This window comes from Taudactylus pleione, unplaced genomic scaffold (assembly GCF_031769625.1).
Source record: "Taudactylus pleione unplaced genomic scaffold, aTauple2 ptg000309l, whole genome shotgun sequence".
Taxonomy (NCBI): Eukaryota; Metazoa; Chordata; class Amphibia; order Anura; family Myobatrachidae; genus Taudactylus; species Taudactylus pleione.
The window spans coordinates 9,130,268-9,274,446 of NW_028284710.1; the positions used below are offsets into that span (position 1 = coordinate 9,130,268).

The 144,179-nt window shown below is 45.1% G+C and overlaps 1 protein-coding gene across 1 annotated transcript; it reads left to right on the plus strand.

Annotated features, from left to right (window-relative positions):
- The first annotated feature begins 35,695 nt into the window (after positions 1–35,695).
- On the plus strand, positions 35,696–78,335 carry LOC148511405 (C-C chemokine receptor type 4-like). Its single transcript, XM_088442282.1, has 2 exons — positions 35,696–35,767; positions 76,873–78,335. Exon 2 carries the CDS (start codon positions 76,878–76,880, stop codon positions 77,913–77,915), a length of 1,038 nt encoding a protein of 345 aa, XP_088298408.1. The 5' UTR covers positions 35,696–35,767; positions 76,873–76,877; the 3' UTR covers positions 77,916–78,335.
- The last annotated feature ends 65,844 nt before the right edge of the window (positions 78,336–144,179 follow it).

A 144,179-nucleotide genomic window follows, 5' to 3' on the forward strand; every position in this document is an offset into this window, starting at 1 on the left:
GAGTCGCCTGAATGGTGTGACTCAGTCTAACATCACTGCCGCTCAATTTCTCTCCTGTGAGCCTCTGTGGGGTAAGGAGTTGTAGTCACTGGACTTTACACATTGGGATGTGAGCGATCTGTGACATTGATTAGCTTGAGAACTTTATTCCCTATATTGGGCCCTTTTTTATATCGACATTATTGTCATTTGCTTGATTTTGTTTACTGGCTATCATATTAGCCGTTGGGAACAATTGGATACCATCCTTTTGTAACAACTACCCCATTCATTTGGTTGTTTGCATTATTCATGGCAATAATTCTTATTAATTATTTGTTATATGTGTGTATGTTGTATTGAACTGCAGTTTACTATCGAATAAATTATATATTTGTTTTACTATAAAGGTGTCATATATTTATATATAATTACCAGCGCAGATACCTCAACTCTCTGTTTTCTACATTATTTTGAGGGTTAATGCAGAAGCCCCTCTGGTGTCAGCTGCAGGTTTTTATATTAAGACAGCAACTGAACAGATAGCGCACCTATTTGTTTTTCCTTTTTGTCATTAGACCTACGCCTGGAGGCCGATGCTCGGCATACCGAACGAAGGAGGGTTAGGTTTAAGTTAGGGGAAGGGGGGTTAGTGTTAGGCACACCCGGGGGGAGGTTAGGGTTTGGCACCACCCTGGGAGACTTAGGTTTAGGCTGTGGGGAAGGGTGGGTTAGGTTTAGGCACTTAGGGGGGTTAGGCACTAGGGGGGAGGTTATAGTTAGGCACTCCTAAGGGAGGGTTAGGGTTAGGGGAGGAGGGGAGGGTTAGGGGTACTTACCAAAATCAGCTGTCGGGATCTTCACCCCTGCCGGGCTTCCACTGTCGGAACTGAAGGTAAACCGGGGCACCCTTAGTGTTAGCCGCTGGGGAAAGGGGGAGGTTTAGATAAATTTGCGGGGTTAGCATTAGGGTGTGGGGGAGAGGTTAGGGTTAGGCACCCCTAGGAGGAAGGGTTAGGGTCTGGCACCACTGGGGGCGGGGGGGGGGTGTTAGGGTTAGGCACTAATGGGGGAGGGTTAGGTTTAGGCATGAAGGAGGGAACTTAGGTTTAGGCACTAACAGGGAGGGTTAGGGATGCCGCTGTCAGTATTGTGACACACTATATAGCTGGTGAGTTAACCTTGTTTCTACACTGAAAGTAATGATTATGTCTGTATACCACATTATATATAGATAACTTGTACAAGCCTGCAAGGTTTCCTTTTCTACATGTACAATGTGCATGTGCCTACAGGTTCCTAATCGTAATGGATATTTATTTTCCAATAATTACACTGTGGAATGCACATTACATTGAGATAATAAAATGACCCTTCACCATTTAGTGCAGGGATGGGGAACCTCAGGCCCGGGGGCCGTATAAGGCCCCCGGAATCATTTGGTCTGGCCCTAAAAGCTTTTTCCTGCTAGCCTCATCTGGATAGCAGGGTGCCTGTAATGGCACCCTGCAACCAGAATCTATACAGCAGTGCCGCCTGGAGCATCCTTAGGACACTTCAGACGATCACACTGCTGCCCTTACAGCTTTCCGGAGCATCCTCAGGATGCTCAAGGCATCGCTGTAATCACTGGCAATTGTGGCCCCGTCCCTGTGTGACATCACACAGAGAGGGTGTGGCCTGCACCAGGCCAGCGAATAATGTTATATATATCAAAATGGCCCTCAGCAGAAAAAAGGTTCCTCACCACTGGTTTAGTGGCTTACAGTGTAACAAATATAACCAATAATGTAGATCCGTTCATTTGCTTTACAACACTTGAGGCTAAATTGACATAAGGTAGGTTGTGTGTCTATTTCAAAACTGATGATTAGCGACGGGAATCTACCCAACACTTAACTCTCTTAACACTGGGCACAATTGTCACACGGTATCCACGTTACGGTAAGTCATGTTAAACAAACTTTTTACTGTGACTCATTTAATTTGATCCCTTGAAAGTTTAAAAGAATTACACTGATCAGGCCGTAGGGGGGATATCTGATTCATGGGCATTGATGCCTTTAACAACATCAGGTGATATTGTCCCCCATACAGGCACTTCATAATCCAAATAATCCATCATGAGGGGGTAACCACCACCTGTCCTGAGTGCCACCTTCCTTCTCCTTGGCCATCTTGTCCTTCACTTTGCTCTTGATGTCCGATAAGTGCTTACGCATGGATCAATATGCCTCTTTACATGCCCTACAGCATTCACAGCAAAAACCACAGACTGCCAGATCTGCTTCTTCCTCCTGGATGATGTTTCTGCTGCCAGTCTGCCCAACTGTATGTCATAATTTGGCACACCAGCATTCACCAGTGCCACACTCTCATCATAACTGAATCAAACGTTTCTGTCTTTATTTGTTTTGGTGGACAGACTCTCCAACCTCAGACTCCCTCTCTTCCTCCCTACCTCTTCTCCCATTCATACTGACAGAACATACAATGGACTAAAGAGACAAACAATTAAAAAAAAAACCTACACAAACATTACACTCAACATAAGCACACCACAGGCTCACACAAATAAACACTGGAAATCAGACAGCAGACAAAAAATATGACATACTATTAAATGACATAAGACTACAGGAATAAAAAGACAAGACAACTTACAACAATTGATCAGAATTCACCAGCAATTCCTCCAAACACCAGCTCTCTCTCTCTCGGATTTCATCGAAATTACAGTTCCATTTAATGGCGGGTTCCATCAGAAATGCCTAATCCAATGGTTTAGATAGAGATGTTGTGTTTCAATTCACTCAGAAAACAATGCTTAGTAAATATTATTTTTTTAGACTGAAATCCGCCAGTGAAGCCCAGCAAGTTGCATTTAACTGCAAACCACCTGCATAGTAAATATACCACAGCATCTACAGTACATAGTAAATCATCAGTTTTCATTAGAAAGGAACCTAGGGCCTGATTCAGAGCCGGACGCTCTGACCAGAGCACTCATCTGAATCAGGACCGGCCTACCTAAAATTGGAGCGGCCTCCTGGCCGCTCGCATAACTGTGGGTGACCACCCACAGCTTATGCGAGCGGCCAAAAAGATGGTCGCGATGGTCAAGACCATCACGACCATCGGGCTTGTGACGAGACCCTTGTGGTAGGGTCTCGTCTGCCGCAAGCCCGGAGTGCTTTTGACTCTATCGGCCGCAGCCATCCCGCACCCCCCGTTGGCGGCCACATAGTATGCAGCCCGGGGGATCAGATGACGCGATTCGCGTTAAAACGCGTCATCGAAGCCCCGCCCCCCGCAGTACAGTGTCTGTATTACGGGCTCTGCACAGCGGGGGGCGGGGCCACGATGACATTTTGAGCCGCCACGCCCCCCACTCCGCCCACCTGATGTGTAAAGAGCGTGGTCCAGGCTGTCCCCTCCCGGAAGGGACAGCCTAAAGGTAGGCAAGTCTGACTATATGTCTCCCTTACCGTAAGGGTGGTTGTCAGCAGCGGCGACTCCTACCCTCACATGGCTTCTCAAGTTCTTCTGGCCGGGTCCCGGCACCTGCGCAATTTATCTGACAGGTGCCGGGACCAGCGCATGTGCACTAGTGCCTGGGATTGGCACATGTGCATATCACCGGCTTCCGAAGGGCTGCATCACATGCAGTCCCAAGGAACCAGGTAGAGCTGGTGGAAAGGCAGAGAAGTGGCTTCCTACTGAAAGCCGCTCTCTGCTAATAGCAGCCTGGACTGGCAGTCCCAGGGGGAGAAGACACCTCCCTCTGAGACTGCCTGTTGTTTATGTAACTTGCAGGTAGCGCTTCCAAAGGTTTCCAATGGCTGTTGCCTGTTGCCTTATTTATAAGGGTTGTGAGTTGCACAGCACATACATCACAATTTAGTCTGTACAGAGTCACAGAACAAATTTAGTTGCAGAAATATAAGGGAAGTTCCTGGATGCTGCCTGGGAGTTAACAGGGGGTGGCTGGAATTATGTATGAAGATGTTGTGTCTGATGGGAGTGTCACATGCGTGTCAAAGATGTGTCACTTACAGTAGTTACATACAATGGTGTCACAAGGGTGGTGCAGGGGGGCGCAGGCCACACCCGGGTGTCACCCATCACAGCACCCATCACCCAGCACAACATCCCTCACAGCAGATTACAATACAGCACTCATCACCCCTCTCCCAGCACAGCACCCATCACTCCTCACCCAGAACAGCACCCCTCGCCCAGCACAGAAAAGATTACAACACCCCTCCCTCAACACCCCTCTTTCAGCTCTGCAACCCTCTCCCAGTACTGCACCCCTCACTCAGCACAGCACATCATCCATCACCCCTCACCTAACACCCCTCTCCCCAGGGGCAGAACTATGGGAGACAATGGAGGCGCCTGCCGCCGGGCACCAGCTCTGAAGGGGCACCTCCTCCATTGTCCTCAACAAAATTCACCCCACTTAGGGCTGTAACTATATACCCGGAGTGTACTGTCACGGCCGCCCAATACATGGCACCCCTTCCCGGCACCTGAGAAGCCACCATACACTAGTGGAGAGCTCCATGTCAGTCCATCAGCTGCTGCCTTCGTCTATCTATAGCCTGTCTGCATGCGAATTGCTACATTACAGTGTCAGCGGCTGTGACGAGGGGGGGCACCAATTATAACTTGCCTCCGGGCATCTGGGATGAACTTACTCCACTGCCTCTCCCAGCACAGTATCCTTCACTCAGCACCCCTCACAGCACACATCACCTCTTACCCAGCACAGCACCTCTCACCAGCACCCCTCTCCCAGTACAGCACAGATCACAGTACAGCACCCATCTACCCTCACCCAACACAGCTCCCCTGACAGCACCCATCATCCCTCACCCAACACAGCACCCCTCACAACACAGATTAGTGCACAGCACCCATTTCCCCTCACCCAAAATAGCACTCCTCACAGCACAGATTAGAGCATAGCACCCATCACCCTTTACCCAGCACCACAACCCTCACAGCACAGATTACAGCACCCATCACCCCTGAGCCAGCACAGCACAGATTACAGCACAGCACCCATCATCCCACAGCCAACACAGCACCCCTCACAGTACAGAGTAGAGCAAAGCAGACATCACCCCTCACCCAACACAGCACCCCTGACAGCATAGATTACTTCACAGCACACATCATCCCTCAGCCAGAACAGCACAGATCACACCACAGTCAGCACCCATCATTCACAGGCTGACCACCACACCCCACCCGCTGCATATAAGTTTTCAGGGCACCCATGTAGGCTGGAGTAGCATATTTCAACGAGGCTTCTTATTCGGCCAGCTTTTTATTCATTTTTTATTCACTTCTTATTCAAGCTCTAGCTTCTTATTCACTTATTCATTTTCCAACTTCTTATTCAGAAAATGTTATATTAAAAAAATGTGATAAAGTTAGATCACTAAACTAACACTATGTAAACAAAGAATTGTGTCCCTTACACAGTTTACAATTGTTATTTTCCTGGCACAATAAGGATTTGGGCAAGAAAAGGGCAGTAAAGCTGGCACAGGCACCACATTTAGCATTTTTAATAAGAAGCTGTAGTTGTGCAGGGGTTAACTAGCGGCAGTCATCAAATGTTAAAGTTGAAACCCACAGAGGGTGGTCAGGTACATATGCCCCACTTGTCAGTTGGCTTGACCAACAAGGATTTTGGCATGAATAGGGCAGTAAAGCGGGCACAGGCACCAGTTTATCTCATTTTGAAAAAGAAGCTATAGTTGTGCAGAGGTTAACTAGCTTCGGTCATCAAATGTTATACTTGAAACCCACAGAGGGTTGTCGGGTACATATGACCCACTTGTCATTTGCCTTTACCAACAAGAATTTTGGCATGAATAGGGCAGTAAAGCAGGTACAGGCACCAGATTATCTCATTTTGAATAAGAAGCTGTAGTTGTGCAGGGGTTAACTAGCTTCAGTCATCAAATTTTACACTTGAAACCCACAGAGGGTGGTCTTGTACATATGACGCACTTTCCATTTCCCTTGACAAACAAGGATTTTGGAATGAATGGGGCAGTAAAGTGGGCACAGGCACCACATTTTGTCATTTTGAATAAGAAGCTGTAGTTGTGCAGAGGTTAACTAGCTTCAGTCAACAAATTTTACACTTGAAACTCACAGAAGGTGGTCTGGTACATATGACACACTTGCCATTTCCCTTGACCAACAAGGATTTTGGTATGAATAGGGCAGTAAAGCGGGTAGAGGCACCACATTTTGTCATTTTGAATAAGAAGCTGTAGTTGTGCAGGGGATAACTAGCTTCAGTCATCAAATGTTACACTTGAAACCCACAGAGGGTGGTCCGGTACATATGACCCACTTGCCATTTCCCTTTACCAAGAGGATTTTGGCATGAATAGGGCAGTAAAGCGGGCACGGGCACCACATTTTGTCATTTTGAAAAGAAGCTGTAGTTGTGCAGGGGTTAACTAACTCTGGTCATCAAATTTTACACTTGAAACCCACAGAGGGTGGTCTGGTACATATAACCCACTTGCCATTTCCCTTGACCAACAAGGACTTTGGCATGAATAGGGCAGTAAAGCGGCACAGGCACCACATTTTGTCATTTTGAATAAGAAGCTGTAATTGTGCAGGGGTTAACTAGCTTTGGTCATCAAATGTTACACTTAGTGCAGTAATGTGGGCATAGGCACCAGATTTCTTCATTTTGAATAAGTACCTGTAGTTTTACAAGGGTTAAATAGCCTTGGTCAACAAATTTGACAATTGGGGTCTTTCCCTAAATTAGTAAAAGCCCCATGCTTCTGAGCATGGTCTGGTATTGGAATACAGGAAATAAAATCACCTATTATTTTGATAACCAGCTCTAGGCTGGTTATAGGGAGGAAGGGGGTGACACTATAGCAGGGAGACACACTTAGCGTGGTGTCCTCTTGCCATCACATTAACCAGCCGTAAACTATTCAGCACATTTCTGGAATCTCTCGGAAAGCTGGTACACCAGCAGTGGCGTAATAAGGGGGTGCGTGTGGGGCATCTTGCCCAGGGCACCATCTGACAGGCCTGGGAGAGTGAGGGAGCTGATGGTCAGGGCAATGTCCAGTGCTCAGTGTCGTAACTAGGGCAGGTCCGCCGCGGCCGTTGATGCCCCCCGCACCGCCTGCCATGGTATTGGCCCGTCCTAGTTAGCCAGTGTAGAGCCGACCGCAGTGAGTGCGGTCAGCACTACACATTTACTCAGTCATAACGTCTCTCCCATAATGCAGAGTGCGCCAGCCCAGGAGGACTGCGGTGGTGCACACAGCGGCGAGAGCAGGAGCTGGAGCAGGGATTCAGGTAAGTGGTATTTTTTTTTTACTCGTGTGTTTGTCTAATGAGGTCACTGCATCGGGGGAGGGGGGAGGTGACCTTTACTAGGAACTACTACTAACAGGGGGAGGTAATAACTATTGGGGGAACTGCATCGGGGGGGCTCTACTGGGGACTACCAGTGGGGGGGACTACTACTGGGGGCACTGCAGCGGGGAGGGACCACTACTGGGGGCACTATTGGGGAGGGGACTACTACTGGGGCACTGCATCGGGGGACCACTACTTGAGGGCACTGCATGGGGGACTACTAATGGAGGGGACCACTACTGTGGGTACTGAATAGGGAGGACCACTAAAGAGGGCACTGTATAAGGGGCACTGGATAGGGGAATCACTACTGGGGGCCTGCATAAGTGGGACCACTACTGCAATCTGCATAAGGGGGGGCCACTACTGGGGCACTGTATAAGGGGAACTAATGGGGGGCTGCATAAGGGGGACCACTACTAGGGGTACTGTATAAGGGACACTATTGAGGGCCTGCATAAGAGGGATCACTACTGGGGACATTGCATACTGGAGGTACTGTATAAGGGGCACTACTGGGGGCCTCAATAAGGGGGACCACTACTGAGGGCACTGCGTAGGCAGGACTGTATAAGGGGCACTGCATTAAGGTGCATATGGAATGGAAAGGAATGTTCAGAGTGACCAGATAGGGATGTGTTTCATGTTGACACGCCCCATTATAAGTGTCCAAACTAGGGATGTGCAGGCTCGGTTCTACTCGGTTCCGTTCGGTTCTTTTTACCGGATCTTATTGGGTTTCAGCTGTCACGAGTTTTGGATAGCCAATAAGATTCGGTAAATAGAACCGAACGGAACCGAGTAGAACCGAGCCTGCACATCCCTAGTCCAAACCCATTTTTTGGTGCACGCACATGGGGGGGCTCCATTTTTAAATTTGTCCTGGGCTCCATATACCCTAGTTATGCCACTGCCAGTGCTGTGACCAAGTGCTTGATCCCAGCACCTTAGTCCTGCAGTCCGGCGAGATGTATCCCCAGCAGGACACATAGGTGTCTGGTGCTGGGACAGTATGTCTGTTTTCAGTGTCGGTCGAGGACCAGCAGTGGCTTACATGTGGCGCTGGCTGCTAGCTGAGTGCAGCTTATGGACCGCCGGCCATTGAAGAGTGGTGACAATTTGAATTTGGGCCAATCACAGTGGTGACAATTTTGGCAATCTGAGCCAATAATGGTGCGCACCGGCAGCCATTAGAAAGTGTTCACAGTGAGCCAATCGTTGTAAGCCGCGTCATGTCTGGCTACACCCGTGGCATCTAACGTCAGATGTCTCTGGAAGGAATAGTCAATTTGGCAAAAATGGGTGAAGAGATCCAGCGGCAGTGGAAGATTCCAGAAGACACCGGGCTCAAAAGAGAAGAGCTCCAGCGGCTGCAGAAGAAGCCAAGCTCAATAGAGAAGAGCTCCGGTGGTGCCACTACTGGCCAGAATGGGCCAGCAACATAAGAATGCGACTGAGAACCGGAGAGTACTGCAGTGGTTGGGAAGTAAAACAGTGAATGAAGCTCCTCACTGCAGCCTCTCCCACCGGACAGGTAGACCCTCTTTGAGGCCTTAAGCTTGCCACACACTAGACCAACTTTCATCCAACCAGCCAACTAGTTGATTGGTTGGAATGAAAATCTGGTAATGTATGGGAGTAAATGATGATCAGCAATTTGCTCCTAAATGCCAGAAAACATGAAAATGATCGTCAGACAAGTTTGTTAAATGTTTGATAAAAACAATTTGTTCAAACAACAGTTTTTAGTCCATTTTCCGGCTTTGGGAGCAAATTGCTGATTGTCATTTGCATTCATACCTTACCAGATTTTCATTCCAACCAATCAACTAGTTGGCTGGTTGGACAGATAATCTTTAGATGTGTGGCCATCTTTACAATCATTAACCCCTCCCTAGACCACCAGGTTGTCAGGCAGTAGGCACGTAGGGGTGATCAGGCTTTAAGCCTGTGGCACAAATAGGCGGGCATTAAGCCCGTGCTCCTAAGGCTATAATTGACCCTGGGCAATAGGCCCAGATCACATAAATAAGCTAGGTGCCAACTTCTCATCTTGCCCTTGGCGCCAAACACCATAGTTATGCCCCTCGACCTTGGTCACTGCTACCTGGGTAAAGACTGCTGTGGCAGTGGGAGTTTGCCAGCTCAAGGTGAAAACTTCAGGAAGCACTGAGATCGTGGGAGTCGGCCCACCTCGGGTGAAGAATACATAGTAATTGTTGATGAACTAGGCTTAGTTCAGCCAACGGCTACTGGACTGGTAAGTCTAATTGCATTGTATTTCATTCAATTGCATGCTATTTTAATTATCAGGCATTAGGCCCGTGGCCACTGTGGGCGTTAAGCTCTAATCACGGACAATAAGCCTGAGCCAGAGAGGGCACTAGTCCCACAAGGTATAAGGGGCATTAGGCCCTATAGGGTTAATTTAGGATTCACATCATTAACCCATTGTTAGGTGGGTAATAGGCCCTAGATAGTGTCATTGATCCCCTAGAAGGCAGGCACTAGGCCTGAGGCAGCAGAAGATCATTAAGCGCTGTAATACTGTTGTTCTGATTTGATAAGAATGTATTGAGGTTTGTAACCTTGTTATCTTGTCATCTCAGCTACTGCAATCAAGCCACCATTAAATAATAGGCTGTAGTAAGGTACCTGTTTGTGATTATTGTAATGCTTTGTAACTGCATTATTCCATTGTCCTTTAACAATCAGGGCTGCCATCAGAAATCGTGGGGCCCGGTACAAATGAAAAAGGCAGGGCCCCCCACCCCCTTTGTTCTTCCCCCCAAAGGTCTGGTGGACGCAAAGGGGTGGGGTTGAGCTCTGGTATCTGGAATATATATATATTTTAAATTTTTTATTTTTTTTCCTTTAAATATTAAAAAAGAATAAACTGATTTTTTGTTTCTTAAATTGAGAAAAGCCTAATGATTTACAACAGAACTGTACTAACCTGCCATCCGGAGGTTCAATTACTGTATGTGGTATGGAACACTGGACCTCATTCACACCCGCTCTCAAGATGCGCTCGCACGCTGCAAAAAAAAAACCGGATATTTAAATTATGTGATCGCACTGCGTCGCGTAAGGACTCCCTCTATGTCTTAGCGAGCTACGGCACTGAGCGCTAGCAAGTGTGTTAAGACGCCTCCTTTCCCCCAGCAACACATGTCATCTCCTGGGATTGTTGGATGAATCAGTAACATCGAGAGGCATCGCTGATCGCAGCCCTTGAGGTAGCCTTACCCCGCCGCAAGCACTTCGATCAGTGCTGGCTGAAATACATGGAGGTGACCTGTACAATGACGCTACTTTGCTAATTATGCACGCCCTCTCCACATCCTGGCGTCACTGTGATACCATCCGACGGGGTGACAGCAAAATAGCAGAGCAGCTCTGCTATTTTGCTGTCACCCCTTTCAGACAGTGTAACCCAGTGCGGCCCGCTCCCCCGCACCCCCCTTGTGATGCCAGTATATGTGGTACACACTAAAGAAAGAAGTCAGTATAGTGAAGCCATGTAGGTGGCTGTTTTCTTGTGTTTACGTGCAGGTACAGAGATCCGGACCATTTGTCCATTGCCCAAATTATTTATGCCAAAATCCTTGTTGATCAAGGCAAATGGCAAGTAGGTTATGTGTACCTGACCACCCTCTGTGGGTTCCAAGTATCAAATTTGTTGACCAAGGATATTTACCACTTGCACAACTACAGCTACTTATTCAAAATGACAAAATCTGGTGCCTATGCCTGATTTACTAACCTATTCATACCCAAAACCCTCTTGGTCAAAGTAAATGGCAAGTGGGTCATATGCATGTAACCACCCTCTGTGGTATCCAAGTGTAACATTTGATGACCGAAGCTAGTTAACCCCTACACAAATACAACCTCTTATTCAAAATGAGGTAATCTGGTGCCTGTGCACGATTTACTGTCCTATTCATGCCAAAATCCTTGTTGGTCAAGGGAAATAGCAAGTGGGTCATATGTACCAGACCACCCTCTGTGTGTTTTAAGTGTAACATTTGATGACTGAAGCTAGTTAACCCCTGCACAACTACAGCTTCTTATTCAAAATGACAAAATGTGGTGCCTATGCCCGCTTTACTGCCCTATTCATGCCAAAATCCTAGTTGGTCAAGGGAAATGGCAAGTGGGTCATATGTATGTGACCACCCTTTGTGGGTTTCAAGTGTAAAATTTGATGACCGAAGCTAGTTAACCCCTGCACAACTACAGCTTCTTATTCAAAAGGACAAAATGTGATGCCTATGCCCTATTCATGCCAAAATCTTTGTTGGTCAAGCCAAATGGCAAGTGGGTCATATGTATGTGACCACCTCATGTGGGTTCCAAGTGTCAAATTTGATGACCGAAGCTAGTTAACCCCTGCACAACTACAGCCTCTTCTTCAAAATGACAAAATGTGGTGCCTATGCCTGCTTTACTGCCCTATTCATGCCAAAATCCTAATTGGTCAAGGGAAATGGCAAGTGGGTCATATTTATCTGACCACCCTCTGTGGGTTTCAAGTGTAAAATTTGATGACCGAAGCTAGTTAACCCCTGCACAACTGCAGCTTCTTATTTAAAATGACAAAATGTGGTGCCTCTGCCCGCTTTACTGTCCTATTCATGCCAAAATCCTTGTTCGTCAAGGGAAATGGCAAGTGTGTCAGATTTAACAGACCACCTTCTGTGGGTTTCAAGTGTAAAATTTGATGACCGAAGCTAGTTAACCCCTGCACAACTACAGCTTCTTATTCAAAATGACAAAATGTGGTGCCTAGGCCCATTTTGCTGCCCTTTTCATGCCAAAATCCTTGTTGGTCAAGGGATATAGCAAGTGGGTCATATGTACTAGATCACCCTCTGTGGGTTTCAAGTGTAAAATTTGATGACCGAAGCTAGTTACCACCTGCACAACTACAGTTTCTTATTCAAAATGACAAAATATGGTACCTATGCCCGCTTTACTGCCCTATTCATGCCCAAATCCTTGTTGATCAAGGCAAATGGCAAGTGGGTCATATGTATGTGACCACCCTCTGTGGGTTTCAAGTGTAAAATTTGATGACTGAAGCTAGTTAACCCTTGCACAACTACAGCTTCTTATTCAAAATGACAAAATGTGGTGCCTATACCCGCTTTACTGCCCTATTCATGCCAAAATCCTTGTTGGTCAAGGGAAATTGCAAGTGGGTCAGATTTACCAGACCACCTTCTGTGGGTTTCAAGTGTATACATTTGTTGACCGAAGCTTGTTAACCCCTGCACAACTACAGCTTCTTATTCAAAATGACAAAATGTGGTACCTGTGCCCACTTTAATGCCCTATTCATGCCAAAATCCTTGTTGGTCAAGGCAAATGACAAGTGAATCATATGCACATGACCACCCTCTGTGGGTTTCAAGTGTAACATTTGATGACCGAAGCTAGATAACCCCTGCACAACTACAGTTTCTTATTCAAAATGAGATAATCTGCTGCCTATACCTGCTTTACTGCCCTATTCATGCCAAAATCCTTGTTGGTCAAGGGAAATAGCAATGGGGTCATATGTACCAGACCACCCTCTGTGGGTTTCAAGTGTAAAATTTGATGACCGAAGCTAGTTAACCCTTGTACAACTACAGCTTCTTATTCAAAATGACAAAATGTGGTGCCTGTGCCTGCTTTACTGCCCTATTCATGCCCAAATCCTTGTTGGTGAAGGGAAATGGCAAGTAGTCATATGTATGTGACCACCCCCTGCAGATTTCAAATGTAAAATTTGATGACCGAAGCTAGTTAACCCCTGCACAACTACAGCTTTTTATTCAAAATGACAAAATGTGGTACCTATGCCCTATTCATGCCAAAATCGTTGGTGGTCAAGCCAAATGGCAAGTGGGTCATAAGTATGTGACTAGCTTCTGTGGGTTCCAAGTGTCACATTTGATGACCGAAGCTAGTTAACCCCTGCATAACTACAGCTTCTTATTCAAAATTACAAAATGTGGTGCCTATGCCCGCTTTACTGACCTATTCATCAAAGAAAGTGTCACATACATCCCATACGGAAAGACCGAATGTATCGAGGGATTTTTTTCAGGCAACAGTTCATCGCCATCCAAATCCGTACGAAATGTTGGCTACCTACACTCCCCAACACATGAAAAGACGCAGAGAAAAAGAGGTAGAAGAGGAAGAGGAAAAAGAAATAAGGAGAATAAGATACAAATAGATGAAAAGGGAATCTTTAACCTCTCTACCCATGATCTTAAGGATAACGAGAAAAGAGTATTACAGAAAGGTTTAAGTTTTGCACCAACCAAAAACCCTAATCTATTTGAATTATTTCTTGAATTGAATAAATTCACTAGAGATCTATGTAGGAAACGATATTTTGCATCTAAAACTCTGGGTGGGATTTCTGAGGATATTTCTCCATTAATTTTGAATGATGAGGATGATGAAGCACTCTCTAACTTAGAACAACTACTAAGTGAGAATTCAACAGAAGTATCATTATTTGATATCAATGTCCATACTAAAAATCTGAATATACCTAAATTTAAACGTAAATCTATTTTCTTTCCATTAGAACAAAAGAGCCCTGCTATGAATATCTTTTACAATAGAACCCTATCGGATTTCAAAAAATTGTGTCATAAAACAAAAACCAATATTAATAATAATAATAAAAAAAAATTTTTCCCCTTGACTATTAGACAGAATCTATCTAAAAGCGAAAGAGCAGCTTTAAAACAACTTACAGAAAATGAATCACTTATCATTAGATCTGCTGACAAGGGAGGGGGGATTGTTATACAAAATAGGGAAGATTATATGGCGGAAGCCATGAGACAGCTACAAGAAAAGAAATATTATACTATTTTATTGAAAGATCCCACTATGGAGTTTAAAAAGAAATATGACAATTTATTGGATGCAGCTTTGGAAGAAAATGCAATATCAGAAGACATTTATAAATTTTTAATTTGTACACACCCTATCACGCCAGTTTTTTACCATTTACCTAAAATTCACAAATCACTCACTTCACCTCCTGGGCGTCCCATTATTTCAGGTATAGGTTCCCTCACTTCTAATTTATCACAATTTGTAGATGCACATCTACAAAGTCACGTCATTAATTTACAGTCATATGTGAAAGATACCAAACATACATTACAAAAAACTGCAGAAATACCTTGGGCGAAGGGGCTGGGATTCCTAACCCTAGATGTCCAAGCATTATATACGAACATCCCTCATTCATTCGGGATTGAAGCAACGAAATATTTTTTGGATATGGATATGAAACTATCTAAAGAACGTCGTGACTTTGTTCTTAATTCGATCTTATTTATTCTCACTCACAACTATTTTTTGTTTGATAGCACTTATTATTTACAGGCACTTGGGACGGCCATGGGGACCAGATTTGCGCCCAGCTTCGCTAATCTCTATATGGGCCGCTTCGAAGAGCAATACATCTGGAGCGGCCCATATAGGGATAATCTGGTCCTCTATGGCCGTTACATTGATGATTTATTTATTATTTGGGATGGGGGTATAGATAAAGCACTGGCATTTGTTAACCACCTTAATACTAACACATTTAACCTTAAATTCATGCACACATTTAGTTATGACACTATTAATTTTCTGGATGTTGCATTTTCATTCAGAGAGAATTATATTGTTCATTCGAACTATGTAAAATCAGTAGGGACTAGCAACTACTTGCATTTTTCCAGTAGCCATTATCAACCATGGGTAAGAAACATCCCCAGAAATCAAGTATTAAGACTCAGACGCAATTGTCAATGCGATGGGGATTTTTTCAACCAAATGGAAGAAATGATCCTCCATTTCAAAAGAAGAGGTTACCCTCAAGATTTGCTTGATGGAACAAGGGAATATGCAAAAACTTTGAATAGATCAGATCTTCTCATGGACAAACCAGAGAGTAGTAGGGGAAAGAAAAAGGGGTTTAAAGAACTTAATGGTTTAGAAGAAGAAAGATTACTTTATATATCAAAATTTAACTGTAAATCAGGAAGTATTAAGAAAATTATTGACAATAATTTTTCTATATTAAATGAGGACTCTGTTTTAAGAACCTGCTTAACTAATAAACCTAGAGTTATCTTTAAAAAGAACTCAAATTTGAAGAACTTATTGGCACCTAGTGAACTTAGGGCCTGATTCAGACCCACTCGCAAGCGGCTGTCCGCTCGCAAGTGGGTCGATGTTATGGACTGAGCATGCGCACGACGGAGGGAGCTCCGTCGTGTGCATGCGCCAGACGCGACGAGCGAAGGAAAGTCCTTCGCTCGTTGAGTCCGATCAAAGGGGGCGTGCTGTCAATGTTGATTGACAGCACACCCCCTTTGGTGGGCGTGCCGGGGGCGTGCCTCCCTGACGGGGGCGTTCCCATGGGAACGCCTCCCATCAGAAGCCGGCCCACTGACATCACTAGTGATGTCAGTGGGAGTGATTTTGGCTCTGATAGAGCCAAAATCACTCCGGAGCTTGCGGTTGAAAACCTCAACCGCAGGCTCCGACTCACAATTTCGATGGTCGCGATGGTCTCGATAATCGCGGCCATCACAATGCACGCTCGTATAGCCTGTGGGTGGTGACCCACAGCTATACGAGCGTCCAGGAGGACGCTCCATGAAAATGGAGCCCGGCCCTCATTCAGAGCGTGCGCTCTGCTCAGAGCGTCCGGCTCTGAATGAGGGCCTTAAACCACTCAAAAGTAATCAGAGGATAAACACATGGCTTGCATCTGGTCTATTGGGAAACTTTAGATGTAACAAAAGAGTGTGTCTTACGTGTAAATATACACTAAACCGTGCGACTAGCATTACATCTAATGTGAATGGAGATATATTGCCGATTAAGCCCCCACTCTCCATGTGCCTCTGCCTCCTGTCCTCTCCCAATAGCAGTGTCATCAGCCCGAAGCTCCCATACACCCTTGTCTCTGCCTCCCCCTCTCCTCCATAAGTGTCATCAGTCCCCTGAGCCCCCACTCCCCATATATATTTGCCCCCCTTCCCCCATAGCAGTATCATTAGCTCCCTGAGCCTCCACTCCCTATATGTATCCAGATCTTACCTTTATTATCCTGTGTGGCTGGGGCACTGGGTATGGTCCTGCAGCTCCGCATGTGTTGCCTAGCTTCCTCTGCAGCTGCTCATCCTCAGGTAGAAAGTGAAAGTAAACACACTTCCTGCCTATCTGAGCACCAGCTCTGTGTCCTGCTGCTGCAGCCTCCTGGCTGGCTCAGATTGCTGAGAAAGCAATCGGCAACGGAGCCAGCTATAGGAAAAAAAAAATCCAACGCTGGCCCTAGGCTTGGGATACCCCTAGGCATTTGCCTATAATGCCTATACCTAGGGCTGGCCCTGGGAGACAGTGTGAGCAGAGCAGGATGAGTCACACTGTTTGCAGCTCATAGGGGGAGATGTAAGAAGATGTATAATTGGGGGTTTCGCGGTAAATGCGCCCCTATCATTATCGGCACTGATATCTACAAGATAGCAGTGCCAATAGCCTGGGCCATGTATTAACTGTCAGATCGCCTGACCATTTGGCCCGCTGTAGCTGTCGCTATCGACAGCTACAGCCTTGTGCTGCCCTATTCCCACAGCAGGGACAGCGCTGTCGCTGCTGTGGCGGCTGCCGGCACAAGGCTGCATGCAGGGGTCTCGCATACTTGCGAGATCCCGCACATGCTCAGTGGAACCGGCCGGGACTGAGACACAGCGCATTAACACTAGGCTGATGCGCTGCGGTAGCCGGTAGAACCGGGGGGCGGAGTTATCGCTGCCCCGCTGCGGCCGATGAGATGTTTATACATCTCATCGGTAGTGCTTCCTGCTTCACCTCGGTAAAGAGGCGAAGCAGGAAGCGATATAGTGGCACGTTAAGTGCCGCTATAATACATCTACCCCATAATTACAAGTCCCAAACTGTGGCTCATATGGCATGCTGGAATTTGTAGTAGCACTACAGGTGACAAGCCACACATTTTGCACAAGCTTTTATAGAGCAGCCAGTAGCAGTTATTTCAAAGCTCAGATTACTTACTGTGTAATAGATGCAAAAAAAAACATTTAATAATTATTAAATTAACTATTAAATAATAATTTATTTTAAAAATGCTGTTATTTTAGTAATTTACTTAATGATTTACCAGAAGTTGCTACTTAATTAGAAATGTCGTTTTCAACAGCTCTAAATATATACAGCAGCACCTTTACTTCTCTGCACTGCTGACAATCATAGGTTACGTCCATTTGTAGATACAATGAATAGTGGCCCTCATTCAGAGCCGCACGCTCTGAATGAGGGCCGCCCTCCATAATTATGGAGCGTCCTCCTGGACGCTCGTATAGCTGTGGGTCACCACCCACAGCCTATACGAGCGTGCAGTTTGATGGCCGCGATGGTCTTGACCATCGCGACCATCGCCACTGCGAGCCGGAGCCTGCGGTTGAGGTTTTCAACCGCAAGGCCCGGAGTGATTTTGGCTCTATCAGAGCCAAAATCACTCCCACTGACATCACTAGTGATGTCAGTGGGCCGGCTTCTGACGGTAGGCGTTCCCTTGGGAACGCCTCCGTCAGGGAGGCACGCCCCCGGCACGCCCGCCAAAGGGGGCGTGCTGTCAATCAACATCGACAGCACGCCCCCTTTGATCAGACACAACGAGCGAAGGAAAGTCCTTCGCTCGTCGCGTCTGGCGCATGCGCACGACGGAGCTCCCGCCGTCGTGCGCATGCGCAGTGCACAACATCGACCCACTTGCGGGCGGACAGCCGCTTGCGAGTGGGTCTGAATCAGGCCCTGTGTCAGCAGTGCTATGAAATGCTGCTGCATACTATACAGGTAAAACTGTGGAAGGTTATTTGGATGAGATTGTCAGATCAGTGCAGTTTTGGAGATTGCAGAAAAGATTCCTGCAACATTGGAGAAATTTCATGTTTTCAAGTTTTGGTGGTAAACTTATTTATTCCTATAGATAGGCACTGGTGCGGTCTTCTGTCCTGTACAAACTACTCCAATAGTAAAACTGAATACATAGTTATCACTATACTATTTGCAGGTCAGTGACATGATGATGTTCTCTCATCTAGGATTTATGAACTATCCTGAAAGTCTAGATCCGCCCCTGCTTTGTAGAGGCATTAACATAAAGTTACAGATGCGACTGCGTCTGACTCAGATTAGGGCCGATACATAATGAGAAATGGCTATAGGTTCCCACTGAATATGTCAAATATAGCTGTTGGCTTTTTTTAAATATTCAAGATGTACAGGATTGGTTTTGTCCTGTATTTAAAATTCTGAGATCGGTAATCCATTATCCACCTTGACAAAAACTATACTAGTCAAAATACATTGGCATCCTTGATTTAATGAGTTGACTTCTTGCTCCTATGGACATTTATCATTGAAAGATCATTGATTATAAAGAGAAACAACTACCACAAAAGGTGCATACACACACAACTATTTTTTGAACGATTATCGTTAAACGATATCGTTTAACGATAATCGTTTGAAAAAATCGTTCTTTTGAGTCAAATGATGAACGATTATCGTTCATGCGCGTTCACGTTTGTAGTTTGTAGTTTGTAGTTCAGTCGTGGTGGGTACACACTACACGATATGCTCCCTGAGCGATATCGTGTAGTGTTGTCCCCGGCAGGCTGTGCTCAATATCGTTCATGACATTGAGCACAGCCGCTGAACGATATCATTAACGATATCGTTCAGCGCCGGGCTCTCTCCCCCATTCCCTGACATGCAGCAACCTGAAGAGGTCGTCAGGTTGGCCTGCATGTCAGCCCGATGAACGATAATGACGAACGACCCGCGGGAACGTGCGTCGTCGTTATCGTTCATCTTTTTGGGGTAAAAAATGGACGATAAAGTGGACAACTGAACGATAACGATATCGTTATCGTTCAGTCGTCCACTTTATCGCCCAGTGTGTACCCACCATGAGACTTGTCAACTGAACGATTTTCATTAAGGGAATATGCAAAAATCGTTTGTAGTTCATAAAAATCATTCATTACACTTTAAAAAATCTGACAGATAATCTGACAGAAAATCGTTCATAAAAATCGTTCCTAAAATCGTTGGTAACAAAACCGATGTGTGTGTATGCAGCTTAACTCTTATGGTGCGTACACACTGGGCGATAAAGTGGACGACTGAACGATAACAATATCGTTATCGTTCAGTCATCCACTTTATCGTCCATTTTTAACCCCAAAAAGATGAACGATGAAGACGACGCGCGTTCCCGCGGGTCGTTCGTCATCATCGTTCATCGGGCTGACATGCAGGCCAACCTGACGATCTCGTCAGGTTGCTGCATGTCAGGGAATGGGGGAGAGAGCCCGGCGCTGAACGATATCGTTAATGATATCGTTCAGCGGCTGTGCTCAATGTCATGAACGACATTGAGCACAGTCTGCCGGGGACAACACTACACGATATCGCTCAGGGAGCAAACTTGGCCCTCCAGATGCTGTGGAACTACACATCCCAGCATGCACTGCACATAGTTTTAGCATGCTGTTATATCAAAAAGGTGGCAGTGCATGCTGGGATGTGTAGTTCCACAGCAGCTGGAGGGCCAAGTTTGAAGACCCCTGGTGTAGTGCGTACCCACCATTAAGGTGCATACACACACAATGATTTTTTGAACGATTATCGTTAATGATATCGTTTAACGATAATCATTTGTAAAAATCGTTAACTTTCTGAGTCAAACGATGAACGATGTTCGTTCATGCGCGTTCATGTTTGTAGTTTGTAGTTTGTAGTTCAGTCAGACTTGTCAACTCAACGATTTTCAGTAAGGGAATATGCAAAAATCGTTTGTAGTTCTAAAAAATCGTTCATTACATTTAAGTGAACATAGTAAATGAACAACTTTAGTAAATGATTTTAGTTCATTTTTTCAAGGGAGAAAATCGTATACTAAAATCGTTCATTAACTAAATCGTTGTGTGTGTATGCAGCTTAATTGTTCAGTAGTAAGTAACTTTTAACTAGGTATGGTATGTTAGGTCGACAGTTCTCATGTCGATATGCAACAGGTTGAAATGTCAACATGCAGCATATATGAGCATGCTTATGTCAGTGACCATGTTGACTGTCACGGATAGGGTTTTTTGTGAATCCGGACTAAGGGCCAGATTCAGAGCCGCTCGTAAGTGGCCGCTCGTTCGCTCCGAGCGATGTTCGCACATCTGCGCATGCGTATGGGTTGTAGTACGCATGCGCGAACCAGTCAGTGCGGTCGAAAATCGTGTGCTCGCAAAAAAGCGAATGCCTGCTAATTTGAGTGACAGGATGAGGCGTTTGTGGGAGGTAACAGGGGAAGGTGCTTGAAAACGGGGAGTGGAGATCCGAACGCAGGCGTGCCAAATGGTCAAAATGGGCGTTTTAAGGGTGTGCATAATTAACAAAGCAGCGTCATTGACCACGTCACTTGGCTGTCTTTTAGCCTGAACTGCTCGCATGATTGCGGTTGGAAAATGCTACCACAAGCACTGCGAGCAGTTCATACGCCTTTCGATGTACTCGATTAATCTAATAAATAGCGGAGATGACGTATGATGCGAGCGGCCAGGGGGGCGTTTTTTTCAAAATAGTGAGCGCATGTTTCGTTTGCTCGTTCAGACATAGAGGCGTCAACAGACCGCAAAGAGCGAGCGCTTAATTTAAATAGCCAGCCCCTTTTTCTGAACGAGCGTCCGCAAATAGCGTCCGGCTCTGAATCAGGCCCTAAGATCTGGATGTAACAGGGACTCTGTGGATTCTGAACACAGAAAAAAAGGGATTTTCCCTCCAGCACACTGCAGCAAAATAAACAAAAAATATTTAGATCTTACATGATAATAGAGATTCAGAGGTATAGTTACATACATTTGCAAATATATGAATAAGCGCCAGGCCATCGTCAAGGCTCCTCTATACTGGCATCTCTAACATTAAGGGGTTCACGTCCGAGAAGCAAGGCACCCCAAAATATTTCAGCCAAGGACCATCCCCAGGGCATCACACGAAAAGGGGAAAAAAGGTGATAGTGAAGTGTAAAGGATAGATTTGTAAAGATAAATCAATAAATGTTAATGAAATGAGAAAAAAATGTAAGTTACATAAATAATAAACAATTAGAAATGTGATAAAATATATCTATGTGAATTAAGTGGTGATGCCCTGAAAAAGGTCCAGCCAGAACAACTCTGGGGGCCCCACTACCAAACGCTCACCCCAAAATAATTATTGCTACATAATAGTAGCGCCCACTCTGGGTCATATAATTACAAATTGGTGTACTGCATAATAACAGCACATGTATAAGCTGAGAGCTGACTCACCTTGGAGGTACCCCAGAAACCTCCACATGGCACTGTAAGGCTCAACACATCCTTCCAATACTGGCTCCCTTCATGCCTCTCAAGACTGCAAACAAAAAGTATGGTGGTCGCTCATATCAGCTTAACGACATAGCACAGGTGCTTGTAAAGGGCGAGGTTTACACTGACCACAGAAAAAAGGGATTTGCCCTCCAGCACACTGCAGCAAAATCAACAAACAAATATATGAATAAGCGCCAGGCCATCGTCAAGGCTCCTCTATACTGATTATATGACCCAGAGTGGGTGCTAATATTATGTAGCAATAATTTATTTTGGGGCGAGCGTTTGGGAGTGGGCCCCCCGGAGTTGTTCTGGCTGGACCTTTTTAAGGGCATCATCACTTAATTCACATACTGTAGATATTTTTTATCATTTTTCTAATTGTTTGTTTATTATTTATGTCATTTTAATTCTTTCTCATTTCATTAACACTTATTGATTTATCTTTACACATCTATCCTTTACACTTCACTATCACCTTTTTTCCCCTTTTCGTGTGATGCCCTGGGGATGGTCCTTGGATGAAATTTTTTGGGGTACCTTGCTTCTCGGACGTGAACCCCTTAATGAAGGAGACACCAGTATAGAGGAGCCTTGACGATGGCCTGGCACTTATTCATATATTTGCAAATGTATGTAACTAATACCTCTGAATCTCTATTATCATGTAGGATTTAAGTATTTTTTGTTGATTTTGCTGCAGTGTGCTGGAGGGCAAATCCCTTTTTTTCTGTGTTCAGTGTAAACCCCGCCCTTTACAAGCACCTGTGCTATGTCATTAAGCTGATGTGAGCGACCACCATACTTTTTGTGTGCACTCTGAGGATTCTGTAGTAAAGGTTGCTGGGCAGATGTGACTCCTGCTAATGTATGGGACTGGGTACTGAACCTAGAATTGGAAGAGACCCAGACCAGAGGCACAGAGTCTAACCTGCCGGCGGTGTTCACCAGGGACCCCCACACAGAGGAGTAGTGTGTAGCCAGGGTGTCCGGAGCATGTGCGTGCTGTGGCGCCCCCCTCCCTCAAGTATTCCAGGGAGGAGGCAGGTCCATATGGGATTAAAGTAAAGAGAAGTAAAAATAAAGATTAGGGGCAGCATCAAAGTGGTACATGGAGGGTTAAATATATTCCTCCTTCTTCCGCCTGTCTCTCCATCCTCCTGCTCTAGTTTTCCAGCCTCCTTCCGTATCACTCCAGTCATCAGCTCCCTGTCACTCCAGCCTACAGCCCTCTGTACGTGTGTGTTTGTATATATACTGTATATGTGTGTGTATGTGTACATATATATATATATATATATATATATATGTGTGTGTGTTTGTGTGAGTTTGTTCACATACATATATATTAATGTCATTAGAATGTAAATTAAATAAACACACTTAACACACACTCGTCTCTTCATTTTGATTCTCTACTCTGGCCACAACAGCAGAGTAGTGGATAAGAAGAGCAGTGGCGTAACTATAAATTTTGCTCCCCCCTACCAAAAAAGTTTCAGGCATTCCCCCCCCTCCTGCCCAAAAACAAACACACCCATAGACGATGTTTAAGGTGTGTGGTTTCAAGATACAGTAATGTCCCTTACACATTATGATACACTAAGTAATGCCCCTTATAACACATTATGCCACACCATAATGCCTTTATAACAAATTATGCCACACCTTAATACCCCTATAACACATTATGACACACTGTAATGCCCCTTACAACACATTATCCAACACAATAATGCCATGTATAACACAATAATGCCCTTAGAACAAATTATGACATGCCGTAATAGCCCTATAACACATTATGACACACCGTAATGCCCCTTACAACACATTATCCAACACAATAATGCCATGTATAACACACAATAATGCCCTTAGAACAAATTATGACATGCCGTAATGCCCCTATAACACATTATGCCACACCATAATGCCCCTTACAACACATTATGCCACACCATAATGCCCCTTACACTTGATGCCCCTTATAACACATAATGCCACACAGTAATGCCCATTATAACACATTATGCCACACTAAGTTATACCCCTAATAGCACATTATGCCACACAATAATGCCCATTACATCCCACCCTGAAAGATCTACTTCACCAACCCTCCATAGCTTGTACAGTTTCTATGTCTGTGTAGAACCAGATTATTGGTAACATAGTTTATAACCTGTAAACTGTGTGTATCAAGTTAGTGCCCCTTTTAGAGTGCCCCCATAGTAGTCCCCCTGTAGTTGTGCCCCTTATACAGTGCCCCTAGTAGTCATGCCCCTCTTTGCAATGCCCCCTATAGTAGTGTCCCTTATGCAGTGCCCCCTGTAGTTGAGCCCATTTGCAGTGCAGACCTCTGATCAGGTCCGGATTATAGGTGGGGCAGATGGGGCAGTTATCCAGGGGCTCCCACACTGCTGCAAACATTGGCTGGAACCTGGCCACTCTGGTCTCTCCCTGGCCTGGCACATTCAATCATTGATTATGGGCCCAACCGTGACTGTCAATGTAAGCCCCACCCCCTCATTGCTGCGATTCACTGGTGTATGGGTAGGAGGCGTGCCCTAATGCTGAGAAGTGCCTGCCCCATCAGGAAAGGGTAGTGTCTAGATTCCATTCACGGAGAGATGCTGCTGCTGCTACAACAGGTGAGTGTGTGCGCACTCTGAATCCCTTCATCTCTCCCTCACTCTCTCTCTTCATCTCACTCTCGGTCTCTCTCCCTCTCTGTTTCACTCCCTCCCCACCTTTCTCTCTCCATTTCTTCCCTCCCTGTACCTTCCTCCCTCCTTCTCTATCCCTCCCTTTCTCTCCCTCTCTCCCCCCTCCCAATCCATCTCTCGACTCTCTCTAACTGTCCCTCCTTCTCACTCCCATCCCATTCTCTATCTCCCTGTCCCTCCCTCCTCTCTCCCTTTCTCTCTCCATTCACTCTCACCCTCTCTCCACAAGTTTGGGCCGTATTCAATTAGGAGCAAAAAGCCATTTTCGACCATTTTTTGGAGATAATTTCTCCTGAAAATGTATCTCCTTATTCAATTCCAGTCCATTTTTACCTAAGCGAAAAGTCAACTTTTTCTCCACAGAAGAGCAGGAGACAAAAAGTGCAAAATCTATAGTTTGGGGTGCAGATGTTGGGAAACCGCCCAGAACCCTTAGTACACTCCCCCAAAGGACAATTCACTCAAAAAAAGACAAAAAGTATCCTGGAACACCCCAAAAAAAGGCCTTAGAAATGTGGGGCTAAAATGAAAAAAGTGGGGGGACAACTTCAAAATCTAGCGAAATAAGATTCTGGGGGTGCACTAAGAAGGGGCAAAGTGTTTTTGGGATTGCAGGTGCTTGTATGATGGAGAAGTTTCACTTTTTCTAAAACTACACTTTATAGACATAAAAATATGCTAGTACTCATTTTCAAGCACCCCAAATTTGATGGGACTACTTATTTTCTCCAAAAAACACTGCTTTATGCCATTCTTCCACACTTTTAGCTAGACAGTAATAGTAAGCAATTACAACCACTTAAGTACCCTAATTAGTCAAATTAGGGCTAGTACTGAACTACCATAATGATTTCCAAAGTCAGACCATCTTTTTCTGGGGTACAGAGTGATTCTCCCAATTCATTCTGCGCTTTTCGCCTGTTTGGTAATTGAATAAGGAGTAAATCAGGATCACGCATGAAAAGATTTTGCCTCCAAAACAGGCAAAGGCGGCGAAAAGTCGGGTAGGCAGAACTTTTTTGCTGAGGTGAAATTCATTAAATACAGCCCTTTGTCTGTTCCCACCACTCAGGTTTCTTTCCAAACAGTAGCGTCTGAATTATTTTATGTTGGGGGGCATAGTGGTCGCTGTGTGAGGTTGTGGCAATGTTATTGATGGGGCCACCACAGTTTAGTTGCCCTGGGGCCCCTACAAACCTTAATCCGGCCCTGCCTCTGACGACCAGCATTTTTAGAATTTTCCCCTAACCTAATCTCTACCCTTGACACCATCCCCTTTCCGACTAACCCTAACATCTATCTCTAACCTCCCCCACAACCTTACCCTAACCCTCCTAGCAGCACCTAAACCTGACCACCAGTATTCTTAGAATTTCAACATTTCAGATGTGAACATTGTGCATGTGTTGACATTCTGGGGATGATTATCAGGTGAACAAGCCCTTGTGGTAAAACACGCATTCTGACCAGCTCCCCGCTGCAGTGGGGAGTCACAATCTGCAGGATCAGCTTGCAGGGATCCATCCTGTGATTACAACACTCAGGTATCTTTATCTCGGCATAAGGGCTTCTCCCCCGGTGGTGCATTCAGCTCCTGCTATGCTCACAGCAAAAGAGACCATCTAACACTGCATACGGGCACTCCCGCACCTTACTTTATATTCCATCGGCACAGTCCCAGTACCTTCTCTCATTTGTGGTCCGCTCCCGGATGACCACAAAAAGCAGAAAGGACCAGGACATTCAGAGCCGTACCTTTATGTCATTTACCTTCAATTTTTACTGCCCGTGTGATCTCACTGCTTATGACAACTAGCGCGCCTATGTTTCAATATGGGCAATTATGTATTTGAACTAGAATTGATTCAGTCAGATATATTTTCTCGGTGTGAGGGCTGCTCCCCCATTGGTGCATTTAGCTCCTACTATGCTTACTGCAACAGGGATCGTCTAACACTGCGTACAGGCATTGCACCTCTGCACCTTACTGTGATTTCTAGATTTCTATTGGCATGTTCCCTGGACCCTCTCCCATTTGTGGTCCGCTCATTGATGCCCACAAACAGCAGAAGGTTTCGGGATGCTCAGAGCCGTACTATTCTGCTATATACCTTCATCTTAACTGCCTGTGTCATTGCACTGTTTATGTTAACCGGCGCGCCCATGTTTACAATACAGGCATGTCTGTATTGGGATAACATTTGATTTAGGATGCATCACTTAAAACTAATTATGTATGTATACTGCCTATGATGATTGCATGTATATTCTATTACCAAACTGCCATTGAGTTATTATATGTGTATGTAAGTGATGATTACTACACTGCCTATGATGATTTAATGTGTATTCTATGCATCGATTACTACACTGCCTATGAGGTATTATATGTGTATGTAAGTGACGATTACTACGCTGCCTATAAGTTATTATATGTGGATGGAGGTGATGGGGCTTCTTCGGTCCCACTGGCATATTTCTATGTATGTTTATAGAAACTGGCACTCATGGAACTCATGCGCTGCTGACGCTTGCAGTCGCACCTACTCTTGATTTCATAGATCTACAGCAGGACCGGCCAATACGTCGATCGTGATCTACCGGTAGCTCGCAGAGCTCCCACTGGTAGATCATGACCAACTTCCTGCAGCAACTGGGGATGCTGGTCTCTGAAGCGATCAGAGACTAAAAAAGCCTCTGATCACTTCAGAGGCCAGCGTTCCCCATGATGCAGTACGTGAGTGATTTCATAATTTTTACCCGCATCTTCCGCGATGAGAAGAGCCTGGGCACCTACTGGATCTAGTTAGATCCTGTCAGCGGCAGGAAGCGTGTACACGGGAGCACTGAGCAGCGTGAAGAGATGTAAGTACTGCACAGGGGAGGGGGCACCAGTACTGGGGCCACTTCTAGGGGCATTACTGGGGGCACTTCATAAAGGGCACAACTGGGGGCATTGCATAAGGGACACTACTGGGGGCACTGTATAAGGGGCACTACTGGTGGTACTGTATAAGGGGCACTGCATAAAGGGCACTACTGGGGGCACTGTATAAGGGGCAGTAGTGGGGCACTGCATAAGGACATTACATAAGGGGCACTACTGTGGGCACTACATAAGGGGCTCTAATACAGGGGGCATTGCATAATGGCACAACTACAGGGGCACTGCATAAGGGGCTCTAATACAGAGGGCATTGCATAATGGTCTCTAAAATGGGGCATTGTATAATGGGAACAGCTACATGGGGAACAGCATAATGGGCACAACTACAGGAGCACTGTATTAGAGGCTCTAATACAAAGAACATTGGCTCTAATACAGTGGAGCATTGCATAATGGGCTCCAATAAAGGGGCATTGCATAATGGGCACAACTACAGGGGGAACTGTATAAATTGCACAGCTACAGAGGACATTGTATAATGGGCACTACTACTGGGGACATTGAATAAGGGACATTACTACTGGGGCATTAAATAAGGGGCACTACTACAGTGGGATTTGAATAAGGGGCACTACTACAGTGGTCTTTGTATAAGGGACACTTCCGTGGGCATTGTGTATAAGGGGCACTACTATGTGGTGTAATGTGAATAACATTGTGCTGCTGTTTGGAGTAATTTGAATTGGGGATACTATGTGTGATTTTGGCAGGACAGACGTCCCTTGCTGTGAGGTCATGCCCCCTTTTTTGCATATAATGCCTCTTTTATTGGGCTTGGTAGATCACAAAAGGTTTTTAGTTTTAAAGTAGATCACCGAGTCCAAAAGTCTGGCCACCCCTGATCTATAGGATCACAGAATTTGATTAATTAAATGGTCAATTATAATTAATTATATGTGGTCAATTATTATTGCTTTCTGGAAGGTAAGATAATAAAACAGGATCTAATCAGTTATGAAGGTAAATTTATGCTAAGTTTGTGACCACATTGTTTATTCACGCTCATCAACCTAGGTTATGATATTGAACCTAACGACTTTCTGCGCAAATAGCAGTACTACCAAAAACCATTTGCATATGTTTATTCGCGTGTTTTCAAGTGATTTAAATCTTATTTTGTACATCCTGTGATTAATGTGGACATCCTGTAAGTGACCCACTATAGCGTTTTTTACGCTTACGTTTAGTGCCTATGATTTTGTTTCTATGACAGTAACCTATTAATACATTGCACATGATATATTTGATTTGTGATCATTTAATTGCTTATGTAAGGTCCTTTAAATGGCACCTTCTTTATACCAACACTTCCATTATTGGCGAATATCATCTGCCAATTTCTAGTAGTGAATTTTACATACTGATCCTGCAACTGGACCTATTAAAAGTTTAATATCTTAAATATATTTTCACCACTGATTACCTATTATTTCAAAGGATTTATATATTTTTCCATTATGGTTTTATGCACAAAAACTTAGTTTTGTTAATAGGGGATGACTCATTCATATTTATCCATTAGAGTCAGACAGACAGGGAGACAGATTAAAAGTTATGTTTTAATAATTCTAAACACAATACATTAAAAGAGTGCCCCACGTAGGAATTTCTTGCTGTTAATTAGCTTGGCTAATTACATATCATTTTTAAGTACTTGATGTTCAATTCCTGGGAGCACCTCCAGCTTTTGTCCTTCAATTGTGGTTAATTCCAACTTTATATATGATTAAATTGCTGGTTACAACTTTGATTAAAATGTAAATCCTGTGCGGGATATAACTCTGAAATTCTGGGGATGTCGACATTGCGCATGACGACATGTTCACCCATGTTGACATTCTAGTATTGACATTTTGAATATTGACATGGTCACTGTTGACCATGTGAATGGATGTCCTAAAACTGTATAAAGCAGCGTTATATCATATGGAACTTCTGTTTGTCTTTTAACAATAGTTTCTGAGTGTTTTGAGGATAATACACAATAGTCCTCTTTTTCTATTGTTCCTCATGAGTCCATTTGGATGACAGAAAAAGATTGGAGGGAAGCAAGGAACTCGAAAGCTTCCTACATTTTCCTTGTGCTGTGGTCTAGTAAACAAATACCCTAAGTGGTTTCTGGTTTTAATATTAGTGACCTGGTAGGGAGAGGACAAAGCTACTCATTTAGTGAGAGGGCTGCTTTACCATGTGTACTGTTATCTATTCACCCCATGGTGGTGGTTATACATTTAAAGCACTCAATTTTTGACATGACCTGTGGTGTGTTTGATACAAAAGTAATGGGTTGTGTATGAAATCCCTTACTGTCGGGATGCCACTGGTCAGAATACAGACAGCGGCATCCCGACAGTAAGAATCCTGACATATATAGGAATGAACGCAAAGTGTTTTCCTAACCCCTAACCTAACCCTCCACCCTCGGTGCCTATCCCTAACCTCCCCCCAATACCTAAGCCTAACCCCCCCCTTCCCGCACCCAAACCTAACACCCCCTCCCCGGTGCCTATACCTAACCTCCCCCTCCTAGCACCATAATCCTACTCCCTCTCCGGTGCCTAACCCTAACCCTCCCCCTAGTGCCTAACCCTAACCTTCTAACACCCCGATACTTACCTTCGGGATTCCGACGGTCGGGATACTGGTGCCGGGGATCCCAAATCTGAGAAGAGTTGCTCTTTGCACTGTATGGTGGTCACTGTGATGCTCTGTGTAGTGTACTGTATGACTGTTACTGTGATGTTTTGTGTAATTATGGTGGTCAGTGGAATGCTCTGTGTACTGTATAGTGGTCACTTGAATGCTCTGCATATTCTATGGTGGTCACTGGGATACTCTGCATATTGTATGGCACCCACTGAGATGCTCTTCACATTGCATGGCAGTCACTGGAAAGCTCTGTGTATTGTATAACAATTGTGATATCCCTGAAGGTGTTGATTGCCTAGCACATACATACATATATATATATATACAGCAGAGGGTCCGGCTCTCCCTTATGGCATCGGGTGCCCGCACAGATTTTTTTGACCTCAAAGAAAGGATGCATCAAGTGCACCTGTACCACTTGCGAATATATGATCTCGGGTGATACTTTTCAACATCCCCATTCAGGACGCACTTTATTTATACGCCAGCGATTGACTTGCTGCTCTAAATTTGTCATCTACCAATTACTTTGTCCCTGTGGGCTGTCATATATTGGGAAAACTGAACGTATGTTTAAAGAACATATGTCAGCCCACAGATCATCCATCAGAGCGGCTCTTCTTAGTGGCAATAGTGACCAGCCTGTTGCGCATCACTTTTGCCAGGCTCATCATCCTCTTACTACTTTGAAGTACAGGATGATTGACCAGGTTCCACTATCTGTCTGTGGTGGTAATAGATCACTTAAGTTGCTTCAATTAGAAACTCGCTGGATCTTCCGCCTGGGTACCTTTGTTCCCAAGGGCCTTAATGAGCAATTAGGACTCAGTAGTTTTCTATAATTCTCTACATGTATTTTTCCGTAAACTATCATTATGATAAATTCAATTGGTCTCTGCATCATAGTCGTTCTCTATATCATTATTTATGCTACAACTGTTGGTTATACACACTATCATATTATAGTTCTGTGTCTCTGACATGATCGTGGATTATGTCCTTATATTTGATTTTTTTATATTTGCCTTGTTCCTTTTTATATCGTTTTCTGGTTTGTGTGTTTATTTTTTTGCAGTGGGTAACTATGGTGATGGTAGCACTCTGATGACACATCTGCTGATGACGTCATCCTCTGTGCGCCGATTGAATGGGCGCGTGGTCCCGCTGCCGGCGTCCACTTCACTGTGGTGTATTTAAGATAAGATGTATGTGTTTGTCTTTAGCCTGACGAAAATGCCACAATAAACGGCATTGAAACGTTGCCTTTCATATATGCTGCCTAAGAGCTTTTCATTGACAAGACGTCTGGAGTGCAGCACCATTCTCTCTACAATATATATATATATATATATATATATATATATATATATATATATATATATATAAACAGTACATTGCTGTTATCCTGAGGACAGGGCTCTGCGCGGTCCAGAAACGTTGATCACTGTGACATTAAACTTTCCTTGAAAAATCCTGGAGTGCCAAGTGGGTTTGTACCTGAGTGTACTACCTGTAGGAACTGTATGTGTGTGTGTATATATATATATATATATATATACAGTTAAAAAATGATAATTAGTATATGTAGAATAATGAGATATGTCTGTATGTTGAGACAATAATTCATATATTTACACTGTATTGAACGAGTTAAAAAATGCTGGTTCATATATGTATTGTATACTCTTTTTGTGGACTAAGAGAGCTGCCCATGTGCTTTATTTATACAGTATGTGCCACCTCTCATGGAGGGAACATGGCGTAGCCTGCCTTCCCTGAACTATGTAGACTGATGTGCACACAGCAGGGACACTGCCGGAGACTGCCGGATCTGTCCACAGGATTGGACAGACCAGCTGGTGGTGGAGGTGGGCAGTGAGTACTCTGATCCACCTCAAACACAAACCCCTGTCAGCTAGATAAAGTACCTCACCTGTCATAGTTAGTGCATCGCAGCTAGGAGAGAAATTGTAGCAGGCACTAAGCACCCGATTCCTTAGTGACTTGAGTATAAATAAATACTGAGTGCAACAAACAGCCGAGTCCCCTACAGACAGGTCTTCATTCTTTAGGGAGAGTACAGTGCATAACCTTGATTAAGCTGCTGACAGCAATAGAAACTGTATATGCAAGTGAACAGCCATACTCTCAGCCAGGACACAGGGAGTTTAGCGAGGATAAATTGCAACTAAATTGCTACAAATCACTTTAATTGAGCTTCAGCAAACACATTACAGCGAATACAGTATAATACAGTTACTATTAAAGAGATATTGTTGCATTCAGCCTTATACTCAGGCAAATTACCCAGTTTATCCAGCAAGAGAAGGCAGAGAGGATTACCTTGTGCAGATTAATACCTGCGACAAGTAACTTTTAACTGTTTAAAAGGTATCAGTGCAGGATTTTGCCTAAAAAGAGAGCATTTCATTTCCTTCTCCAAACATTATCCTCCAAATCGGGCAACGTTTTGCAATTGTTGACTACTAGATACAGTAGATAAACATGTGCATGTCGTGAGAGGACTAGAGAATATTGTATTCTGTTGGTTTGGTGCACCAAATAATCGTGGGTCATAGTTTATCCATTTATGCATTTACACCTGAATGTGAAGTTATATGTATGTTTGCTGTTAACCCATTTGTTTCCACAGTCAGATGGAAAATCCAAAGTTCCGGTTTAATAAATTTCATGGATCCAAGTGTTATTTATTTACTTAAAATGTGTTGAGCCAATTGTATTGTAAACAAATATTGAAATGTTTGTGTGAAAAGTGTTACTTGTTACATGAATACTCCTGAATAAATACTTCTTCAACCGTACACTATTGCCTGTATTTAATCATCACCATCTGGAAGATTCCAGTATTATCCTGGGCTGTGGATTGGTAAGAAACTATTCTGTTACACCACACCTAGGACTGACTTTACCACTGACTTTGAGGTGGGTGTTACACAATCATTAGAATGCTTTGAATAGTGCATAGCTGTCGATACACTGGGATGCCCTTGTACCGCATGGTGGTCACTAGGATGCCCTGTGTACCATATGCCAGTAACTGAGATGCGCTGTGTACTGGCTGGTGGTCACTGGGATTTTCTGTGTACTGTATTCCTAGAACTGCAATCCAGAAATATATTAGTATAAACTTTAATTGGGTATCAATACACTGATATTACTCGTAACTAATTGCCTATTGATTTTTCTAACATGTACCTAGATCAGGGGTTCCCAACCACAGTCCTCAAGGCACATTAACTGTCCAGGTTTTAAGGATAGCCACACGTGAGCATAAGCAACTTAATTAGTACCTCAGTTATTTTGATTAGACCATCTGTGCTTTAGCATGGATATCACCAAAACCAGGACTGTTAGAGGGGTATTCAATATGAAACATAAACTTCGCTGTCGAAGTTTACGTTTCATATCGGAGCTTTTACCTGGGATAAAGTATCGGGCGCACGCCCGCTTATCCCCGTTTTCAATATGAAACTAACGAAAACGGGAGCCTGCGAAGTGGGATTTGCGTAAAGTTACGAAATTTTCCTTAAAAAAATTGTAGGACCCCCCTAAAGTTGTAAAAACATGGGGGATCACTATGGGTACCCCCGATTTAGCCTGTAAATGAAAGTCGGGGATTTAAATAGCGCAGCAGGTGTTTTTTTCCCGACATTGAAGAAGTGTTGCAGAAGAGCACTTAGGTTATTTTTTTTTCATTTTTTTAAGTGGACCCATCAAATTTGGGGTACATGAAAATGGGTACTAGCATATTTTTATGCCCCTAAAGTAAGTTTTTAAAATTCTGCAACTATGCACCTGCCGCTAATAGCCTATTCTAGAATACACCTGCCGCATACTTGCAGAATAGCCCTGAACCTATTTCCCTATTTTTAAACACTTTTTTCCCATTTTTTTTTTCACCCCAATTTTTTAAATCATTTTTTGGGGTGTCCCTATTTTTTTTTTTACACAGTTATTTTTAAAATGTTATTCCCAGGGGTGCAGGCTATATTTTTTAAGCCTGCACCCCTAAACCCCAATTCTGCACTTTTTTTCACCACCTATTCAATAGTGAAAAGTTATCCCCATTTTTTTTCAAAGACTTTTCGAACGTGCGAAAAGTCTTTGAAATTGAATACAGTGTAAAACTAAAACCTGCGATAATGACATCATAGGTGCGATATTAACGCAAAAACAGAGTTTTCGCACCAATATTGAATTCCCCTATAAGTGTGCCTTGAGGACCGAGGTTGGGAATCACTGGCCTACATTGTTCTTCTTCAGCACACATTAAACTGTACGTATGCCTCTAGCACAACATAACAATGACCAACACAAACATACACACACCATAGGTGTAACAATGATAAATACTTTCTTCTAATGCTCTGTGCATTATATTGCAGTCACTAATATGTGTTTTGCATTTATATTGCACTTGAGCATTAAATGGATGTTAAAAATTCTTCATATGATGGAATGCCTCTTTAATATTTGCCATCTGCTTATACAAATATATTGTGCTTGATGACACTATGCTCTTAATTAGCAACCATAGGGGGGGGCTGTCTTAAATGCTACAGGACCACCAATGTCTTAATGAAGCTCTGGCTAAAGATTGTAGCTGATCTTCTGACCTACAATAACTGAAGATACACAGCTCAAAGCTTACCACCACCTGTTGAGAAAATAAGTACAGGTTGAGTCTCCCATATCCAAAATGTTTGGGACCAGGGGTTTTTTGGATAATGGAATATTCCGTATTTTGGAATATTTGCATATCATAATGAAATATCTTGGGAATGGGACCCAATATACACACAGAATGCTTTTATGTCTTATATACACCTTATACACACAGTCTGCAAGTAATTGTATACAATATTTTCAATATTTTTGTGGCTCAAGCAAAGTTTGTGTACATACATGAAATTCATTTATGTTTCATATACACCTTATACACACAGCCTGAAGGTAATTTTACACAATATTTTTAATAATTTGTGCCTTAGACAAAGTTTGTGTACATTGAACCATCAAAATTCAAAGGTTTCATTATCTCAGTCATGCCAAAATGATTCCGTATTTCGGAATATTCCGTATTTCGGAATATTTGGATATGGGAGACTCAACCTGTAGTTTAAAATTGTGTTTTGTTGTGTTTGCTTGCATGAAAGAGAAGCTTCAAAAATGTATATGTTTAGTACATATAATGTTGGACTAACTATATTTTGTACCTCTGAAATACAGGTTAAGTTGGTAGGAATAAATAGACAGACAGACGTCTACAACAATAAGGTGGGTGATGGGTTCAAGATCAAACTTTGCTATGAAGGTAACCAGACTGTACTATATCCTAGGTTTTAGGAAAATCTTTTGCCAATATTTAAAAAAAATGTTTGCAAGTGCAAGAGGAAGTGTAAAAGTAATACAGAAGTAAAAGTATGCACACAGCACATTTTGGCATATAAAAACAAAAACAATACCGTAAATATTTGAATTTCCCTATTCAACAAGAAGAAATGAGATAGTTCTTTGAAAAAAAGAGAGAAGAGGAAGCAACTGGAGTCATATCTCTTTGATAGGTAGGTGACATATTGAGTGCAAGCTGAAACCTATGAAAGCTAAGTATTTGCCCATATTTAAGCTGTTTTAATATTTGATGACAAAGATGGTATTTTGGAGATTTTGGGAAGGGGGAGAAAACTACATGAGGGTACTATAATGTAAAAAGAGAGATCAACCCCTTTCTATAAAGATTTTGTTAATGTGAAATTTTAAGCACGTGATTACTTTGGTAAAATCAGTAATGAATCCATGTATTATATTTTATATAAAGACTCCACAGAAAAGGGCACTTTAATTAGGGTTGCTATGTTTCAAAAATACAAATCTGGGACATATTTGCAGGGATTTCACTGGCGCAGTCAACCTGCACTGCACCCTATTACATAAACCCCATAATATGGGATTTATATTTCTGTGAAAGTAAAATACAGGCTGCACAGTAGATAGAATTTAGTGGTGTTTGGACATTTAAAGCATATTTAAAGTTCACAATTTATCCTGACTATATGCATTTTCATTAAAAAAAGTATATAAAGAAATATTTTTAAAAGCTGACATTATAATGTAGATGATGATGTTCCCTCACTTTCATTTTGGTTTTGAGAGTAGGAGACTCATTCTATGCTTTCAAAGTGTAGAAAATCTGGTCACCTTCTTTGAAGTCAAAGGAGTGAAATTCAAGTTTGTGTTTCTTTGATTTAGTATACAGAAGTCTGTAATGTGGGTGAAAATGTCATAGTTATGCTTTATTATTATTTAGTGCTAATGTATACCATTTATTACCATTTATATCAATACATCTCTTTATATTTTGCTATATGCACCACAGTTGATAACTTTTCATTGCACTTTTGTATTTAGGTTACCCAACAAATTCATCATTATTAGGGAGTTGTTCTTGCCCATTTATTATACAGCAAACTCATGATTTACAGGGTGGCACCTATTGCCCCCTTGGAGAGTGATCTCTGCACAAATAGAACATTTTGGAGAAAATTGCTGCAAAAAAATAACAATATAATAATAACCAATATTCCTGACTCACTTGTCAGCTCAAAATATTCACTTACATACTCCAAACACCCCTACCCCTATATCATATGTCATTTCTGCCTCAAATGTATGAAAAGGGTTAATGGCAGTGTTGTTGCCCTAGGCTGGAGGACTCATGCAGGAGAAGAAAGTTCTAGTTGAGTGGATGAGACTTTGTATCGCAAACAGTGAAGGTTTACAGTATATTCTGCACCCATTCTATCTAATAAGTCCAAGGGCACCAAATTATACAGGTGGCATTTTCACAGGAGAGAATAGCTGGTGGGTAGTGATGAATTTTGCTGGAACAAAATACATCAAAGTTTCCTCTGTAAGCCTCCAATACCATTTTGCGGGACACTCCGGCCTCAGGGGCATGGCCTCTAGCTTGGACAGATTTGGAGGAAAGATGCTCCAGAATGTTGCCCATTCACAGTAGCAGATGTCAGTGGTCATGCTTCAGGCAAGTTGGGTCTTAGTGCTCAGTGGCTGTTTGGCTATGATACAGAGGCAGCACAGAGCATACCTTTTACAGGCTCTAGGAAAGTCCCCAGGAAAGTGGAACATTTGGGTGTCCCTAAAACTATTTTCAGGGTGCTGGGTAAACCCGGGGCGTGTGTCGATGTGAAAGGGTCAACCCAGGTTATGTGCGCCGGGTCCGCAACTGTGGTCATTACCAGGGACATTCCAGGGACCGATCCGGATACTATGCAAGGTAAATGTAGTAACCCAGGTTATTCTACGCGGGTCGTTAACAAGTTGCTCATTAGTGGATCAGATTTGGAAACTGGATGACTGCTTCATATTTACTTGCTCTTGCAAATTATTGTTTCACAGTCAAATGTTTGAAACTAATAGTCTTCTTGGTTCCCTTCTGTGGTAATGATGCACCCCCAGTGCTCCAGAATCACAACTTCATAAAATGTAGAATACAAATTAAATGTGTTTATTGCAGGAAACATTGGAACAGCAAAGGTAAACAAACTTCGGGTGTGGCTGGGTACAGTGGCATCCCTCCCTGCTATTGCACCCAGCGCTGAGAGAAAAGGGTGTGGACTCGTGAAAGGGGCATGGCCTCGCGGCCCGAACCCTGTAACAACTGGGGAGCTCCGGTGGAGGGGGGGTCCCGGAGTTGCGTACTGTACCCCGGGACCACTCTGAGTGGAAAGTGCCAGCTCCCTCACTTTATCAGGAGCCAAGTGCTGCACGAAATGTTACAGTGCAGCACCCAGCTCCTTTCACTGAGGGGGAGTCATCACTTTGGTGTCACCCTTCGGTGGATGAGACCCAGGTGTGGCCCGCACCCCCCTTGTGATGCCACTGGCTGGGTATGCAGTAAACTTGAGATATAATTAAGCAATTGACAAGGCAGATATTCACAGATGTAGATATACTGATTAGCAGACAAAATGAGGCTGGATTGGAGCTTACAAAGATATACCAGAATAAATGCAGGATGGTAAATTGGTGAGCTGCAGAGTTCTCTAAGATTATGCAGACACTGGGGCACACTGGGTCTGATTCAGCAAAGATCACTGATGAGTTTGCATACTCAGCCGGCTGATTGTTGCTGCACACTGCGAATGCGTATGTATCACAGTGCATGACTACCCGACCGTGATTGTCACTGTGATCACAGTGACTATGCAGACCCATCGCAGAGTGATTGACAGGAAGTACCATTTTGGGGTGGTGGCGGGGGGGTGGTCGGTGAAATGCACGCTGTTACATGGGCACACTGAGATGCCATACACAGCCTGAGCTCCCACTGTGTGCGACGAGGTTAGCAATTCCTGAGTAAGGTCAGACCCTGTGCAAGTGTGTGTGATCTGCGATTGTACTCGATGATACCAATGGTTTCGCAGTCGTGCTAAGTATTACAGATGTGTGTAATGTAAGGTGGGTGTGCTTATGTTAGGCTGCATATGGCATTGTGATAGCACACCATCGCAGTGAGACTGCGTGCATAATTGCTATCACAATCGCATTTGCGATCTGTACAGAATCAGGCCGAAGAGCAGGTTCTAGGCACAGTGAATCAGAACCAATTTGAAGCACACTCTCTTGCTGCAGCAGTTACATGACAGGAACCATGACTTAGTAAATCCAGAAAACATGAACAGCAGACAAGACCAGGACCGGCAACCTAATCCCATCAGAGACCAGGAAACATTAGCAGTGGAACAGGTGCAGGTGATTGCAAGGGAAACCAGATTAACCCCTACCTGAGAGGCAAGACTGTCCAATTGTCACAGCAACACCTCTGGAACTCAGAGGTACTATAAGTCCATATGCAGAACAAGGGCAGATTCCTGACATAGCACCCCTTTAAGGAGCAGATACCAGATACTCCACAAGGCATAAGTTCAGGTTATCTTCTTTTTTGTTTCTTTTTCTTTTTAATGTCAGAGGAAGCATTTATATACCCATCTGAATTAAAGGAGTCATCCAGGAGAGCAAGAAAATCAAATGGGGCAAATCTCTTCACAGTTGCCCTGAAGAAAGCAGGCAAATTCTGCAATACTGGATTGTTATTATTTATTAAGGAATGTGCCCACATCAAAGTCTCTCCTCTGAAGCTCATCAACATAAAGGTAATTATATCCTGGTGGGTTGCATCAGTTGATTCCATATGTTGATGTGTCAAAGCTTTAAACTGGGAGATATTCCCATCAAACTAAATGGGGTAACAGTTGAAAGGTGCATTGGCTTGGGCATCAGAGAGCTTAACCACCTCCGTCTGGATGATAGTCATCTCTGGGACAATGGACTGGGCAAACATAGGGAGCACTGGACTGGCAGCAGACTTGGGTAACCTTGGCTGGACTTGGCAGGGAATATCATCAGTAGACAATGGCCCCATAGGAGGATTGGACATGGGCTGCACCTCTGGCAGGGTGGATATCGGCTGCACCTCTGGCAAGGTGGATATCGGCTGCACCTCTGGCAAGGAGGATATTGGCTGCACCTCTGGCAAGGCGGATATTGGCTGCACCTCTGGCAAGGCGGATATTGGCTGCACCTCTGGCAAGGCGGACATCGGCTTCACCTCTGGCAAGGCAGACATCGGCTTCACCTCTGGCAAGGCAAACATTGGCTACACCTGTGGCAAGGCAAACATTGGCTGCACCTCTGGCAAGGTGGACAATGGTGGACCCTCCCGGACCACTGATAAACTTGAAGCCTGGAGTGACTGAGTGACCCTGAAAGAAAAACCAACACTCGAAGAGGTGGCCAACACGGCAGCACTCTTTTCATGTCTAATAGTAAGGGCAATGTGATCCTCAGGCCCAGAGGCCAGGACAATAGGGTCTTAAGGCCTGAAGGGCAGAGCAGTAGGGTCATCAGGCCCGGAGGCCAGGACAGTAGACTTGTCAGGCCTGAAGGACAGGGTAATACTGTGAGATGGCTGGCAGGATACCACATTTACAGGAACTGATAGAAAATCCCCCTCCTGGGGCAGAATACTTGACAAATTACTGAAAACCCCTTCCTGGGGCAGGATACTCAGAGACCCTTCCTAGGGTAGAATGCATGGAGACCCCTCCTGGGGCAGGATGCTCGTAGACCTCTCCTGAGCTGAGGTGGAAGCAACCCCTTCTTGATTTACAGATGTGGAAATACTGATTTGCAGACACTTGGATGATATTCTAAAAGCACCTTCCTGGGGCACTATGCTCAGATACCCCTCCTAGGGTAAGATGCTCAGAAACCCCTCCTGGGGCAGAATGCTCGGAGACCTCTCCAGAGCTGAGGTGGTAGCGACTCCTTCTGGATTCACAGATGTGGAAATACTGATTTGCAGACACTTGGATGATTTTGACACATACTTGACAAGGCAGATATTCACAGATGTGGAAATACTGATTTGCAGGCACTTGGATGATATTGACAAATACTTGACAAAGCAGATATTCATAGATGTGGAAATACTGATTTGCAGACACTGTATAATTAGCAGACAAACTGAAGAAGCTGGAATAGAGCTTACCTAGATGTACCAAAATAAAAGCAGGACAACAGACACTAGATTAAGGCACACTGTGGTTTAGCACAAAGTCCAGAGTAGAGAAACATGCAGAACAGGGATCCAGAAATCAGATAAGTAGTTGCAGATAATGGCAGGTTCTAGGCAAGGTGTCTGATGAGAGTCAGGGTTATGTAGCAGTGTAACAGGTGCAGGTGATTGCAAGGGAAGCCAGATTAACTCCTATGCAAGACTGTCCAATTGTCACAGCAACACTTCTGGAACACAGAGGTAGTGCAGTCCATATGTAGAACAAAGGCAGATTCCTGACACCCAGTAGCAGACCTAGTATCCTGGAAATGGGAGGAGTCAGTTATCCTTTGCAAGTTGGATGCAGGAGGACTACCTCCAATTATCAATGAGGAGATTGACTATGAAAGTGTTGGCGGTGGAGATTACATGTGCTGGGATCTAACCATGCTGCTGCTAGCTGATGCTGGCCTACTGGTTATTATTTTACAGGATTTTTTAGATTTTCCCACATAATTTGCATGAACTTACTGCAAATGATGTAACAGAGAGGAGGATCCTAGATGGTTAACATCCCTACCTCTACTTACTTTGGCCTCACAAATGGTACAGATGGCTTGACAAATGTCAGGATTGGCTAAAATAACTCCACATGAAAGAGGTCGCTTTTTAGTCTTCTGCCCAGGTATGACAATGGTCTACTTCTTATCACTGGCAAGAACTGCTGCCACTGGTGGCTGGCGTACTTTGACACAAACAACATCCGCCTCTTGGATTTAATGTCTTCTTGTCACCATCAACATCCTCATTAGGTCAAATGCACAAATATCCCCCTCTTTCTGTTGCCCTTCTACATTAGCATCCTCAATTTCTATGTCACCATCATTACTTTTACTGCTACTCATCCTCACATTTTGCACAGAGTGCAGAAATGGTGGAAGGAAGCTTCTCAACAATTACAGTAACACTCATGACACTCATGACACCCTTAGACTATCCTCAGGGATCTGTGAAGTTTGTGAGCACACAGGGCCTGTGACCAGAGCGCTCGCTATGAATCAGGGCCCTCCTACCTCTTATTGGAGCGGCCTCCTGGCCGCTCGTATAGCTGTGGGTGACCACCCACAGCTTATGCGAGCGGCCAAAAAGATGGTCGCGATGGTCTTGACCATCGCGACCATCGGGCTTGCGACGAGACCCTGCGGTAGGGTCTCGCTGCCGCAAGCCCAGGAGTGCTTTTGGCTCTATCAGAGCCAAAAGCACTCCCACTGATATCACTAGTGATGTGAGTGGGGCCGGCCCCAGACGGTAGGCATTCCCATGGGAACGCCTCCATCTGGGCAGCAACGCCCCCGGCACGCCCACCAAAGGGGGCGTGCTGTTAACATCGACAGCATGCCCCCTTTGGTGCGAAACCCATAACGACGGCTTGGCCGTCGCTATTCGGGTCTCGCACATGCGCACGACGGAGCTCCCTCCGTCGTGTGCATGTGCACTAGGGCACCATTGACCCGCTTGCGAGCGAGTCAGAATCAGGCCCACAGTTTGTTCTTCAGCCTTAGTGTTCTTTTTGTGCCCTGATTTGCCTGTAGACTCAGGTAGAGCGGGAAGGTGGTGCATGTAAGGTTACAGAAGTTGCCTGACTGTGGGCCTGATTCAGCAAGGAACGCAAGGATGCAGATGCATGCACCCATCCTCTGCGAGAATATGCAAATCAATGCATACGCATGGGGACCACAGGACAAGATGCAGTTGCCCAGCACCATACTATACCGCCCATCTGTGTGTGGTGGTGTATGGTGTGATGGGGGAATACCACTGTACACAGAAAAGTAATATACGCTGTGTCACTCATCTGGCAAGTATTATTAACTAAAAACTGGAGTACAGCATTTAACTGTCTCCACTGCAGTACTCCTCTGGTGCCCAGTTGTTCCCTTACTGTTTACCTTAAAGCTTCAGTACAGTCACAGTTCTGTGAGATTATGATGTCACACTGTGACTAGTCAGACCAGAGCGACAGGCTGCCAGCAGTGCGTGTGAGGCAGACCAGAGCTGAGTATCTTTACTCATCCTCAGTGTTTCCCCGGGCCATGGCGGTGTGGTAACGCACCCACCAGGTATTACGAGCAGTAAGCCTGAGAGGTGACAGGCAAATAGTGCGATGTCTGTGTCTTGTATATAAAATTCATTGGTCTGTTTGTTTGTCCGGTTGTGTATTCGGACACCCCTGCATCGATTGGGATGAAACCAACTGAGGCGGTCCAGTTGGATCTAGCTGGTCAGGTTTTAAGGGGGTTAGGGTCAGAGTCAGATCTCCTGTTGGTGTACACTGGGCAGACCTTTGACCCGGGGAGCCTATTGTGAGACTTGCATTGGATGGATTTGGACAAAAACCTTCATAGAGGGGTGGCAAATGGTCTGGGATGCCTAACTTAATAACTTGAAGATTATGTCGGGGAGCCTGTTCTTTTTTGTCCTTCCATTGGATGGATTTGGATGAAAATGCCACAGAGGGGTGGCAATTGGTCTGGGATGCCTAACTTAATAACTTGAACAGTTAAACCCAAGCAAAGCTGGATACTTCAGATAGTTTGTATATATATATATATATATATATATATATATATATATATATATATTAGAGATGAGCGGGTTCGGATCTCAGAGATCCGAACCCACCCGAATTTTGAGATCCGGAGCGAGATCAAAATGTGCGTTCAGTTCCTCCGCCGGCCCCGGATCTCAAGCCGAGGCAAAACCATAGAGTCGAAAATCTCACAGCTCGTGAGCTTTCGTCTGTATGATCTATGTTGTGTATAAGGGAACACGCGGCGTATGCCATTTCACTCCGACTGTGGAGACTGAACAGGAAGGGTGGGTAGTGTAGGGCTGGGAGAGGTGCTGGTGCTGTGCTGTCTGCTGTGTCCTGGGCTGGTGCACTGCTGATCCATATGGTGCTGTCACTGCTGTTGCTGATCCATCTGGGCTGGTGCTGTGCTGTCTGCTGCATCCATCTGGGCTGGTGCTGATCCATCTAGGCTGGTGCTGTGCTGTCTTCTGCGTCCATCTGGGCCCAAGTTGTGGACCCCAAAAAAATATATATATTGTCTTTTTATTTTTTTTCTGTGTGGGTGTGTTAGGCTTAGCCGCAAGATACAGCCAGCAATGCAAGTTGCAACCTAGTGCTGCCTGACTCCAGTCGTCATCAATCGGTGCTCTGGGCCCAAGTTGTGAAACCAAAAACAAAATAAAAAAATACACTTTAGATACACAAATAGAACAAATTTAGAGCAAAAAAAAAAATACACTATTTGTTTTCTTTTTTTTTCGGGTCCACAACTTAGGCCAGAGCACCGATTGATGACAACTGGAGTCGGGCAGCACTAGGTTGCAACTTTTGTTGCTGGCTGTATCTTGTTCGGCTAAGCCTAACACGCACACACACATAGAACAAATTTACAGAAAAAAAAAAAAACACTATGTGTGTGTGCATGTTAAGCTTAGCCGCACAAGATACAGCAGCAACGTAGTGCTGCCTGGCTCCAGTCATCATCAATCGGGGCTCTGGGCCCAACCACCTCCTTGTTATGTCACTTGGAGTGCATTCATCAAATATCAAAATGTATGCCGCCAAGTTCCAAAACTCGAAACGTAACAAGTCCAGTGTCACCTACCTGCTCCTCCCTGTGGGATCCAAGCGCCTTCAATCTCCAACACCAACACCTGCATCATCAACAGCCTCATTCATCATCGGGAGTAGTTCTGCTGCATCCAATGTTGTTATTCAAAGCATGATTGACTCCTCTCCTATCCGTGATTCCTCACAAGGATCCTTGATGACTATGCCTGTTGCTGCTGCTGTTGCTGTGAGTGGATCATCATCCCAGAAGGGGACCAGGAGGAAGACTACTTGTAGTGTATCCTCCACAATACAATTAACTGTCAAATAATCATTTGCAAGGGCAAACAAGTATAACACCCAGTTGCACAGCGGATTACTGATGTCATTACAGCTGTGCTTGTATTAGATGTGCGTCCAGTATCCCCCATTACTGCAGTGGGTTTTCAACAGTTAATTGAGGTCCTGTGTCCTTGCTTCCAGATCTCTTCTAGATTCCACTTTGCTAGAACAGCAATTCCAAGTCTCCTCAGGATTTGTGATTTCAGACAATGCCACCAATATTGTGAGAGCATTACATGTGGGCGAATTCCAACACGTCCCATGTTTTGCTCACACAATTAATTTGGTGGTGCAACATTTTAAAAAAAATTACAGGGGCGTGCAGGAGATGCTCTCAGTGGCCCGCAAAATATCCGGACATTTTAGACATTCAGCAATTGCTTGTCGAAGATTGCATGACCAGCAGGTACTGTTAAATTTGCCCTGCCATCAGCTAATGCAAGAGGTAGTAACTCGGTGGAATTCTACCCACTATTTGCTTAAGCAGATGGAGGAACAGCAAAAGGCCATCCAGGGCTATACAATGGCCTATGACATAGGCCGTTGAGGGAGAATGCACATACTGAAGCACAGTGGAGAATAATTTCCGTGTTGTGCAAGGTTCTCAAACCCTTTGAACTTGCCACATGTGAAGTTAGTTCAGACACTGCCAGCTTGAGTCAGGTCATTCCCCTCATCAGACTTTTGCAAAAACAGCTGGAGAAACTGAAGGAGGCACTGAAATGGAGCGATTGCGCAAAGTATGTCGGACTGGTGGATCAAGCCCTTGATTCACTTCACCAGTATCCAAGAATCGTTAATTTATTGAAATCTGAAAAATATGTTTTGATGACCATTCTGAATCCTAGGTTTAAGTCCTACCCTGTGAGGTTTTTTACAAATAGACCGAAATCTAAAACTATGCAAAGAGCTGTTGGTAAAAAAATTGTCAGCTGCAGCTGCACGTGAAATGCCATAATCTCCTCCTTCAATTTCTGCAGCTGCCAGGAAAAAAAATAATTTTCCTTACAGAATGCCTGCTGGTCATGCAGATTGTTCACCAAAAAATGACATCTGGTCAGGCCTAAGAGAACTGCCTACTAGTGACATGTCTTCTATGATGACTATGTGTGATACGGTCTTCATTCACAGAATGGTGGAGGACTATTTCAGAGATAACATCCTAATAGGCATGTCAGATAGTCCCTTTCAGTACTGGCAGGAAAAAGAGGCAATTTGGAGTCCCATACACAAACTGGCTTTGCATTACTTAAGTTGCCCACCCTCCAGTGTGTACTCCGAAAGAGTTTTCAGTGCAGCTGGCAACCTTGTCAGTCATCGACGTAGGAGGTTACTTCCTCAAAATGTGGAAAAGATGATGTTCATTAAAATTAATTACAAATTCCATGAGGAAGCCCTCTACCTACAATTATATAAAAAAATTACAGAGGTGCCTATGGTGGATTCTAGCGGGGACAAATTAATATTGTGTGAAGAAGAGTATGTAAACACTGATGGGGATGACGAGGAAGACAACAACTTGTAATGTAAAGCCAGTTTGTGTATGGGATCATTTTCATTTCCATGTCCAATGCACATTGGCAGCTTGTTTTATGGGGGTCCAAACAAACCAATTATTTCAGCCACAATTGGCAGTCATTGTCGCTGAAATGATTGGTTTGTTAAACTGTGAATGTCCAGTTTTGTATACAACATAAAGGTGGGTGGGAGGGCCCAGGGACTATTCCATCTTGCACCTTTTTCCATTCCATTATGTGCTGGTTGGGGCATTGCTGCCTGACATTTTAATTTAATGTTATGGTTGGTTTAGGAATCAATTATTTGTTTTTAAATTAATTTATTATCAATTTTACAGCCAGGGGCTGCACCAATTAATTTTTTTGTATTAATTATTCAGCCAGGGGCTGCACCCAATGAATTGTTTTTTACATTAAATTATTATGAATTATTCAGCGCGGAGCTGCACCAATTAATTGTTTTTTAAATCATTTATTATCATTTTTACAGCCAGGGGCAGCACCAATTAATTTATTTTTATTATTAATTATTCAGCCCGGGACTGTACCAATGAATTGTTGTTTAATTAATTTATTATCAATTTTACAGCCAGGGGCTGCACCAACTATCAACTATCAATTCTTCAATCCTCAAGGGTATCCCAACCATCATCTTTGCACAGTCCTCATCTCTATTAATAATTATATCAATCAGTTTTGAGCCAGCAAGCTGGATGCAACCTTTTGGCCCTTTAACTAGATGAAAAAAATAAATATTGTGAGTTGTGAGGTGGCCAAAATTGACTGGAAACGAGCGGAAATAGATGTTATTGAGGTTATTAATACTGTAGGAACAAAAAAAGGCCCATTTAATGTGATTTCAGCTGTTTTTTTATTTTTTAAAGAAAAAATCCAGATCCAAAACCGAAACCAAAACACGAAAACAAAACACGGAGGTGAGGTTTTGGCAAAACCAATCCAGATCCAAAACCAAGGGGAGATCCAGATCCAAAACCAAAACACGGGGGTCGGCGCATATCTCTAATATATATATATTATATATATATATATATATATATATATATATATTAGAGATGAGCAGGTTCGGATTACAGAGATCTGAACCCACCCGAATTTAGCAGATCCGAGTTGGGTCCAAGCAGGTTCGGGGTTTGCTGCCTGACTGGGATCTCAAAAGCGAGCAACACCATAGAGTTGGAAATCTCGCGGTTCACGAGCTTACATCTCTATGATCAATGTAGTATATAGGGACCACGAGGCGGGTGCCATTTCACTCTGGCAGTGGAGACTGAACAGGGAGGGTGGGTAGTGTAGAGCTGGGAGAGTTGCTGGTGTTGTGCTGTCTGCTGTGTCCTGGGCTGTTGCACTGATGATCCATTCTGGGCTGGTGCTGTCTGCTGTGTCCTGGGCTAGTGGTGCTGTGCTGTCTGCTGTGTCCTGGGCTGGTGCTGCTGATCCATTTTGGACTGGTGCTGTCTGCTGTGTCCTGGGCTGGTGGTGCTGTGCTGTCTGCTGTGTCCTGGGCTGGTGCTGCTGATCCATTCTGTGCTGTGCTGTCTGCTGTGTCCATCTGGGCTGGTGCAGAATACATCTGGGTTCTGCTGTGTCCATCTGGGCCCAAGTCCTGGACTCAAAAAATCAGAGTCGGATCCAAGCAGGCTCGGGGTTTGCTGCCTGACTCGGGTCTCAAAACTGAGGCAAAACCATGGAGTCGGAAATCTCGCGGTTCACGGGCTTACGTGTTCATGATCAATGTAGTATATAGGGACCATGCGGCGGATGCCATTTCACCCCGGCTGTGGAGACTGAACAGGGAGGGTGGGTAGTGTAGGGCTGGGAGAGTTGCTGGTGTTGTGCTGTCTGCTGTGTCCTGGGCTGTTGCACTGATGATCCATTCTGGGCTGGTGCTGTCTGCTGTGTCCTGGGCTAGTGGTGCTGTGCTGTCTGCTGTGTCCTGGGCTGGTGCTGCTGATCCATTTTGGACTGGTGCTGTCTGCTGTGTCCTGGGCTGGTGGTGCTGTGCTGTCTGCTGTGTCCTGGGCTGGTGCTGCTGATCCATTCTGTGCTGTGCTGTCTGCTGTGTCCATCTGGGCTGGTGCAGAATACATCTGGGTTCTGCTGTGTCCATCTGGGCCCAAGTCCTGGACTCAAAAAATCAGAGTCGGATCCAAGCAGGCTCGGGGTTTGCTGCCTGACTCGGGTCTCAAAACTGAGGCAAAACCATGGAGTCGTAAATCTCGCGGTTCACGGGCTTACGTGTTCATGATCAATGTAGTATATAGGGACCATGCGGCGGATGCCATTTCACCCCGGCTGTGGAGACTGAACAGGGAGGGTGGGTAGTGTAGGGCTGGGAGAGTTGCTGGTGTTGTGCTGTCTGCTGTGTCCTGGGCTGTTGCACTGATGATCCATTCTGGGCTGGTGCTGTCTGCTGTGTCCTGGGCTGTTGCTGCTGATCCAATCTGGACTGGTGCTGTCTGCTGTTTCCTGGGCTGGTGGTGCTGATCCATTCTGGGATGTGCTGTCTGCTGTGTCCATCTGGGCTGGTGCAGAATACATCTGGGCTCTGCTGCGTCCATCTGGGACCAAGTCCTGGACTAAAAAAAAAAAAGTAAAAAAAAAACAATAAAAGTGGCTTTTTGTGTAATATTCTCTGTGTGCGTGCGTGTTAGGCTTAACCACACAAGATCCAGCCAGCAACGCAAGTTGCAACCTAGTATTGCCCAACTCCAGTCGTGATCAATCAGTGCTCTGGGCTCAAATTCTGGAGCTGAAAAAAAATAAAAATCAATTGTCTTTTTTTGTCTAATATTTTTGTATGTGTGTACGACTGCACATGTGTGAATTTTGTAACTGCACCTTGGCTACACTATTGGTGCTTGTGACACTGCTTCAAGACTGCAGAAAATATGGAGGGCTGTCACATGACAGGAGAGCAAGGCCAAGAACCACACGTTGTAGCTGCTTCCAGCAGTGTAAGGTCGTCAACTTCCTCGTCCTCTATAAAGGCCCATGTGCCAGGGCTTAAGTCATGCCTTCGATATGGTAAAGCTACTTGTACTGAAGTAAAAAAATTTTTTTAAAGGATATTTGCCTTTAGATAAACAAAAAATTGGCAATATGCCCTTCACTACATGAAGTGGCAAGGAAAGGGTAAGGCCTTGGCCTTTCTTTAGGAAGACTGCTGAGTCTGATAGCCCTTCGGAAAAAACAATTGTGTGCCCTGAGAAATCAAAATCACAAATCCCCGAGGAGAGTGCAAATGTGTCCGTGGTTGCCATGTGTGAGCCAGACCTAAATACTAGTGTACTGGAGGATCCTCCAAGTTCCAACATTTGTGTGCCCTCTGTAAATGTGGGGAAGGGCAGTCAACATCTTGCAGACGTAGTCAGAGAGGATGCTTCTGTGGAATTGCACATGGAGGAGGAGGATATTTTGGTAGTTGAAGGTGCTAAGGATGATGAGGATGTTGATGATGAAGATGTTGGTGATGAGGTCCTTTGTGTAAGTAAGGAAACAACTGTTGCCCATGGATTGAAAAAGCCAATTGTTGCCATGCCGGGGTAAAAGACAAAAAAATCCACTTCTCACGTGTGGAATTATTTCTACCCCAATCAAGACAAACAATTGTCAAGCCATATTTAACCATTGCCTAGCAAGAGTGAGTAGAGGGAGGGACTGAAACCACCTAGGAACCTCCTCATTGTTATGTCACTTGGAGCACATTCATCAAATATCAAAGTGTACGTCACCAAGTTCCAAAACACAAGTCCAGTGTCACCTACCTGCTCCCTCTCTGTGAAATCCAAGCACCTTCGATCTCCAACACCAACACCTAAAACATCAATATCCTCATTCGTCATTGGGAGTAGTCCTGCTGCATCCAATGTTTGATTTCGAAGCATGATTGACTCCTCTCCTATCCGTGATTCCTTAGAAGGATCTTTGATTCTGCCTGTTGTTGCTGCTGTTGCTGTGAGTGGATCTTCATCCAAGAAGGGGACCAGGAGGAAGACTACGACTACTTGTAGCATATCCTCCAAAAATAATTAACTATTAAACAATCATTTGCAAGGGCAAACAAGTATGACAGCAATCACCCATTTGCACAGCAGACTATTGATGCCATAACAGCTACCGCATGCTGGTATTAGATGTGCGTCCAGTATCCGCCATTACTGCAGTGAGTTTTCAACAGTTAATTAAGGTCCTGTGTCCTCGCTACCAGATCCCTTCTAGATTCCACTTCGCTAGAACAGCAATTCCAAGTCTGTACAAGGACATTAAAAAAAACCTTATTAATGTCCTCAGAAATGCCATTGTACCCACTTTCCACTTGATAACTGATATGTGGACAAGTGGGGCAGGGCAAACTAAGGATTACATGACTGTGACAGCCCACTGGGTAGGTGTATTGCCTACAACAGCAACAGCAGCAGCAACATCTCCCAAAAGACAGCTGATAAAGAGGCAGGCTACTCTTTGTATAACTGGTTTCACTAAGAGGCATACTGCTGAGAACCTTTTAGAAAAACTCAGGGAAATCATTGCTAAATGGCTTACCCCACTTGGACTCTCCTCAGGATTTATGATTTCGGACAATGCCACTAATATTGTGAGACCACTCTGTTTCCTTCTGCACCACTGCCTTCCCCTAAGCCACGCTGCTGTCTTCCTTTCCTTTGTGGCACTCTTTCTTCCTCCATCTGCACCACTCTGCCCCCCCAACTGTGCAACTCTTCTTTTCCCCCCATTCACACTACTCTGTCTTCCTACCCATCCACACTAATCTGTCTTCCCCAATACCTACTGTTGTGTGTTCTAATATTTGTGCTAGTCTGTATTCCCTTATCCGCACCAATCTGTCTTTACCCATCTACACTGCTCTGTCTTCCCATGTCCATGCCACTCTCTTCCCCCATCCACGTCGATGTACCCGCAAACCGCGACACTCTATTTCCCACCATCCACACCACTGTTTTCCACCCATCTGCATTACTTTGGATACCCCCCCTCTGTAATGCTTAACCTTCCCTCCTCTGCACGCCTTTGTGTCTCACCTATACACGCTGCTGTGTCTCCTCCCCCATCCACACCACTTTTATCACATCTGCACAGCTATATTTTCTGCTTAGACCTCAGTTGCATAGTCTGCATGTGTGTATTCCAATGAGCACACAATTCTGTGAATTAGCAGCTCCACCATTTTGTGAGTGACAGCAATCTCATTCTGTGAGAGTGCCGAATCTGCAGTTAACCACAGGGTGTGATGGCATACCATATCTGTATCGCGCAAGGAACACGTCCATTAAGGCGTCAGCCTTAATTATTGTAATTTCATTGCTTTTTGGCGTTTGAGTGGTAGAAAATTAATAGGTTTTGTGAATTTTCAGATCACGTCTAAGCAGCCTTAATGGGACATGTGAAACCGTAAGGTTTTTTGTCTATGGAATTTCATAGCTATTTAAAAAATGTATTAACTATCATGGTTTGGATGAGCAAACCTGGCCACCTGCAGGGGAGAAGGGCAACAAAATGGTACACTAACACAGGAAGAGGGGACAGCACACAGGAGGTGGTTTGGGAGGGGCAGAGTGCGAGATGGCTGTAGGCGTGTGGTGTAGTGGCAGCAGCGGAGGTGCAGAGCAGTTGCAGTGGTGCAGTGCAAAGGGGGCATCAGTGGGAGACAGAGGGCTCACTGGTAGTGCGTATGCACCTGAGAAAATCAAATCTATAAGTCACAGATGGACGAATGCAGCAGTGATATCCATCTACGCATCTATGTTAAAAATTGAATGTGTAAAAAAAGAAAAACAGCCCCGTCCCCACAGAAAACAAGCAGCTCCGGGCTTTGGAGTCCCAGTATTGGTTGTGCTAAATACAGGGGACAAACGATTTAGGGGTCCCCCATATTAAGCACAACCAGCACCAGGCTTTTCAGAACCAGTCCTGGTTGCCACCACCCAGGTGAAGGTCCCGCTAAATAAAATATTTAAAAAAACGGTGTCTGTCTGTTTTATTTTAATATTTCTTTTGCAGGGGTACTATAGGTACCAGCAGGCCCTTAGTGCCCCACCTGCTGGTACTTGTGGTTCTCCAAGTGCCAGTATGTGGGGGATACTACTGCAAAAGACAATATTTATATATTCATATGCACCACACAACATAAATCAACCCAGCACCCACTGCCCAGGGGTGCTGGGGATAGCCCCAGGCTATCAGCCTGGGCCTGGGGTGCCCTGAAGAGGGGGACCCCTTTAATGGGGGGGGCCCCCAACTCCCCAGGGATCCTCGGCCTGGGCTGACTAGCGATCAGGGGTGATGCTGCTGCTGGGGGGCCTGGTGAAAGGGCTGCCCTGGCTGTAGCATCACTCCCTCCACTAGAAAGGGTTCAATGCTGGTTCTGGGAAATACAGGGGGGCCCTATGCATTTTCCTCCCTGTATTTCCAGAACCAAGACCAGCTTAGAGCCCAGTGCTGGTTGCGCTGAATACTTCATTTGTCCCCCATATTTTGACAACTAGGACTGGTTCTGAAAAGCCTGGTGCTGGTTGTGCTTCATACAGGGGACCCCTACATCATTTATCCCCTGTATTTAGCACAACCAGTCCTGGGGCTCCATAAGGCCACGCCATTTTTTTACAGGTTTTTTTTTTTTTTAAGACAGGCAGCCAGTGCTGGTTGTGCTTAAATGCAGGGGACAAATTACATAGGGGTGCCCTGTATTTAAGAACAACCAGCAATGGGCTAGTCAGAACCAGTTGTGGTTGCCAAAATACGGTGGACAAATGACGTAGGGGTCCCCCATAAGTTGCGCAACCAGCACTGGGCTCTGATCCAGTCCTGGTTCTGGAAATACAGGGGAAAAAATGAGTAGGGTCACCCTGTATTTTCCAGAACCAGCACCGGACTATTTCTAATGGGGGGCTGATGCCACAGCCAGGGGAGCCCTTTCACCGGGCCCCCCAGCCACAGCATCAACCCTGACTGCTAGTTAGTCCAGGCCAGGGATCCCTGAGAAGCTGGGGACCCCTCAATAAAGTCCCCCTCCTCAGGGTACCCCAGGCCTAGGCTGATAGCCCAGGGCTATCCCTAGCACCCCTGGGCAGTGGGTACCAGGTTGATTGTGTGATGTGGTACATTTTAAAGAATATTTTCTTTTGCAGGTGAACTATAGGTCCCAGCACACCTCCCTGCATGCTGGTACTTGGAAAACCACAAGTACCAGCATGTTGGGCATTAGGACCCACTGCCACCTGTAAAAAAATATTAAAATAACACAACAAACTTTAATATTGCAATATTTTATTTTACAGGTCTTCACACGGGGATGGAGGCCTTTAAGCTCTTTTACGTGGCCGCAACCACCCCAGGGCTTCGGCATCTTCGCCTGGTGATAGCCAACCCACCAGGGCTTCGGTGACTTCATCTGGTGGATGCTAACCCACCAGGGCTTCGGTGTATTTGCCTAGTGGGTTCCAACCCACCAGGGCTTTGGCATCTTCATCTAATGGGCAGCAGCCGGTGTCAGCTCTTTTACTTGGCCACCGCCCACTAGGACTTCTGGTGTCTGCGCCTTGTGGGCGCCAACCCACCAGGGCTTCAGCGTCATCGCTTGGTGGGCACCAACCCGCTAGGGCTTTGGCATCTTCGCCTGGTGGGCACCAACCCGCCAGGGCTTCAGCGTCTTCACCTAGTGGGTAGCACCCTGTGTTAGCTCTTTTACATGGCTGCCGCCCACTAGGGCTTCTGGTGTCTTCGCCTGGTGGGCGCCCACCCGCCAGGGCTTCAGCATCTTCACCTAGTGGGCGACAGCTTGTGTCAGCCCTTTTTCATGGCTGCCGCACATTAGGACTTATGACGTCTTTGCCTGGTGGGCACCAAACCGCCAGGACTTCGGCGTCTTCACCTAGTGGGCGGCAGCCTGTGTCAGCTCTTTTTCGTGGCTATAAATAGAAATATACAAAATTATCCAATGCGCTGTTATTTAAAGCAGCCAGTAGGGGTTGTCAGCCCCAACAAAATATAGAATATGTAATAGGTGTATACTGGCGCTAAATTAAGTTGTTGTATATAATTAAAACATGGATAAGTGTGCACTTTAAATCACATTTATTTCATCCCAATACTATTAAACATTAAACATACTAATACATGAAGCATAAAATGTTCCTATATCTTAGGAGCATAAAATCCAATGTCCAATAAGATTGCTATTAGGGGACTGTTTGGTCCAATTAATAATATACTGGTGATAGGACTATTGATAATCCATATACAGGGTCCAGCGAATATTTACCAAGTGGATTGTCCTGATTTCTCAATCCAGATGGTGTATCCTGTGTCCAAATCCTGTTGGTAAAAGCACAGAGTGTAGACTGGATAGGACCCGCTTCTCTTAGGTAATAGTAGCCGATGTCCCAGTAACCGTGTGTCAGAATGTCCAAAGTGAATGAATGGTGTTGTTCCCAAAATAATAAGCGATGGAGGTAAAGCTTAACGCGTTTTGCTGGCAAATGTATATCCAGCTTCTTCAGAAGTGCTTTTACCAACAGGATTTGGACACAGGATACACCATCTGGACTGAGAAATCAGGACAATCCCCTTGGTAAATACTCGCTGGACCCTGTATATGTATTATCAATAGTCCTATCACCAGTGTCTTATTAATTGGACCAAAAAGTCCCCTAATAGCAATCTCATTGGACATTGGATTTTATGCTCCTAAGATATAGGGACATTTTATGCTTCATGTATTAGTATGTTTAATGTTTAATAGTATTGGGATAAAATAAATGTGATTTAAATTGCACACTTATCCGTGTTTTAATTATATACAACAACTTAATTTAGCGCCGGTATACACCTATTACATATTCTTTTTCGTGGCTGCCTCCCACTAGGACTTCCGGCATTTTTGCCTGGTGGGCGCCAATCCACCAGGGCTTCGGTGTTTTCGCCTAGTGGGCAGCAGCCTGTGTTAGCTCTTTTTTGTGGCTGCCTCCCACTAGGACTTCGGCGTCTTCGCTTGTTGGGCGCCAACCCGCCAGGGCTTCGGCATCTTCACCTTATGGGCACCAACCTGCCAGTGCTTCGACGTCTTCACCTAGTGGGTGGCAGCCTGTGTCAGCTCTTTTTCACGGCTGCCTCCCACTAGGACTTCTGGCATCTTCACCAGGCAAGCGCCAACCCGCCAGGGCTTTGGCATCTTCGCCTAGTAGGCGGCAGCCTGTGTCAGCTCTTTTTCACGGCTGCCTCCCACTAGGACTTCTGGCATCTTCACCAGGCAGGCGCCCACCCACCAGGGCTTCTGGCGTCTTCACCTGGAGACGCCAGAAGCCCTGGTGGTGGCCAAAGATTGCCACCATGAGCCAATCACGACTGGCGACGTCATCGTCAGCAGCACCCGGCAGCTGCAGGACCGGTGCCTGTTCAGGCATTGGCAGCGGGCCTGGATACGAGAGGAGAATGGCTGGCTGGGACTGGATCCTCTCGGATCCAGGCCTGCCGCCAATGCCCGCACAACTGCCGGACCCTCTGCCACTGACGGGTCCCACCGACACCCACGTCGCTGACACCTGTGCCCCGCTGCCAACACCGCTGACACCCATGCCACCGCCGCTGTTGTCCCCACTGCTGCCTCCGTGTCCTTGCCACTGCTACCATTGGTGTTTTCCAGCGTCGCTATCGCCCGCAACCGACGCCATCTTTGTGTACCCAAGTGAAGCCACAGTGAGAACACCTGCTGGAGGCTCCTTCTGAGGCTGCGCAAAAAGTTGAAAAGTCCTATCTTTATAATGGCGCATTCTAGAGGTAATAGTTTAAAAACTGTAACTTTATAATTTACCTGAACCCCAAAAGCACGTACCCTGCCACAATAGCTACCTAATAAAACAATCCCCAAGTCTAAATTCACCAACTACCCTGAGTTTTGCCTTCCCAAAAAACCCCCATAGGCTACAGCAGAAAAGTGTTCCTAATTGAGAATGTCAGAAAAATTTGACAGTTGGAGCTTTAAATTACTTCAGTATTGTCACCAATATATATATATATATATATATATATATATATATATAGCTAGATATGACGGGGTGTATATATTACCAGCTCCTCGAACCTCCGGGAACTCTGGATCTCCCCTTTATAGCCGAGGTGGCGCATAGCTGTTATAGATAACAGGTAGCTTGTGTGATATATTACCAGCTCCACAAACCTCCGGGAACTCCGGATCTCCCCTATATAGCCGAGGTGGTGTATAGCTGTTATGGATGACAGGAGGTTTGTGTGTTATAATCCCAGTGACTGTCCGTTTGCGCATAAGCATGACAACGGTAGATAATATTGATTCATTCTTACATCTACCTGGATTATATCTTGAAAATACAAGACTTATTTATTTCAAAATTGGCACTACAAATAAGTACTTATGTGGTGCAACAGCTCATCCAAAGTCTCTCTTTTTTTCTTCTGACCATTGCCTATTGATAGGGTCGGAAAATATACAATACTATTTATGTAAATTATCCATGTTTTAAATTCCACAGGTTTTATTTTATCCTTGTTTGTGGACTCCTACTGCAGAGGAAATAAGTCCCAAATGAACGAGAGGATATAAATCTATATGTGGATACTAACCTATCCTTGGATATATATGTAATTTTGTTAGCCTGTCCTGATCAATTACAATTTGTCAGCCTCTGTTGAGAGCCAGATCATGTGAGTCTAAGACAACATAGACCTATGGATTAAATCAATAATTTTTGTTGTGTTGTCTGTTGCTTCCCATCCTGGTTCAAATCTCAGCTGGTCACCATGAATCAGAATGATCAGCCAGGCTTTGAGATGGTTTTCCAACATTTTAGCATATAATTTGAGATCTACATTGAGCAAAGATATAGGCCGGTAGCTTGAACACAAGATCGGATCTTTGACCTCTTTAGGAAGCACTGTCACATGGGCTCCAAACATTTGGGTAAAAAAAATTCTTCAGATCATCAACTGCATTAAAAGCCTGAAGTAAAAGAGGTAACGAGGTGGCTTGGAACAATTTATAGTAAGAGATGGTGAACCCATCAGGACCCAGGCTCTTCCCTGCAGGGGTGGATTTAATCGCAGCTTCTAATTCCAAAAAATGGGCTGCTCTAGGTGGTATTGGGCCTTAACTGGAATGTAGGGATAATTAGGAACAAATAGTCCTCTATCTCTTTGAGAAGTGAGACAAGATGCTATGATGACATGGGTGAATAAAGGGCATAAAGGAAAGAATAACATTCCTGAAATGAATCTGCAATGCATTTGGTAAAAAAGCTCATAACACCCTGGGAGTTCTTTTAGGCACAGCACAGTACAGTACATGTACAACAGTAAATGTTAAGGCTCTTTGTTCTCTCAAAGCACGAGCAAGAAGCCTAACATTACCCATTGAAAGAATTATTACTTCCTAAAAGATAACCTGGTTTTATCCAACATCAATTTATTTAAGGACGCTATGGCTTCTGCTAAAGCAGCACCCATGGTGGGGTACTGAGAAGATTTATGGGATGTTTCTAAAGAACAAATTTGAAGCAAATATATATTTTTTGCTCTTTGTATATGGACCCTGAGTGCCGTATTTCTGCTTTTAGGAGATATTCAATTGGACGCGAGGTTTAGCGAGGCAAAAAACTTGCCCTCCTCACACCCAATTTTGGATTACAGTGGGAATGCGCTCCCGATACCCGTGGTATCCAATTAAAAAAAAGTGGTCGCAGGGTTTTCAGAGCTGAAAATCCCATGTTGGTGGTCTCTGTGGCTCCTGGTGGCCTCCCCTCCATCTTTTCACTGGGGAGGGGGCTGCTGGGATTCCCGGGGGCTGCAGGGAGGCACAAGGGCTGTAGTTCTCCCAGCACCCATTATGGGTGGGGCATACTTACACTGGGGACACACACACACAATTAATTATGCACACACACACACTCACTCATAAGCACTCACACACATACTCACCGCTGCTGCAGGAGACCGGGTCCCGGCACTGGATATAGAAGACAGCACTTCGGAAAGGTGATTATTACTGACTAAGCGAATTGGAAACTTCCAATTGCTTAATTAGTCATTAGGAGGGGTGCCTCCGGGGACCCAGAGCATTTCCCAACCATTTTTTCTAAAATTGGGGATTTTAGCAAAAATTGGTTGTGCTCTGGAGGTGCGCCAAAAAAAAAACGCCCTGCGCTCAAAAAATCAAAAACCCTGCTTCTAATTAATAGCAAAAATCCTGCACATGGAGGAAAACCCCGCGGGTGTAAGATTTTTGGTATTCACGCCACCAATTGAATGTGAATTATTACCAGTTACTTATATTGTGCACACATACTGTATCCCACAGCCCTTCACAGAGAATATTTTAGCCATTCACATCAGTCCCTGCCACAGTAGAGCTATGGAGCTCATTCAGACCCGCTCGCTAAAATGCAAAGTCTCGCTGATATCGATGGTATGCAGTGTGTATGCATTGTGCGCATGCGTATACATCACAGTACGCATGCGCATACCTTAGCAAAAGTTCACAATGCATTCGCTCGCTGTACATAGACAGCCCAGCAGAGTGAGTGACAGGGGAAGCCGTTTGTAGGTGGTAAGAGGGGCTGGCCATTAAAACGGGGGAGTGGAGGTGCAAACGCAGTCAAACCTGGGCATCTCAACAGCGTTTTAGATGTGTGCTTAATTAACATCCAGCATCATAGTACACGTCACCTGGCTTGTTTTTACACTGAAGTGCTCGCAGTGCTTGCGGCAGGTATAGTCAACCTCAAGAGCTGCGATAGCATCCGATGTACCGATGGTTGCATACACTTCCTGGACATTACGTGCACATGTGGGCATCTTAAGACAGGCTGGTGGGTGTCTGCATACACTATGTGATTGATGTCTAAGAAATACTGGGGGTGCTAATGTATTGCTGTGCGGTAGCATTGCCTATGCAATTTGCTTACAGATCATGCGAGTGGCTCTGAATCAGGCCAAAATGTATAGAGAGGTGTTTATGTGCGCTGTCAGTGAGCAGCCAGTCAGAGGTAGTCAGCCTCTAGATAGATAAACAAGAGAGTAAAAAGATTGGCGCTTGATGGCTGATATTACCTTTAAAATATGAAAGTCTAATAAAAATAATATATTGCTGAGAAGCGGATGTCTAAAAACACAATAAACATTTATTAAACAATAAACCACTACTGGGGGCACTGTATAAGAGGCACTAATGGGACCCTGCATAAGGGGGATCACTAATGGGGGCCTGCATAAGGGGGACTACAACTGGGGACACTGTATAAGAGGCACTAACGGGACCCTGCATAAGGGGGATCACTAATGGGGGCCTGCATAAGGGGGACTACAACTGGGGACACTGTATAAGGGGTACTACTGGGGGCACTGTATAAGGGGCACTAATGGTACCCTGCATAAGGGGGACCACTACTGGGGGCACTGTATAAGGGGCTCTAATGGGGACCTGCATATAGGGGACCACTACTGGGGGCCTGCATAAGGGGGACCACTAATGGGGTCTGCATAAGGGGGACCACTACTGGGGGGTATTGTATAAGGGGCACTACTGGGGGCCTGCATAAGGGGCACTAATGGGACCCTGCATAAGGGGGACCACTACTGGGGGCACTGTATAAGGGGCACTGCATTAAGGTGCATATGGAAAGGAATGTTCCCAGAGTGAGGAGAAAAGGGTGATTCATGTTGACAGCCCCATTTTTCAGTGACCACACCCTTTGTGGCATGTGCCCACAAAAAAAGGGGGGCTCCATTTTTCAACTTGCCCTGGGCTCCAAATACCCTAGTTATGCCACTGCAAGTGTATTACTTGCGACAGGCATTCTGAGTGACCACAGGGTTTGTCAAAAGACCAATGGTGTGCCCAATAATGCATCTTTATACAGCCCTCTCACTTGGCACAGCTCCAGGACTTAGCACCAGAGCCAAATGCGGATTAACAGCAGCATGGAAGAAAGAGGGGGCAGTAGTGTAAGTAAGGTGGTACAGGCTGGTACAGTGTACCATTTAGAAATTAGTAGATGGTATGACATACCAACGACCTACCTGCTGCTGCACCACATTAGCATTAGCTGCACATCTGAGCGAGTTACAGAGCTTGGTGGCATGACAGCTCCTCCTATTTTTGCCCGGCTGCAGCAAAGGCTGCCGGGAGCACAACACTGATGTCATGACATCATGTGAGTCACAGCATTTGGCAGTGAGTTGCACCTCAGTGCCCAGGCAAGCCCCTGAGTGACCAGGGGCATCCCGGCAGCTACAAGAGCACTGGGCATTATCTTAGGAAACAGGGATGTGTAGAGCGGACATGGACACGCCCCTGGTGATGTGTGACCATGTCCATTTTTCATATGCGTGCCTTTACTGTGCATACAGAGTATCTGCAAGACATTTATTGTACTTGCACCACTAGTGGAAGATTCTATTTATATATGCTGTGAGTAGGATTAAAAACATGCGCACTGAGAAAGCAGGCTAATTAGCAACAAATGGAAGACAACACCTACTTCCTGAAGCATAAACAGAGATAAATGGGGTTTTTTGCAATACTGGTGCTACTCTCTTTATTATTATTATTATTATTATTATTATTATTATTCTTTATTTATATGGTGCCACAAAAGTTCTGCAGCGCCTTACACATAACATAAATGAGCAGACAAGAAAAACAGTTAATAGTAATATAAAACAATGCAGGACAAGGACATGGTTTATACACAGAGCTGCATAACACAAGCAGCAGGACATGAGCAACCAAGTGTTACAGTAGGTGCTAATTGGGGAGTTAGGAGTAAATTATAGCATAAGTAGGGGCAGAAGAAGCACGTAAGGGGTGAGGGCCTTGCTCGTGAGAGCTTACACTCTAAAGGGGAGGGGCAGACAGACAGGGGTGACACACATGGGGTAGATAGTGAGGAAGGTGCATAGAGCAGTGGGTTAGGATATATGCTGTGGAATTTGTGTGTGTTAAGATGGGAATCAGGGCCTGATCCAGAGCCGGACGCTCTGACCAGAGTGCTCGCTCTGAATCAGGGCCCTCCTACCTAAAATTGGAGCGGCCTCTTGGACGCTCGCATAGCTGTGGGTTACCACCCACAGCTTATGCGAGCATCCATGATGATGGTCGCGATGGTCAAGACCATCGCGACCATCGGGCTTGCGACGAGACCCTGCGGTAGGGTCTCGGTGACCGCAAGCCCTGGAGTGATTTTGGCTCGATCAGAGCCAAAATCACTCCCACTGACATCACTAGTGATGTCAGTGGGGCCGGACCCAGACGGTAGGCATTCCCATGGAAACGCCTCCGTCTGGGCAGCCATGCCACCACCACGCCCACCAAAGGGGGCGTGCTGTCACTCACCATCGACAGCACGCCCCCTTTAGTGCGAGACCCCAAGCGACGGCTTCCCCGTTGCTCGCCGGGTCTTGTGCATGCGCATGACGGAGCAGCCTCCGTCGTGCGCATGCGCATTTGGGTCCTGCGCTCGCGAGCGGGTCTGAATGAGACCCTCAGTCTGTTATACCACCAGCCGCTGGCCGACAGTGGAAGCCAGAAAGGGGTGTGTCACAAGCCATGGCAGCGGCTTGTTTCCCACCGGCTCGGGACCTACACTGACTCAGAATCCGGTTCCGCTTATTACCAAGCACCGGGGATGCTGCAGAGAGTGACTCATACTCCATATGCTGCTGATTGGCTGCTCCTCCTATTTGTAGCTTCCAGATTAATTCCCCCTCGCCGGTTATAGAGTTTCCTCCTACAGTTCGGTCTGGTTGTTCCAGCTATCCTCCGTGATTGTCTACACTTCAGCCGCTGCTTCTATTTACCACTCTCCATCTCCCTCCATGCTGCCTTCCAGGCTTCAGCAGGTAGCTCAATTATTCAAGACTGTTGTTCCACTCTGCTCTGAATGCTGTTAGCTTGCTGTCTGTTTTCACCATCCACATGCTGTGCTCAGTGTATGCAGGCCCAAGCCTTTGGGTCCGTGCTTCCTCTGTATAATCAGCAGCTACAGTTTTCTCAGCCCTACTGTGTGTAATCAAACTGTACATTTACACCTGAACTATTTTCAGCCTGTGTTATCCTGCCCTCCTGGCAGGCAACTCATCTAGCCAAGAAATCCTGCCCTCCTGGCAGGCAACTCATCTAGCCAAGAAATCCTGCCCTCCTGGCATGCAACTCATCTAGCCAAGTTATCCTGCCCTCCTGGCATGCAACTCATCTAGCCAAGTTATCCTGCCCTCCTGGCAGGCAACTCATCTAGCCAAGAAATCCTGCCCTCCTGGCAGGCAACTCATCTAGCCAAGAAATCCTGCCCTCCTGGCAGGCAACTCATCTAGCCAAGTAATCCTGCCCTCCCGGCAGGCAACTCATCTAGCCAAGAAATCCTGCCCTCCCAGCAGGCAGCTCATCTAACCAAGTTATCCTGCCCACCTCACAGGCTACTCTACAAACTAAGTTTTCCTGCCTTGTCTGGTGAGACACTTTTCCATAACATTATAACCGGCCAACTTTGTATTTAAGTCTGTGCGTTCCATGTCCTTCATTATGGAGCAGGGTCAAAACCCTGCACAAATGCGACCTTTATCTTCTGGATCCGAAACTCAGCAGGTAGGATTAGTGATCTCGCTCTTACAAGGAGATCCACAGACTTGGGTATTTGGTCTCGCTTCAACACATTCTGCGCTTTTATCAGTAGATGCCTTTTTTAATGCTCTTGGAGTATTATATGCATATCCTGACCATAGTTCTTTGGCCGAATCGAAGCTGCGGGCTCTTCAGCAGGGAAAGAATCCCACAGAGGATTGTTCCTCAGAGTTTCAGAGATGGGCAGTGGATTCGGGATGGAATGACCTGGCATTGCGTAGCCAATTCCGCTTGGGTCTTTCTGATGCCATCAAGGACATTTTGGTCCAACATCCATTACCTGAGTCCCTTGACGACTTAATCTCTTCAGCCATCCGTATTGACTGTCGCCTCAGAGAATGCAAACGAGAACGCAGTCTTTCTGTACAGTCGCCTCAGTCACCTTCCTGGCTGCTGGCAGAGGACTCTGAGGAACCCATGCAATTGGGATCTTTCCGGCTATCGCCCAGGGAGAGACAAAGACGATGATCTCAAGGCCTCTGCCTATATTGTGGAGCTAGAGGTCATCCGCTGAAATCTTGCCCACATAGGCCAGTAAAAAATCAGGTCTGAATGTAAAAGTTTAGTTACATTTAGGCCTGGCATCTGTTTCCTCAAAAAATTCATTGCTAGTTCCTGCAGTGGTACATCTGTTGCAATCCGTCCATTCCGTATCGGCGTTTGTGGACAGCAGTGCTGCTGGGAACTTCATGGACTCATCATTTTTTCATTCCTTAGGTTTAGCTGCAGTTCCTTTACCTCAAGAGGTTCCTATTTGTGGGTTAGATGGTGGTCTGGTGGCTAATGGTCTTACCAAATTCAAGACACCACCTCTTCGTCTCTCAGTTGGAATTTTGCATTCGGAGATGATTTCTTTTTTCTAATCCAGTGTCCTTTTGCTCCTGTCATTTTGGGGTTTCCATGGTTAATGACCCATAATCCCGTCATTGATTGGATTAGGGGGAATATTGTCAAATGGAGTCCAGCGTGTCAAAATTGCTGTTTATCTATACCCATCCGGACGGCTATCTCTGCTGTCTCAGAGTCTCTTCCAGGACTTCCTGCTCAATACCATCTTTTTGCAGATTTTTTTTCTAAATCAAAGGCCAATTCTCTACCACCTCATCATCCGTATGATTGCGCCATACAGCTGTTACTAGGAGCCAAGTTACCCAAGGGTCATCTCTATTCTCTTTCTATACCTGAGAATAAGGCCATGGAGGAGTATATTGCAGATGCCTTGGCTAAAGGATTCATCCGTCCTTCTAAATCTCCGGTTGGGGCTGGTTTCTTCTTCATCCACAAGAAGGATGGGTCATTATGTCCTTGCATTGACTTTAGGGCATTGAACGAAATCACCATCAAAAACTCATACCCTTTGCCCTTGATCTCGGTACTTTTTGATCAGCTCCGGCAAGCTTCCATTTTTTCCAAGATTGATCTCCGTGGAGCTTATAATTTGATCCGGATCAAGACCGGAGATGAATGGAAAATGGCGTTCAATACGCATATGGGGCACTATGAAAATTTAGTTATGCCATTTGGATTAGCTAATGCTCCAGCAGTCTTTCAAGACTTTATTAACGATGTACTCCGGGAGTTTCTTGGCATTTTTGTGGTTGTTTATCTCGATGACATCCTCATTTACTCTCACTCCATGCACCAGCATGTCCAGCATGTCAGTCAGGTCCTATCTAAATTGAGAGAGAATTCGTTATTTGCCAACTTGGAGAAGTGTGAGTTTCATGTGGAGCAAGTATCTTTTCTTGGATATATTATTCTCCTCATGGCTTCTCCATGGATCCTGGAAAGGTTAAAGCAGTATTGGACTGGGTTCAGCCTACTACATTGAAAGGCATTCAACGTTTCCTTGGTTTTTCCAATTACTATCGGAGATTTATTGGCTCGTTTTCCTCCATTGTTGCCCCCATAGTAGAGTTAACCAAGAAAGGTGCGGATGCTTCTAACTGGCCTAGTCAGGTAGTTTGGGCCTTTGAACATCTCAAACTTGCTTTCACCAGCGCCCCTGTTCTCAAACATCTGGATCCAGATCTGCCTTTTGTGGTTGAGGTGGACGTCTCTGAGATTGGGGCAGGAGCTATTCTCTCTCAGAATAATCCGTTGGATGGCAAACTCCATCCATGTGCATTTTTTTCACGGAAATTTTCTTCAGCTGAGTGTAATTATGACGTTGGGAACAGGGAGCTGCTTGCCATTAAGTTAGCTTTTGAGGATTAGAGACATTGGCTTGAAGGAGCCAAACACCGGATTTCTGTCCTCACTGACCACAAAAATTTGGCATACATTGAATTGGCCAAGAGGCTTAACTCCAGGCAAACACGATGGGCACTATTTTTTACCAGATTTAATTTTCTCATTTCTTTTCGACCCGGATCTACTAACATCAAGGCTGATGCATTGTCCAGGAGTTTCACTCCTGTCCAACAGGATACTGTGATCAAAGAATCCATCATTCCCAGATCTTGTATCCAGGTGGCTTTATCTCGAAATTTGGCTGGGGATCTGCCTGTGTTTCAAGAGGATTCGCCTCCTGGTAGACCGTCCAATCGCCTGTTTGTTCCTGTAAATTTGAGAAAAGCTGTCCTACAGGACTTCCATGTGAGACGGGCTTTCGGACATCCAGGCATCAATAAGACCATTGAATTAATGTCTTGTGCGGTTTGGTGGCTGTCTTTGGCTTTGGACTTTCGGGAGTTTGTTTTGGCATGTGAGGTTTGTGCTCGTAACAAGACTCCTTGTACCCCACCATCAGGATTACTGCTTCCACTTTCCACACCAAAAAGACCCTGGACACACATTGCGATGGACTTCATTGTGGACCTTCCTCGCTCTGCTGGTTGTTCAGTTATTTGGACTATCGTGGACCGCTTTAGCAAAATGATGCACTTTATTCCTCTGCCCAAATTGCCATCTGCCAAAGAACTTTCTGTCCTCTTCTTGGAACATATTTTTCATTTGCATGGTCTTCCCTGTGACATTGTTTCCGACCGTGGGACGCAATTTGTTGCATGGTTTTGGAGATGTTTCTGCACTGCACTGGGTATCAGTCTCAGCTTGTCTTCAGGATATCACCCACAGTCTAATGGGCAGACAGAACGTGCTAATCAAACCCTGGAGCAATATTTATGGTGTTACGTCTCAAAATTCCAGAATGATTGGGTGTCTCATCTTCCCATGGCTGAATTTGCTTTTAACAATTCCTGTCACTCTGCATCTTCAGTTTCACCCTTCTATTGTGTGACGGGCCAACATCCTTGGGCCAATTCATTTGATTTATCATTCTCCAGATCCTCTGATGCAGGGACTGTTTCCAGACTCCGTGGTATTTGGGCCAAGGTGCATCATAATCTCCTCAAGGCATCTCTCCATTCTAAGAAATTGGCAGATAGACATCGGAGGCCTTGCACGTTCAAAAGGGGGGACTTAGTGTGGCTGTCCACTAGAAATATCAAACTCCGGCAACCCTCTCACAAATTTGGTCCTCGGTTTATCGGTCCTTTCTGGATCATTTCTCAAGTTAACCCAGTTGCTTTCAAACTCCAACTACCAAATTTGTTAAAGATTAACAACACTTTTCATGCCTCTTTATTAAAGCCAGTCCATAAGTCAGATAGATTTGGGAACTGGAGTTCTTTCAGGCCTGCTCCGGTGGTGGTCCACGGTCAACAGGAGTTTGTGGTTGAGAAAGTGCTGGATTCTAGAGTATCTAGAGGTCGGTTGCAGTTTCTGGTCCATTGGAAGGGCTATGGTCCGGAAGAACGTTCCTGGATTCCAGAAGATGCCTTACATGCTCCCAGGTTGAAGAGGATGTTCTTTCAGGAATTTCCCTTTAAACCAGGCTCTGGGGGTTCTTCAAGGGGGGGTACTGTCACAAGCCGTGGCAGCGGCTTGTTTACCACTGGCTCGGGACCTACACTGACTCAGAATCCGGTTCCGCTGATTACCAAGCACCGGAGATGCTGCAGAGAGTGACTCATACTCCATATGCTGCTGATTGGCTGCTCCTCCTATTTGTAGCTTCCAGATTCATTCCCCCTCACTGGTTATAGAGTTTCCTCCTACAGCTCGGTCTGGTTGTTCCAGCTATCCTCCGTAATTGTCTACACTTCAGCCGCTGCTTCTATTTACCACTCTCCGTCTCCCTACACACTGCCTTCCAGGCTTCAGCAGGTAGCTCAATTATTCAAGACTGTTGTTCCACTCTGCTCTGATTGCTGTTAGCTTGCTGTCTGTTTTCACCATCCACATGCTGTGCTCAGTGTATGCAGGCCCAAGCCTTTGGGTCCATGCTTCCTCTGTATAATCAGCAGCTACAGCTTTCTCAGCCCTACTGTGTATAATCAAACTGTACATTTACACCTGAACTATTCACCATCCACATGCTGTGCTCAGTGTATGCAGGCCCAAGCCTTTGGGTCCTTGCTTCCTCTGTATAATCAGCAGCTACAGTTTTCTCAGCCCTACTGTGTGTGATCAAACTGTACATTTACACCTGAACTATTTTCAGCCTGTGTTATCCTGCCTTCCTGGCAGGCAACTCATCTAGTCAAGAAATCCTGCCCTCCTGGCAGGCAACTCATCTAGCCAAGTTATCCTGCCCTCCTGGCAGGCAACTCATCTAGCCAAGAAATCCTGCCCTCCTGGCAGGCAACTCATCTAGCCAAGAAATCCTGCCCTCCTGGCAGGCAACTCATCTAGCCAAGAAATCCTGCCCTCCTGGTAGGCAACTCATCTAGCCAAGAAATCCTGCCCTCCTGGCAGGCAACTCATCTAGCCAAGAAATCCTGCCCTCCCGGCAGGCAACTCATCTAATCAAGTTATCCTGCCCTCCTCACAGGCTACTCTACAAACCAAGTTGCCTTGTCTGGTGAGACACTTTTCCATAACAGGGTGAAGATCCCGACAGCAGATTTAGTTAAGTAACCCTAATCCTACCCCTGCTATCTTTGACCCTCCCTTAGGGATGCCTAACCCTAACCTTCCCCCCTAGTGCCTAACCCTAACCCCCCCTAAGTGACTAAACATAACCCCCCTTCCCTGCAGCCTAAACCTAAGTCTCCCAGGGGGTGATTAACCCTAATTCCCCCTGGGAACCCCAGAACATAACTCTCTCCACCCCCCACCCCCAGTGGCCGGCTCCCGACTTACCTTCATTTGGCATGCCAGGCATCAGGCTCCCAGCGTAAGTCTAATGACAGGCATTGGGATTTTGACACCTGTCATTAGTACCCTGCCAGGGTTTGACAGTCAGGAAGCCTGCGTTCTGCATTTTGACCGTCGGCTTCCTGACTGCATCCCTTAAGATGACATTTTGTTATGTCAAAATTAAGTCCTTCATTCATCTATCTCTATTACAAAAAATAAATTTTGTTTATATGTTATTTACATGAGAAATGTACAAAATAAAGTAGTTGCACTTTCATTTTTGTCTGTTACATTTTAGCATTTAAATAGACTGCCCCGCCATCCTAATAGTGAATACTTTAGTCCGAGCAGCTGGGTGCTATATCATGCTCCTGTGAATGTGTGCTTCTCACATGCTAGGCCCACCAACAAAGGGGTGCAGCCGTGCCCAACATGCTGTGGTCCCACAAAATGTTGCTGTACCCTGGCCCAGAATTTCTCTTGGCAGCCCTGTAGGTGACAGACAGGGACAAGAGGAAATGGGGCTTAAAAGATGTTTAATTAGCACACTTCAGTATAATACTCTTTTACCCAAATGGATGGGATAACAAAGAAGGAGTAATATAAAAGAGAAGTGAATAATCATTGAAACATATAACCAAATTAATAATACAATAAAAAACTATGCATGATATGCATGTCATTTTAAATGCATATCATGCATATAGAATTTTATACATAATGTGCATATATATATATATATATATATATATATTTATTTATTTATTTATTTATTAACAGTTTCTTATATAGCGCAGAATATTCCGTTGCGCTTTACAATTGGAAATATTGATAGAACAAAACAGGGTAATAACAGACAGACATAGAGGTAAGAGGGCCCTGCTTGCAAGCTTACAATCTATAGATATATATATATATAGGAAGTGCATATATAATTAGGAAATGGGGTATCCAAAGAGCCTCTCACCCTTTGTAGTGGTTGTGGTGGGCTTATAAGCAAGTCCCAGGTGCTAGATGGTTCAGCACCACCGCGGCTGGCATACAAACATCGGGTCTGGGCATATCATGCTATGTCCACAGCATGACATCCAGAAAACGCATTTTGGATTACTAGAATCCTTCCTCAGGTGCGGATTTCATGTTGTCCATGCTGCAGATATTTATACCCAAACATCCTACTGCTTGGCATTCATATTTTCATAGTGATGACTTATGAAGGTTTCAGCAATGTGATCTGGTGTTGTTTGCCATGATGTAATTCACCTTCCAGTTTCCAGTTTTCTAATTCTGTACTTTGTATTCCGGTATAGTACATCCTTATTATTAGAAGAAGGCAGGATCCGCACATAAGGCAGGATCGGCAGGGATGAAACCCTTTGGTTCTATTGCTGGAAGCCTTCCTCTCCTGTACAGCACTTTTTACCAGCTTGTCTTTTAATGATGGTGCTCGTCTATATATAAATTTAGGTTTATTGGGTAGACCATTCCCCAAAATCGGATCATCCTTTAAAATACACCAATTTCTCTTTCATCCACTAGGGCACACTAGAAGCTTAGTACACTGGGGTATAGAGGCATGGATAGTTGGAGCTGGCACTTTAAATTATTTAGAAGTGTAAAGCTCCTCCCTGTCTATGGTCCACCAGCCCTCAGTTTAGAAAAATGTGCCCTAGGAGCTGGACACTAAAGCGGAGTTCCAGCAGTACATTTTTTTTCTTTCTTATATCAAAGAAGATTATCAAGAAAGAAGACTCATTAGGGGACCTCCGCCACCTCTCTAAAGGATGGGGTCCAGGTCACTGGCGCCCTGACACTGTCGAGTGTGTGTATCTATCGGGAGCAAGGGAGCCACTGAGTATGTAACCCAGCTGCTTGTCCCCCATCTCCCGCACCCTCTCCAGACGCCAACAGGGAGCCACGCTACAGGGTGGTTCTCACCAGACCCCCCTCCCATTGGTTCAGATGGCAGTGCTGGCAGCACAGCAAAGGAGAAGGGGGAGGATAATACTAGGGGCCATTTTGGAGCCGGGGAAGAAGAAGGGGGCAGAGCTTGACAGCGCGGGCTCTCTCCATGCACGGCAAAAGGCAGCTGTACAACAGAGGGTTGCTGATTCTCCTGACACACACTGCTACCTGCATCTCTCCTCCCTAGAGGCTGAGTACAGGCACCATTTTTACAGAAGGCTACATTTGATTCTCCTGGCACCTGACAACAGGATCCTTTCAAAGGGTTGTGAGTGCACTGGGGTGTTATAATCGATGCGCGCAGGGAATCCAGTAATTTAAGGAAGGGAGTGGTGTGAATCTCACCCTCTGTCTCCCATTAGCCTTCTGAGTTGTATGTTCTCTGATTCTGTGTGAGTGGGCTCTGTGTCTCCACCATGACAGGTAGGGCCACCAAGGCTTCTCAGAAAATGTTTGTTTGCTAACAGTGCAATAACAAACAAACACAGCTAAATGCTACTGGCTCTACACTATGTGATGCTTATATAGTAGTAGATCCGCCTGTTATTATAACTACCTCACCAATTACCTCGCCCACTCCTCCGTGGGCCTCTGACCTAGCAGGAGTTATAGCGGACTTAACGTCAGAGTTGGTAGAGTCTCGCCGGTCATAAGCCCCCTGGGTAACAGGATTGGACAAATCAGTGGAAAGCCTGGTACAGACTATGGGTTCCACTAGTAGCATGCCCTCTACTTCCTTTCACAAAAACATCCACTTTCCTGTCCTCCAGTCGGATGATTCGGACGAAGAACACCCCTCACAAGAGGAAAATTAGGAGGGTGAATTGGACGAGGTTTTGGAAGATAATGTGTCTGCACCGCCAGATTTAGAATCTGGTTCTCAGGGGATGGAGCCATTAATCCAGGCAGTCAGGCAGGTCCTTAATTTACCTGAGGACATAGTACCAGAAACTCAGGAGTTTGATTTATTTGGTTAACAAAATATGTACCCCTGCGCAACAGAAAACTATTGACACCTATGGCAGGAGCTGCTTGGGAATGAGGTCACCAACGTCAAAAATAATCTTGCACTTATTTGGTGCTACTCAAGCGCTAAACTTTTGTGTCTAATCTGCTAATATATACATGATGTATATAAGAATTCTGATGTAATATTTTGTTAGGTGCTATGTCTGGTAATTAACACACAATATGATACAATGTAATATGATGCAGTATAAAAACTCCACGCTGGGTCATGGGTACTATAAAAGAAACAATGATACAACGTTTATTTTATAGTACCCATGACCCAGCGTGGAGTTTTAATACTGCATCATATTACATTGTATTATATTGTGTGTTCTGGTTCCGGCACATCAACAGGGTGTTCTACTCAAACCTTTTTGTAGTACCCAGGCCGGACAGGTCTGTTAGGCCTATCCTGGAGCTCAAGTCTTTAAATCAGTATCTGATGGTCTATCGCTTCAAGATGTAGTCGATTCAATCAGTCATTGCGAACTTGGAACCGGTGGAGTTTCTAATTTCTCTGGATATAAATGATGCGTATATACATGTTCCAATTTGGGAACCGCATCAAGCTTTTCTGCGTTTTGCGATATTGCACGATCCCTATCAAATTTTGACATTGCCATTTGGTTTATCCTCGGCACCCCATGTCTTCACCAAGGTCATGTGTGTCATGTTTGCACACCTTTGAACATCAGGTGTGACCATAATTCCTTACATAGATGACCTGTTGATCAAGGCCCCATCGGAATCTCTTCTCTTGGACCACGCCTTACTAACATACAAGACTCTGATGCAGCACAGTTGGATGATCAATTTAAAAATATCCAACCTAATTCTGTCTCAGAGACCCTAGTTTCTGAGGGGTGACCCTGGATACGAGGTTACAGTGAGTGTTCTTACCAGAAGACAAAGCCCAGGAGATTTGGCTACTAGTTCAGCTAGTTCTCAGACTGAAGAAAGTATATTTACTTGTTTGTCTTTGTCTCTTGGGAAAGATGGTAGCTGCTTTCAAGGTACAATTTGGACGATTCCACTCCTGTGTGTTCTAGCTGGACCTCCTAACACAGGGGTCAGGATCTCACTTACTACATCAGATGATCTGGTTGGCCCCAACAACCAGTGTATCTCTTCTCTGGTGGATGCAACCAAACAACCAAACAACCTCTTGGCGGGTCAAAGATTTGGAGTGTGGGATTGAATAATCATGACGACAGATGCTAGTCTCCGAGGATGGGGAGTGGTGGTCCTAGACTGTCAGTTTCAAGGCCGTTGGTCTCTACAGGAAAGCCGGTGGCCCATAAATTTGTTGGAACTGCTGCACACTTACTAAGGTCTCATCCGGTAAGGGTACAGTCAGACAACGCGATGGCCATCACTACTATCTATCGATCGACAGGGTGGAACTTGACGTCGCATGGCGATGCGAAAAGTTACTCGGATTCTCTGGTGGGCTGAGAGTCAATCAGTGATCCTGTTGGCGGTGTTCATCCCGGGAGTAGACAACTGGGAAGCAGATTTTCTCAGTCACCAGGACCGCCACCCTGGGGAATGGAAGCTTCACCCAAATGTATTCCAAACCTTGGTAAGTCATTGGGATCGGCCTCAGGTGGACCTCATGGCATCTCGATTGAACCATCAGCTACCAAGATACAAGTCCAGAACTCAGGATCTGGCTGCAGAGGCAGTGGACCTGCTAACAATTCCATGGACCTACAACATGGTTTACCTGTTTCCTCCAATTCCTCTGCTTCCTCATCTACTAAAGCGGATAAAACAGAAGCCGGCCTCGGTCATTCTCGTGTCACCGGACTGGCCTCGTAGGAGTTGGTTCTCGGACCTTCGGACTCTCTTAGCAGATGACCCATGGCCTCTACCACTTCGTCCGGACCTCCTGCAACAGGGTCCTTTTATGCACCCCAACCTAGAGCAGCTGCATTTATTGGGGTGGCTGTTGAGGCCACTATCTTGAGACACAAAGGCATCCCAGAATCTGTTATCCCCACTATGCTTCATACCAGAAAACCGGTTACGGCTGCGCATTACCACTGCATTTGGCGGTCTTATGTGGCTGGTGTGACAGTCGGGACCTTCCATCTAGGATTTTTTGTTTATTTAAGCTATAGCTTTTTCTTCAAATGGGGCTAGATGCTGGTCTCCATATAGGGTCCTTAAAAGTGTAGATATCTACCCTTTCTATTTTCTTTCAACATAAATTGGCCCTCATACCTGAGGTGCAGACTTTTCTTCAGGGAGTATTGCGGGTGCTGCCATCTTTTGTTCCACCTACAGCTCCCTGGCACCTGAATTTGGTTCTTACATTTCTTCAGTCTTCCATGTTTGAGCCGACTGATGAAGTAGATATCAAGTATTTGGCTTGGAAGACTGTTCTCCTCCTGGCATTGGCTGCGGCCCACCAGGTTTCGGAGTTGGGGGCCCTGTCTTGTAAGCCCCCATAGCTTATCTTTTATGATGATAGGGCAGAGTTTAGGACCCAACCCGCTTTCCTTCCTAAAGTTTTGTTGGCTTTCCACATAAATCAGCTCATTGTGGTGCCTTCCTTGGTTGAGGATTCCGTTGAGTATCCTCGACTCTGGATGTGGTTAGAGCTCTCCGTGTCTATGTGGCTCGGACAGCATCTTTCCGTAAGGCTGATTCACTTTTTGTTCTGTATGATGCTGTTCGGAGGGGTTGGCCAGCATCAAACTAAACGTTGGTGAGGTCGATTCAACTGACTATACGTCAGGCTTATGTCAGCAGCGATAGGCAACCTCCTCTGTCTATTTCAGTGCATTCAACACACTCTGTGGGTATGTCGTGGGCGGCACGTCGGGGTGCCTCCACCATGCAACTGTGCCATGCGGATACTTGGTCCTCTGTACATATCTTTATGAAGTTTTATCGGTTTATCAGTTTCACAATTTGGCAGTCTTGTTCTGCAGGCTCCTCAGAGCACTCCTGCCCATGGGGGAAACTTTGGGACGTCCCAAGTGTACTAAGTTTCCAGTGTACCCTAGTGGATAAAGAGAAAATGGGATCTTGGTACTTACCGGTAAATCCTTTTCTCCGATTCCACAGGGTACACTGTGTACCCACCTCAGCGCTCTTCGCCTGCCTGTTTAATTGGTTCCATGTGTTTGTGTAGTTCTGTTTGTTGTGTTATCTTTGTTTTTCTTTATTCCTGTTATTCTTCATCTCCTCTTGGTCTTCATTTTACTAAAATGAGGGTTGGTGGGGCATAGAGGGGGAGGAGCTTCACACTTCTAAATTATTTAAAGTGCCAGCTTCAACTATCCACGAATCTATACCCCAGTGTACTAAGCTTCCCGTGTCCTCTGTGGAATCAGAGAAAAAGATTTACTGGTAAGGACCAAAATCCCATCTTTATTTATTATTTATGTTTTCTAAGGGAGGGAGTATGTCCAGCCAGCACAGTACATTGGCTAACCATTAGGCAAATATTAGTGTAGTTTCTAAAGAAGAAAACCAAGAACCAATGTTTTTCTGTGGTCCTGCTTCACAAGGTAACCGACCCTCCAATTGAGCAACAATGTACAATTCAGTGCACAGTCTGGAACATGACCCCTAGAAAAGGAGGTGGGGCTGTCAGGCAGTGGCACCTACTAGGGATTTCTCTTGTACCCCTGTGGGCCAGTGCATCCCTGATTTAAATTGAAAAAGAGCTATTTGAACCCATGGCATAGTATATGCCAGTAGACAAAATATAACTATTATAACACAAGTCATAATAACCACTTTTATATACACATTTATATTTGAATTTTGAATCACATGGGCCTAGGGTGCCTATTTATCCATCTTTGATACCCCTTCCGTCGAATCTGGCTATGCCACTAACTGTGACCTACAGTACTGTATAGAGGACCTGGTTCAGACCCGCTCGCTCTGAGCGATTTTCGCCCATCTGTGCATGCACATAATTTGCAGTGCGCGTGCGCAAGCCATTCGGTGCAATCTGATTTTGGTAGCTCATAAGCCACTATCAGGTCGCTGCTTTGAGTGACAAATAGTGCCGTTTGTGGGTGGTAACAGGGAAAGGTGATTGTGAATGGGGCAGTGGAAGTGCGAATGCAGGCTTGTCTGGCCGCCAAAACGCAGTTTAAAGGGCGTGCATAATTAGCAAAGTAGCATCATTGTACACGTCACCTGCATATATTTCAGCCAGCGCTGATCACTGTGCTTGCGGCAGGCTAAGGCAACCCCAAGAGCTACGAGCTGCTCCGATGGCTCACGATGGTCCTGATTAATCCTACTTTTCCTGGAGATGATGTGTTGTTGCGAGTGGCAAGGGGGCATTTTCAGACATTTGCAAGCGCACTTTGCCGTAGCTCGCTACAACATAGTGGGCGTCCTTATGCAACACAGTGCAAGTGCTTAATTTAAATATCAAGCCCCTTTTTGCCAGCGAGCGATCGCATCTTGCGAGCAGGTCTAAATTAACTCCTGAGTGCCATAGAGAAATACACAAACATTGTAGATTTAAATTTGAAAGTAAAAACACGCCCACAAAAAAAATCAAGCTTCACCAATTTGCCTAATTCCTGGAGCTGGAAAGGTCCTCTATGGTCCATATAGGTATCCATGTGTTAAAAAGAAACCCTCATTAGATGAAAAGTACTTGCTCTTAATGGAGCCCTGTCCTAAATGAAAAAAATATCACCTCTATGTATACAAAAGGAGATCTGGGATCAGACCTTTGGTAATCTGCACTGTAATACATAGAAGTAACACTTTTTGTCAGGGCCATTGCAAGGTTTCTAGGCGCCCTAAGCAGAACTTCACAGCTGCCCGTGCTCCATATGCATAAAATCTCACTCTCTTAAAAAAAGGAAGGGGAGGAGAGTACAAGTAAATAGATTATTAAAACCACTAGATGGCACTTCAAGATGCAGTGCTGCTCAAGTCGCACAGCGGCCACAACAGATACCTGGCGGCACTGGCATTGGCCAATGAGGTTATGTGTGATAGGGGTCGGGAATAGCTGCAGCTGCAGATGATTAGACTTGCGGCTACTGCAAGCATCTTGTGACAGAAGTACTGTATGTCTGTGAAAGACACTAACATTTTTTTGTTTGGTGGACTCAGCTGCACCATTCAGTGGCCAGTGCACAAGGCAGCTGCACAAAGTTGTCTAAAGGTAGTGCCGGCCCTACTGTTAGCGTTTATTATATTGTTCACTTAACTTACATTAAATTAGTTTATTAGGTAATATGCACTGTTGCAGACATCAAAAGGTAAATGTGGCTCAGCGTATTGCACAATTTGCATATCTTCAATCAATACAATTTATTATATTGGGTGTAAATTGCATCCAACTCTATACCAGCTTAATTGTCAGAAGAAGAGATTACAAGGGGCAACATTTTTAAAAACTGATGCACAGTGTTGTTGTCCAATACAAGTAGTCCATACTGGCATTGTTCTATTGAGGTTTTGAAAATGTTCACTTTCTACAGTCAGTAATATATTATTTATTTGCACAGGTTTTAATAATAGCTCCTATTTTTCTTTTCATTAAGAAGGCTCTGTAAAGTTACTTAGCAACTAGCCAAAATATCTTCTGAAGAAAAAAGAAACAGTGTAAATATCTACTTTTCCCTTTTCCCTACAGTGATTTTCATTATTTTGTCTTTTTAGCCTTTGTTTTTTATGTATATGATTATGACTTTTCAAATTCAGATTAAATTTCATTCACAATAAAAAAATATTTTGCCCTTTTTACTATTAACCTGTGCATACTAATTTTAGTATTGAAATATATTTTAACTTGTCTTTATATTTTATTTTAGTGAAAATGGAGGAAGACATTGAGCACTCAGCTGCTGTAACAGATTACAATGACTACAGCGACACTCCTTGGACTATGCCACCAGTGGTTATATGTGAAAAAGAGGACATTAATACATTTGTGACTTCTTATATATCCACAATTTTCTACATACTCTTCAGCATCAGTGTACTTGGGAACAGTGTCATTTTAGTTATTCTGATTAAGAAAGAGAAGCTGCAGTCAGTCACTAATATTTACATTCTTAATCTGGTTGTTTCTGATTCATTATTTTCAATTACTTTGCCATTTACAGCCATCGACCATTCTTACACATGGATTTTTGGAAGGACATTGTGCAAATTGCATACAGCTGCTTTTTACATTGGTTTCCAAAGTTTTGTTATATTTATCACATTGACAACAATTGATCAGTACTTTACAATAGTTCATTGTTGGTCCACTACGTCAAGATTAAGAGTAAGATATGCTGTTTGTATAAGTTGCATTGCCTGGGGAATCAGCATTATTTTGAGTATTCCAGATGTCATAAGTTATACAGTAATCATCACTGACACTGGGGTTGCAGTTTGTGAATTTTCATCCTTTATAGGAGACCAAACATATTTGTGGCTTTCTATAGGTCATTATAAACATTTTATTGTGTTTTATCTTGGACCTCTGTCCATTATAATTTTCTGCTATATTCGAATTGTGGTAAAACTGGCTAAATCTAATTTAAGAAAAAAATCTAGAGCCTTAAAAGTTATATTTTTCATTGCCTTACTTTTTTTTCTTTGTTGGACGCCATACAACATCCTTATGTTTCTAATGTTTAAAAAGCATATAGAATTATATGCAGATTGCAGTAACGTACTACAGTATATATTTCATATCTTTCAGACAACTGTTTATGTTCATTGTTGCATGAATCCTTTTCTGTATGTATTTTTGGGGACAAAATTCAGAAGGCATTTAAAATGTTCATTCAAAAAACGAACATCAAAGAATATATCTCAACAACAGGAGATAAGTCTAAAAACAAGCTTGGCTAATGGAGTTTGAAAAAAAAAAAAGATTGTGTTGACATGTTTTATTTGCATTATAGCATTTAACTACAACTTTTAAGAAATATTACATTAAGGAATATTAAGATTAAGGAAAGACAGACTTTTCAACTGCCAATAAATGTACTGTTCATGTTATTTTTAATAAATTTAAGGTGTCAGCGAAGAAATAAATCTGACAAGTTTCTCCCTCAACTAATTAATAAATTACATAGAGGGCATAACTTTCTTGTTTACGTGAGCTCTACTTTTTAGCATGTCAGCATGTTTATACAGTATGTTGTTTCCATATATTTCTTCACTATGCTAAACAGAGCAAATCTAAACAAAAACACGTCCTGTTTCTAGTGTCAATTATTATTATTGTTATTCAAATTTTAAATTGATCATTTACATTTTTGACCAACTTGTTCTTTCTTTGTCATCCATATTTTTTTTTAAATCTCTTTTTATTAAACTGCAAAATAAAATGTACAGTATACATATCAAGAACGAAGACAAATTAGAAATGAGAGTTGCTGTAATTTTTTTGTTATTTTACTACTACATAGATAAAAGAGAAAGCAATACGACTGTATAGAAAATCAAAAAATTTTTAACGGAAAACTTTACGATTGTAAATACACTTTTCCAAAGTGAGAGAGGATAAGAACAAAAGAACAAAATCAACAAATCCCCCAGAACAGACATTAACATTAAAAATATAGAAATGTACAAATACCGAATATTAATAGCCAAAATAGAATATCAAAACAACAATGCAGTGCAATGTATAGAGGAATATTGATAGAAAATATAATTATATTTTAATTTCAATTATAATAATAATTTACCCATGTCGCGACGGGAACCAATTTAGGTCAATAGCGAAATAAACCTGAAATGTAAAATATAAGACAGATCACACAAATATAAGGGGATATGTTCAGATACAGTTACACAGCCAAATGAATTATATGTCCCACTACTGTTCACTGGCAACATAATACAATAAAATCAAACAAACCAGTTAGAGAAATATCTGTCATCCATATTTTTAAAGATTTTCCTGTGCTCGTAAAGGACACAAAGTAGTATAAAAAAATTTTTACATATGAAATGGTGTTTACTTGTGCAAGTAAATGCTGACTCTTTTGAAGAAAAACATTATATTTATTATTTTAATTTGGATTTAACAGGATCACCTGTGAACATTAGACAATATTGACCTACACTACAGAAATACTAGTACAATCAGCAAATGGGTAAGGCACATCAGGGACGGATTGGGCTAGAGCTCCCACTGGTTCGGCAAATGATCGTGCATCCCTCAGTGGCTTGCATCACACCCCCCCCCTTCTGTGCGGTGGCTGGAGGCAGAGCAGGGGGTCATGATACCACCCATCACAGATCCTCTTCACAGTGTCCAGGCCCAGCACGGACTTGGAGCCGGCCCTGCACACTTGCACTGTGTGAGGTGGCTGTGTGTGGTAGAGGTGAATGGCCAAAAAAAAAAAAGAGACGTGATATTAATTTGATTATAGCAAGGGATAGTGCAAACACCTGGCTTGTGTGTAGTAAGACCCATGCTGAGTCTGAGTCTGCTGTACCCATGCCTGCCGTATACCCAAATCTTCCCCACTAATCTAGCACTCCATCAGACAGCAGCAGCCACTCCAATGACAGGTTTGCCTGTATGATGACTTCCAAAGCTCTCACTGCAAGAACCTCATGATGTGATAATATCTAGCTATAGTAAGGGAAAATGCAAACACCTGGCTTGTGTGTAGTAATTCATCTGTGACCAGTGCGCATGTGTGAACTGAATTCCTGCGGGGGGGATTTGGACAAGGAAGGAGAGGATCCCTTTTCATAACCTGGACGCATAGGAAGGAACATGGGTCCAGGAACCAACATCATCTGAAGAATTAAATAGTTTCCGGCTGTAGAGTTCTGAATATTTAGCATTTAGGTATGAGTTTAGAGAGGAGGGAACGAGAGAGGAGAGCTCCCAGTTGGACATATTTGGCTGCTCTGCACTTAGGTTAGATAAAAGAGAAATAGGTGTTCAGATTTGTGGTCTATTTATTTCTTCTAGTAGATTTAACACTACAGCTTGTATCCTATACCTTTTTATTTTATTTTGTCTTTGGGAAATTTTAGTGATTAGCATCCAATTTTACCTATGCTGTAATATCTCATGCCATTACCATTTTACTCTTACTCCTCCCCTCTACCACCTCATTTTGCCCCACTTTTTAACTCCACACTACCCACTGCATACATACTGATAACGCAATGTGTTCTGGATTACTTACAAACCTTACCTGTTGTTATAAAGAGTAATGAAATAATTCACACAAATACAGATTCTAAAATAAATGACAATGCTTTTACTTAAAGACAGCTTAATTATACATATATTTTGCCAGTGCAGACTCACAACAAAAACATAATAAATTTGTGACACCCAGTGCAGCATACCAGCTAGCCAATACTTCATACATGCATAACAGCATCGGCACCCCCAAACCTCATCCTGCGCTCTCTCCTCTGGTCTCCGTCTGCTCCCCCTCTCCCTCTTTCTCTGGCGATATTTATACTTTCCTTTTGTCTATACCTCCAGTTAATCCAATTAGTATAATTAATATTTGTATGTGCTAGGCCCTCATTGGTCATCTGTGCTTTAGCCATAATATTGACACTGTTCTGTGTTATCTTTTTGTTCCCATGTAGAATTCTTACATGGTCGCCCATTTAGCTTTCATATTTGCTTATTGCAGACAAATGCTAACTTGAATTGAGTCATTTGTTTATATAACTGAAACTTGCAGTCAGCTATTCTGCACATGTTAAAACTGATACATTTTAAACCTATAATTCTTACTGCTAAAACAATGTATATAGCAGTTTAACCTATACATATATATTTTAATACATAATTTAACATGCTTTTAGCTAAAATATCAAACAAGATTGCTGCTGCATCAGACACACACTTGCTTACTTTAGAGAAAAAAGGGAAGGCCTTATCCTCTTTAGGCCTGAGGCCATTCTACAAATGTGGCCTTCTGCAACTCGCACAACTAATATATATATTCTTAATTAATTCTATATACTCTAAATTGCAGTGCAAGAAAAGAAAGTAACATAAGCATGCATACATTTGTGAATTGCTGAAAGAATATGTACATCCAAATATTCCTGTGTTATCAATACCAGCTTTTCTTCTACTTCCTGCTGTGACATCTTCCTCTTCCTCCTAGCCTTCTCTCACTATCTCTCCCTAGTTTCACTTCTTTATTACACCCTCCTCCTCCATCGTTCACACTTAATCAATGTCTTTAATCTCACTGTGCTGCTCCTCCCACACTAAGCCCTGCACCCTGTGGCATCACAAGGGGGGTGTGGCCGCACCAAGGTGCAGACTCCCCCTCAGTGACTGGAGCTGAGTGCTGCACTGTAGTATTAAGTGCAGCACTCAGCTCCTGACACTGTGAGGCAGCCAGGACACTGCACACAATGCAGTCTGCACCTCCTGCACAACCCCCCCTCCCTCTCCTGGTAAGAAACACGGGACTACAGGGGTTTGGGCAGCAAGGCCATGCCCCTACCCACATGGCTACGCCCCCTGCCTGCAAGGCTTTGCTCCCTTTCTGGTGGTGCGTGGCTACGCCATCCACACAGCATCCCTCCCCGCACTGGGTGACACCACGGGGAGGGATGCCACTGTCTGCACCCTCCCTTATTTCCCCAGCACTCCTCTCACCTTGCACTGAACACCCTCCTAGAAAACCACTGGCAGATTCCCATCCTTGGTCAGACTCCTGGCCTTTTCAGACACTCTCCTCATCTTTCCATAAGATAAAGTCACAGAGGCAGAAAACTGCAGCAAAATATGCAAGCAAGATCACAACTGCATCCAACTCAGAATCAAGCTCTAAGAAGAGTATCCAAAACCCTCCACAGACCCCTCCCCTATAAGGACTACTTATAGAAATTCCCAGGCTGCTTTTTTGATACCAATAAGCCCCTGGGGCACATAATGTGCCAGATCCCGCCCATCCTGTCACTTTTACACTTGGGGCCACCCTCATATGAGGAGTTCTCTTTTTTAAACAACGTGCCACTGTAGTAGTTATTGTTTGGTGATAACCAGACAATAACACACTAAACTACAGAAACTGTTAGGAAATCCAGAGATGGGAGGGTCTAATGCCTAGATGTCTCCCATTCTGGCATCAATACACACATTTGATACAATAGGATGTCTATTTTTCAAAATTGTATGCCTTGGTGGGCTACCAAATTATACCTACAAATATTGTATGTTTCATTCATACACTTAAAAAACACATTGGGGCCTATTCATCAACACTAAAATAACGTTTTTAAGGACATTTTCCTTAAATAAGATATCTCCTTGCTAAGTTCTCCTGCGTTAATTTCCACACTTCCCATACATTAGTATGGGGATGTGGAAATTGTGGTATTCATCAAATTCCGAAAATTATGAATTTTCGGAATTTGATGCAGTTACCATTCGCAACTTACCTGTATCCGCGTGTGCAGGTCCCCCGACGAGTCCCTCCGGCGCTCTGCTCCGTCCTCAGGCTCCAGAGGCTGGTCGGACATGTGTGCTCCCCAGCAGAGCACAAGAAAGTTTAGAAAAGAAAAAAAAAAGTTTTTTTTTTTTTTCTAATCTGTCATGTGGTCTGCTGGGAAACCACATGACAGACCAGCAGGACGGAGCTGGAGGCTGCTGCGCGGACAGGTGATCGGTGATACGGTGAGCTCCTCTGTGACTCTGGTCAGCTGATCACCGAGATCCTGCTCTGTGAACTCGAGATCTGACTTGTGCTACAAACTGGCATCTTAGTTTACAGCACAAGTCAGATGCTGGGGTCACAGAGCAGGAGCCCTGAGGTACCAATCACCATGCAGGTAATTGGTACCAGCTTAATGGGGGAAAGAGGAGGATCACAGGGTGGTCATGTGGGGGTTGGTGGAGGGTGGTCGAGAGGATGTCGCAGGCTGGTTGTCAGGTGGCGTATGTGCGGTCACACTCTCAGGGCATTGTTTGCAAAAAATACCCTGGGAAGTGCGGGGGAGAGTTTTGCAGGTTCAGAGCTTTCTCGCAAGCTCTGTCCCTGCATGCAATATTTAATACATCCATACATTTTATTCAAATATTGCATTGAGATTTTAGGCAAATTTATCACATCATTTCTAGGTCTGGGTAAGACCTTCCCTTGCCAAAGCAATAACTAGAAATATTAGTACCCTTGGTGAGAGAGAGCAGCGATGCACTCTCCACCAACTCAATATTAGTGATAGTGTAGGACGTGGTTTTTTTTAAACTAGTGAATCAACATTATCTTCAAATATATATGAGAGGCATATAAGGTATATCTAGAGGAGTCTGACATAACGGGGTGTGTGGAAAAGTTTTGTAGTGTAAAGAGGCACATGGGGATGTCTGATGGGTAAAAGTGGTAAATTCTGAAGAGACCAAGAAAAAGTTAGGTAGGATCCCAATCTTTATAAATTATGAGGTGTGGTCTCATAACCTATATATATATTTTTTTTTCTAAATGATTTTGTGCCATTTTCTCTCCACACCCAATATATATATATATATAGTATTCAGTCGGCACTCTCAATAGAAGACAGCAGGCTCCGGTGCTATAGTTCAAAAGAATATATATATACTGTATACTCCATAGCTCTGGCACTCCACCTTTTATGATCCAGGCAATCAGCCCAACCTTGCTCCGGTGCCCTCCCCGGGGGACAGCACCCCCAATAGATAAGGAAGATAGAACAGGCAGCACTCGGAGGCAAATTGGTGCAAATACTCTCACCAGAGGGGTGTTATTGTGGGTCAACGTTTTAGGGTTTGCCACCCCTTCCTGAGGACAGCATCATAAACACAGTGTTTATAAACAATGTTTAAATACATACATTAATCACACTTACAACAACCATGTTTACCTGGCCTCCGTCCAGCAGCCGCACTTCTGGTCGCGGCAACTCCGCGAAACCGGAAGTGACGTCACCCGGCAAGACCTCGGTGCCATGGAAACCTTAACCTACCAAACATTATTAAGAATGTAAACAATGGAACACATCAATATAAGGCACATAAGTTATAACATATAATAAAGTGCATAGTGCAAGTTCAATATAGAAATTAAAAAATAGTGTTATAATACCTACATTTACATATAGAAAAACAACATACATTTAATTCACTGCATTTACGAGCTTTTAAATATATAAGTGCTATATATCTCACTGTAAAAAAAATTTTTAAGAAAATATGGCAGCCTACAAACTATAAAAAGCATAAAACTTTGTATGAAAAAACATAAACAAAGCAATAATCAGAAGGAAAATGCAGCCTTTAAACACCTGGTATTTTACTAATCATTTCAGTAATCATAATACTGCCATCTAGTGAACAATTTTCAAAACTACATGTGTACTGACTCATTTTACACATATAAACTCCACACTAAACCAAACTATGGGCCTGATTCAGACCCACTCGCGAGCGGCTGTCCGCTCGCAAGTGGGTCGATGTTATGGACTGAGCATGCGCACGACGGAGGGAGCTCCGTTGTGCGCATGCGCCAGACGCGACGAGCGAAGGAAAGTCCTTCGCTCGTTGTGTCCGATCAAAGGGGGCGTGCTGTCAATGTTGATTGACAGCACGCCCCCTTTGGTGGGCGTGCCGGGGGCGTGCCTCCCTGAAGGGGGCGTTCCCACGGGAACGCCTCCCGTCAGAAGCCGGCCCACTGACATCACTAGTGATGTCAGTGGGAGTGATTTTGGCTCTGATAGAGCCAAAATCACTCCGGAGCTTGCGGTTGAAAACCTCAACCGCAGGCTCCGGCTCGCAAATTCGATGGTCGCGATGGTCTCGATCATCGCGACCATCACAATGCACGCTCGTATAGCCTGTGGGTGGTGACCCACAGCTATACGAGCGTCCAGGAGGACGCTCCATGAAAATGGAGCCCGGCCCTCATTCAGAGCGTGCACTCTGCTCAGAGCGTACGGCTCTGAATGAGGGCCTATATTCATAAGAAGTACATGTTGTCGAAGTCAAATAATTGGTTATGATCGTTTCTAATTATTATCTGACGATCTAGTCGTCTATGGCCTGATGGGGGGTAGAACGGATGCTGTCCTGATGCGCACGGGTATATATATATAATATATATATATATATATATATATATATATAAAAATGCAACTTTTAGCCAGTGTATAGGAGACAGTGTGTATGTCTATGGCAGATAATTGAAAAACACACACATACTGTTAGGTGCAGACGAGTGTTTTAAATGCAAAATTAGAAACCGTTGTCATAAGTCTGACTATCATTGTATGCCTAAAGGAACTAATGTTTACATTCCAAATAGGCAGATGAGGCCTTTGATTAGCCACCAGACATTGTGACTCCATCAAGTCTCTATCTGCTGGTCATCTCTGATCAGAACAACGTCATTGTCTGTCATTTGTTGAACTTAGATCAGACAGATGTAATATCAAAAATACCAGTTACTGGATAAAGCTATATACATATATATATATATATATATATATATATATATATCCATGACACATATTCAGACACACATTAACGAATAAAATACATACAGCACATATTTGCATGATACACGACACATACATGTAACGAAACGTTTGCGCTGCGTTCAAACACACACTGCATAATTGCATTGTGCACAATACATACAAGCACCACAACATTTGCACTGTGCTCAGAGGCACAACGCATACTTATGTATTTCTGTAAATATCTCACTCTTACTTATGCAAGCACATATAGAAAAGGTTTTGTTATACAATCATTATGGTATAAAGTGTGCATATATGATATTTAAGGTATACAACATGGTAGACATGGCATGTTTGGTACTATACTGACAGCCTGTTTATTTCCATATATTCAAATCTATCAGCGAGGGAGTCGCATCTTGCGTTCAATGGTTGTGGATTATAGGAAATTATTGGTTAGAATGTATACTCTGTATATAGGCCCTCATTCAGAGCCGTACGCTCTGAGCAGAGCGCACGCTCTGAATGAGGGCCGGGCTCCATTTTCATGGAGCGTCCTCCTGGACGCTCGTATAGCTGTGGGTCACCACCCACAGGCTATACGAGCATGCATTGTGATGGTCGCGATGGTCGAGACCATCGCGACCATCGAATTTGCGAGCCGGAGCCTGCGGTTGAGGTTTTCAACCGCAAGCTCCGGAGTGATTTTGGCTCTATCAGAGCCAAAATCACTCCCACTGACATCACTAGTGATGTCAGTGGGCCGGCTTCTGACGGGAGGCGTTCCCGTGGGAACGCCCCCGTCAGGGAGACACGCCCCCGGCACGCCCACCAAAGGGGGCGTGCTGTCAATCAACATTGACAGCACGCCCCCTTTGATCGGACACAACGAGCGAAGGACTTTCCTTCGCTCGTCGCGTCTGGCGCATGCGCACGACGGAGCTCCCTCCGTCGTGCGCATGCTCAGTCCATAACATCGACCCACTTGCGAGCGGACAGACGCTCGCAAGTGGGTCTGAATCAGGCCCATAGTGTCTTAAACCAGTTAAAGAAAGACAATATAATCTCAAGACATTGTTGGAGAATTGGGACATACCCCTGGAGACAAGATATGAACTGTCCTATGAACTACAGCATACTACAAAGACCAAGAGCAAGAACCAATGGAATTATGTTTGTCTGTCTACATTGTTGTTATTATGATCTGTAGGGTATATAACCTGTGCACTGGTCCCAGTCAGTAGCCATTCTATTGGATGACCACAGACCTCTGGATTGACGACTGTATACTGGGACCGGTGCGCATGCATATGTATCAAGCTGTACTAATTGTGATAGATCAAAGCGTGTAACTTACTTTTTGTTGCAAAAAATAAGAGTTATGGTATGACATACCTTTGTTAACTCTTTTTCTTCGAGGTCCATGGGGTCCACAGCCAATACGTTGGGGTATGAATCCTGGTGACCAAACAGTTAATACAAACCAGCTCTCTGCTCCCAGGATGCACCGGGTCCCTCCTCATATACCCCACCCCCTGCCTCAGGTAGCCAGTTCATTACCAAGCTCAAGCAGGCAGAGACAAAACAAAGGGTAAGAAAGAAAAAACCCATATTCATGAGTCCATACTCTCAAGAGAAGACATTTTCCTGGAAACCCCCCCCCCCCCAGGAACTACAGGTGCGTGTCCTGTGGACCCCATGGACCTCGAAGAAAAAGAGTTAACAAAAGGTATGTCGTACCATAACTCTCATTTTCTTCTTCGGGGTACATGGGGTCCACAGCCAATATGTTGGGGATATCCCAAAGCACTAACCCTACGGGCGGGGACACTCCTGACTCTCGAAAGAGAGGAGAATCCTATGCCCGAAGGAGGCATCCTGAGGCAAAAGTGTCAAAGGAATAAAATTTGACAAAGGAATGGATGGAAGACCATGTGGCTGCCCTGCATAATTGCTCAGCAGAAGCATCCCGGCAGGCCACCCACAACAGACCTACTGCCCTAGTAGAATGTGCTGTTACTGAAATCGGCACCCGTATGCCTGTGTATAAGCCAATGAAATTGCCATGCGAATCCACCTGGCCAGTGTCTGTTTATTGGCTGGCCAGCCACCCTTATGACAACCATAAAGCACAAAAAGTGAATCAGACTTCCTCCAGTTGCTCGTGCGTCTCACATAAATTCTCAATGCACGGACCACATCCAGGGAAGCCTCTCCTGGTGAGAGACTAGTGCCCTGAAATGCTGGAACTACTACTTCATCATTAATATGAAATTTAGAGACTACTTTTGGAAGGTAACCCTCCCTAGTATGTAGGACTGCTCTATCTTGATGAAACACCAAGAATGGCTCACGGAAGGAGAGTGCAGCTAAATCCGACACTCTACGTGCAGATGCTATAGCAAGAAGAAATACTGTCTTTGCTGTTAGCCACTTGATGTCTATTGAATTTAAAGGCTCGAACAGAGGAGCCTGTAAAACCTTCAGAACTAGAGTCAAATCCCATGGAACAACTGGGGGAACGAAGGGAGGCTGAATCCTCAACACCCCCTGAAAAAAGGTCTTTATATCTGGTCTCAGAGCAATTTTATGTTGGAACCAGACTGAAAGAGCAGACACCTGTACCCTCAAAGAGGCCAGACGGAGCCCTTTTTCCAGACTGCTTTGAAGAAAATCAAGCACTCTGGATATCAGAAATTTCTGTGGGTCATACCTTTTCAGTTCACACCACTGAAAGAAAGTATGCCAAATTCTATAGTATATACGGGCTGAGGATGGTTTCCGTGCCTTCAGCATCGTCCGTATAACAGACTTGGAAAACCCCTTCTTCCTCAAGACGGAGGCCTCAAGAGCCATGCCATCAAAGATACGCGATGAAGATCCGGGTGCCAGCAGGGACCCTGTAGCAACAGATCTGATCTCAATGGCAGAGGCCATAGAGTGTCTATGGAGAGAGACCGTAGATCTGTGAACTAGTGCCGTCTCGGCCATGCCGGAGCTATTAGTGTGATGGTGCTGCCCTCTTGTTTGATCTTTCTGACAAATCTGGGAAGAAGAGCAAATGGGGGGAACAGATATACCAGCTTGTAACACCACTTTACTGTCAGTGCGTCTACAAACTCGGCTCTCGGATCTCTGGTCCAGGATCAGTACCTGGGAACCTTGTTGTTCCTTCTTGATGCCATCAGATCTATTTCTGGTAGACCCCACCTGTCCACAAGGTTCCGAAAAACATGTGGATGTAGGGCCCACTCTCCTACATTTACCTCCTGCCGACTGAGAAAGTCGGCCTCCCAATTCAGGATCTCCGGAATGAACACAGCAGATATCGTGGGAAGATGAGTCTCTGCCCAGACCAAGATTTTTGATACCTCTGCCAAGGCAGCCCAACTCCTTGTGCCCCCTTGATGATTTAGGTAGGCAACCGTGGTGCGATTGTCTGACTGTATCTGCACCGGCCTGGCCTTTAAGATTTCCTGAGCCTGCACTAAAGCTTTGAATATAGCCCTTAGTTCCAGGATGTTTATTGGTAGCCAGCTTTCCGCCACTGACCACTTTCCTTGGAAAGTGTGTGACCCCATCATCGCCCCCCAAACTTGAAGACTGGCGTTGGTTTTAAGCAATGTCCAATCCGACACCCAAAAGGGGCGACCCTGCCTGAGATGCTTTGTGTGCAACCACCAGGACAGGGACAACCACACCTCTGGAGAGAGATGCAGCAACTGAGACCTGATCGTGCGGTGATCCTTGTCCCAGCGAGACAGAATTAATTGCTGCAGTGGCCTGGAGTGGAATTGAGTGTATTCCACCATCCTGAAGGTGGCCACCATCGACCCCAAGACCTGCATGGCCACTAGAACGGATATCTGCCTGTTGCGAAGCAACCTGCGTATTCGTGATTGTAAGGCAAGAATCATCTCCTCCGGCAGATATATTTTCTGCACCACGGAGTCCAATCTTGCTCCCAAGTGACACATCTGTTGTACCGGACAGGGTGACGAGTTTTGCCAGTTTATGATCCAGCCGTGACTGTACAGACATGATACTGTCAGCCCCAAATGATCCTGTAACTGCTGCGGGGACTGCCCTAGCTCTCTCAGATTCAGAATGGGCCAGTATGACCCGTTCGGTGTTTGAACCAAGAACAGAGTAAAACTCAACTCGGAACTGATTCTCTGGCACCGGAATCACTACCTCCGATGCTAGTAATGCAAGAATTGCTTTCTGAAGGGCCAAAGCTCTTTCTGAACCCTCCTGTGGGTTTACACAAAAAAAATCTTTGAGGAGGAGTCCTCCAAAACGTCAGGGCGTACTCTCGGGAGAAAACTCCTTGAACCCAGGCATCCTCTGTCGTGAGGTGCCAGGGCTCCGAGAAACAAAGTAGTCGGCCCCCCACCCTGGGATCCCCCAGAGGGAGGCCCATCCCATCTGGCCACTGGTTTATCCTGGACCCTAGATCCTGGACATTTGCTCTGCCAGGGCTTCCTGGGTCCTGCCTTTTTTGGTGGAAATCTCACTGAGGGCTGACCCTTGGCCTTGCCCTGCGGCCAAAACCCCCGAAAGGACACCCACACCCTTCTAAGTTTAGATGAGGTTGCTGATGGCAAACCTGCCATCTTTGAGGCTGCCATGGAGGCTACAATTTTATCCAATTCTGGACCAAAGAGAACACCCCCTGTGAATGGAAGGAATTCTAGGGCCTTTTTGGACCCAGCATCTGCCTTCCAATCCTTTAACCAGAGAATCCTACGTGCCACCACGGACTCCGCTGACACCCAGGAGGAAAGGTTCCCTGCATCCAAGGCGGCATCTCCCAGATAAGACGCGCCTTCACTTATAAAGGAGATCATGTCCAGCTGCTCCTTAGAGATTTATCTGGTAAAGACTCTGCTAGGGTTTTAGCCCAGTCCTCAATAGCTCTTGCTACCCAGGCAGTGGCCATAGCTGGACGGGTGGCTGTTCCTGCCAGCGAGAAGATTGATTTGAGGCAACTCTCCAGTCTCCTATCCGTGGCTTCCTTCAGGGAAGCCGCTGGGATTAGCAGAGTGTACATTTAATCAGCTGTGCTACATGTGCATCAACTGACGGTGGATTCTCCCACCTGGCACAGTCCTCTGCTGGAAAAGGATATAGAAGTGCCATTCTTTTAGAAGGATGGCTTTTCTTATCCGGACAGACCCACGCTTCCTCCATAAGTTCTGATAAATGCTCAGACTTTGGGAATTCTGCCTTAACCACCTTCTGGCACTTGAACAGGGGGGGCCTTCCTTGATATTTAATACCGATTTCACAGCCCTTATCAAAAAGGGGACATCGGCTACTGGGAAATGATCATCACCCTCCTCGGAGCTAGACTCCTGAGAAGAGTCCTGTGCCTGTTCCTCCTCCTCAGAAGCACTGGAGTAGTCATCCATGTGAGAAGGTAAATGGCACCTAGATTTAGGCTGCTTTGATTTGACAGCCTGAGACGGCTGAAAAACCCCTGAGGATGATGCCATAACCTTACCCGCACCAGGGTCCATTCAAGGTGGCCACATCATGGGCATAGGATGCATCTGCTGAGGCAAACCCCAAACAGGTGGTACCGGGGCAGCCAGCCGCTCCACCACCTGAGCCACAACTTGAGAAAATGATGCCCAAGGGGGCTCAGGGCCTGTAACAGGCAGACTTAATTGGTGTGGTGGATGTCTAAAAAAGTTCCCACAAAGCCCATTTTGTAGATAGTCCTGTGGGGATAAGCCTGCCTTGCAGGCCATACAGGATATCAGCAATGGGGCTCCCGCCACCTGACCCTTAGACTCCTTAGACATGTCAACTATGCCAAGGTTCTGAGTGTATATGTGCTGCTTTCTACTCTCAACCCACACACCTGCAGTAAGGGAAGGGGAGAGACAGTGACAGTTTACAGGAATTACAGTTCTTTTACAGAAGAAACAGTATCCACAGACAACATTCACATGTCATGCATAAACACTTCTATGAGTCATACGTATATAAGCTCTCACTACCATAATCAGCGCCAGGCTTAGTAGGATAGAGCCCTGTAAAACCTAAACCAGCAGTAGGAAAGGTGTACAGGGAGACTGCCCAGCGTCCTACAGAAGCAACAATCAGAGAGCAACTGACATACACACTGGCTGCCTTATATGGAGGCTGGGAGGAGCAACCCACCCTACTGTGCCAGAAGACTGGACTAGCGTGTAGATTGGGGGAGGGGCCGCCGGGGAAGCAGACCTCCCCTATGCTGCTTGGACCTGCCCGGTAAACTGACATGGCCACCACCACAAGCCCTGGCTTGTCAGGAACATCACATCCCAGCGGTCTAGTGTAGGCGACAGGCTGTTCTGCCCCTGACTGCAGCTGGCCTCCAGCCAGTCTCACCACCGAAGGCTGGACCGCCACGTGGTCCCAGCGTCAGTGGCCGCTGCGACCACCCACTTACCTGCCATCCCCTTGATCCGGATGCGGTCCAGGGCATGAGAGCCCCTGCCGAAGCCCTAGCCATGGACCTGCCAAGGCTAGCGTTGCGGCGCCGGAGGAGGTAGTTGCAGCGCATGGCCTGTGCATTTCCGATCAGACGCGAGGCTGCTGAGATAGAGAGTAAACTCTTTTTTTTCTTTAGTTACTCGTCTGCAGGACTGCTCCTGCAGTCCCACTGTCTAAGTGGTGTACACACCAAACAGGAAGAACTGGCTACCTTAGGCAGGGGGTGGGGTATATGAGGAGGGACCCGGTGCATGCTGGGAACAGAGAGCTCGTTTGTATTAACTGTTTGGTGACCGGGATTCATACCCCAGCGTATTGACTGTGGACCAAATGGACCCCGAAGAAGAAATAACTTTTTGTGCTTTGGAACCACAATCAAAGTCTGGAACGCAATTATTTCTCTCTAGCGATTTAGGGGTATTCATAGTTGGGGGCTCATAGTTTGGAGGCCAAGCTACCGAGAAGTCTCACGATAGCGACCGGATCTCGATTTCACAACAAATGGTGGAAGGGCGCCATATGCAGGAAAGAATGGACTGTGGCCCTGATTCAGAGCCGGATGCTCTGACAGAGCGCTCGCTCTGAATCAGGGCTGTCCTTCTTGATTTTTAGAGCGGCCTCCTGGCTATAGCGAGCGGCCAGGAAGATGGTCGCGATGGTCAAGACCATCATGACCATCGGGCTTGCGACGAGACCCTTGTTGTAGGGTCTCGTTGTCGCAAGCCCTAGAGTGCTTTCGGCTCTAACAGAGCCAAAAGCACTCCCACTGACATCACAAGTGATGTCAGTGGGGCCGGCCCCAGACAGTAGGCGTTCCCATGGGAACGCCTCCGTCTGGGCAGCCACGCCCCCGGCAAGCCCACCAAAGGGGGCGTGCTCTCACTCAACATCGACAGCACACCCACTTTGGTACGAGACCCATAGCATGCGCCCTGGGCCAACATCGACCCGCTTGCGAGCGGGTCTGAATCAGGCCCTGTGTTCAAAACCTGCACAATTCAGTGTTGTGAAACCGATATCCGCTATTGCGCTATTCTAGCGCTGGCTAGAATCTGGGACAGGGGAGAAAAGTTTGTTTCTTTCATTGTCTGTCCCGACGCTAAAGTGCGATTCGCATAATAGCGTATACATGTTTCCTGTATTGCTGCCACGTGTTTCAAACAATCGTTCTGATAGTATTGTCATACTGATAGCAATTACATTGTTTAAAACCTCTGTATCATAATGCCATACTAGTGAAAAGTTTATTTTCTGCACAGAAAACTTAAAGTGTGTGTGTGAGCAAACGTGTGCTTGTAAATTGAAAGATAGGGACTTTGTGTCGGGATCTATATACGAGGTACCATGTGTCGGGCCTAAAAGACTCAGTAGGTGTCTGACGAGGCAGAAAGCTACTGAGTATGTACACATAGCAGGTGTATTGCAGCAAGGACAGGGATTTTGTACCTTGAAGAAAACAAGGGGTTTTCGAAAAAGCAGCTCCAAATAGGAGTCGCAGGGCCCAGTGATCAGTTAGGTTCCCTGGACACTGCGACTAGACCGCATGGTTGGGCAAACCGTGATTGTAGCTTGGGGGTAGTGGATGAAATCACTGGAAAGTGTAAGTGTTATTGCAACACTTAAATTCTAAAAGGGGAGAGTAGTCAAAGAGGGTAAGCTACCGGACAAGGCCTGAAAGGTGTCTGGAAAGACAGTCTAATCATATAGGATGTTATTCTGTACCCTGATTGTGCAAGCCATCCATAACAGTAAGCTGGACGGCTGTGCACAAGGGGACAGGAGTGCATAAAGGTAGCTCTATTGAATCGTTCACTGGTCCACATACTAGCAAAAAGTGCTTAGCATTTTCCCAGATGGGTGCCAGGCTGATGCTGGGTATGGTGGACGATGTGCTGCTTTTGGAAGGTCCGACAGGTTCGACAAGGCATATGATGTATACAAAGTATGGTGCATATGCAACTGCATACTGTGATGTATGGGTTAAGATGACCAAGGAATGTGTGAAACCTTTTCCTGAAATTGGCAGTTTTGATATGGAGGTGTTGAATAATGTTAGGGATGGTATCTGTATGGTGAAATCTCTAAAGAAACATGTAAAGTATAATGACTGTTTAAAATTGTGGCAGCATGAGGGGAACACGTGGTTAAGTGGAGTGCTCGCGCCGCTAAGTAGCATCGCGAGCACAATGCAAAAGAGCATGCACACAATGCAAAACAGCGTTGCGCATGCACCACAGGGAGGCATGCCCGCGGCACTGGATAGCGTTGGGTGCGCACCTCAGGGGAAGGTGCACGCACTGCAAGGTAGCGGTGCACAAGATATAGGCATTAGTGCATGCACGCCCCCACAATCCTATGCAGTGGAAGGCAACGGTACAGCTGATACCAAAAATTATAAAAATGTAACAAGTAATTTGTACCCTATCCTGAGTAATCATAAAGAAAATGTGTATATAGATGATTAACCTGTTAAAATTTCAGCCATTGCATATGCAGTAAATCTTACAGACAGCACTAAACCTAGAAAGGGAACCAACTGTATCAGCAGTAGTGACCCCCACCAAATGTAGCAACAGAAATGATTCCACCAGCTGTATCAGCCATGGAAACTGATGAAGGTAATATACTGCGCCAAAGTAGCAGATTGAACCCCCCGAGTACCAAGGTAAAAGTTCCCATAAGTATCCTTAAAAATAGCAAAGCAAAAGGTATGCATCCTGTCCGGACAATAACAGTTCCCAATGGGAATCCGGATGGACACGGGGGCTTAATTCAGAGGCGGCCGTACAGTCTACGACCGCACGGCCACCTCGATGTTTGGCCAGTGCGCCGGTCGTAGCGGGTCTCTTTCCAAAGGGGGTGAGCTGTCAATGTTGATTGACAGCTCGCCCCGTTTGGAAGGCGGGCCGTGGGGGTGGCAGCCCAAACGGAGGCATTCCCATGGGAACACCTACCATTTGGGGGAGGCCCCACTGACATCATTAGTGATGTTAGTGGAGAGCTTCCGGCTCTGACAGAGCCAGAATCTCTCCGGGGCTTACGACAAGTGAGACCCTACCCTAGGGTCTCGTCGTAAGCCCCGATGGTCTTGATGGTCTATGACCATCGCGACCATCACTCGAGAGGGCGTTAGAGCTGTGGGAGTAAACCCGCAGCCTAACGACCGAAACAGAGGCGGGCGGTCAGGATGCAAGCGGTCTCCCAGTTAATGAGCGACCGCTTGCATCCTCCGACCGCCTCTGAATGAGGGCCATGGTGTAGTACCCACAAGGGATGTAGCAATGTATTGTCCATGGACAAGAGCAGAGCTACATTCAATAATGACAGATTTTCCCAATCCTAGAAAATAATTAGCTAAGTGCCAAAAAATTTGTAAAAGATTTAGGTAATGCTCATGAGCCAACCCACAAAGATTGGCGAGTGGTATTACGTGCATGTCTTCTAGCCAATACCGACGTGAAAAAGTTTATCACGGATTGTGTATTGGATAGAGATGGCCCTTTAACTGATGAAAATAATCAAAGTAATCACCCGTATAGTTACCCAATTGGACGTATATTTCCCAGTTGTAGTGAACTGGAGTAAAATCTTTACCATTAGACAGAAAGAGAGGAGTCTGCAGCAGATTACTTCACCCGAGCGCTGCCGACTACCACCCAATATACAGGTGTAGAAGATATAAAAGATAACACCCATCATAGAGAAGTAGTTGTCACGGTACTCATGGATGGTCTTAAAGACAATCTAAAGACCAGGATTCAAACCTCTCAGCCTAACTGGAGGGTGATTACTGTAGATGCCCTCAGGGAATCAGCTATAGAACACGATAAAAACAGGAAGAGAGAAACGCAAAGTGAGAGGCTAATGGCTGTTAGCATTCAAACTTTAGAAGGATTGTACACACAGCCACAACACCCATACCAAACACAACAACAAAACACATATCAACATGCCCAGCCACAAACCCCACACCACCCACAAACACAAACTCTCCACGCACAACAACCTGCACAATGTAAGATGTTACACATGTAACCAGAGAGGACACCTAAGTAGACACTGTCAAGAGAGGAATTGGGGGACAAATAATAAGAAAATGCATAAATTCACACCAAAAGGATACCCACAGAATGTAGAAGATTTTAAGCAGTCACCTGCTCACATAGTGGCCGTGAATGCTTTACTGGAGAATGATAGTCAGCTCTAGGGGCCAGGTCATACCTGTAGTCTACAGCCAGTCAGGTTAACAGAGAGTACTAGGGAAGAGCCTACAGTGACAGTAGATGTAGCTGGTACTAAACACACTTTTCTTGTAGACACAGGGGTGACCTGATTTGTTCTAAAGTCTCCATCAAATTTACAGGTGACCAACAAAACAGGACCAGCAATAGGAGTAACGGGTAAAGTGCAGCATTATCCTTTAACCAAATCCGCAGAGGTTACTATCGGGCCACTGCATACCAGGCATTCTTTTCTCCTGGCAGCAGCTCCTACTAACCTGCTGGGAAGGGATTTCTTATGTAAAATGGGATGTGTCATTTACTGTACCCCTGATTGTATATTCCTAGATATCCCAGAGAAAGTTGGGCACGAGGTAAGGGATATATTAGACACTCCCCAAAGGTTAATGCTTCACTCTACCATTTCAGAACAAAGCCCATCCCAAAGTTAAAGAAATGTTATCCCAAATACCAGGTTCACTTTGGATCAAGGATGGACAGGACATTGGATTGATGGCAAATGTATCTCCTGTAGTTGTAAATTTAAAAAGTGGTAGGCAATCTCCAAAATCCCTCAGTACCTGTTAAACCAGAGGTAGAGTTAGGGTTTTATCCCATAATTGAGAGGTTGTTACAACAGGGGATTTTAATTCGTACAGCTAGCCCAGCAAATAGTCCCATTTTTCCAGTAAACAAGGCTGGGGGGAGGGGCTATAGGTTAGTACAGGACCTTATGGGTGTAAACAAAGATGTTGAGAGCCGATTATCTGTAGTGCCAAATCCAGCTGTCATCCTTATGCAAATCCCACCATCTGCATCCCACTTCACTGTCATTGACCTGTGTTCTGCATTCTTTTCTGTCCCTCTTCACCCTGACTGACTGTACCTATTTGCATTTACATTCAGATGAGTACAATACACTTGGACACGATTGCACCAGGGCCTCATAGACAGCCCCAGCATTTTCTCCCAGGCCCTACACAACTGTTTGCAATCTTTTCAACCCACCAATGGATCTGTTCTAATTCAATATGTAGACAATTTATTGTTGTGCTCTGATTAATTTATGTCATGTTTGAATGATACTAAACTATTGTTGCTTCATCTCTCACAAACAGGGCACAAGGTTGCAAAGGACAAATTACAGACATGCAAGACTAAGGTTAAATACTTGGGACACTGTCTAACCCAGGGGCTACGACATTTGACTACTGACAGAATACAGGCCATACAGACCATGACACTGCACAAAACCAGCAGCAAATCCGTACCTTCTTGGGCATGTGTGGATACTGCAGAATGTGGATCCCAGGTTTTTCTATTTTGGCATTACCATTGCAGGAATTGGTGTCATCCTCAAAGCCCGACCGTGTTATACATACTGATTAAACAGAGCAGACTTTCCTTAACCTTAAGGATAGTCTGACAAAAGCACCTGCCCTGGGAATACCAGATTATGAAAAACCTTTTGAGTTATACTGTACGGAAGCTGAAGGCTGCGTAGCAGGTGTCCTCACACAAAAACATGGTGATGCTAGCAGACCTGTAGCATACTACAGTGCCCAATTGGACACTGTGGCAAGATCACAGTGTTTAAGAAGTGTAGCAGTGACCGCTCTTCTGGTCGATAAGAGTGAGGACGTAATACTAGGTCATGATATGATTGTTTATACACCACATGCTATGTCTGCACTGCTGAATTCTGCCCAAACTCAACATGTTTCCTCAGCTAGGTTCACGAAATGGGAACTATGTATGGAGTATTTAAATCAGACCTTTACTGCTAGACCAGATATACATGATACACCACTAGTAAATGCAGATTTGATGTTTTACACGGATGGGAGTTGTCACAGACAAACTGACACAGGAGAATTATGCACAGGTTATGTCATTGTAAATGATTATGATGTTGTAGAAGCCGAACCACTTGGTCCACCTCACTCAGCACAAGTTGCTGAACTGGTGGCACTAAAGAGAGCATGTAAATTGGCGGAAGGTAAGTCAGCTAACATATACACTGACTCCAGGTACGCCTTCGGGGTAGTACATGATTTTGGGGCTCTATGGCATCTTAGAAATTTTATGACAGCAGCAGGTACACCAGTCGCACACTCACACCACATAAAAGGACTGTTGACAGCAATTCAGCTACCAAAAGAAGTAGCCGTCATCAAATGTAAAGCCCATACATGTGAAGAAGACCCCATGTCACTGGGCAATAGCAGGGCAGATGAAGCTGCCAAATGGGCAGCAGGGTTAATAATTAACATGCCAGTTAAACAAATGATGGTTTTTCAGACAATTGATACGCCAAAATTAATTGAGATGCAAAATTTGTGTTTCATTCAGGAAAAGGCAGTCTGGAGATCAAAGGGTTGTGGACAGGAGTCTCCTCTGGACTCTGGAGAGATGGACAAGGTAAGCCGGTGGCACCCAAGGCATACTACCCAAGCTTGGCTGAGGCAGCGCATGATCTGACTCACCTGGAAAAGCAAGGTATGTGCAGGTTGGTCAAAGCATATTGGTGTGCACTGGGCTTCTCTTCCCAAGCTGAAAAGAGGGCAATGTCCTGCTTGACATGCTTGAGGAAAAACGTTGGAAAAACAATACCAACCGAGCCATCCCACATCTCTCTGACAGACGGACCTTTTCAGGTAATGCAAATTGATTTAATCCAATTACCACCCTGCAGGAATCTCAAGTATGTATTAGTTTGTACCGATGTGTTTTCTAATTGGGTAGAGGCATATCCAGCTGCCACTAACACTGCTGCATTTACTGCTAAAAAGATTGTTCAGGAATTTGTATGCAGGTACAGTATCCCTAGAATCATAGAAAGTGATAGGGGTACTCATTTCACAGGTGTAAGTTGATGGGTATTAATAGTAAACTTCACACCCCCTATCGACCACAGGCCAGTGCGAAGGTGGAGAGAGTGAACAGTACTATTAAAAATAAACTGAGTAAGATCATGGCAGAAACTGGATTAGGTTGGCCAGAAGCCTTACAGCTAGTCCATCATAACATCAGGACAACTCCTAGACCCCCTCTTAATCTGTCCCCCTTTGAGATACAATCAAATGAGGTTGTCTACCAAACAGTAAGTCCACAGGAAGATTTGAGTAACAACGAGGTTACTGTGAAGTATCTTATAACAATGAGTAAACAGTTGAAACAGCAGCAGCAGAAACTGAAATTGTCACCTGATATGCCAGAAACAAACGGTCATGATGTTGAACCTGGAGAATTTGTTATGATCAGAAATTCTTCATTCAGGTTGTCTGACAGACCGGTGGGAAGGTCCATATCAAGTGTTGCTAGCAAGTACAACATCCTTGAAAGTGGCAGAGAGAGATACCTGGGTCCATTCCACTCACTGCAGAAAGGTCAACTAAATGGTGGAGATACAAGGCGGAGTCGAGGCAGATAACGCAGACCTGTCAATTGTGAGCTTGTTCCAGGAGAGTTAAAGACTGCAGTGAGATACCTGAGCTAAAGAAATTTGCAGTCCACTATTCCAGCAATGGAATGGCGGCTGGATTTGCATTCCTATTTTCTTCCAGAATTCTCATCATCCTTGTTTGGTTTGGGATGTCCTGTTTCTGTAATGGTGGGCAGATGATGGAGGGAGAGGTCGATAATGATATCGATGGAGTGGAGTCAGGAGAAGGAGCCATACATTCACAAGGGCGGTATCTGACCAAACGCAGTACAGTAATTGCTAAGAGATCTGTTATCCCAGAAACTTGGAGACAGTGTGAGGGTTATTGTCTGAGAAATACTGTATTTGTTTGTATTGTGGGTCCCTAATCAATGAGAGATGTCTCCAACGGTGCCGGCCCAAGTATAACCAGTATTGGGGTGGGTATCCTTTAGAGGATTATCATGCCTTGGTGGGCAAAGTCTTAAATCAGACTGAATGTTGGGTATGCTCTCACGTGCCTCAGGGACAACATAATGTAGGACTAGCACAACTCCCGTTAAATGTCTCTGAGGTCCTTGAATTATATAAGGGGAAGATGCTGGATGGAAAATGTATTATGTCCAAGCCTCCAAATTTTAAGCGCCATCAGTACCAGGTGGATAGATCCCTGTTATGTTTAAACATCACCAATTCCAATAAACCAGGAAATTGGGAGGTGTCCGGGAACAATCAGACAATAACCTTTTCACACAGAGCAGATAATGAACCAGTAGATGGTGGACTTATATGCAACATTACCAGTGGACAACACTTCCGGTATAAGTATACACTTAGTTCCACCAAGGTAATGGTTGTCAGAGTACCAGAAGGGTACTGTGCAGTTATTGTACAACCTAAAACATGTATTAGTCAAATGGGAAAATCTGGGTAGGATTATTTGTCAGAGAATTGTGTCTGATGATAATAATGAATTCTGGGCCTGATTCAGAGCCGGTCGTTCTGACAGAGCGCTCACTCTGAATCAGGGCCGTCCTTCTCTTTTTTTAGAGCGGCCTCCTGGCCGCTCGCATATCTTTGGGTGACCACCCACAGCTATAGCGAGCGGCCAAAGAGATGGTTGCGATGGTCAAGACCATCATGACCATCGGGCTTGCGACGAGACCCTTGTGGTAGGGTCTCATTGCCGCAAGCCCTGGAGTGCTTTTGGCTCTATCAGAGCCAAGAGCACTCCCACTGACATCACTTGTGATGTCAGTGGGGCCGGCCCCAGATGGTAGGCGTTCACATGGGAACGCCTCCATCTGGCCAGCCACGCCCCCGGCACACCCACCAAAGGGGGCGTGCTGTCACTCACCATCGACAACATGCCCCCTTTGCAGCAAGACCCATAGCAACGGCTTGCCCGTCGCTATCCGGGTCTCACACATGCGCACGATGGAGCAGAGTCTGTCGTGCGCATGCGCACTGGCCCAACATCGACCCGCTTTCGAGCGCTCAGTGCACGCGAGCGTGTCTGAATCAGGCCCTCTATTCCTTATGTACTCCCAGATGATGTGTATTTTATATGTGGAAGGAAAGCGTATAAGTGGCTCTCTCCGAGTTCTGAAAGTTTATATTATCTGGGAAGGGTACTTCCAGAGGTTATGACCCTTACACATGGTGAAATGCTTGGTATCCATAAAGACACGCCATCCCCATATCTCTATATGCATTATGAACACCGTGACAAAAGAAACATGATACCTGGTGAAATACATACAGCTACACAGTTGATTAGCAAAACAACTGTTTTCCAAATTTTGGTAGCATTAGATACCACCAGGATCGCTCGGGGTACTTTAAATTTTAGATACATCCAAGATCTTGCTAAATTAATAGATAATATCACCGAGATGTATGACGACACGTTCAGGTATACAGGTAAAGAGTTACAGGCTTATAAGAAAGAACTTGAGCAACATAGGCTAGTGTTAAATCATTTAACAGCTGTCGCTGGAGGGTACTGTGTGACTTTAGCCACCCAATTTGGTGTCAAGTGTTGCACGTACATCACAAATAACACTAGTGACCCCAAGAAGGTGATAGACTGGAAGATGGATGAAATTCTGCAGCTGAAATGTGAATTTCGAAAGAACCATAATTCTTCACTGGCTGAAGTAGAGGAAAAGATAGAAGAGTGGTTATCTTGGTTGAACCCTGTGAAATGGTTCTCCGGTCTAGGAGAGTGGGTCCAGGAACTGGTTGCTATTGTGGATAAGCTCCTAATCCTCATACTTATTGTCATCTTAGTAATTGGTTTATGTGTCATATGTGTTCCTAATGTATTGAAGTGTGGAAAATGTACAAGGGCAAACAAAGAAACAGAGATGATGGTGGTAAGTAATGATATTATGGATACCAAGGTCAAGGAAGAACTGTATTACAACCCTGAATTAGAATGTACCATCAGATGATGAAATATAAAATCATGTGGTCATGCATAGATGTATTATTAATGTTATATGTAAACATCCTAGATAATATAGTCTCAAGTCCCCAAACTTCCTTTATAGGTTCGATGAGATCCCACATCCCATCAATGATCCCTATAGATCCGCAGATAGCGTATAAGAGTTGTTCTACCCTCTTGAAATGCATTATTAACGGTTCAGTGACCTACTTGTGTTGCACTGTTTATAACCTTGAATAATACATTATTATGCATGACTACAAAAGGTTAAGATCAGAGTGTGAGAGCATATTGTTTGCTATCAAAGGGTGGACTGTTGAAGTCAAATAATTGGTTATACAAGTAAGACAATAATCCAAACCGCCTGCGCCCTGTGACTGCAGCCCAGTACAGGCTCTTATGAGCACCACTCCTCCAAATTCATAAACAGATAAAAGAAAAAGCGTTCCACAGGCACTGTCACAATTATGAATTCCTCTCCTTTTTTCAGATGCGGCAAACTGGGGATACTAGGTGAAAACATGGAGCGGACTATATAAAGATCGTCCAATTTATTTTGTGTAAATACTGATGTACAGAAATGTTTTATATATTTATATATATAGAAATATGGAGAGGTATATTGGGGATGTTTTTTGTATGTATATAGGACATTTATTTGGGGTTTGAGGAATATGAAAGGATCCATGTTTTAGTTATCTCCTAAGATGACCCCTCCCCTACCATGAGGAGAGGGGTATAAATAGGTTGCATGAGCAGAACATTATTATCCACCCTGAGGAAGGACCAGGAAGGTCAGAAACGCATTGGTGTGTTTAGTGTAGTGTTTATCCAGTGTTGGACCCACCCCTAGTTAAGATCTAAGGAAAGTTCTGGAGGAACCCTGTTCCAGATGAGGTGACTCCAGTGACCTTTGGTGGTTTCCAACATAGGTTTTTATGGTTCATGTTTTTTATCACTTTTTCTTGGATTGTTTGCTTGTAATAATTTTTTGGGAGAAAAGAGTCAGAATAAAGGACTCTTAATTACCCACCATATCCAATTTCTGTATGGAGTAACTGGGGGATGCAAAGAAACCTTTTGGGGAACATCAATACCTGATCCCAGGTGAGTTAAGTCCCTACGGGGAGAATTTGTGTCTTATACAGTGAAGATATTGTCATTAGAGAAATTAAAGAAACCTTTGTAGGAACATAGGGCACCTTTAGTAGGTGAGTCCTTAAGTGGCCATTTTTCTCTATCAAAAAAACTCTGTTGTTGGACTGAAAATTTTTAATTATTATTTTATGTCCCTCATTTGTGATTTGCCGCATCCGAAAAAAGGAGAGGAATTCATAATTGTGACAGCGCCTGTGGAACGCTTTTTCTTTTATCTGTTTAAATAATTGGTTATGAACGTTTGTAATTATTATCTGACAATCTAGTTGTCTATGGCCTGATGGGGGGTAGATCGGACGCTGTCCTGCATTGGCACGATCTGGTGCGCACGGGTATATATATATATATATATATATTTTTTTTTTTTTAAATGCAACTTTTAGCCAGTGTATAGGAGACAGGTTCTGTGTACAGTATGTCTGTGGCAGATAATTGAAAAACACATACATACTGTGAGGTGCAGACGTTTTAAATGCAAAAATTGGAAACCATTGTCATAAGTCTGACTATCATTGTATGCCTAAAGGAACTAATGTTTACATTCCAAATAGGCAGAAGAGGCCTTCGATTAGCCACCAGACCATTGTGACTCCATCAAGTCTCTATCTGCTGGTCATCTCTGATCAGAACAACTTCATTGTCTGTCATTTGTTGAACTTAGTTCAGACGGATATAATATCAAAAATACCAGTTATTGGATAAAGCTATATATATATATATATATATATATATATATATATATATTAATCCATGACACATATTCAGACACACATTAACGAATAAAATACATACAGCACATATTTGCATGATACACGACACATACACACAGCACAACGTTTGCGCTGCGTTCAGACACACAAACACACAGTGCATAATTGCATTGTGCACAATACATACACAAACCGCATCATTTGTGCTGTGCTCAGACGCACAACACATACTTATGTATTTCTGTAAATATCTCTCTATTACTTATGCAAGTACATATAGAAAAGGTTTTGTTAGACAATCATTATGGTATAAAGTGAACTACAGCATACTACAAAGACCAAGAACCAATGGAATTGTTTGTCTGTCTACATTGTTGTTATCATGATCTGTAGGGTATATAACCTGCGCACCGGTCCCAGTCAGTAGCCATTCTCTTGGATGACCACAGACCTCTGGATTGACGACTGTATACTGGGACCGGTGTGCATGCGTATGTATCAAGCTGTACCTTTTGTATTTAATTGTCTTTGCGCTAATTGTGATAGATCAAAGCGTGTAATTTACTTTTTGTTGCAAAAATAACTTTTTGTGCTTTGGAACCACAATCAAAGTCTGGAAAGCAATGATTTTTCTCTAGCGATTTAGGGGTATTCATTATGTACTGTATATATATTCCACAGACAAAGAAACCTTATGGTTTCACATGTCCCATTACGGATGCTTAGACGTGATCTGAAAATTCACAAAATCTATTGAATTTCTGCCATTCAAACTCCAAAAAGCAATGAAATTATGATCATTAAGGCTGACGCCTTAACGGACGTGATCCTTGCGTAATACAGATATGGTATGCCATGACAGCATGTGGTTAACTGCAGATTCAGAACTCTCACAGCATGAGATTGCTGTCACTCACAAAATGGTGGAGCTGCTAATTCACAGAATTGTGTGCTCATTGGAATACACACATGCAGTCTATTCAACTGAGGTCTGAGCAGTTATGTGGCTCACACATCTCATTCAGTGCCCACAATCTTCCCATTCAGTCACCACAATAATCCAACTGGGTTCCAAAATACTTCTAACTCAATGCATCTATCTCATTTATTATACACATTCAGCTTCATAATTGCTAAAACTACCATACTTTGTCTATGCATGTACCCTAACTTCGCCACCATGTTGCTATAACTTCCCCAGTCCTTGCAGCTGTGTGTTCTCCCAACTGTGCTAGTCTGCATGCCCTAATCCACACCAATTTGCCCTTCCCCATGTGCACCACCCTGTCTTCCTGCATCCGTGCCACTGTCACTCTGTCTTCCCCTTATCTCTGCCACTCTTTATTCGTCCATCTGCACCACTCTGTCCCTCCCACCCATTTGCACCAATCTGTCTTCCCAAATCCCTACTGTTGTGTGTTCTCCCATTGTGCTTGTCTGCATTCCTCATCCACACCAATCTGGCTTTACCCATCTGCGCTGCTCTGTCTTCCTACATCCATGTCACTCTGTACCCCCTATTCATGTCACTCTGTTCCCAAAAACTGTGCCACTCTGTCTCCCCCCCATGTGCACCATTTTCCACCAATCCGCATCACTTTGGCTTGCCCCCCATCTGTACTGCCTAATCTTCCCCTCTACACACCATTCTGTCTGCCCCATCCACACAGCTATGTCTACTTCTCCCACAGTGGCATAAGTTCCTCCCAGACACCCGGAGGCAAGTTTTAATTTGGTGCCCCCCCCCTAAAAAAAAGGGAAAATATATATTTTGCATATCTATCTATCTGTTACGTATGCACAAAAACACTAATATAAAACAGCCTTAAGTGGGGTGAATATATTATGGGCAATGGAGGAGGTGCTCCTTCAGTGCTGGCACCCACCGGCAGGCGCAACCATTGTCTCCCATAGTTCTGCCCCTGTTCCTCCATCCACCATACTCTTATCCCATCTGTGCAGCTGTATGTTCTGCTCAGACCTCAGTTGTATAGACTGCATGTGTGTATTCCAATAAGCACACAATTCTGTGAATTAGCAGCTCCACCATTTTGTGAGTGACAGCAATCTCACTCTGTGAGAGTGCTGAATCTGCAGTTAACCACATGGTGTCATGACATACCATATCTGTATTACGCAAGGAACACGTCCATTAAGGCATCAGCCTTAATGATTGTAATTTCATTGCTTTTTGGAAATTGAGTGGCACAAATTCAACAGGTTTTGTGAATTTTCAGATCATGTCTAAGCAGCCTTAATGAGACATGTGAAACCGTAAGGTTTTTTTTCTATGGAATTTCATAGCTTTTTTTAAAATGTATTAACTATCAGGGTTTTGATGAGCAAACTGGGCCACCTGCAGGGGAGAAGGGCAACAAAATGGTACACTAGCGCAGGTAGAAGAGGAGCCAGCACACAGGAGGTGGTTTGGGAGGTGCAGAGTGAGAGACGGCTGCAGGGGCAGGCTGTAGGCATGTGGAGTAGTGGCAGCAGCGGTGGTGTAGAGCAGTAGCAGCGGTGCAGTGCAAAGGGGGCATCAGCAGATGACACAGAGCTCACTGGTAATGTGCATGCACCTGAGAAAATAAAATCAATAAGTCACAGATGCACAAACGCAGCAGTGAGATCCATCTACGCATCTATGTTAAAAATTAAATGTGTAAAATAAAAAAAGGTGCTCCCCTCCCCTCAAGCACAACCAGCACCAGGCTTTTAACAGCCAGTCCTGGTTGTGTTTAAACACAGGGGAAAAATGACGTATTAAGCTCAACCAGCACTGGTCTAGTCAGAACCAGCCCTGGTTGCTAAAATACCTGGGACAAAGGACGTAGGGGTCCCCCGTATTCAGCACAACCAGCACACGTATTAACTAGAACCAGCACCGGACTCTTTCTAGCAGGGGGGTGATGCCACAGTCAGGGGAGCCCTTTCACCAGCCCCCTAGCTGCAGCATCACCCCTGACCACTAGTCAGCCCAGGCCGGGAATAAAGGGGTCCTCCTCTCCAGGGCACCCCAGGCCAAGGCTGATAGCATGGGGCTATCCTCAGCACCCCTGCACGGTGGGTTCCGGGTTGATTGTGTAAAGTGTGCTGCAGCCAGGATCTGGGGGAGAGCGGGTAGGGGTTAGTGGGCATTAGCTGTGGCCGGGAATGGTAGCTGGGTTTAGCGGCAGTGGTGTGACAGGCATTAGGACCCGTGGGAGATAGCAGAACACAGATGCAGGCTAGGATCTGGAATATCCATAATACCTGCACCTGTGCTTAAAAAAAGAAAACCAGAAGCAGGGACAGGTCAGTGAGACCCCTCTGTGCTTCTGCGTTTAATTTATTTTTATTTTTTTTAAAACCCATGATTGAATAAAATGATGTGGCACTCTCCCCAAAAACAACAACCAGCACTGGGCTTTGGAAAGCCAGTGCTGGTTGTGCTAAATACAGGGGACAAATGACATATGGGTCCCCCATATAAACCACAACCAGCACCGGTTTTTTGAGAACCATTCCTGGTTGACAAAATATGAGGGACAAATGATGTAGGGGTCCCCCGTATTCAGCACAACCAGCGAGCCGGCCCTTAACACAGGAGAAAAAAATGCGCAGGGTCCCCCTGTATTTACCAACCAGCACCAGACTCTTTGTAGCGGGGGGGTGATGCCACAGCCAGGGGAGCCCTTTCACCGGGCCCCACAGCTGCAGCATCAACCCTGACCAATAGTCAGACCAGGCCAGGGATCGCTGGGGAGCTGAAGACCCCCCCATTAAAGGGGTCCCCCTCTCAGGGCTCCCCAGGCCCAGGCTGATAGCCTGGGGCTATCCCCAGCACCCATGGGCGGTGGGTGCCAGGTTCATTGTGTTGTGTGGTGCATATGAAATATAAATATTATCTTTTGCAGTAGTACTACTGGTCCCAGCAGGCATCGCCACATACTGGCACTTGGAGAAACACAAGTACTAGTAGGCGGGGCACTAAGGGCCTGGTGGTACCCATAGTACCCCAGCAAAATAAATATTCAAATAAAACAAACAGACACTGTTTTTAGCCAGCCAAGGCGGGGCGATGACATCATGAGCCGTGATTGGCTCGCAGCAGCCAATATTGAATTTCAAAAATGGCGCTGAGCACCATTTTTTAAAAGGACATGCTCCGTTCTCACCACTGAAGTCAATGGTGATAACAGCTCATTGGCTGAGAGGCAAAAGGCTCACCTCTCTCAGCCAATGAGCGCACCGCATCGGGATTTCTCAACTGAAATGCCGGGCGTAGCTGTCATCCGAGTAGTAGTGTCCTTAGAGGACACTACAAATGTGCGAGGGTCCGGGTAGGTCATTATTTTTTTTTTGCCAAGACCCTGGATTGCCTGATGAAGAGGACAGAGGCATGCATAGGAAGAGGTGAGTATGGAATTTTTATTACAGGTTCTCCATTGGATTACCTACTGGAGAAGAGGACAGAATGGGTACAGTGATACATAGGTGAGTATGTGAGATAAGAAAAAAAGGAATCTGGCGCTTTACTGCTATCAATTAATACATAGAAGATGATACAATATAGGACTGCAGCAGATATCAAACTCTGTGTCAGTTTGAAATAAAGAGAACCAAAAAGAATAGAGAATCTGCACTGTCTCTACATTATATCAAATAATAGCGATTGAAAAATATATATCCATACACATGATCAGTTTAATACATAATATCAACATATAACATAATAATTTAAAAACCAACAAAATAGTTATATGACAAATAATCACTGATAGAGTAAAATATATACCGATGATACAGTTGTTGCCAATAACTGTGACGAATCGCAGCTGACACGACTAAGGAAGAAAAAATAAGGGAAATCCTTGAGTCCGGTACTATAGAGCGCTCTTACAGACCAAATTGGCAATTTTTCAATGGATAAGAGGATTCGTTACCAGCGGCTTTGTATAGAACAGTTAGAGAGATAGAACTGATATGACTCTCTAATATGTTTATAACAAAAACACAACAAAGTCACTGTGACAAAAAGAAATGTCTCCTTTCCTTAGAGTGTTGATGTAATACGTTATGACAGCACAGCTTGTGCAATATTCAGACACTGAGCATATCCCGGATATTTTGCATATAGCTTGTAGATAATCAGTGGTATATAACTGGTCTGGCCCAAGCTGACTCCCAAGAGCAATGTAAATGGCAATATTGAGGAACCAATGTTATTCTCAGTACAGGTGTACCAGACGTTGCCGATGGGCTATTATTTATTAAGTGCGTACCACAAAAGGCAATGCTTTAACAGCGGCACTGTATAATCACAATGCAGCTAAGAGTACTCACAGGCTGAAGATCGACAAATGTGGGGGCCCCCCTAATCGTTCTGTCCTCTGGTTCCTGTGTAACGTCCGTGGTGCCATACAACCGGATCAAATGCTGCCGGTGCAGTGTTTGATAGCACTGTGAGGTTCCTGTGTGTATTGCTGGGACAGGCACGCAGTCCAGCTGGATCCTGTCAGTGCAATTGCCCTGGAGAGGGGAACCCCTTTATTGGGGGGTCCCCAGCTCCCCTGGGTTCCCTGGCCTGGGCTGACTAGCGGTCAGGGGTGATGCTGCGGCTGGGGGTCCTGGTGAAAGGGCTCCCCCTGGCTGTGGCATCACCCCCCACTAGAAAGAGTCCGGTGCTGGTTCTGGTAAATACAGGGGGACCCTACGCATTTTTCCCCCTGCATTTCCAGAACCAGGGCCGTCTGAGAGCCCAGTGCTGGTTGCGCTGAATACGGGGGACCCCTACATCATTTGTCCCCTGTATTTAGCACAAGTAGTACTGGATTTCCAAAGCTCTGTGCTGGTTGTTTTTGGGGAGGAGGCCACGCCATTTTTTTGTTTTTACACAGGTTTTTTTAATTAATTGAACACAGAACACAGACGGGTCTCACTGACCCATCCCTGCTTTTGTGTTTGTTTTTTTTAACACAGATGCAGGTATTATGGATATTCCAGATCTGAGTATGCATCTGTGTGCTGCTACCTTACCCGGGTCCTAACACCTGCACCACCACCACCTGCACTGCCGCCGCACCACCGCCAATGCCTGCTACCGTCCCCGGTTCCCGGCCACAGCTAACGCCCGCTAACCCCTACTTCCTCTCCCCTGCATCCCGACCGCAGCAAACGCTGGCTTCCTTCCTTCTGGACCTGGCCCCCACTACCGCCTGCAAACTACAGCCATATTGATACACCCAAGTGAAGCCACAGAGAATACAGAGAATACATCTGTGGAGGCTCCTACTGTGGCTGCGCAACAAGTTGAAATCTATTCAATGGTGCCTTCTTAAAGTAAAAGTTTAAAAACTGTAACTTTCTAACTTACCTGAACCCCAAAAGCATGTACCCTGGCACAATAGCTACCTAATAAAACAAACCTCAAGTCTAAATTCGCCCCCTACCCTGAGTTATGCCTTCCCAAATAACCCCCATAGACTACAGCAGAAAAGTGGTCCTAATTGAGAATGTCAGAAAAATTTGACAGTTGGAACTTTAGATTACTCTCAAATCCTCATTTTTAATGTTTTTGCCCCGAAATTTGGCATGCAGCAAAGAGCGACAGTTCTACCCGGCCGTGCCCAATTTCAGCTTGGTATCCTGCCACCCCCTCCAGAATTCTCTATGGGAGAATAGCACACTGGATGTCATCATGGGGTGCTCCATGAGAGACATATAGCCCAAAACATAAAAAATCTGGACAAGGGGTACTCACCGCAAGTCATGCAAAAAGACTTTTCTTTTTACTCAACTCACAATCACAGTGTGTCGACGTTTCGGTCCACCTGGACCTTTATCAAGACCCAACAGAAAGAAACAGCACAGCTACCACCAAGGAATCATATCCCCACTCCCACAGAGCCAGCCTATATACCCTCTGTCACAATCGTGGGATTTTAAGGCTGTGTTCCCGGACTGGGCCTTGGACCTGTATTACTTGGTGCAGACGCTCGCTGGAGGAGACTTGGCTTGATAAAGTTTCTCCGCATGAGAGGATGCAGAAAACTGATAAGGAGTTGAGTAATGCAGAAGTAGCATGGTGCGGCTAAGGAGCCGTATAGAAGAGGTGATAGCTTGGAAGCTACTTGGAACGGCTGGATAGCCTTGGTGGACGTTGGTAGCTGGGAGGCTATGTGGAGCGGCTGGATAGCCATGGGTAGATGCTGGTAGCTGGGTGGCTACGTGGAGCTGCTGGATAGCCATGGGTAGACGTTGGTAGCTGGGTGGCTACGTGGAGCGGCTGGATAGCCATGGGTAGATGCTGGTATCTGAGTGGCTACATGGAGTGGCTGGATAGCTGTGTGTAGATGTTGGTAGCTGGGTGGCTACGTGGAGCGGCTGTATAGCTGTGGGTAGATGTTGGTAGCAGGGTGGCTACGTGGAGCGGCTGGATAGCCGTGGGTAGACGTTGGTAGCTGGGTGGCTACGTGGAGTGGCTGGATAGCCGTGGGTAGACGTTGGTAGCTGGGTGGCTACGTGGAGTGGCTGGATAGCCGTGGAGTGCAGTGGGGAGGCACACTTAGTATACCTAAGGGACTAGTTGCACTGGCAACTTGTGTCAGCATTGGGGATCCTTTTACAGTGGACGCTGAGAGCTGATAGGCTGAGGGAGAAGGAGAAGACTCTTCATTGGTGGTAGTGGTGTCACATGGGCAATCCAAGATGGCCACACCCATGGACCGGAGGACAGCGCTTCCAGGGAGTAATCAGCAGGGACTAGCGATCAACAGGAGCCAGCGTGGAATCAGCACAGCAGCGGGACCTGCTGGAGGACAACAGCGGAGGCCGCCCTGAGAGAGGAGGAAGCAGCGCACAGCGTGGGAGCCGGGAGACAGCGTGGGTCAGCGCCCACAAAGGTAAGTAACAGGGTCTGATTCTGGGGTCATATGGAACGCTTTGACCAGACAGGGTGCATGGACATCGGAGGCATTTATGCAGATTCATTCTTCCGGCCCATCATTTTTCCAGTCGATGAGGTATTGAAGATGGTTGTAACGGCAACGGGAATCTATGATTCTGTCAACTTTCAACTCCTCTCCTTGCTGTGTTTGAACACTAGAAGGTTTAGGAAGGATCTTCTGAAATCTGTTTAAGACCAGTGGTTTTAGAAGAGAAATATGGAATGAACTTGGAGGAATGGAGGAAGCTTTAGCTTGTAAGCCACAGGGTTCAAGACTTTGATGATTGGGAATGGACCAATGTATCATGGGGCAAATTTCATTGAGGGTACTCGGAGTCTTAGGTTTCGGGTAGAAAGCCAGACCATATCTCCAGGTTGTAGATTTGGAACCGCTCGTCTTTGGCGGTCAGCAAATTTCTTGTACCGGGCAGAGGTTTTAGTCAGAGAGGAATGAACCTTTTCCCAGATGTTGGAGAACCGTTGAAGAGACATCTTGGTCGCAGGCACATCTAATGTTGGAAGAAGAGGGAAATCTGGCACCCGAGGATGATGACCAAAAACTGTAAAAAAAAGGAGTTGAGTTGGTGGACGTGTGATAATGGTTATTGTGAGCAAATTTGGCCCAAGGAAGAAGTTCAATCCAGTCATCTTGGGAGGAAGAGATGAAAGTGCGCAGGAACTGTTCCAGGTCTTGATTGACCCTTGCGGTCTGACCATTGGTCTGGGGATGATAAGCGGTAGAAAATTTGAGTTTTACTTGAAGGGCTGAGCAGAGTGACCTCCAGAACTTCGCTACGAACTGTACTCCCCTGTCGGAGATGATCTCTTGAGGAAGGCCGTGGAGCCTGAAGATCTCTTTTATAAAGTTCTGGGCGAGTAGAGATGCAGACGGAAGCCCAGTAAGAGGGACAAAATGAGACATTTTGGAAAAGTGATCCACGATAACCCAAATTGTGTTGTGGCCCCGAGATGGAGGAAGATCAGAGATGAAGTCCATAGATAGGTGAGTCCATGGCTTAAATGGAATTGTAAGAGGCTGGAGTTGACCGTGTGGAACCTGCCGAAGTATTTTGTGTTGGGCACACTTGATGCATGACGACACATAAGACCTGACGTCCTCTTTCATCGAAGGCCACCAATAGGACCGCTGGATGAATTCAAAGGTTTTATCCATACCCAAGTGACCAGAGAACCGGGAAGCATGAGCCCAATGCAGTAACCTCTTGCGGAGTTCTGGAGCAATGTAAGTCTTCCCAACAGGGGGTATTGAAGATAACTTGGTAGAGGCGAAGAAAGCTGGATTCAGGATTGGATGGGGCTGTTCCATGGGTAGATCAGGGTCGCTCATCATGGAACGAGAAAGTGCGTCGGCTTTGAGGTTTTGTGAGCCGGGATGGTAGGAGAGTTTAAAGTTAAATCTGGAGAAAAACATCGTCCACCGGGCTTGACGAGGGTTCAAGCAATTTGCAGATTTAAGATAAAGCAGATTCTTGTGGTCTGTAAAAATGGTAATGGGGTATTGAGCTCCTTCTAGAAGATATCACCATTCTTCGAGGGCTAGTTTCATGGCGAGCAACGCTTGATCTCTGATTGTATAGTTCTTTTCTGCAGGCAAAAACTTCCGGGAAAAGAAACCGCAGGGATGAAGTTTTTCATCTTCAAATCGCTGGGAGAACACTGCACCGACACTTTCGGAGGATGCATCCACCTCCAGGATAAATGGCCGGGAGGAATCTGGTTGCTTTAAGATGGGAGCGGAGATGAAGGCTTGCTTAAGAAGTTGGAATGCAGAGGTAGCTTCGATGGACCATTTAGTTGGATCAGCTCCCTTGCGGGTGAGGGCTGTAATAGGAGCTACCAGTGTGGAAAAACCCTTCACAAACTTGCGATAATAGTTGGCGAATCCTAGGAACCTTTGTATGGATTTTAAGGATGAAGGAAGAGACCAATCAAGAATGGCTTGTAGTTTTGAAGAATCCATTTGAAGGCCTGTTCCGGAGATGATGTACCCCAGGAATGGTACACTTGAGACTTCAAATAGACACTTCTCTAATTTGCAAAAAAGTTGATTGGACCGCAACCTCAGAAGGACTTCTTTCACCTGATATCGGTGAGTTTGGAGGTCTTGAGAAAAATTCAAAATGTCGTCCAAGTAAACGACCACACACTTGTACAAAAGATCCCGGAAGATTTCGTTGACAAAAAACTGGAAGACGGCCGGAGCATTACAGAGGCCGAAGGGCATAACAAAATATTCATAGTGCCCATCCCTGGTGTTGAAGGCCGTTTTCCATTTATCTCCTGGGCGTATACGAATTAAATTATAGGCTCCTCTTAGGTCGAGCTTGGTAAAAACTGTGGCTCCCTTGACTCTATCGAATAGCTCTGTTATGAGAGGAGGAGGGTAGCGATTCTTAATAGTTATTTCATTAAGACCCCGGTAGTCAATACACGGGCGCAGCCCACCATCTTTTTTTTTTACGAAGAAAAATCCTGCCCCGGCTGGAGATGTGGAAGGATGAATTAAGCCTTTACTTAAGTTTTCCTTAATGTACTCCAACATGGCTTGAGTCTCAGGGAGAGATAGAGGGTAGGTTCGGCCTCTAGGAGGATTCTTCCCGGGAATCAGATCTATGGGACAGTCCCAATCACGATGGGGAGGTAATAGATCTGCACTCTGTTTGCTAAAGATGTCCAGGAACCCATCATAGGCTTTGGGCAGGTCTGTAGAATCCTGTACGACAGAAGATCAAACAGGTACTACCCGCTGAAGGCAGCCTTGAAACAATTGGAACCCCAGGAGGTTATTTGCATGATGGTCCAATCAATTTGTGGTGAATGTCTCTGTAGCCAGGGTAATCCGAGGACTAAAGAATGAGAGGCTTTGGGAATCACTAGGAAGGACAGTTGTTCGGAATGGAGCACCCCAATGGTAAGTTTAAGTGGTGTTGTACGATGGGTGATGGTTCCACTAGTAATGCGACTACCAACGATGGTGGTTAAAGTGATGACTCGAGGCAACGCTTCTATGGGAATTTGATGTTTCTGGGCAAAGTCCGTAGTGACAAAGTTCTCTGCCGCTCCAGAATCCAGAAGAGCTAATACATCTTTGGAACCTCGAGGAAGCTTTAAATGAGCCTGGATGGTGTAATCAGACTTCCTATGTGAATCAATGGCAACTCCTAACTTAACCTCTCTGTCATAAGTTAGGAGGAGGCGTTTCCCGGACAAATTGGACAGGATTTAACTAAATGTTGAGGAGATCCGCAGTACATACAGAGGTTCTGTCTCCGCCTCTTCTGCCGTTCCTCAGCCTATAAACGAGAGCGATTGACCTGCATGGGTTCTTCGCCCACAGGAGGGGAAGGTAGTCGGGAAGCTGGACGTGTCCTTCCACGATCAAGTCTGCCTCTTTCCAAGGCACGCTCCCTGTGATGAAGATCCACCTTGTTGCAAAGAGAGATTAAATCATCCAAATTGGTTGGAAGGTCACGGGAAGCTGGGTCGTCTTTGAGTCTTTCTGAAAGGCCACTCCAGAAGGCAGCGATGAGGGCATCCTCATTCCAATTGAGTTCCAAAGCCAGAGTTCGGAACTGGACTACATATTGGCCGATGGTCCTGCTGCCCTGATGGAGGCGTAGAACATCAGCTGATGCGGAAGTGGTTCTTCCAGGTTCATCAAAAATCTTGGGAAATGTGGCAACGAATTCAGGGTAGTTGGAGAGCAGAGGATCCAACTTCTCCCAAAGGGGCGAGACCCAGTGGAGTGCTTGACCAGAGAGTAGAGAGATGATCTATGCTACCCTGGTTCTGGCTGTCTGAAATTTGGCGGATTGTAGCTCGAACTGGATTTTGCATTGGTTTAAGAACCCTCTGCATAACTTGGGGTTGCCATCGAACTTGCTCGGAGGGTAGAGCTGAAGATGAGCAGGAGGTAGAACTGGGGGAGCAGGTGACACCACAGGACAAGGCTTGGGGACAAGCGGGAGCGGGATGAGCCAGTAAGGACTGAATGTTGTCCAGGCATGATGACATATCTTGGATGAATTGGATCAACTGGGCCTGAGAGGTCTCCTGTCTTTCCAGAAGAGATAGTACATCCTGCGAGGAATCTACCCCAGATCCTTGATCACTTGCCGAGTCCATCTGGCCAGTGCAAACTGTCACAATCGTGGGATTTTGAGGCTGTGTTCCCGCCCTGGGCCTTGGACCTGTATTACTTGGTGCAGACGCTCGCTGGAGGAGACTTGGCTTGATAAAGTTTCTCCGCATGAGAGGATGCAGAAAACTGATAAGGAGTTGAGTAATGCAGAAGTGCGGCTAAGGAGCCGTATAGAAGAGGTGATAGCTTGGAAGCTACTTGGAACGGTTGGATAGCCTTGGTGGACATTGGTAGCTGGGAGGCTACGTGGAGAGGCTGGATAGCCGTGGGTAGAAGCTGGTAGCTGGGTGGCTACGTGGAGCGGCTGGATAGCCGTGGGTAGACGTTGGTAGCTGGGTGGCTACGTGGAGTGGCTGGATAGCCGTGGGTAGATGCTGGTAGCTGGGTGGCTACGTGGAGCGGCTGGATACCTGTGGGTAGATGTTGGTAGCTGGGTGGCTACGTGGAGTGGCTGGATAGCTGTGGAGCGCAGTGGGGAGGCACACTTAGTAGACCTAAGGGACTAGATGCACTGGCAACTTGTGTCAGCATTGTGGATCCTTTTATAGTGGACGCAGAGAGCAGATAGGCTGAGGGAGAAGGAGAAGACTCTTCATTGGTGGTAGTGGAGTCACATGGGCAATCCAAGATGGCCACGCCCATGGACCGGAGGACAGCGCTTCCAGGGAGTAATCAGCGGGGACCAGCGATCAGCAGGAGCCAGCGTGGAATCAGCACAGCAGCGGGACCCGCCGGAGGACAACAGCGGAGGCCGCCCTGAGAGAGGAGGAAGCAGCGCACAGCTTGGGAGCCAGAAGACAGCGTGGGTCAGCGCCCGCAAAGGTAAGTAACGGGGTCTGATTCTGGGGTCTCCAGAGGGGCGTGTGACACCCTCAATGATTGCAGATGCTTCACACCTGAGACACCTGGCTACAAACCCCGGAAGCAGCCTGGCAAACCATAGCATTCTTCAACCACTGTAGACAACTCTAAATGCATACCAATCCGATGTAACCAGCTTCCTTACCTGCCTCAAGGTATCTCAAGTGCTCATACATCATAAACTGTAGTTTAGCTCAGCTAACACAGCCGAACCCGAACTGCCGTGCGCTCCAACATGTGGAGCTCCGTGTGACCACAGCAAGCGCTACTGGTGTATCTGTAAACAGCACTAAGGCACAACCAGCTGTTCTGATCTCAGCTTGCGTTCCAACTAATGGAATGCAAACTATAACGTGTGAAACATGTGATCCATGCTCATTTAATATAAAGTGGACAGGTTGCTAATGTGGAGTGTATAATCAACTAGGTATGCAATTGCCAATATAGTTATAGACTGTTACTTCATAGAAGCTAATTAGTAACAAGAGAATATATTAGGCTCGCTCTGGTAGGACACCCATAGAAATATAACATACGTGCACTAACTAATACCACACCCAAAATCATATATATATCATAACTATATATAATAAATATTACATACTACACCACAAATGAAAAATAATAAAAAATAAATATAACCAAAAATAACAACACAAAACAATTTTTGGTAAATATGACCATATATTTCAACTATAAAGATTACTTTGAACTATTTGTCTATAAAATCTACCTAGGCCGATTATCTGCCAAACACAAATATATCATACTTTGCATACAAATCATTTGCCAACACTGTACGTAAATATCTTGTGTGAATGCACCACAAAAATGTATTTCACCGCAAAAATATATTGTATGGATGGTATTTGTTCAGTCCACGAGGGCTCACTGTGTCTAGATAGAAAATCCAGTGTGCCTCACATTTTTTTCAGTAGCAGTTCCTTATTGCCACCTCTTTCCGGCTTGGGAACGAAATCTATCAACATACATCTCAGTTATAAGAGTGGATGACTCAATTCAGCAAAATATTTTGCGACGGGTTTATCAGAGGGGAGGAGTTGAAGCGCCATGCATATGGAGGACCGATGGTTCGTCATTCTCTCTTTGAACCCTCTGGTTGTCATCCCAACGTAGTAAAGTCCGCATGGGCATATCAAAATATAGACCACAAAGTCCATCGAGCACAACAACTTATATCTAATTTGTATTTTCTTACCACTGTGCAGATGTGGAAAACTTGTGACAGCAATCACCGACCTGCATGTAGTGAAATTTGCGCATTTAAAGCTTAGGACCAAATAACCAATGTGTCTAGTGTGTGTCGGGTTGCTTCGTCAGTCGTAGCAACAGTTGTCATAAGCTAGGGCCCCTCCTATATGCCATCATCGGAGGTTTCTTACTGACTTTATTGAAGGCTTTATTGGTGGACATTATGTTCCAATGTCTTTGGACTGCCTTCCTTGTTTGTTGCGATGATAGATCATACGTAGGGGTGTATATCACCAGGGTCCAGAGGTTTCTTCATGGTAGCTAGTGCATTAGGTCGCCTGGGACAACGGGTGGACTGGGATCGACACAGTATTTGCCGACATGGCAATAGATAACAATGAATGAAATGTTGCCAAAATATTTTTGACAACAAAATACAGTCACTATCAACACACATACAGTATGGTGGGTCAACTTGCCTTTTGTTAGGTTAAATGTAACGTTTGTTATGTAACAGCAGGTGCTTACCGGATGGCTAGGGTTAGGCACCAAGGGGAGGGTTAGGGTTCTGTAGAGAGGGTCATCCTGTATTACAAATTTGGACCATATCGATGATGTTTGTTGACCTAATTACTGTAAATGTGACCATGGCAAACAAGCCCCATATTGACTAATAGTGTGTTGCCCATTAGTCCATGTCGATCTAAGTACCCTGTCAATCAAATGTCTATCGATCATGTGGGTGTGAGGTAAAGACTGTCAGTCATTGTCTGTCAGTTATCCCACACCCTACAGTACAGTGTACAGTACATCACAGTAGTGCATTGTATTTGTTACTGCACTGTATACTGTAATTACTGTAATTGTGCAGCAATACTGTACTTACTGCGCAGGAGGCGCCTTCTTATCCGGTTCAAATGTGACGCATCCCTGCACACCAGATCGGACCACCGATGCTGCATGGACCACACAGTGAGCTCCCAGCCAATTGTGGCCAGAATCTCCCTCCATGTCTTCCTATAGGCGAACTTCTTCTCCTGGTTATTGGGGAGAGGTCGGTCTCTCCACATTACCAGGATCAGAAGCTCGCCTGGGGTATAACGCCTGTCTCTCGCAGCCATGTTTCAGACTTTAAGACACATGACGCACACACGACACATGACGCTATACTGTAGCTGCCGTCAATTAGACGCGATAAGTCGTAATTAGCGAAAATTATTGCAGGTTGCTTGCTGAAGGTGCGTTTATGTTTTTTAAAACAAAAATTTAGCGACATTTAACTATGCTTGCACCCATTTTCAAGTACCCCAAATTTGACAGGACTACTTATTTTCACCCCCCAAAAATGATAAATGCTATTCTTCACCACTTGTGCAAAGGCGCTAATTTGAAGCAATTGACAGCACTTAAGTACCCCAAATAGCTTCAGTAGGGCTAATCGGGGACATCTATACTGATCCCCAATGTTAGTGCATCTTTTAGGGGGGCGTCAGGCTGATTTCCCCATTTTTTTACAGCACTTTCCACCTGTTTGAGTTTCGCCAGGATGCGTTTTCACATCCTTTGGAATTGAATAGAGTGAATAGCAGGGACGCACCCGATAAGTTTCTGCGGCCAAAACATGCGATGTAGGCAGAAAGTCAGACAGGCGAAACCTTTCCAACTTTTCGCAGCTAATTGAATACGGCCCCAAACCTCTTATCGCAGATAGTGCATCCTACACCCAAATCGAGACCCTCGATTTACCTACAGTACTGTTATTTAAAAAAAAAAACTATTTGCATCCCTTTAACAGCAATGTACATATACTACAGTATATGAGTCGACATTTTAGACTTGTGACACACTAATGTGAACTAATTTGCTGCTAATGTACATATCGGTGATATTGTCATATTACTACAGCTTTTCTTCTTTTAAAACTTCAATTTAGGATTAAACAGAAATCACTTGGTGGTGTGTGAGTTTATACAGGTATCTGTGTTGACCAAATAGACACACTCCCAGCATTGCATAAAGACTGAACAATTGAAGTTCAGTATTGTTATGAAATCCTACTAAACTCAATACATTGTCCACACCTTCATACCACCTGGCATTTCTATGCTACTTTATGCCACCCAGCTGTACAGTATTTTACATAAAACCGCCATGCACTAGACATTGTATTTGTACTAGGGGTGTGCACCGGCCACTTTTCGTGTTTTGTGTTTTGGTTTTGGATCTGGATCTTTCTTCGTGTTTTGGATCTGGATTGGTTTTGCCAAAACCACCCTTCCGTGTTTTGGGTTCTGGGTTTTGTGTTTTGGATCTGTATTTTTTTTAAAAAAAGCATAAAAACAGCTAAAATCACAGAATTTGTTGGTTTCTCTGCTCCTATGCTATTATTAACCTCAATAACCTTAATTTCCACTCATTTCCAGTCTATTCTGAACACCTCACACCTCACAATAGTGTTTTCATGTCCAAAAAGGTGCACCGAGGTAGCTGGATGACTATGCTAAGCGACACGAGTGGGCGGCACAAACACGTGACCCATCTAGGAGTGACACTGCAGTGGCAGACAGGATGGCAGTTAGAAAAACTAGGCCCCAAACTGTACATAATGCAAAGAAAAAAAAGAAGTGCAAGATGGAATTGTCCTTGGGCCCTTCCACCCACCCTTATGTTGTATAAACAGGACATGCACACTTTAACAAATCAATCATTTCAGCGCCAGGGTCTGCCACACAACTGTGGCTGAAATGATTGGTTCGTTTGGGCCCCCACAAAACAAGCTGGCAATTAATGTGTCCCTGCACAAACTGGCTCTACGGAGGCAAAATGTCATCCTCATCCTCCTCATCCACCGATTCCTCACCCTCTTCAGTGTGTACATCCTCATCCTCACAAAGTATTAACTCGTCCCCACTTGAATCCACCAACACAGGTCCCTCTGTACCTTCTGGAGGCTGGTCTCCCTGGAAGAGCTGATAATTCATTTTGATGAACATCATCTTCTCCACATTCTGTGGAAGCAACCTCCTACGCCTTTCGCTGACAAGGTTCCCGGCTGCACTAAACACTCTTTCGGAGTACACACTGGAGGGGGGGCAACTCAGGTAAAATAGAGCCAGCTTGTACAGGGGCCTCCAAATTGCCTCTTTTTCCTGCCAGTACAGGTATGGACTGTCTGACATGCCTACTTGGATGCTGTCACCGATGTAATCCTCCACCATTCTGTCAATGGTGACAGTATCATATGTAGTGACAGTAGACATGTCAGAAATTGTTGCCAGGTCCTTCAGTCCGGACCAGATGTCCAAACTTGGTCCTGCCTGCCCTGCATCACCGCCAGCGGGTTGCTTAGGATACCTAAGTTTTTTCCTGGCAGCCCCAGTTGCGGGAGAAAATGAAGAAGGAGCCGTTGACGTGTCACGTTCCGCTTCAGCTGACAGTGTGTTCACCAGCAGGTCTTTGCACCTCTGCAGGCTTGTGTCGGCCGGAAAGAGAGACACCACATAGGCTTTAAACCTAGGATCAAGCACGGTGGCCAAAATGTAGTGGTCTGATTTCAACAGATTGACCACCCTGGAATCCTGGCAAAGCGAATGAAGGGCTTCATCCACAAGTCCCACATGCCGAGCGGAATCGCTCCGTCTTAGCTCCTCCTTCACTTTCTCCAGCTGCTTCTGCAAAAGCCTGATGAGGGGAATGACCTGACTCAAGCTGGCTGTGTCTGAACTGACTTCACGTGTGGCAAGTTCGAAGGGCTGGAGAACCTTGCACAACACGGAAATCATTCTCCACTGCGCTTGAGTCAGGTGCATACCCCCTCCTTTGCCTATGTCATAGGTGGATGTATAGGCTTGTATGGCCTTTTGCTGCTCCTCCATCCTCTGAAGCATATAGAGGGTTGAGTTCCACCGCGTCACAACCTCTTGCTTCAGGTGATGGCGGGGCAGGTTCAAGAGTGTTTGCTGGCGCTCCAGTCTTCGGCATGCAGTCGCTGAATGGCGAAAGTGGCCAGAAATTTTTCGGGCCACCCAAAGCGTCTCCTGCACACCCCTGTCGCTTTTCAGAAAATTCTGCACCACCAAGTTTATTGTGTGAGCAAAACATGGGACGTGCTGGAATTTGCCCAGATGTAATGCCGCACAATATTGGTGGCGTTGTCAGATATCACAAATCCCCAGGAGAGTCTAAGTGGGGTAAGCCACTGGGCGATGATTTCCCTCAGTTTCTCTAAGAGGTTGTCGGCGGTGTGCCTCTTACTGAAACCGGTGATACACAGCGTAGCCTGCCTTGTAACGAGCTGGCGTTTCTGAGATGCTGCTACTGGTGACGCTGCTGCTGTTGCTGCGTAAGGTGATACATCTACCCAGTGGGCTGTCACAGTCATATAGTCCTTAGTCTGCCCTGTTCCACTTGTCCACATGTCCGTGGTTAAGTGGACATTGTGTACAACGGCATTTTTCAGGACACTGAGGACACTTTTTCTGACGTTTCTGTACAGTCTCGGTATCGCCTGCCTAGTGAAGTGGAATCTAGACGGGATTTGGAACCGGGGACACACTACCTCCATCAATTGTCTAAATCCCACTGCACTAATGGCGGATACCGGACGCACGTCTAACACCAACATAGCAGTCAAGGCCTCAGTTATACGTTTTGCTTCAGGATGACTGCTGTCGTACTTCATCCTCCTCGCTAAGGACTGTTGGAGGGTCAATTGTTTAGTAAAAGTAGTGGTGTTCCTACTTCCTCTCTGGGATGATGAACGACTCCCAGCAGCAGCAACAGCAGCAGCGGCAGCAGTAGGCGTAGCAATGCAGGATCCTCCAGAGGAATCCCGGATAGGAGAGTCAGTCATGCAAGTGACATGGCCTGCAGGACTACTTCCGATCCTGACTAAGGAGGAAATTGACGAGGAGGGAGTTGACGGTGTGGTTTGCAGGCGCTTGGATACAACAGGACAACGGGATTTAGGTGTCCCTGGACTGCTTACGGTCTTAGCCAAAGTTTCTGAACTTGACAGTAACTTTTTATGAACGCGCTGCAGGTGCCATATAAGGGAGGATGTTCCTAGGTGGTTGACGTCCCTACCCCTACTTATTTCACCTTTACATATGGTACATATGGCAAGACAGTTGCTGTCCAGATTTGGATAGAAATATTGCCAGACCAAAGAGGTGGAATGTTTGGTCTTCTGCCCAGGCATGACCGTGATGGGCTTTTTCATCCCACGGACAACAACTGTCTCCCCCGGAGCCTGATTTAAACAAACCACATCACCATCAGAATCCTCCTCGCCAACTTCCTCCTCAGCGCCAGCTACACCAGTATCCTCATCCTGTTGTACTTCAACAGTGACATCTTCAATTTGCATATCAGCAAGTGGACTGTGGGTGCTCCTTTCAGCACTTGCAGGGGGCGTGCAAATGGTGGAAAGAGCCACCTCTTCCCGTCCAGTGCTGGGAAGGTCAGGCATCGCAACCACCACCACACTTGGACTCTCCTTGGGGATTTGTGATATCTTCTTAGAAAGCACAGTTCTTCGCTGTGCTTTTGCCAGCTTAACTCTTTTGATTTTTTTAGTGGGAGGAGGGCTTCCATCGTCATGTGAAGCTGAACCACTAGTCATGAACATACTAGGGATCGACCTTAGCCGTTCCTTGCCACTCCGTGTCGTAAATGGCATATTGGCAAGTTTACGTTTCTCTTCAGCTGATTTAAATGTCTTTTTCAAGGTCATTTTCCTGAACTTTGCCATTTGGGATTGTATGTGCCCTCTACTATGACATTGGGCATCGGCCTTGGCAGACGACGTTGATGGCATGTTATCGTCTATGTCATGACTAGTGGCAGCAGCTTCAGCACTAGGAGGAAGTGGTTCTTGATCTTTCTCTATTTTATTTTTATCGGAGAAAGTTTGGTCCTCCATTTATGTTATATCGATTTGATATATACGTGCGGCTAAACACAGAAAATAATTTTTTTTTTGGTTTGGACTGGAGTGTACTTTGGGGGTTACAGCACCCTTTAACGGTCAAGCCAGCTGGCCCTTTACTTATGACACAGGCGCACTCTAGGCACTACTTTGTTGATGCACGTGCGGCTACTGCGCACACAGTTCACAAACACAGAAAATAATTTTTTTTTTGGTTTGGACTGGAGTGTACTTTCGGGGGTTACAGCACCCTTTAACGGTCAAGCCAGCCGGCCCTTTACTTATGACACAGGCGCACGCTTGGCACTACTTTGTTGATGCACGTGCGGCTACTGCGCACACAATTCACAAACACAGAAAATAATTTTTTTTTTTGGTTTGGACTGGAGTGTACTTTGGGGGTTACAGCACCCTTTAATGGTCAAGCCAGCCGGCCCTTTACTTATGACACAGGCGCACGCTTGGCACTACTTTGTTGATGCACGTGCGGCTACTGCGCACACAATTCACAAACACAGAAAATAATTTTTTTTTTGGTTTGGACTGGAGTGTACTCTCGGGGGTTACAGCACCCTTAACGGTCAAGCCAGCCGGCCCTTTACTTATGACACAGGCGCACGCTTGGCACTACTTTGTTGATGCACGTGCGGCTACTGCGCACACAATTCACAAACACAGAAAATAATTTTTTTTTGGTTTGGACTGGAGTGTACTTTCGGGGGTTACAGCACCCTTTAACGGTCAAGCCAGCCGGCCCTTTACTTATGACACAGGCGCACGCTTGGCACTACTTTGTTGATGCACGTGCGGCTACTGCGCACACAATTCACAAACACAGAAAATAATTTTTTTTTTGGTTTGGACTGGAGTGTACTTTCGGGGGTTACAGCACCCTTAACGGTCAAGCCAGCCGGCCCTTTACTTATGACACAGGCGCACGCTTGGCACTACTTTGTTGATGCACGTGCGGCTACTGCGCACACAATTCACAAACACAGAAAATAATTTTTTTTTGGTTTGGACTGGAGTGTACTTTCGGGGGTTACAGCACCCTTTAACGGTCAAGCCAGCCGGCCCTTTACTTATGACACAGGCGCACGCTTGGCACTACTTTGTTGATGCACGTGCGGCTACTGCGCACACAATTCACAAACACAGAAAATATATTATTTTTTTAGCACTTGGGGGGAGCACCCCTGATGGACAGAGCACCCCCTGGACAACACTACAGCACTCCTTTAGGACTGGGACACTGCACAGGACTTTGGAGTGGACACAGCCCCTATGGAGAACTGACTGCACAACACAGTCCAGCCAGCCCCTATGGACTTTGAAGTAGTGGACACAGCCCCTATTAACAACAGCAGCACAGCACAACACAGCCAGCCCCTATGGACTTTGAAGTAGTGGACAACAGCAGCACTACACTACACTACACTACACAGCCCTAACTCCCACCCTCCCTCTTCACTGTCCACAGCCGAGTGAGAAAATGGCACCGACGCGGGTACCTTATATAGGATCCAAAACCCGCGAGACTCGGAAGGCGGGATGATGACGTTTTGCCTCGATTTCAGATCCGAGTCAGGCGGGAAAAGTCGAGCCTGACTCGGATCAGACTCGGATCGGGGGGGCTCGGGGGGGTTCGGATTTCAGAAATCCGAACCCGCTCACCCCTAATTTGTACACATTACAGAGCTAACCAAGTTACTTCACCACCACCCCCCACCATCATTCGCTTCTATTCAATGCTGCCGCATGCTGAGCCCACTATTGACATTGTACACATTGCTTGCTGTAATTCGTACACGTCACATCACACATACGACAGGTGCAGCTCTCGGTATGTCAGTGAGGGAAGGGCTGGAGGGGGAGCACGGGATGGCACTGGGTGCCAAGATACCTACAGAGTATGGGGGAAAGGTAAACTCAGTGATATACACTGTAATCAGGAATTTTATTTCTGTTGTGGGGGAAGTGCATAGCCAGTCCTGAAGTTACAAGTTACGTAGCCTACATTGTACATGTGAGAAGCGCTGGGGGGAGGGTGGGGAAAGGTAAAACAATTTACCTACAGTACTGCTGTACCAGCGGGCCCATAATGCCCAGCATGCTGGTACTTGTGGTTCTCCAAGCACCAGCATTTGGAGGAAGTTTGCTGGGACCTATAGTTCCACAGCAAGACAATATTTGTAACTGTTAAAAAAAAAAAAAAAAAAAATAATAATAATAATAATAATAAATAATCCCATTCCAGGTCTCAAACCTGGGATGCCCACTCTGCAAAGTGGTGCCGCAAGTGTGTGTCTTAAAATGCACAGTCAGTTTGTAATCCAGGGACCCCTCTGTGACTCAGACCCCACTACTAGTTTCTAGACATGCATTCATTACAGTATCTAAGTCTGGGACAATGCCGCAAGTGTGCACCTTCTTTCTGGGTTCAGTGATGGTTTTATGCACCACTGTTAAGACAACACTACAAATTGGTAAAACATGCCATCGTATATTCTGCAGTGCCGCAGCGACCGACACATTCATAGTGGCACATTAGTTGTCCTAGCAGATGGGGGATGGTGTCCTTGGCAATGGTCACCATTGCTTACCTTTTCAGGACACTAGGGCAGACCTTGAGCTGACTGCTTCAATGGCTAACAAAGGGTCCTTTATTATGGTAATGAAAGGCTCTTGCTTGCTTTGGGGGAAGGGACCTGATGCACTGTGGGTCCCTCCTGACCAGCACCACTGGGCATGCGCAGTACTATGAGCCTCCATATATGCCACAGCATAGCGCGACTAGCAGGGCGCTACATGGCATATGAAGTGGCTCCACTGGGCATGCGCCAGAGATCCCATGTGCAACCCGCAGAGCTAGCAGCCACCACAGCACCGATGTGCCGACATTGACGCAAGTGTGCAGCTTCAAACGCACAGTCAGTTTGTAATACAGAGACCCCACATTTAAACAGAGCCCACTACTAGTTTCTAAAGTCATAAAATCACTATAGTGTCTAAGTCTAGGACATTGCCAACAGTGCCGACATTGACGCAAGTGTGCAGCTTCAAACACACAGTCAGTTTGTAATACAAAGACCCCACTTTCTAACAGCCCACTACTAGTTTCTAAAGTCATAAAATCACTATAGTGTCTAAGTCTGGGATGCAATGTGTGTGACTCCCAACCCACTAGGCATGCATAGTACTATGAGTCTATGAGCTTCAAAACACCACAGCATTGTGCGACTAGCAGGGCGCTACATGTCGTATGGAGCAGCTCCACTGGGCATGCGCCAGAGATCCCATGTGCAACCTCCGGAGCTGGCAGCCACCACAGCACTGACATGCCGAAAGTGCCGCAAGTGTGCGTCTTAAAACTTAGAACTCACACACCACTACAGGATTAAAATTAATCACTTGGTGAAGATTTTAAAAAAAATTGTTCTTTTCCAGGTATCGAACCCAGGACAAACACTGTGCAAGGCGCTCACCAAAACTCTAGCCCACATGCCAGCCATATCAAGAGCTGCACCTGTCGTGTATGTGATGTGGTGATGTCTACGAATTACAGCAGGCAATGTGTACAATGTCAATAGCAGGCTCATCCGTATGCACTCCACCCACTGCTGTTTTTAATAATAAAAGAATGTGTCTTCCTTTCAAAATATTATACTAGTACATATATACACAGTACCCCACCATTAGAGAATAATTCATCCCGTCTCATTGAAAGCTGTGCGTGCGTCTCAATAATGTACAGTATCAGTTATACTGTCATAAGAACACGCCAATTACACTACTGTACAGTTATATACAGTATGTGTTATGATTTGCGTCCCATTCTAAGAACCTATGTGATATTAAAAAGACTGGTTGTGCGAACATGCAATATGCAAATACACTGCGTGAATGTGATATCCATCCAATTTAACAGTATGGTATTCAGTAGTACAAATTACATCAGTGGAGCACTCGCCACCCATCAGTTAAGCGGTGTATTACATGCAGTAGCATATCTTTCATTGTAGAATACCAAGGTACGCCAAAGTACAGCCATAAGGCAACGTTCCATGGCACTACACAGAGGCCTGAATGGCGTGCTATGAGCAACAAACTACAGTAGCTGGGCCCATCTGTATTTATGTACAGTGTTGGCAAATGGTTTGTATGCAAAGTCTAATATATTTGTTTTTGGCAGTTAATCGGCCTAGGTAGATTTTAAAGACGAATAGATCAAAGTAATCTTTATTAGTTGAAACATATGGTCATATTTCCCAAAAATTGTTTTGTTATTTTTGGTTATATTTATTGTAAAATGTTTATTATTTTTCATTTGCGGTATAGTATGCAATATTTATTATATATAGTTGTTTTGATTTTGGGTGTGGTATTAGTTAGTGCACGTATGTTATATTTCTATGGGTGTCCTACCAGAGCCAGCCTAATATATTCTCTTGTTGCTAATTACCTTCTATGAAGTAACAGTCCATAACTATATTGGCAATTGCATACCTAGTTGATTATACACTCCACATTAGCAACCTGTCCACTTGATATTAAATGAGCATGGATCACGTTTCACACGTTATAGTTTGCGTTCCATTAGTTGGAATGCAAGCTGAGACCCAAACAACTGATTGTGCCTTAGCGCTGTTTACAGATATGCTGGTAGCACTGACTGTAGTCATGCGGGCTCCGCGTGACTTCTGGTAATCGTGCGTTCCAACATGTGGAACACACGGCAGTTCTGGTTCAGCTGTGTTAGCCCAGCTAAACTGCAGTTTATGATGTATGAGCACTTGAGATACAGCACCTTAAGGCAGGTAAGGAAGTGGGTTACAACGGATTGGTATGCATTTAGAGTAGGGTTGTCTTAACAGCAGTGTGGGCCCTGGGCAAATTAATGCACTGGGGCCCCCTATCCACCCACTCACGGGAAAAAAATGTAAATGGTCAATAAAATTAAAACCTCCTGCATGCCCATCAGACCTCCCACACATGCAGAGAGACTCTGTCTGACTGGTCTGAAGCTGGCTGATGAAGTAAACTGGTACTGAGGTGTGTACTCGTAGGGGGGCAGGTTGGTGGGCCCCTACAAGCTTCGGGCCCTTGGGCAACTGCCCAACAAGCCCAATGGAAGAGATGGCCCTGATTTAGAGTTGTTTACAGTGGTTGAAGTATGCTATGGTTTGCCAGGCTGCTTCCGGGTTTGTAGCCAGGTGTCTCAGGTGTGAAGCATCTGCAATCATTGAGGGTATATAGGCTGGCTCTGTGGGAGTGAGGGATATGATTCCCTGGTGGTAGCTGTGCTGTTTCTTTCTGTTGGGTCTTGATAAAGGTCCAGGTGGACCGAAACGTCGACACACTATGATTGTGAGTTGAATAAAAAGCAAAGTCTTTCTGCATGTTTTGTAGCGAGTGCCCTTTGTCTGGATTTTTCATATTTTGGGCTATATACCTCTAATGGAACACCCCATGATGACATGAGTTTGGTCCAGGGTGCAGTTTGATTGGGAAGTGGATTTGGGGGCCCCATCCGATGGTGGAGTTCCTTTTAGACTGGCACCTGCCCCACATCGAACTCTATTCACCATCTTCATTTATGAGACTGTTGGGAGTTTGTTTGAAAACTACAATGATGAGACACAAATGGATTCCCGATATGAGTTTTAAATGCACCTTTTCCATGTAAGATAGAGACGTTTTTGTCTTCTCTTTTTAGATGTTATTTTGCCAACACTGTACTGTATTGGGGCTGTTGATCAGGTATTCCGGCTAATTTCGCATATATTGACGGTTTTGGTATGTTTGTATACTGTGATCCAAGCATTAGTTCCTATTGAGTGAATATGTGATGGTGATTTACTGATCCATACATTTATGGTTTTGCTGCTATTCCATACATGAGTATTTGTTTACCACACTGTTTTTAATACAAAGTGGGCGGTGTCTCACTCATACCCTGTCCTGATTCTATTATGTCTACAGAATTTTTCCATGTGCCTGACGAGACAGCTTTTGATATAGCATAGAGCACTTTAATCTCTTTGACCGATGACGATGCTGAAAAGGTGCTTTTTGATCATATTGAGTTCACCAATTCACCTGATGAATTGTGCGCTGATCTATATCACAAGCTCCTAAGATTAAGGAGGAGGGAGATTGATCTTACTTTGCATGGGCAGTTTCTTTCCGACTATTAGAGGGATAAAATAATCCCTAGGGGGTTCAGAGTCAGTAATGTCCCCACTATAGGGAGGAACAGTCTGACATTTTGCCCCAAATGGTGCAGTGTTCTTAAGAAGTGTTCGCTAGATCTTATAATGCTAGTCATCGAAGAGGTAGGTGACGAATTGACTAAAATTTGTGATGATATTCGCTTGTCTAATGCTAGCAACCTGAATACCCTAAGCAGTGACACATCTAATAGTTGGCTTAATAAACTGCAGGAGAACATCAATCTATACCAACAGGATTTGGTGACATTTAAGCGCAAAAAGCTAGCAACAGTGAACGCTGATTACGCTAATCGTCAAGTATATCGGTGGCTACGTGGGGACACAAACACCCGTAGACCATTTACGCAAACAAGGTATAGGTCACCTTTACAATTTGATACTCTTCTTCGCAGTCAGAAAGTGAGATTGGTGGACATAAACCACCTAGTGGGGTGCCTTTTTTAGGGAGAGGCTGTAGAGATCCAGTAACTCCCACTCTAGAACCAAACCAATGGGATGGGATACCCATTAGGAGAGGGGGCACAAATAAGAAAGTGAGGACGTGGTCAAAGAAAGAACTAGTACCAATATATAACCTTTCATGTAAGCCCTTGTCGCCAGCAGAAATTGAAGTACTGTCTTAATCACGTCAATTGGTCCATCGACCATTATAAATTCGGACGTAAGCTAAGGTTACGTGAGTTTTTCTCTGAAGACAGGGGCACCTTGACACAGAAAGAGTTTCAGCTGCCAAGTGCATTCGACCCACAGACCCCCATCTCCAGTATCAAAACATTCTTGCATATGGTGGAACAGGATATGGCTACATATACTGACAATAGGAGATATGGCAATTTAACCAACTCTCAGTGGTACGCCTTACAGGCCCTCATTCACAATGATGAAATTGTGGTAAGACAGGCTGATAAAAGGGTTGCAGTCATCATCCAGGATTGGATGGCGTATGATAGTGAGGTGCGCCGCCAACTGGATGACAACAATACCTACCTGAAAGTGACCCGTAATCCCATATATGATGTTAAAAAATTGGTTGATCTTGTGGTAGATTGGGGCGGTTCAACACAGATGGTTGGATGATGGGATAGCCTCTTTTCTAAAAGTTGAACATCCTATCTGTCCGATTATATATTTGTTACCTAAAGTTCACAAGTCATTGATTGATCCACCCAGTCGCCCAATTATCTCAGCGAGGGGATCAGTTCCTACAGCCACTTGCAATGTTCATCGATAGATTCTTACAGCTACATGTCACCCAAATGGGTAGTACCATCAAGAATACAGATAACTTTTTGGACAAGCCCTTACCATTGGATGGCCTGACTGGTGACATGTGGCTGGCTACAATGGACATCGCATCGCTATATACGGTTATACCGCATGATGCTGGTTTGGAGGCAATGCAATCTCCGCTGAGTACAGGTGCAAATAGAGGACCTCCAATCACCTTCCTTTTGGAATTAGTGTTGAAAAAGAACCATTTTGAATACGGTAGTAATTGCTATATGCAGGTACCGAGGACGGCAATGGGTTCCAACCTGGCATCGTACTACGCTAACCTGTATATGGATCACTACGAGTGAAAATATCTTTTGAGTGTTTTTGGTGACAAGATCCGATATTATAAACACTATATCGATGATCTTTTCCTCATTTGGAGTGGTACCGAGGCAGAATTCCATGCAATGGTTAACAGCCTCATACACAAGATAGCCCAATACGTTTTACGGCCCTAGATGCTATAAATTTTCTTGATGTTATGATTTTCTTAAAAATAATCAACTGCACTCTACTTTATACCACAAAAGTACTGACCTCAACACATTGCTCCACTCTTCAAGCCACCACAACAGCACACTGAAGGAGAGCCTCTCGATCTCGCAATTTATGCAAGAACACCGTAACAACAGAAAATATGGAGAGACAACTTAATGAGATGAGTGAACAGTTTTTTGAAAGAGGGTACATGCACAAGATAGTCCACAGATGTTTGGGTAAGGAGCGATGTAGATATACACGAGCACAAGAAACCTCTGGACCCTACTGCTATGATATACACCTCTACGTATGATCTATCATCGCAACAAACAAGGAAGGCAGTCCAAAGACATTGGAACATAATATCCACCAATAAAGCCTTCAATAAAGTCAGTAAGAAACCTCCGATGATGGCATATAGGAGGGGCCCTAGCTTATGACAACTGTTGCCACGACTGACGAAGCAACCCGACACACACTAGACACATTGAATATTTGGTCCTAAGCTTTAAATGCGCAAATTGCACTACATGCAGGTCGATGATTGCTGACACAAGTTTTCCACATCCGCACAGTGGTAAGAAAATACAAATTAGACATAAGTTGTTGTGCACAATGGAATATGTGGTCCAGTGCTGGAAGTGTGGCGGTATGCAACGGTATGGCATACCTGCACTTCCAGCACTGAACAATTTTGTTTTTTCAACTTGCAGGGACAGGGGGAGTGCCTGTGCCCACTACTGTCAGTCAGCGACACACACTGCTCACAGGCTGTCTCAGGAGGACAGCCCCTAAAGCCAGCCACACAAACATAACTGCAGATGGTGTTAAGGGCTGTGCTCCTTTGACAGCCTGTGAGCATTCACTGTAAATACCGGGCAGTGTGGCACCGCCTACCCAGCCATGCCTGTACCCTCACCGAAGCCCGTCCCTTGCCCAGGGCTGTCTCTCATATGCACCTTCCACACTGCCATGGCCGGTAACAGCTGCCACTCTCCGGCCCAACACAGTGTAGGTGCCTGGACCGCCGATCCCGGAGAGAGCAGGGGGGGGGACGGGTTTGAGCAGGGGAAATATGCACCGGTCAGTAAGGAACTTCGCCGCCATCGGGATGTCAAATATGGCGCTGACTGTTAGCCAATCACAGCTCGTGGAACAGCAATCAGAAGAGGCCACTCCTGATTGGCACACGACTGGCACAATATTTGACATGCAGACAGGGCTAACTGCACCTCTCCCACCCGGGTCCCTGACTCTCACCAGGCCTTCAGAAGAAATGAAGTCAGGTACTGCTCTGTGCCCCTCCACCTATTTCAGATAGCCTTCTCTGCCTCCCCTTCCATCCAGCCTTTCTTGCCTCTGCCTCCCCTCTACTCTAGCCAGCTTTCCCTGCCCTGACTCCCCCTCACCAGTCAAGCCAGCCTTTCCTGCCTCTGCCTCCTCCCCTATCCAAGCCAGCCTTCCCAGCCCTGACCCCCCCCCAGTCCAGCCTACTACTTCCCTGCCACACCCCAAGTCCAGCCAACTTTCCCTGTTCCCCATTAAGGTCCAGCCTTCCATGCCACCACCCCAGTCCAGCCTGCCCTGTGCCCTCCCAGTCCAGCTTTCCTAGCCTTGTGCCCCCCCATGTCCATCCTTCCCTGCATTCTAACCCCATTAAGGTTTGGGGGGAACCACAATTTACTGGGCCCCACAATCACTGATGGCAGCCTTGGTAGCCGCGGCCGATACCAGCCACAAACCCTGCCGCTGGCCAGCCACCACCATCCCTAAGATCTCCCAGAGCTTGCATTGTGGTTGCTGGCTGATAACAGATGCCACCCCCCATGGGCCACCATAGCTTGCACTGCTGCCGCAGCCCCCCCCCCTCATACGCAGCTCCACTCAGCTGGGTGATGTGTTGCTCCTCCCTCTCAGTCCTGACACCTGATAGAAGCACCGGTAAGGTGGCACTTGCCGCAGCCTAATATTATTTCACAATGAGCTTGTTAAAGACCATACTTTAGTATATTGCTTTATACTAGTAGAGTATACAGTAGGCCTGATTCAGCACAGATCACAACAGCGTATGCAGACAGCCGATTGTTGCGTACTGCACATGCACGGTAGTGCACAACAGCAGCTTTTTGATAATGCAGACTACGGAAAGCCATAGCAGAGTGAGTGACAGGTAGTCAACATTTGGGGGTGATGATGGGGAGGTGGTCAGAGAAACACAGGCATGCCTGTCCTTTTAAACACAACTGCATGGGCGTGTTAAAATTAGCCACTGCGACAGCCTACACAGCTTGTGTGCTCACTGCATGCGACGAGGTTAGCAATTTCTGAGTAAGGTCAGACCTGCTGTAATTGTGCATGAGGGTCTGATGTTCCCGATGTATATGCAGCACTGCAAGGTATTACAGATGTGAGATAGGGGCTGTGGGCATCTTTTGTTGACCGTTAGCATATTTTGCAGCAGACTTGCGTGTGCAATCACATTAGCGATCCATAGTGAATCAGGCCAAGTGCAGGTGCAAACGGTGAGAGATGAAAAAATGTATGCAGGACATGCCCTTGTTTTGAGTTGCCACACCCCTCGACACAGCCACACCCCTCATTATGCATTGCCACGCCCAATTTTATTGTGCATCCCCATACCTCCACTTCAAATTTCCCACTTCGACAACTGATGTGGTCTATATTTTGATATGCCCGTGCGGACTTTACTACGTCGGGATGACAACCAGAGGGTTCAAAGACAGGATGGCAAACCATCGGCCCTCCATACGCATGGCACTACAACTCCTCACCTCAGATAAACCTGTAGCAAAACATTTTGCTGAATTAAGTCATCCACTCTCATCATTGAGTTGTATGTTGATAGATTTAGTTCCCAAGCCGGCAAGAGGTGGGAATAGGGAACTGCTACTGAAAAAATTTGAAGCACGCTGGCTATTCTATCTAGACACAGTGAGCCCTCGTGGACTGAACGAATACCATCCATATAATATATTTTAGCGGTGAAATACATTTTTGTGGTGCATTCACACAAGATATTTACGTACAGTGTTGGCAAATGATTTGTATGCAAAGTATGATATATTTGTGTTTGGCAGGTAATCGGCCTAGGTAGATTTTATAGATGAATAGATCAAAGTAATCTTTATTAATTGAAACATATGGTCCCAAAAATTGTTTTGTTTGGTAATATTTATTATATATAGTTGTTTTGATTTAGGGTGTGGTATTAGTGCACATATGTTATATTTCTATGGGTGTCCTACCAGAGCCAGCCTAATATATTCTCTTGTTGCTAATTACCTTCTATTAAGTAACAGTCTATAACTATATTGGCAATTGCATACCTAGTTGATTATATACTCCACATTAGCAACCTGTCCACTTGATATTAAATGAGCATGGATCACATGTTTCACACGTTATAGCTTGCGTTCCATTAGTTGGAATGCAAGCTGGGACCCAAACAACTGATTGTGCCTTAGCGCTGTTTACAGATACACCGGCAGCACTGACTGTGCTCACGCAGGGCTCCGTGTGACTTCCAGTAATCATATGTTTCAACATGCAGAATTGTGAGGATATGGGGTTCTCTCAATCACCCAGACACCGAGCAGATGAAACCAAAGTGATGGTTTATTTTTCCACAGCACACAGCAACAGATAATATGTATGGACAAGCAGTAAATACAGTGAACAGGCAATAAACAGGTAGCAGTCCGGACAGAGGCAGTCCCAGTAGAGTATAACATCCCAGAACAATTCCACGAAATAGCTAGAGACCCTCAGTCCCCACAGTAGAAACTATCACTGATAACACATGCAGTGAATAGCGCATAAGTCCACTCAATCATTTACAGGACCCCACACGTAGAAACTATCAGAGATCACACAGCAGTGATAGTCCCTTGGTCCAACCAAACGTTTCCAGGATCCCATACAGTAGAAGCTAATCACAGAACACACAGGAGTGAACAGTGTATAGGTCCTTGCAGAATTTCCAAAGTATAAATCCACATAGAACTGGTGATGTGTTCCACTAGCACCCTGGCAGAGCAAGGCCTCTTAGCCAAAGTCAGCGACTAACATGAGCAGCTGCCTACGGTGACCTGTTTTGAAATTTCCCACGTTATTGTGACCACCCAGGGGGGTTGCACAGTTTCCTGATTGGTGCGCTTCCCTTATCTCCTACCTCCCCCAGATATTACTTTCCTGATGAACACCTGCTGGGTAGGCTCCCTGGAGTCTGCCAGGCTCCTGTGAAGAACAAAAGCAGGCCAATGCAAGGAGGAGTAAATCCTGAGTGTCCCCTATGGAGGTGGGAATTAACTTAGAGGACTTTTTGTTCTGGGAGGTGTTATCTTGCTCTAGTTATGAATAACACAGACATATGGACCAGGCTAACATCAAGGCTTATCCAGTATACATTATTACAGTACATAATATACCCCTGCTACTGCAAAAGTATGTCATGTGAATGAGCACACATACACTTAGCAGATGGATGGAGGAACACAAAGGGCTAAAAAGTTAATTAATCGCTGCAAGGAATGAGATGCGGCAAATACATTTTTAACACACATCTCATTTCCTCACATTCCTTTCCCACTTTTTAGGCCTTGTTCCCCGGGGGGATCCGGAACCATTACTGACTATGCGAGGTGGTGGTGCAGGGTAAAGCATCTTGTGGGTGAGTGTGCCACCAGTGTCCCACAGAGTAATGTAACATAAGACCCAGGCTGTGAGAAGCAGTCTAGTTAGGCAATCCGCAAGAACAAAATTACAATATAATGTGTCCCCTTTTTCCACCAGAGGATTTAGCAGTTCCCTCAAGAGAGACATTAGGTGTTCCCCCATCACCTTAACCCACCCCTTTGCCCAGAGCATACCAATCAGGTGTCCTAATTCCCTCACTTCTGGAACACAGGGGCAGTGGGTACCTTCCCCCTCCCCACCTTGTACAAGTAACGGCTGCCCAGGGGCAGGCAAATATTGGGGCTCTGTACATGGCACATCCACGGCAGTGTCCATTGCTTCCTCCTCCAAACACCAACTGGAGGGCTGACAACTATCAGTGCAACATGTGGGCTCCTCAATGCCCGGGCCCCAGGATGAACCTTCTATCTGGAACAATGCAGTTGGTGGCTGCAGGGGAGCCTGGTCGCCTGGATAACTGGTGGGGTACTACACAGGGTTTTAACCACTGAACACTCCAAAATTATCTCCACAAATGCCTCGTGTTCTGTGTGATGCATGGGGCCGGGTTGTGCAGTTCCTTCTCCCTGGGTTGGGAGAAGGGGTTGCAAGCGCTGTCTCTTGACATCCACCTGGTCTGTACTTGCTGGAATCTTGCTTAGGGCAGGCAAATCCCCTGGCACATAGTAACAGTCCACACCACTGTCAGGGTTATTACAGGGTGAGAACAAATCCTCTTATGGTTTATGCTCTGATGTTATGTTAACAGTCTTTGCTACCCAAGTTCCGTTTAAATCACATGGTACGTACCAGCAATTTTTCTGCAACTCCTCAGTTTCCAAATAGCTAAATGGGAACAATTCTTCACCATCTTCAGGTGGGGTTAGGATAGCAGGATATACACAGGGCATTTTCTCCTCAGCCTCCCCCAATGAATAAATGAGTCTGCCATTACCAGAGCATCACGATGGGACTCCCCCTGCTGAATATGCTGGGCAGCCTGTACCACGATGCCATCTGCGACTGCTATGCTTGTGGTCGGGAAGTGAGACGGTACTCCCCCAACCTTGGTGATCTCTTCTCGGACAGTGTCCTCAGAGCCCCTGGCAGCTGGTTAATAGGTCTCCATCTTCCACCTCAGCAAAAGGGAAGGTGTAATGCGACTCCTCCTGGGGTGCCTGTATTATGGGCACTGCTTCCTTCACTTGGACACTAGCCTCTTCCAGTATAGTACACTGGGCAGCTGTGCCCTTTGGGAGTGGGAGCACCTGTTGCAGGCGGTGCCTTTCCACATCCACCCTGCAACACTGGTCCCACTAGCCTGGGGTATCCAGGAGCCCCTGATCTGAGGCCTCTTCCTCTGCCACAACAAAGCACGACTCCAGACACTCCAGCTGTTCCCACACACTCATCCGTGGCCCGTGACGGAGGATAAATGTCTGATAATCAGTGAATGCTTTGGTGGGGTACCCCTGGTCCTGGAGTATACACTGAAGGATTTCCCTGCGCGTGCCGAATTGGCCAAGGATGCCTCGCAGCTGGCATTCTGCTATCAACTCCTCCATGCATAGTTCTTCCAGAGGGGTTAAGGGCCCCACTGACAATGATTCTTCTCCACTGGTAACACATAATTGCAGGGCAGACCCCTCGGTTGTCTGCTCGGGTTGCAGTAGTCCTATTTCAGATTTTTTTTTCTGGATTTGTCCAGGAGGACAACTTATCCTGGACCTGTCCTTCTGTCTTTGGATATTGGCTTCTTAGCTCTATTTGGGATATTGAAGAATTCGAGGAGTAAGTGTAGGCTACAAATTCTGGTTGATCCAGCATATTCCATGTGACTGCTTCACTTCTGCAGTGCATGAAAGCATCTCCCAGATAACACAATTTGTCTGTTAAGCTGGATACTCTCCACCCGCTGATTATCCTCCGAGCTTCATTCCAGTATGCCCATATGTACTGCATCCTTGTAATAAATAACATATCTGGCTTCCTAGCCTGCCAACATGCTGACGTACCTCCATCCACGAGCTTCACTACCCTGGGAGACTTGAGGCACTGACTTTCTTTCCTTAGCACCATTTTACCTTTTACAGGACTGATGACCACTCAGTTGCTGGGACCACCTTACTGCAATTTTCTCTTTCCTTACATATGGCCTGATCCTCTCTTCTCTATTGTGTGTGACTTCATGCTTTCACTGCTCCTTGATTGATGTCTGAATGATCCCACTGTCGCTGCCGCCAAATGTGAGGATACGGGGTTCTCTCAATCACCCAGACACCGAGCAGATGAAACCAAAGTGATGGTTTATTTTTCCACAGCAACAGATAATATGTATGGACAAGCGGTAAATACAGTGAACAGGCAATAAAACAGGTAGCAGTCCAGACAGAGGCAGTCCCAGTAGAGTATAACGTCCCAGAACAATTCCACGAAATAGCTAGAGACCCTCAGTCCCCACAGTAGAAACTATCACTGATAACACATGCAGTGAATAGTGCATAAGTCCACTCAATCGTTTCCAGGACCCCACACGTAGAAACTATCAGAGATCACACAGCAGTGATAGTCCCTTGGTCCAACAAAGCATATCCAGGATCCCATACAGTAAAAGCTAATCACAGAACACACAGCAGTGAACAGTGTATAATTCCTTGCAGAATTTCCAAAGTATAAATCCACATAGAACTGGTGATGCGTTCCACTAGCACCTTGGCAGAGCGAGGCCTCTTAGCCAAAGTCAGCGACTAACATGAGCAGCTGCCTTCGGTGACCTGTTTTGAAATCTTCCAATTTCCCACGATATTGTGACCACCCAAGGGGGTTGCACCATTTCCTGATTGGTGTGCTTCCCTTAACTCCTACCTCCCCCATTACTTCCCTGATGAACACCTGCTGGGTTGGCTCCCTGGAGTCTGCCAGGCTCCTGTGAAGCACAAAAGCAGGCCAATGCAAGGAGGAGTAAATCCTGAGCGTCCCCTGTGGAGGTGGGAATTAACTTAGAGGGCCTTTTGTTCTGGGAGGCGTTATCTTGCTCTAGTTATGAATAACACAGACTTATGGACCAGGCTAACATCAAGGCTTATCCAGTATTAAAAATTACAATTACTTACATTATTACAGTACATAATATACCCCTGCTACTGCAAAAGTATGTCATGTGAATGATCACACATACACTTAGCAGATGGATGGGGGAACACAAAGGGCTAAAAAGTTAATTAATCGCTGCAAGGAATGAGATGCGGCAAATACATTTTTAACACACATCTCATTTCCTCACATTCCTTTCCCACTTTTTAGGCCTTGTTCCCCGGGGGGATCCAGAACCATTACTGACTATGCGAGGTGGTGGTGCAGGGTAAAGCACCTTGTGGGTGACTGTGCCACCAGTGTCCCACAGAGTAATGTAACATAAGACCCAGGCTGTGAGAAGCAGTCTAGTTAGGCAATCCGCAAGTACAAAATTACAATATAATGTGTCCCCTTTTTCCACCTGAGGATTTAGCAGTTCCCTCAAGAGAGACATTAGGAGTTCATGTGAATGATCACACATACACTTAGCAGACGGATGGGGGAACACAAAGGGCTAAAAAGTTAATTAAGAGCTGCAAGGAATGAGATGCGGCAAATACATTTTTAACACACATCTCATTTCCTCACAGGAATGCACGGCAGTTCTGGTTTGGCTGTGTTAGCCCAGCTAAACTACAGTTTATGATGTATGAGCGCTTGAGATACAGCACCTTGAGGTAGACAAGGAAGCAGGTTACATCGGATTGGTATGCATTTGGAGTTGTCTACAGTGGTTGCAGTATGCTATGGTTTGCCAGGCTGTTTCTGGGTTTGTAGCCAGGTGTCTCAGGTGTGAAGCGTCTGCAAACATTGAGGGTATATAGGCTGGCTCTGAGGGAGTGAGGGATATGATTATGATATGATAATTAGGATTGCTGTAATCCAAAAACATCAGAAATTGGAGATTCCAAGGGGATCCAAGCCCCAGGCTTAGGTCTTCCTGTCTGGTTCAGATCTCCGAAGGAAGCAAAACATACTTTTCCAGGAAATGTCGGATTTCACATGTTTTGGATTGTATGTGAGTCCCTCCCGTGTGATCTGGTTCCATTTTCCATAGGAGAATGTAGAGGGAAAGTGTGGGCTGTAGTTTCTCATAGCAACATGCCATTAGGACACTAAAGTGGGTTGGAAGGTTGACTGCAGGCATCTATGAATGTGTGTTTGTCAGACACTAGCTAGAAACTGCAAATATGCTACTATGTGATGCTGCCAATAGGCTCTTTTGTTTGAGTGTATGATTGTTTGTTAAACAGTGCATTTTGTGTTATAGGTAGTATCTATAAAGACATTGTCACAGAGGCAGTTATTTCAAGATTATTAAAAAAGACAAATTAAAAAAATGTGTTGTGTCTGAGTGAGCAGCACCCCAAAATAGACCTCTTGTCCTGTTAGAATTTAAAAAAAAAAAAAATTCTGTTGTGTATAAATAAAATCTGCAGGCTTTTCTAATACAATTTAAATTGTATTTTTCAAGAAGTGTGAGTTTTTGAGACAGTGTATATTACTGTACTTACTATGTGTGGTGGTATCCCCATCATCTTTATCCCAAAATAGTTATTGAAAATTAGTAATTTTCTTATCCTGTGTGTAAAAAAATGGCATTCTTTGATAATCAAATGTAAAAATTTGTGTAGTATGTTTTTGAGACACAGCAAATATTACTGTTCTTACTGTGTGGTGGTATCCCTGTCATCTTTAGAGGTACTGTATGGACTTTAACAATCTAGGCACCTCCTCCATGTTACATCATTTGCAGCTAGTTCATGCAAATAATTTATCAAAAACTGAAAAATCATGTAAAAGAATTAAAAGCAGTCCAGCATCAGCTACCAACAGAATGGGTAGATACCAGTATATGTTCCACCTTCATCATCAACCCCCTCATTAATGAATGGAGGTAGTCCTGCACCCAATTTGCAAAGGCTAACTAAAGCTGGACATCCACTATACAATTTTCTGTCAGATATCTGTCCAATCTGGCTGGTTGTCATTTGCTCCCATACATTACCAGGTTTTCATTTCAATCGTCCACATGCTCTAAAACACTGGAAAATAGCCAAAAATGGTTGTTCAGACAAATTGGTTAAAACACACAAATTTAACGAATCTGAATTTTTTTTCCATCATTTTTTCAGTTTAAAACCATATCAGATTTTCATTCCAACAAGCCAGATTGGACAGATATCTGACAGAAAAGTGTATAGTGGGTGTCCAGCTCTTCCCCTATCCAGGAGTCATAAGAAGAATATTTGCATGCTAGGGCTGCTGCTGGGGGTGAATCTTCATCAAAATAGGGGACCAAGAAGACTTGTAGTTTCAAACAATGATTGACTGTGACACAAGCATTTAAACGAGGAACCATGTATGAGAGCCACCCTCCTGTTGCACAGAGGATCACTGAAGCCATGACAGATATGCTAGAATTAGATTTGCATCCAATATCAGCCATCGATGAATCTACTTTTAGACAATTAGTGGAGGTCAGTTGTCCCAGCTTCCAAATTCCATCTCAATTCCATTTAAGAGGCATACCAGTGTCAATATGTTGGAAAAACTAAAAAATGTGATAGCAAAATGGCATACCACGCAAAGACTCTACTCTTTGTCATTTCCGATAATGCAAGTAACATTGTATGAGCATTACAGCTCAAAAGAGTGAAACATTATGATGTGGTCAGGCTTAAAAAAAATGGCAACAATTATTGACACCTCTGCCATGACTTAATCTGATACAGTAAGGTGGATGGGTGGACACAAGGACAATTCCATCATGCACCACTTTTAATTTTAGAAGCTCAAAATGGTATAGTGCGCTCTTATCTGGTAGTCTTTACCTACCACTTGGATGAAGTAAAAAAAAGAATGGTGTATCTCAGTGTGCACAAACCAGATGGCTGCTGGTAGAGTTGTATGCAACAAAATATTCATATATTTGTTTTGAGCAGTAGTACCTATGTAACATTAGTGTTAAACAGTAAAACCAATACCTCAAAGTGTGCAAATTAATTTAGGTTAAGATACTAGGAATATGCTAATCTATAGAGATGTGCGGGTTTGGATTCCTAGGGGTAAATTTACTAATTTGACTATTTCTATTCGATTGCATCTGAGATCAAACTTGGATGACATTGTCCGTATTCATGGGTTTAATTTTTCGACCAGGTTACGGAATTTACTCATTTGTGTTGTTCGATGGTGTAATCATTAATTTCTAGTTAGCATTCGATTTTGGATTACTAGAACAAACAGATGCCTGCATGGATCAGGGAGATCCATGCTACATGCATCTGTGTGTAAAATAATAAACACAGATGCACGGACGGATCAGTGAGATCAGTCTGTGCTTCTGTGTTTAAAAAAATGAAAACCTGTGTAACAATAAAAAAAAAAAAAAAATGAAAACCTGTGTAACAATAAAAAAAAATGGCGTGGCCCCCTTCAATGAACAACTCAGGACTGTGCTTTGGAGACCCAGTACTGGTTGTGATAAATACAGGGGACAAACGGTGTAAGAGTCCCCTGTATTAAGCACAACCAGCACCAGGCTATTCAGAACCAGCCCATGTTGCCAAATTACAGGGGACAAAAGATGTAGGGATCCCCTGTATTTAGCGCAACCAGCACTGGGCTCTGAGCTGGTCCTGGTTCTGGAAATACAGGGGAAAAGATGCATAGGGTTCCCCCTGTAATTTCCATAACCAGCAGCTGCTGCAAGGTAAGTATGTGCGTGTATATCTATGGGTGTATGTAATATATACAGTTCTGGAATTTACTGGGAAACACTACACATTTTTTACCCTGTATTTCCAGAACCAGGACCGGGTCAGAGACCAGTGGTGATTGCGCTAAATACAGGGGATCCCTATGTCATTTGTCTCTATTTTTGCAACCAGGGCTCAGGGGCAAATGCAGGATTTTTACAGGGGGGTTTACACACACACAACCATACATACTGTATATATTACATACACACACATACATGTCATACATACCTTACACATACACACACCTACTGTATGTCACACATACATTACATATACACTTACCTTGCAGCAGCTGTGGGTTGTTGACCTGGCAGGCTGGCACCATGTCATTAGGTCCCTCCACCTAGCGACAAAATGCTGCTATTCGCAGGACAATCAGCAAGGGGTGGATACAAATGATGCAATTCTAATGGAATCATGTCATATTGGCTCCGCCTCCTCCCGATTGACCTGCTAATCGCAGCATTTTGTAGCGAGGGGGCAGGTCTTAAGAAGATGGTGCTGCTCTCCAGTCTGTCGGGGGGGGCGGTTTCTGGGTACTTTTGGCCCCTGTATTTCGTAAAACTAGTACTGGGTCTCCAAAGGCCAGGGCTGGTTGTTCTTTTGGGTCAACCACGCCTTTTTTAAAACCTATGT

What these genes read in the sequence shown, in the direction of transcription:
- LOC148511405 (XM_088442282.1), top strand. Translation starts at nt 76,878, where the DNA reads ATGGAGGAAGACATTGAGCACTCAGCTGCTGTAACAGATTACAATGAC.